At 39.2% G+C, this 144179-nt stretch overlaps 1 protein-coding gene and 1 long non-coding RNA gene across 5 annotated transcripts; both read right to left on the reverse strand.

The window, feature by feature from the left end:
• TMEM2 (transmembrane protein 2) lies at nucleotides 9805-91308 on the reverse strand. 4 transcript variants are annotated; one of them, XM_021064792.1, is made up of 24 exons: nucleotides 91158-91308; nucleotides 73048-73390; nucleotides 68609-68749; nucleotides 67451-68012; nucleotides 62854-63023; nucleotides 57266-57454; nucleotides 55046-55215; nucleotides 52935-53144; nucleotides 52421-52626; nucleotides 52212-52281; nucleotides 49347-49475; nucleotides 46727-46815; nucleotides 41392-41523; nucleotides 39759-39794; nucleotides 38432-38587; nucleotides 35986-36163; nucleotides 33401-33616; nucleotides 29115-29323; nucleotides 25483-25665; nucleotides 23019-23238; nucleotides 18861-18959; nucleotides 14621-14775; nucleotides 12183-12286; nucleotides 9805-11822 (listed from the first exon to the last, which is right to left on the reverse strand). In XM_021064792.1, the coding sequence occupies exons 2-24, from the start codon at nucleotides 73376-73378 to the stop codon at nucleotides 11626-11628; spliced, it is 4152 nt and encodes a 1383-aa protein (XP_020920451.1). In that variant the 5' UTR covers nucleotides 73379-73390; nucleotides 91158-91308; the 3' UTR covers nucleotides 9805-11625. The 4 variants fall into 4 exon arrangements, with proteins under 4 accessions (XP_020920451.1, XP_020920446.1, XP_020920458.1 ...); XM_021064787.1 differs by having other exon boundaries at nucleotides 89985-91229; XM_021064799.1 differs by lacking the exon at nucleotides 91158-91308 and adding an exon at nucleotides 89734-89757.
• Nucleotides 104562-111250, reverse strand: LOC110255687. The gene is made up of 3 exons (XR_002336342.1): nucleotides 110013-111250; nucleotides 108661-108703; nucleotides 104562-107183 (listed from the first exon to the last, which is right to left on the reverse strand). It is a non-coding gene; the product is annotated as an uncharacterized LOC110255687 (long non-coding RNA).

Below are 144179 nucleotides of genomic sequence, written 5' to 3' on the forward strand. Positions count from 1 at the left end.
ATTAAAAAGTAAAATAACATTTTAAAAGGTGTTGTCAGCATCGATATCTTATGGAAGCTCTATGAATCCCTTACCTCTTTTCTAATGCAGTCCTTAGCATTCTTTGACTTATACTTGCATAACTCTTGCCTCTGCCTCCATCTTCTCCTGCTTCCCCCTGTATCTTTGTATCAAATCTCCCTTCGCTTTCTCTTTGGATACCAGTCATTGGGTTTATACACTATCCTAAATCTGGGATTATCTCATCCCAAAATCCTTATTCTAATTACATGTGCAAAGATCCTATTTCCAAATAATGTCACTTTCATAGGTACCAAAGGTTAAGACTTGAACAGATCTTTGGGGAAATACTAAACAATCTTTATGAAAGCTTGAGAACAAGGATTTTCCTCCTACTTCTCCTTTATTCCAGGAACTGTGCCAGGCACCAAAAATCCATAAATGAGGAGTATCAGTGCAGTCCCTGTCCTCGTGCCTAGAGTCCATTCTTCACCTTCTACACTGCCAAGGCCCTATTTGAATGGTCTCCTACTTTTTCTCCCAGCCTCCAGTCTAACTGATCTGAAATACAACAAAACACAGCAAAACCCTATACTAACCAAAACAGGCAAGGTGATACGGCAATAACTATTGTACCTCAGTGTCTCATAACAACAAAGTTTTGTGTATTTTTCATAGAGCTAAAAGTCATCCTTACTCAAAGAGGCTCATGCTTCCATAATGCCTAAGGCAAGAAAAGGCTCAATGGCAAATCAGATAGTGTCTCTTAAAATTTCCTACACAGAAGGGGCACACATTAGCATTGGTCAAAGTAAGTTGTGTGGTCACGCCTATCTTCAAATTTAGGCAGAGAAGTACAATCCTAATATAGGCGTAGAAGAGGAAGAACTAAAAATATTTGGTGACTATATCGAATAACTACCCCAATCATTTTACTGCATAGGTGTTTTTCAATGGCTACATCTCACCTGCAGACTGACATTTACAATCCTTAACATGGCATTCCAGGCTCTATGGAATGATTCTGATCTCACCTTTCAGCTTCATTTCTCCCTCCTTCATTCTCTAGCTACACTAAATTTACTCAAAGGTCCCTGTCATGCTGTACGTTCTCTAGCCTCCAAGCCTTTGTTCATGCTTCCCTTTACCTGGAACAACTTTTGCGTTTATCCTTTCTCCAAGTTTTTTCCTGAAGTTTACTTTTTCTTTGAAGCTCTTTCCTTAGGTAGAATTAATCCCTACATCTGTAATTACATTTTATTTATTTATTTACTTTTTTTTAAGGCCACACCCACGGCATGTGGAGGTTCCCAGGCTAGGGGTTCAATTGGAGCTGTGGTCAAAGGCCTACACCAGAGCCAAAGCAATGCTGTATCTGATCAGCGTCTGCAACCTACACCCCAGCTCATGGCAACACCGGATACTTAATCCACTGAGTGAGGCCAGGGATCGAACCCACATCCTCACGGGTACTAGTTGGGTTTGTTAACTGCTGAGCCACAACGGGAACTCCCACATTTTATTTTTATTTATTTCATTCCTTCATTGATTTATTTACTCAAGAAGTAAACTTATGCCAGGTACTGTGCTACAATAAAAGCTCACACACTTGTGTAACAGGGGAGAAAAAAAGTAAAAGATAATTACAATACAGAATTACACATGCTACTACAGAAAAAGTATGAGGTGCTATGGGAGCCCCTGGCACAGTGACAGTTTCCCAGAGGATAAAATGGTTAAAATGAGATCGGGGTGGTTAGCCAAGCAAAAGAGTGGAGAAAGATCCGGGTATAGAGAAAAGCATGTATGAGGCTCAAGAAGGCAGAAGACGTGGTGAGTTTGGAGAACTGAAAATATGTACTTAAGAAATACAGGGGAAATATGTGGCATACACTGTAAAGCAAATTGAAAACTGAACCATAGTTCCTGAATTGGAGAACAAGAGAGTGCCTATTTCCTAATTTCATGATTCAGCAGGGGAACTAATTCTTTGACTTCCTTGATCTGTCAATTTTTCTAAGTGGGATATTTCTCTTTGTCCCTTGATTCTATCTCCTATCATTACTTGTTTCCTTCTTTTTTCCGTAGGCATTTTCTTGCTTAATATTTTATTAGTATTCTATTAATAGTTCAATATTAATATTGTTACATCAACTTTTTTTGGTTAATATATAATTTTCTCCCCTTTGTTTTTTTGTTTGTTTGTTTTTTGCTTTTTAGGCCCGCACCCACGGCATATGGAGGTTCCCAGGCTAGGGGTCGAATCAGAGCTGTAGCCGCCGGCCCACACCACAGCCACAGCAACGCAGGATCCGAGCCCAGTCTTCGACCTACACCACAGCCCACGGCAACACCAGATCCTTAACCCACTGAGCAAGGCAAGGGATCGAACCCGCAACCTCATGGTTCCTAGTCGGGTTCGTTAACCACTGCACCACGATGGGAACTCCTTTACACTTTCTTTAGATAGATCTTTTAAACTTTCTTTTCACTTTCCAAGTTATGCATTTTGTGCTTGTTTTTTAGCATTTTATGATGACAAGGGCAAATTAATCAGGACTGTTTTCTACTGAAAAAGACAAGGACCTTAGCACATAGTAACTTCCTCTGCCTCATAACTTCCAAGCTATTATGTAATATTTTATTTCTAGTCTGTTTTAAAACACAAACACAAATCCTGTTATGCTTGTTACCTTATGGAAAGTACTTTTTAGAATTATACTCTGTGTTTTACTGTTTCCTTTGTTCCTCATCCCTTCTTGTACTCCATAGCTTCACTCCACAATCGCTTTTCTTTTTCCTGAAGTATAGTCCCCACAACTAGAGTACCATCCTCAGACCTGGGTATTGATCCCTGATGTGTGACCTAGCACTTTAGAGAGTCCCAACAGTGCCCATCTTTAAGAGCTAAAGAATCCAGGAGCCCAAGAAGACAAATGCACCTCTTGTCTTCCTCTGGACCATGTTCCAAAGATTCAGATCCTACAATTTCCTGCTTGGATTTCACATATTAGGGGCAGAATTCCGGTATAGGTTTCTGGTTGCTACTTTAGTTCCTGCTCTTTGATACTAGCTCCTTTCTAGTTTCCAACATGTATAAATTTTCCTGTATTCATTTTGAGTTCATCTGTTTGTGTATGTAAATATGAAAATTATGGTATTTAACAAATCTATATGTTTCGAGTAGAAGGATTGCTGGGAACAAGGGGACATTGGATTTTGCACGGGCTAAATGCACTCCCTTAACTTTAATTTTATATGTAAATGAAATGTAAAATTAAGTGAAATAAAATTATTTGAATCATTAAAATAAAATTAAGTTACTCTATTTTATATAATCCTCTTCTTGTGACCCAAGTCATACCTTGGACTAGGTAAGATTAACTCTATGTATCTACGGCAAATGACTTTATCTTTCTGAGCTACAGTTTCTCTTTTTAAAAAGGAGATTGGTGTGGGCAGCACATAGTGACTTTCTTTCAAAGAGTACAGCAGGGGAAAAGGGAGAGGGGGAAAGAACAATTTTACAACTTTACAGTTGAGAAACCTGACAATCACTACTTCTACCTGGTGATGGAGGTTAACATCAAAGTTTAACATCAATAGGCACTTTTGATACAATGTGATAAGAATGGTACCTCTACAGTCTTCTCCAAAACCCAATCTAATCATGAGAAAAATAGCAGACTTCAATGAGTGACATTCTACAAAATACCTGACCAGTACAACTCCAAACTTTCAGAGTCATCCAGGGGAAAAAAAAAAAAAAAAGTCTGAGAAAAACTGCTACAACTTGAAAGAACCTAAGGAGACACACCTAATAAATCTAACGTAGTATCCTAGATGGGATTCTAGAACAGATAAAGGAACTAGTCAAAAACTAAAATAACCTGAATAAAAAATGTACTTTATTTAACATGTTAGTTCATTAATTATAACAGATATACCATACTAATAATAATGAGAAACTAGATGTGGGGTATATGGGAACTCCCTTCACAATTTTTCCATAAATCTAAAAGTAGTCTAAAATTAAAAGTTCATCTAAAAAGACTTTTTTTTTTTAATGGCCACACCCATGCCATATGGAAGGTCCTAGGCCAGGGATTGTATCCAAGCCTCAGCTGTGTCAAAGCCAGATCCTTTTAACCTACTCACTGTGCTAGGCCAGGGATCAAAACTGTGCCTCTACTACTACAAAACTTCACTTTAATAGCCCTCTTAAAGTCTGCCTTATCATCTTTAGCAAGCACCCTGAATATTTTTTTCTTTAACACCACACTCAGCGGTGCAATGCTCTCTTTGTAGTCCTCACCAAAATCATGATATTGGTACAATGAATAAGCTCTCAGGTACATGAGAGCAAAACACACATACACACAAGGAGAACAGGATTTGTTTAAAATAGCATTATCTCATTAAACAAACTCAGAAATTCAATGTCTAGATAGACTGTACTGGCTCTGACTTAAACCAATTTAAGTGTAGAAATAGTTAATGGGAAAAGTTAAGGAAAATCAGGGTAGAATCATTCTTTCTCTTCATCCTTTACTTCCAATGTTACCAATCTTTCAGTCTTTTAGTGGTTTCTTTTATGCTTCATATTAATCATTTACCTTCTGTAAACAAATCAAATAAAGGATCAAATAAAATTTAAACTCATGTTATTTCAGTCAAATAAGTAGCGACAACATAGGTATTAAGTTTATAATTTAGAAGTAGACTGCCCAAAATACCAATCATACTAGTCAACAGATTTTAAATATAATATTTTAGATATTACAATAAAAATTTACAGCTGAAATAAAAAAAATTAACATTTCAAGGAACTGGGAACAAGACAAAGTTTAGATCATTGATATAATAAAATCATACTCCCACCAACAAAAAAATTAATTATTAGAATTTGTAATTGACCTTTTTCCTCTGGATAAAATTGCACAGGAAGCCCCTAATCCTCATGAGTTCTGATCTTGTTTACATGTCATCTATCCACTTGGATTCTTACTTAACCTTGCTGGCATATGTTTTCAATATAAAGCTACAACAAAGGAAAGCTGTAATTACCAAATCTCTTCCTTTCAGCTATTGAAATAAGGTGATTTACAGAAATGCAAGATATCATAAACAAAGGGGATTTTCCAGTGCTCACAGAGCACAGCTTCCAGGAAGATGTTGGAATAAATACACTTTCTTGTGGCCAAGAGCCTGGGCCTGGAATCCAAATGGATTATATGTTTCAGAGCCAGGTAGGGTTACTCATCTGGGTTCCATGTTCTGAGAACATTGCTTAAGCAGGAGGGAAATCACTGTATTATCCATAACTTTCCTGAAGACAGTCAGAAGGGACTCCATTCAAATACAAGTATTCATATCCTGCAGATGGTCTTCACCCCACTACCCAATGACTAATTATCCAGTTTGTGAATTTTCCGGATTTGTAACTTCCGCTAGTCTTCCATGGCATCAGCCCAAATGTAGGTGAGGTAAGCAGGAGGGCAAAATTGCCTTAAAAACCAAGCAGATCAGATAAGCAAAACTTCCAGTAACATATTACTTTTAGCATTATAGGCACTAATGGGCAGGTATTAAAATGGTCTTGTGTCCTGAGAGGAAATTTGTTTTAGACATGAGGACCAACCTGACTTTGACTAAGTTTACCAAGAGCTGAGTGTTGGACTTGAAACATGTGAGCAATGATGGGGAGTGAAATGTGCAGAGACAGCTGGGACCATGGTCTTACCTAGGGTGACAAGGCCACAGCAATGGACCCTGGGTAGTGAGGAGGAGGTGGAGGTATGACTATAAAGAAACAGGGTGTGGGAACGTAGAAAGTTTTGTACCACGTCCTCTAACTCAGCTTCAGCTTGTCACGTAAACCTTTACTCTGACCTGTATCACTGCCTGTTAGCATTTTTCCCACTTGGTAAGAAGGAAGAGTGAAAACGTAAGTGGTTAAAGTACTGAGGCAATCAGAACTGAACTGTTTGCATTCCATGCTAGTTTACAATAAAAGGGATTAGAAGAGGCCAACCATTAACTGCAGTTTGCCCTCACAAGAATGGAGAGCAGGAAACTGCACACACACAAGCTGCAGAACAGGGTGCAGCCACATGTTTTCACTTCATAGTTGTCTTTCCTCATTTCATAGCTCTGGTCCATGCACAGATGGTTTGCTGAGTTACAGTGCTTGTGCAAGGGCTTAAATGCAAACCTCATTCAGATACTCAAATCAGTTCATTATACAAGCACTGTCTGGCCTGAAGGCCTGTTTTCTAGATACAAACAAATGAGTACAAGGAATTGTGTTAAAACTAGGGCAAGCGCTTTCATGGGGTGTTTTCAGTGGCTCTGAAGTTTGTTTAAAAAGTACAGATTTTCTAATCCTTAACCCTCAAAAAAACAACTAAATTAGAATACATGGTGTAAACAGATAAGGTAGGGGGTCCTTGGAGAGAGAGAACCAGGCATGGATTCTTTTTGGTTTTGGTTTTGCTTTTTAGGGCCACACCCACAGCACATTGAAGTTTCCAGGCAAGGGGTCGAATCAGAGCTGTAGCTGCCAGCCTACACCACAGCCACAGCAATGCCAGATCTGAGCCGCATCTTCAACCTACATCACAGTTTGCGTCAATGCAGGATCTATAACCCACTGAGCAAGGCCAGGGATAGAACCCATATCCTCATAGATACTATAATGGGTTCGTTACACGCTGAGCCACAACAGGAACACCCAGGCTTGGCTTTTGGACATAAAAGAAGCCATTTTTGGCCTAAGCCGTGTTACCTAAGCCTGTCAACGATGTTTGCCCTGGAACAAAGTCTCAGTAATAACGATCTTAAGGTAACAAAAGAATAAATTAATACCAGGCAAGAGAAGTAACAATAGCAAAGGGGCTTGGGACTCTGCATGTTCATTAAGTACATCAGGTGATTGTGAAGAAGGTTTTCCACTTAACTTTCTATTTTCAAAATTCTCAAGCCTTAGGAAGTTCCCAAGAACAGTACAATGAACACCCACATACTCTTCATCAAGATCAAAGATCAGCAAACTCTTTCAGTAAAGCAACACAGTCCAGGCATAGCTCAGAGATACTGTAGGCTTGGTGCCAGCCACAGTCACAAACCAAATAACCCAATAAGGCAAGTCACACAAATTTCTGGTTTCCCAGGGCATATAAAAGTTAGGTTTACACTACACTGTAGGCTACTAAGTATGCAACAGCACTATGTCTAAAAAACAATGTGTGTTCCTTAATTTAAAAACTTTATTGCTGAAAAAAAGCTAATCAATACCTGAGCTTTCAGTGAGTCCTCCTCTTGCAGTGGTAACATCAAAGATCTCACTGATCACAGAGGACAATGACAAATATAATAATGAAAAGGTGACGAATATTGCAAGAATTACTAAAATGTGGAACAGAGTGAGTAATGGCCGCCAGAAAGATGGCACTGGCAGACTTGCTCCACACAGCACTGCCAAAAACCTTCAATTTGGGCATTCAAAAACACCCTATCTGGGAAATGTAATAAAGCAAAGAACAAGAGAACAAAATATGTCTGCAAATAATTCCAGCTTTGCAGGCCACACAGTCTCTGTGGCAACCACTCCAATCTGTCACTGCCAGATGCAAGCCAGTCAATATGCAAGCAAATGAGCAGGCCTGTCCTCCATTAAACTTTATTGATGGACATTGAAATTTAAAGTTGATATGATTTTTACATCCTAAAATATTGCTCTTCTTTTGACTTTTTCCAAAGTGTTATATTTAAAGATGTGAAATTATTCTTTGCTCAAAATTAGCTCAAAACCAGACAGGGGAACAGGTTTGTCCTACAGGTCAGTTTGCCAACCCCTGACATCAATTTTAATTATGAAGTCTGAGCTTTTCTAAGGAGGAATGTTATTGCTTTCCAAATCCAGACTAATCACAATATCCATCTTAGAAATATTTTAAAAGAAAATCTACGAAGTTGTTGTCTGACCCACTATGTGTTGGATTTTCAGATATAATGTTTTCACATCTTGCTATGGCTGATATTTTTGGATGCTCTGTGGAGCAAAGTTCCTCACTTAGAAAACTTCATGGTTCAATCATCAACCTCTAATTTTATCACATAAAAATAAAGTGGTTTGTGCCCTTCCCTACAACACCTGCCCTAATGGGCATTCTTTTTTCAGCTTCTCTCTCATATTGAAGATAATTTTGGGTAAAAGACCCTCAACCTTCCAAATGATGCCAAGAGTCCAGCCAGATGTGAATAGCATTTTGTTAACTTGTGGCAAATGACTAGAGATGCATTTTCTTGATTTTTTTTTTCCTCCCTGACCTTTAGTTGAAAATGAGCTCCAATCTAGAATGTCGCTCACATTTCCAAAAGACTGGGTTATTAACAAGTTAAAACTAAACGCCATGATAGAAATCTGTTACCCAAATATTCCCATTCACGGTCTTTACTACTAGGAGAATTTCTCAAGTTATTAAACATGATTTCATAAGTATCTGTAAGCCAAACAAGAATTCTAGAGGGTAAACTCCAACACTCCATCATGAAGTCAACAATCATTGTCATGCTGCAATCTAAGTACTTACCTATTAGGATTAACTGGAAAAAAACAAACAAACAAAAAAAACTCTTAAATTAAGCAAATTCCTGCTTATGGAAATGCCTTTCAACTGGACTTATCCAAACATTACCTCATCCCTTACAGAATGAAAGCCTAGTTATCTGAAGCATTCAGACTTCAATCTATCACCTCATTGCCCACCCCTCCTCCAAACCAAATAATCCATCTAATGGCAGGAGGATATGTTCTCCTCTGATGGAGCTGGAGACAGAGGAGTCATAAATACCTCCCCACTCCCCTACTCCAGGTATAAACATTAGCTTAGTGGCTGCTTTGGAGTCATATTCTACAAAACCATGAGTCTGCCTTTCATCTTCTCACAAACACTCTCTTCCAGCCTCTGAAGATAACATATGGCAGGCTGACTCAGGTGGAGAGGCTGAAATCTCACAGGAAAAAGACTTAGAACCCAAGTCTGTCAACATAGGAGACGGAACTGTGTTTCTCATCAGCTGGCTGATTTGTAGAAGCCACGTTTCTGGAGCTCAACCAATTGCCTCACCTGATGGAAAATGCTTATGAACTTATAAATCACCTTTGAATATATTTTCTCAGTAGAAATAAAACAGATTGCCAGCTCCTAATTTCCTGAAATGTGTATATCAGCTTCAATAGCCAATTTAACAATTTGAGGTGATCAAAGACTAACTCACTGTATTTGAAAGATCTGTTAAAAGGAGACAATAGTGAAATGCTTTGTTTATGGCTGAAAGTTCTGTAATACAGGAATCCCAAATAAATATAGTAGATACTTGTAATTTTGTTTTCATCCCTAAAAAAAAAAATCATAGACTGAAGTTGAACAGTGGGACTATTATGTTACTGCAGTGGTTCCTAAATCTGGCTACATGTTATAAGCATTACCCAGAGAGCTTTGAAAAAAAATCCATGCCCAGGCTGCACCCCACACCAATTAAATCTGAATGTAGGGGCTGAAGGGTGAGGCCTAGGGCCTCATAGTTTTTAAAGCTCCCCAGGTGACTCCAAACTGCAGCCAAGGTTGAGAACCTCTGTATTGGAGAGGTTCTGGCCTTCTGAAGCTTACTTTAATCTTACAAAATCTACTTCATGGATGAGTTTCCCTTCCCACTCATAGCTTCTTACAGCTGGGATATGAAATGAAAAATGACTGACCAATTGACTGCTTGCCAGATAAACAGAGTCATACACATATATAAAAAATACATGCACACATATTTTTATTTATTTAACTTAGGCCCTGATCATTAACATATAAATCAGAAAAACTGAGTGCCTTAGAACTTACATATCCTCTCCAAATCTTTAAAGATCCAAATTCTAAAAAACACACATAAAAGATATTTGTCGTAAAAAACACACACACACAAACTTTAATAACCTTGAGGAACCATGATCCAATAATATATTTAATAGGTAAGATCTCATTCATCAATATACAAAAAAAAAAAAAAAAAAAACCAAAATCCAAAAAACCTAAACTTTGATTAAGACATGTGCCCTTAGCAAGAGCACTTACAGTTAGAAAGGTTTATCGGTAGCACTTTGAGGTAGCATATTTTGTAAAGTAAGTCACAGAGCTGCTCTGCAGTTTCTCTTAGACACTAAAGGACAGGCCATTAACCACTGCTCTTGTCGAGAAAAGTGAATTTGTCTGTTCTCATTGCCAAAGTCAGCCTGAACATGCTCTGTCCTATCTCACTGTGGTCATCCTTCTGCTACACTTCATGCACTGTGGGTTTAGGAAAAGGTAAAGGCATTTCAATGCTTCTTTCCTCTTGGTGTGGTGACATCTCAGGCTGTTGCAGCAATCTCCTTCTACCATATGCAATCCTCACTAGCAGGTGATGCATGCACCCAGTGGGGAGAAAAATAGGGAATTGCAGGGTCTTTTTGTATTGGCTCTAACAACTGAAGAGTTTCAGACTCTAAGGCTATATAAAGAGGTTTGTTTCTTTATATTCCCTCCATGATTTGGCCCTTAAAAGGCTCTCCTTTTTTTCTTCCCGAGTGCAGTACTTCGGGGTATCATTAAACTTTCTGCAGTTATCCTGCGAGGTGAGTGAGCAGAAAAACTTGGGGGGAAAAAAAATCCACACACAAAAGCAACAACAAAGAAGCTGGGTGTAGGAGCAACTCCAAGAAGAGACTTCCTTTGTGCAAGTTGAAACAACATAAGTTTAGGAAAAAGGCCTGATTCTCTCTTTAAAAAATGTAAATATTTAGTTCAGCTCTGCATTTTAAATACAAATGTACAGTCAAAACAGGCTAAGGATTAAAGCTGCAAAAATGGTCCCACCAACCTCAGACCCTGGTGCAGGTCAAATTTTTGCCCAATGGTCACAGATTAAAGGCATGTCTAACCCCTAAAAGCCCTTTTGTCCCAATATAATTCCTGTTTGAAAGATGAACCCTTAGAAGGAATCAAGATACAAATGAATAAAAATAGCACATGTCCAGGCAAAAAAGGGCATGAGCTGGGCCTGAGTTGCCACTTAAAACTCTATCATTCATTATCATATAAAACCCTCAAAGGCTGTCCAGAACCAGGGCCCAGGGCATTAGAGAATATGCCAGCCACCCAGGTCAATTGCTGACCCAAAGTCAACGATACAACTGAGCATTAGACTTCAAGTATCCAAGGTGCTACAAGAGCTGGTCCTCCCAAGGACTCAGGCTGACTTTCAAAACCCCCACCTCCCCACACAACATCCCAGTATTCAAAAGGTGAAGCACTGCTTATGGTCACTACAAAACACAGGGTGGGAGTTAAGGAATAACTGCTCTCTGAATTATACCAGCCTAACAAATACAAATAAATTCTTGAACATTGTGTACAACTAGAAGGTGCGTGAGCTGGTATTCAAGCAATCACATCACTTTTAAACTCTTTTCTCCCCTTTCTGAATCAAACAGGGAAATGGTTCCATTGGGTTAACAGTGTCATTCTAAAATGCCATAAATTAAATAAGTTAGTTCACATTTTTTCCCCCCAGCACTTAAGTTACAGTCACTCTCTAATGTGCTTTTGAAGTTTGCTTCAACAGCTCCAGGTCTCTTCGGCGGACAGTGCCAGCCCTGCGACAACCATATTCGTCCAGCTGCAAAGGTATAAATTGTTCGAGCAGCCCGAGGCCCTGTCCAGCAGGACTGGTAAATAGCTTAGTCCATGACGGTTTAAAGTTTCCACTGAATCCCAAAAATATGGTACTCCCTAAAAAAAAAAAAATAAAAAAAAAGTTCAATTTGTACCTCTACTAGTTCCAGTCAAGTAATTTGGGAGGTGAGACAAAGGTGAGAGAAATAAAAGATGGCTATTAAACAGAAAAACAAACAAATGTAACTATACTTCCTATGTTAGACAATGAACTCTTACCACCCACGTCTTACCCCAAATAACAAACCACATCCCAACACACTTCCTCTAACACTGTCTCCTGATTTAGAAATTATCTTCATGATACCCACCCCAGCCAAACAAGCCTATGAAAACAGTCTGGTAGCCACACTCCACCATAAGAAGGCTGATGGTGCTGGTCTCCTAAGAGCTTCAGAGAAGAATACAAATACAAACCATTGTTATAAAGATGGGCTGGTTTGGCTAATCCCAGAGGTACTAATGAATCTGAAATATTGAACTGTGCGATCTCTCCTCGTGTGCTCAACAGGACAACTGACCTGTAAAAGTTAGAAAATCAGAGCAAATATCAATAATTAAGCATGTATTTATTGAGTACCTTTCTGAACCAAATATAATAAAGTGCAGAACTCAAAAATCAAGGAAAAAACATCCCACATGCTTTTTCATTCCTGCTGTTGCAAGTGCCCACTTTCCTGCCCCACCTAGAACTTGAGTGGCTATTACAAGGGGTCTCTAAATGTAGAGGAAATCAAAAGCATTTAGATCAGTTCACTTTGGTCAGCTGACTGAGTGAATGGCTTAGGACACAGCTCTTTCATGAAACAAACTATTTTAACAGGAGAGCTTGGTTTTGTTACCTTCAGATGCTCTATTTATCTTATGTTCTGCTATCTATTTATTAAATAAATGGATAAATACCAATTCTAAAAAAACAAAATCTGTTCCCCATGATTTGGTTTAAACTGTCATTTTTATTATAACAACACATATATTCAGATCTGTTTGTGGATTCTCTACTGATCTCCCTCTCCTCTGCCAATACTATGGCAGCTTAGTTACTACGGCTTCATGGTTTATTTTAATATCAGATAAAATAAGCTCCTTGTATTATTGGAATTTGTTTAGAAATTTTTTATTATTCTCCCACATTTATTCTTCCAGATGAACTTCATTAGTAACTGTCAAATACAAGAGAAAAGTAACCTATCGGGACACTGACGGAAATGTGTTAAGTTTACACTTTAATTTAGATACAGTGACATGTTTATAGTATTAATTTTTCCATCTAGAGACAGGGAAAGTCTCTCCTTTTATTCAATTCTTACTGTATATCCTTTAGTAAAGTATTTATTTGTTTAATGTGGGTCTTGATATTTCTAGTTAGATTCTTAAGTGTTAGGTTGGCATGGGTTCTTTGTTGAAGTCTTTCCAAAGCAGTGGTGACAATTCAGAGTCAGATCAGAGGTCTGATTCATAGCAATCCTGCAGGTCTGACTTTCTTCAGTGGGTCAGAACTACTCCGCTAGTTCCATGAGATCACTTACAGTTTCCCCGTTACCCACTCCCATCCCAACATGTCCGGGTTCCCTGGAAGGCATTGCAAGTTGCCCCATAACTTCTTAACACTTTGTTGTCAGATGCAACATGCAGAATAGTATTCCTAACTGTACAGCACACTAATTTTTGCAAACTAAACACACTCGAGTACCCAGCATCCAGATCAAGAAACAGAGTGCTACCTGTATCTCAAAATACTATGTCTCCTTTCTATGTGACTTTTTCATATATTGGTTTTAATTCTTAAATCTATAAGGTGCCTTGCAAGGCAACTGTGTTGCCCTCAACATTTGGGGTGATACTCATATCTAGACTGGTTTAAGTGGAGTGAGTGTGTGTATTCTCAATAGCAGGAAAAATCTTTAAGAGCATAAGAGATCAACTGACGATGATTCAAAAGCTAGACCAGCCGTTGCTCCCTGAGAATCCTTGTCCCTCCTTTAGCGGCTTTATGAAATGAAGGCCTGTGTGTAAACCTATGTCTGCAGCTAAAACAAGAGGGCAGAAAGGAGACTAAATTCATCTTCTTGGCTCCAGGCAGTATCTGCCCAACACAAAAAAAGAAAAGTTTCTCTCCTGTACACCTTTGTTCAGAGACCAACAAAGAAAAATGAATCAGGCCTTTTAAAAGAGAAACTGTACACTCATCCACTTAAAAATCAATTTACTTCACTCCCCCCCCACTACACACACACACACACACACACACACACACACACACACACACACACACACACACACGCCACAAATAGAAAAAGATAAAAAGAACAAAACAAAGAGAGAAAGAAAGGAAAGGGAAAAAAATGAAAAATAATTTTTAATTTAAAAAAGAAAAAAAATCAATTTACTCATTTCTAGTCACTTCCCAGTAACCCAGGTAATGACCTCCTATACCAGTCATAGCACAATGCTGTCCAAGGGTTCATCAGTGGGACAGATGGCTGCAAAGGCAAAAATGACTATAAAATTGTTTTAAAATGGTGATGAGCCTTCTGAGCAAGTTGGGGACAATGGAGGTCAACTTAATACTAAAAAGTGGAATAAAATTGTTCCCAAATTTATTTTAAGGTTTTCTCCTTCCAAGAGCCTTCCCATCATCTGCAAACCTTTCTAACATCCGAATGCTCACTTATCAATGATAGATAAGCAGCTTAGACCACACAGGCATCAACCTGAGACTGGGAAGGAATGACTATCTTTCAAGAGTCCTAAATGTCTAGAATAAAAGGGCAGGCAGACAAACCAGAGCTCAGAGTTAACTGGGTGTCATCTTTAAGCTACCTTATCCCTCTGACAGAGCAAGCTTCACTTACCTTGGAGGGATACCTGTTTTGAAGTACTCTTCCATGCGACTGGCGTCCTTGAGAGAGAAAAGTTTTTTTCCCATCAAGCAGAAAGGAACACTGCAGGCATCCACAATCAGGAGGAAGATGCCCGCCCCTTGGAAGGTGAAGTTGGTGCCGTTGATCTGAGAATACAAGAGTGTCTTCTGCTGTCATCATCATTTCAGTATCTCCAGGATGACTTGTCTTTCCAGCCCCTTTTCCTCTGTCTTCTAAACCCGTGAATCAGATTATAACTCCAAAATTCAGACTGCATATTCCATGTACTCTTCTTCTGCCAACCTTTGAAACTGGGCCTATGTTGTAGGCTCTTGCCTTGACTGATCTTTATTGATTGAATAAGAAGCTCCAACCAAGGCATTTTAGATAGATATCACTCCTTAACCCACATAAACCCCCAGGAGAGTTTAGGTTTGGAACATCAGAGGAGCCAGCCTGCTTCATCTCCTTTGTTCCATATATAGTTCTCCTTTAAAATCAAAATGAAAAAATAGTAATTTTACCAGGATTTAAGCCACAGGGTACTACTATATCTTGTTCACAATTACTGTGAGCTGAAATTTCCAGTCATCCTCTTTAAACTAATGACTCGAGACCTTTTCAAGAAAAAGGAATTCGAGATACATCCATATATCATTAATTCCTTAACCAAAAAGGAAGGAAAAAAATTTATGAAGCTGAAAAATGATTTACAAGTAATTTAAACCATAGGTACTATTTCTGTTTAAAATGTGTAAAACTACAAACTATGTTAAAGGTTAACAAAGGAGAGACGCTCTCATCATTACACCTGTCCTTGCTTGGAGAAGTTATATTGAAATTCTAATTGCTAATGATCTCACAGGAATTCAAAATGACTTCCTGTCTGTATTTAAGTTGCTCTAGTCCAGAGAGTAATTCTAAAAGTGCCTGATGTAAAGTGCCATTTTATATTTAGAAAGACTGAGAGTGATTCTCTTATTTTAAAAAATCTGGAGAGTTCCCGTCATGGCGTAGTGGTTAACGAATCCGACTAGGAACCATGAGGTTGCGGGTCCCTGCCCTTGCTCAGTGGGTTGACGATCCGGCGTTGCCGTGAGCTGTGGTGTAGGTTGCAGACACAGCTCGGATCCTGTGTTGCTCTGGCTCTGGCATAGGCCTGTGGCTGCAGCTCCGACTGGACCCCAAGCCTGGGACCTTCATATGCCGCAGGAGCGGCCCAAGAAACAGCAAAAAGACAAAAAATAAAAAATAATAAAAAATAAAAAATAAAAAATCTGCACACTTAGAACTGAGATACATTTGAAAAAATGTATGTATAATAAATAATCAACACACTCAAACTGTCCTCTTGAAAAATACCCCCCAAAACCTGTTGCTTAAAAGGAAACACAAAACATTTGATATAAACTAAAGCAAGGCCATGTCCAGAAAAGACTCTTCAGAAAAAGTAGAGGAGGTAAATGTGACAAAACACAATCCTCTGTGACCTCCTCTAGGGTTCCAAGCACCCAATGTGCAGCAGTGGAATCAAACAATGTCTTCTTTAAGGAGTTCCCTTCATGGCTCAGCCATTAACGAATCCAACTAGGATCCATGAGGTTGCGGGGATCCCTGGCCTTGCTCAGTGGGTTAAAGATCCAGCATTGCCAGGAGCTGTGGTATAGGTCGCAGACATGGCTTGGATCCTGCATTGCTGTGGCTGTGGTGTAGGCCAGCAGCTGCAGCTCCGATTCAACCCCTAGCCTGGGAACCTCCATATGCTGCAGGTGCGGCCCTAGAAAGAAAGAAAAAACAAAAATAAAACCAAGATCTTTAATTATCTAGTGAGCTGATAATGCAGAGAGACTCAGCAGCTACTTGCTTCCCTTTGCAATGGACACCCACCAGCATGCTAGCAGGCTGGGATTGAGTTCTTCATGCAGCTGACTGCCTTAAGATGTTGAGCTAACAATCTTCCTACCAAACTACATCACAAACATACTACAAGATGGAGAAGTGCTAACACAGGGCAGCAGATATAAATATATACTTGAGAAAATCTTTTAGTTACATTTAATAGGGATCTTCCCTCCTCCCTTGCTCCCTTCCTTTTTGTATTTTTTTTTTTTTTTTTTTTTTAGAGCCACAGCTGTGGCATATGGAAGTTCCCAGGCTAGGGTTGAATTGGAGCTGCAGGTGCTGGCCTATACCACAGCCACAGTAACATGGGATCTGAGCAGAGTCTGTGACCTACACCACAGCTTACAGCAATGCCAGATCCTTAATCCACTGAGCAAGGCCAGGGATCAAACCTGCACTTTCATGGATACTCATCAGGTTTGTTACCACTGAGCTACAACTGGAACTCCATCCCTCCTTTTCTAATTGTGGTTAAGAACACTAATATGAGATCCACTCTCTTAAACATTTTAAAAGTGAATAATTCATTATTATTGACTCTAGGGACAATGCTGTACAGCATATTTTGAGAGTTTACACATTTTACTCAACTGAAACTTTATGCCTGTTCATTAATAACTCCCCATTTCACCCTCTTCCCTTAAATAGGGATGTTTTTAATTCAGAATTGTTAAAAAGTTCTTAATGCAGAGTTAAGTTCTGGCGATGGATGGTGATGGTTGCATAATAATTAGAATGTATTTCATACCACTGAACTACACACTTAACAAAAGGTTAGGCTGATCAATTTTATGTTATGTGTATCTTAATGCAATAAAAGAGACAGGGAAAGAAAAACAAAAGCGTAAGATTACAAAATTAATTACAAAATTAATATTTAATTTTGTCCACTTAAATGTAGATATGAGTGAATGTGTTGTCCACCACTTTAAAAACCAAGCTCCTGGGAGTTCCCGTTGTGGCGCAGTGGTTAACGAATTCGACTAGGAACCATGAGGTTGCAGGTTCGGTCCCTGCCCTTGCTCAGTGGGTTAACGATCTGGCGTTGCTGTGAGCTGTGGTGTAGGCTGCAGATGCAGCTCGGATCCTGCGTTGCTGTGGCTCTGGCGTAGGCCGGCAGCTACAGCTCCGATTGGACCCCTAGCCTGGGAACCTCCATATGCCGTGGGAACAGCCCAATAAATAGCAAAAAAAGACAAAAAAACAAAAAAAAAAACCAAAAAAAAAAACAAAAACAAACAAACAAAAAAAAAAAACAAGCTCCTAAGGAGACTCCATGAACTGAGCACAGGCCCTGGCTGGATATCAATTGGAAACAAGAGGCCTCCTACTCAAAGTGCCCTTTATATAGAGGTACTTAGGTCAGCTCAATTTTGGACAGGTCACATGCCTAGAGCTGGTTACCACTGACTAGTTTGGCTCTTAGCCCAAATTCCAGTATTGACACTGAGTCTAAGGCTTATTTATACTTCCATTAACGTATTTAAAAAGACAACTAACACTTCACATCTTCATTTTCCTCATCTGAAAAAGTGGCAGCCAGAAAACTTTAATATTAAAAAGCCAAGGAGGGGAATTCCTGTCATGGCTCAGTGGTTAACGAATCTGACTAGGAACCATGAGGTTGCAGGTTCGATTCCTGCCCTTGCTCAGTGGGTTAAGGATCCAGCATTGCTGTGGTGTAGGTTGCAGACTTGGCTCGGATCCTGTGTTGCTGTAGCTCTGGCACAGGCCAGCGGCTACAGCTCCGATTCGACTCCTAGCCTGGGAACCTCCGCGGGAGCGGCCCAAGAAATGGCAAAAATACAAAAAATAAAAAATAAATAAATAGCCAAGGAGATTTTCAAAAACCAAGGTAAGCACAAATTTTCCACATACTGATGATGGCAATGTTTTCTGGCCATGCCCATGGCATGTGGAAGTTCCCAGACCAGGGGTTGAACTGGTGCCACGGCAATGACTTGAGTCACTGCCGTGACACCAGTCCTTAACACACTGTACCATAAGGGAACTCCATAGGGCAATTTTTTTTTTTTTTTAAACCAAAAATGCCCTTCTCCTACAGAAATGAAATCTGGGTCACCTGAACAATTTTAACACTCACCTAAAAGTAATCAATAGTCAACTGAGAAAAGATTTTTAATAAATCTATTTAATGTATTTTAAAATGTGAATGTTTAGGAGGTATTTATATCTCCATTGTATTGCTTGCCACCAATAATAAAAATGTGATTATAAACAAATGAATATTGACAGAAAGAATTCACATTACCAGGATAAAATATAGACATGAGAAGCTATGAGAGCGTACACGCCAGATGGTACTTACAGAAATAACAGACAGGTCTCCATTCTGAGTCTGTGCTTGACTGGGTGACCAGAATTGCACAGGGAGGTAGCTTTTATGAGGATCACTGGTAAACACCACCTAGATGGGAAAGAAGTTCCATATCTATGTCAACAGCATCTTCTTCCAAAATACTCAATTATACCAAAGCCAGTAAGTGGTTTTCTTTCTTTTCTGAACTTTTGGTACATATTTCATGACATGAAATTCCATCTTTTGATTCAGGCTTCTCATATTAATGAGAAGTGTATACTGCTCATTTTCTGGAAGCAATCCCAGCTTTTTTTTGTTTTTTTGTTTTTAATTTTGTGTGTGTGTGTGTGTGTGTGTGTGTGTGTCTTTTTAGGGCCACACCCACGGCATATGGAGATTCCCGGGCTAGGGGTCCAATTGGAGCTGCAGCCGCCAGCCTATGCCAGAGCCACAGCAATGTGGGATCTGAGCCATGTCTATGACCTACACCACAGTTCACGGCAACGCCAGATCCTTATCCCACTGAGCAAGGCCAGGGATCAAACCTGCATTCTCATGGATGCTAGTCAGATTCATTATCCACTGAGCCACAACGGGAACTCTTTTCTTTTTAAAATCTATTCTTTTTCAGATTTTTTTCCATTATAGTTTATTACCCAATATGGAATATAATTTCCTGTGCTATACAGTAGGTCCTTATTGTTCATCTATTCTATATATAGTATGTATATTTTAATCCCCAAATCCTAATTTATCTCCCCCCATCCCCTGCTATCCTCTTTGGTAACTGTAAGTATGTTTTCTACGTCTATGAATCTATTTTTGTTTTGTAAGTTCCTTTGTATCTTTTTTTTAAGATTCCACATATAAGTGATATTGTATGATATTTGTCTTTCTCTATCTGACTTACTTCACTTGGTATGATAATCTCTAGGTCCACTCAATGACCTGCAAAATGTTCCACAAACAGAGCCATGTCTCAGACACAGGCCCCTATTTCTCTGTTCTATCAAATTCAATCTGCAGGGAACTTCCCTCACTTTCCCACAAATGTTTCACCTTCTCTTCCGCCATCTTGCTTTGCAGATGCTGTTTCCTCCCAAAAAAAACACTGTTCCCATTTTCCTTCTATTCTAAATCACTCCCAACTCCAAACCCTACCACCCATGTCCTCCCTAAAGGCTCTCTTATTCAAAACTACTCTTAACTCTTCATATAACTTAGTATTTAAAAGTTTATGTCCTTATAAATCCATGCCAACAAGAGCAAATAATCATGGCAAGAACAAATAATTGTGTTATTAAGCATCCAGATGCTCGAAATTTCTTTGAAGTCTTAGATCTGAAGCCAAAAATTAATGTGAGTTTTCCTACCTATTCCTAATATACATGTGTTTTTGACATTGAAAACAAAAATTCCCCTCAAATTTCCAATAAAAATGATGTCCTCAGATGCTTCAAATACTTTGCAACTGCCAACTCAATCATCAATACATTTTACATAAATAAATTCTGATCTTTTATGCCCAAAGAAAAAAAGAATGCTAAACATCAATGCATGGAACCATTTATCAAGATAGGCCCAGAATAGTTCTGAAGACAATTAAATTACTTCATAGTATTTCTTATAATAATTACAAATTACCTGAGGTCTTTCCAGTAACAAAGGACTTCCTTAACAAATTCAAGTTGAGAATTAGACTAGAAAATTTACTTTCCCACAAAGACTATTTGAAAATTTTCACTTTAATAGTCAAAATATTACATGGGATAGGCAAAGATTCATATAAACTTCTTCATGTATCTGGTTTATTATTTTTTTGGTTGGTTGGTTGGTTGGTTTAGCTGAACTGAAAAATAAACACAGCTCAAGGGTATGAGAGACCAAGACTGTGATAGTGAGTTGCCATCAAAAAACTACTTTTCAGGAGTTCCCATCGTGGCACAGTGGTTAATGAATCCTACTGAGAGATATGGGGTTGCAGGTTCGATCCCTGGCCTTGCTCAGTGGGTTAAGGATCCGGCGTTGCCATGAACTGTGGTGTGGGTTGCAGACGTGGCTCAGATCCCATGTTGCTGTGGCTGTGGTGTAGGCCAGCTACTACAGCTCTGACTGGACCCCTGGCTTGGGAACCTCCATATGCCTCAGGAAGCGGCCCTAGAAAAGGCAAAAAGACAAAACAAAACAAAACAAAAAAACCCACTTTTCATATATCATAATAGGAAACAAAATCTCTCTTCCTTTCCCATTTTTACTGCCACCAATGGACAGAAACAAGAAAAATTAGAAATAAAGAACTCGTACGATGGAAGAATTTTTGTTTTCTCAAATCACTTAGAATAAGAAATGAAAAGATTTAGAGGTCTTCTCCTTATTAAATAGATAGAAATGTGGCAATAAGGACTTTTTTTTTTTTTTTTTTTTTTTTTGGCTGCATGCATAGCATGTGGAAGTTCCCAGGCCAGGGCAGAGACCTGAGCCACTGCAGCAACAATGCCAGATCCTTAACCCACTGCACCACAAGTGAACTCCAATAGGGACTTAAAAAAAAAAAAAAATCCTCTAGGCCAGTGAAAGTCAAATGTGAACATGGGAGTTCCCTTGTGGCACAGTGGGTTAAGGACCTGGAAGTCACTGCAGCAGCTTGGGTGGCTGCTGCAATAATGGTTTGATCCCTGACCTGGGAACTTCCACATGCCACAAGTGCAGCCAAAAAAAAAAAATGTGAACATGTACCAAATCAACTGCAGGGCTTGTTAAAGCACAGACTGCTAAACTCCACCCCTGGAGTTTCCAACTCAGTAGAACTAGGGTGGGACCCAAGATTTAGAACTTTTTCACAAGTTCCCAGGTGATGCTGATGCTACTGGACTGGGGACTACAACTTGAGAACCATTTTCCTTGACTCATATTTGTTTGTATAAAGATTAAATATTAATTCAGGCAATATTAACTCTATACTTTTTCACCTAGAATTGGTCGACTTCTTTCAGAAACCCCATGCCTGATTTTAGCTCATTCTTTGGATATACTTTCATTGACATGTTTTTTCAGGACCTCAAAGGAGACCATCTCATTAAAATATGTCATAAGGAAAACTTCACTTCTAACCAAAGTCAGTTTGTACTTTTAATTATAGGTAAACACAAGAGTACATGCTTCAAATCAAGAGCGGCTTTTCATCTTAAAGGAAACAATTCTCATGAATGCATTTTCTGAAAAATTTCACACTGCCAAGAGAAAGTTCCATTTTGTTTGGGTTTTTATCCTTTTAGAGCTCCACCTGCAGCATATGGAAGTTCCCAGGCTAGGGTCGAATCAGAGCTGTAGCTGCCAGTCTATGCCATAGCCACAGCAACACAGGATCCAAGCCACATCTGCAACCTACACCACAGCTCATGGCAATGCCAGATCCTTAACCCAATGAGCGAGGCCAGGGATCAAACCTGTATCCTTGTGGATACTAGTCCAATTCATTACCACTGAGCCACAATGAGAACTCACAAAGTATTTTTTTTGCACCATCTACAAGGTTTTATGGGGGAAAATTAAACCAAGGATTTTACGTGCGTAGAGGAAAAAGAAGCAGTTTATCTGACATGAAAGAAGTCAAAAATATACCATACCTAACATACAGTGAAATGTTATACAGTTATTTTTTGTTGTTGTTATGTAGTTAATTTTTTTATTAATTTTTTTAATTGTTTCTTCCCCAATACAATTTTTTTTCTACTGTACAGCATGGTGACCCAGATACACATACATGTACACATTCTATTTTCTCACATTATCGTGCTCCATCATAAGTGACTAGGCATAGTTCCCAGTGCTACACAGCAGGATCTCACTGCTAATCCATACAAAGTATTTTTTTGACGTCACTGACATGTAAACCTGACAGCAGTACTGTAATGAATAACAACCACTAAATTCATAATCATTCAGGGTAAACTGATATATCACAGAGGGAAGGTATTTTTATTATAAATTTGGACTGGTTTGCTTCTTCTTAGCATCACATTCTAAAATGGGCCAAAATTCAGGAGAAAACCAAGCAATATTTATCATTTGGCAGCACAGATGTTTTAGAAAAAGAAATATTCCTGTTGCACAGAAACTTTTTGACTTTTTCTCCTGCACCACACCCTACTTTTACTCCTTATTTACCTGACGAGTCCCGCAGCCTTGACAGGGTCCCTTGAGCATGGATGGCATTGGCTTGAGTACTGATGGCTTTCTGTAATACCGGGGATATGCTTTGGCCATGCAGTTACTAATGTCTTTTGAGTCTGTTGTTGCCTGGATCTTGACTCTTTCACATCCCTGAGATGAACAGTAACTGTGACCATCCCTGTGGCTTTTGGCTTTGAGATACAAAAACAGTAACCTGCACAGAACAGAAACCGATCCACTGAGTGTTAGACTGACTTCCAAAAACTTACAAAAATTCCTCAAATTAACTCATGCCCCCAAAGGATATTCTTCCAATAAAGTTAACTTTTTTAAAAAAGAAAAATAAATTACACAACTAATAAGGTTGTTTCTTTTTCCTTTCTATCCTCCTATGGTTCTAAGTCAAATGCAATACCACTTTAGAAAATATTTTGATAACTTGACTCAGTCATTATAGACAGTATCAAAGTTGATTTCTGGTTTGAATTAGTTCAATAGGTAACCTGGGAGGATGGAATTTGGCTTGATTCAAAAATTCCTTGGAAAACTTTATACTTGCGTTGAGTTTAAGATTCAGTAAATTGCTGTGGTTTATTCTCCTCCTTTCTTTTGGTTTATAAACTATTTTGGTTTAAGGCACAGAATTGGGATAATAAAAACAGCAACTGTGAAATTGTTTGGTTAAGACCAAGATATAGTCTCAAATCAATTCCTATGATGTTTACTTAGAGCAGATGGGCCTGGGGTCCTTCTGTCTGTACTTTAGCCAAAATTAAATGAAATGAACAGTCCCACCCATTCTGAATTCTCCTCCTACTGCCAAGATGAATGGAAAAGTAAATTCCAGGCAGCAGTCCAATGTGTGTCAGCAAACCTAGACCTTCTAAACCAAAGGAAGTCAAGATTCTAAAAAGGACTTGATCAAATGTGATTGATTACTGGAGTTCAAGAGTTCACATTTTGACATGAGATCAATGAACAATGTAAAATTGAATCATGAGGTGAAAACCAGCCATTATTTCAGTATCCAGTAATTTTAACATATACATAAGGAATGACAGGGACTTGATTAGAAATGGATCTTTTGATATATAATTAAAATCATCAATATAAACAGTTTAAAAGAATTTGAACCTCAAAGGCTGAAAGGTTCTAGAAATACCCAAATGAAGAAATATTTCCCATCTTTTTACACAATTAATCATTCATTTGTGATCACTGGACTGTCCTTACAAATTTGGATGTTCCATTTATTTCTGCGGAAAATCAACTGGTAATGTGGAAGTTCTATCGTCTATAGAATAAAAGCCCAACTAGGATGACAAGTTTAATCAGAAGTTGAAAAAAATCAAAGATAATTATGGCAAGAAAAGACTAAAGCTGATCACACTGGCTACTGGACTGGCCCTGGAGGGCAAATGAGTTGCATCTTCTCCAAAGGCTAACAAACCACTTGACTGACCCCCAGCCTCTTTCCCTGACAGTCAACCTTACCACTCTTCTCCTTAGTCTGAAATTTTGTCTTTTCCCCAAACATGCCATGCCATGTTCTTCATGCCCCCATGCACGTATGCACAATGTTCTTAGAACACCTTACCCATCTCCTCCTACTTTTCCTCAAGAGTTAAGCCCCAGTGTCACCCTCTTGAGTTGTCACTGCCACCCAAGGCTGAACTTCTGGATTACCTCAAAGGCACTCTATAGGACTTACAGGATTTAAACCTTTTACCCTCTAATTATTTGTTTTACACGCCTGCATCCTTTAATGGACTGTGAATTTGCAGAAGAAATACATCGTATTTACATTAGTATCTTGACAATGGCACAGAATACAAATGTCAGCTTAAGGAATGGATATTGAAGGAGCATGCTACTTTCTGGAAGAGTACAGGAGATCGAGCCTACCATAACCCAAAGGCTGAGAGATTGTAACGGGATAAAAGCAAACAAAGCCAACAGGACCCCAGGTGAACAGGATTATAATTTAAAAATGGAAAGACAAAGCCTAGAGGAAGTTGAAACCAAATATGCCACGGTTACACAGTGATTTTTTTTTAAAACTCAAGGTCAGCTTGAGAGATAGCCTTAAAGGGAGAGAAAAATGAAATTTCACTACATCATATGGAAATAATCCTCTTAAGAGTTGTTATGGAAAGAATTATTTTAATTTTCATTTGGGCCTATGGGTTCTTTATTGACAAGGATAATTTCTCTCTCTAAATTGCCTTAATAGGTATACAGCAAACATCTTCACTTGATTCCTACTGCCAACTATAATTACAAGCCATCCTAGTTCTCCTCTAAACCTCTAATAGTGATGAGCAGAGAATTACTCGCATCAGCTGCTTTCTAAACAGCCATCACATCACAGCCTATTCTTAGCTACACTGAAGAACTAGTAATTTCACCATTAAGGACAAATAGCAATAATTCTCATTCACTGGTTGCCCCAAATTACCCTGTGCTGGAGTCAAAATAGAATTTCCTTTCAGACTGCTTCCTCTGCAATTCTTCCAGCGAATGCACAGGCTCATAGTCTTCCATTTTGGATAATGAGCCATTATGCCGCTGTAAAAAGCCAAAGGTAACCTGAAAACTTGTGTTGGACGGATAGCAGAGGCCAACTCGAATCCAGTCATTCCTATAAAGGAGAGACAATAAAAACACAAATTCATGTTTGAGTATCTTTTGAGTATTGGAACATATATAAATTCTAGCCATGATCTCCTCCTTAAATTTCTGCTATTTATCAAGCCGCTAACAATAAAAGTCCCGAACCCTAACATCCTAACAAATCACCCTCCATATGTGACCCCAATTTCTCTCACTAATATATTTATAGTTTTATGGCTTACAAAAAATCCTTGGCTTCAATAGGACTTCAGGGAATACAAATAGGAGTTGGATAAAATATATATGGCAAGCAGACAAAAAAATTAGGATGGCTGGATATGGGTGTACTAAGTTGGAAAAAAAACACTAATAGCTTGATAGTAAAAGTATATACCAGTAAAATCTTTCCAAAGACTTTTTCCTTCATAAATACATTTCTATATTTTATAATTACATTGGTATAAATTCCTAGTGGTAAAATTGCTAGATTTAACAATTTGTGCATTTTTAAAGTATTTGATCCATTATTACCAGACTGCCATAGTGTTTTTTCCTACCTAATGTCCTGAGATACAAAATTAATATTTTTGAAAGCCATTAAAAATATTTTCCCCTCTTTTATCATTTGCTTTGGGGGGGTATTCTTTGATTGTGGTAAAATATGTATGTGGTAACTTCATTTTAGCCATTTTAAACCTTACAGTTTAGGGGCATTAAGTACATTCACAAAGTTGTATGTACAACGATTACCACTGCCCACTTAGAGAATTCTTTAGTCATACAAAAGATTTTTTTTTTTTTGACCACCTCACAGCATATATGGAGTTCCCAGGCCAGGGGCTGGACCCAAGCTGCAGTTATGACCCATGCTGCAGCTGCAGCAATGCCAGATCCTTAACCCACTGTGCTGGGCCAGGGATCGAACCTGTGTCCCAGTGATCCTTTAGGCCACAGCAGGAATTCCTCTAAAGAATTTTAAAATAATATGCGATAAGGCCTTAAAATTGTTCACACAGGGTTTCATCTAGTAATCCCTCTGAGGAATTAGAAATACACATCAAAAATATATAAGATGTTTTATTCAGTATTATTTCTAACAGCAAAGGGTGGGGAAGGACAGGAGGAAAACAATCTAAATGTTCATGGAGAATGGAGTTAGTTAAATAAATGTTGGTATATTTATATGCTCAGAGACTACTTGAGGGTGGAGACAGAACCCTACAAATTTTAATAATGCCTCACTTTGATTAGAAAGATTTAGGTTACTGCAATTTTCTTCATATTTTTCTAAATTTTCCTTATTTTGTTTAATGAGTAAGTACAGCTTTTATAACTTTTAAACTATTATTTTCAAAAGTGCCACTATGACAAAATCCATGAACTCTCTATAATTATATTAAATTTGGAAAAAAAAATATATATCCTCCTTGTGCCCCTACCCATGATGTAATGTTTATAAACTTTTAGATAATTAAACAAGGAAAGTATGACTGAATTTCAAGCCCATGTGGACTGTTGAAACTTCTCAGCTCAGCCTGTGTTCACTGTCAAAGGTTTTCACTTGCTCCGTACCTATTCAAAAGTTATGCCTGGTTTAGAACCCTGCATACCATTTGACTGTAAGATCTTGCCTCAGATTCATAACCTGTCAGAAAGAAATTTGGGGGCTGCTGATCACTCTGCCATATCTCCTCCATCCTCTCTGACAATCTTTTGTTCTTTCACCGACTTCTCTGCAGCTTACCGATGGGCCTGATAACATCAGACAGGCTTTTAGAAACCACATCCTTGACACATTGTAGACTGAGGCTTAGAGGTGAGGAGGCTGCTACAGGGATCCAGGCAGGAGATGATAATGATAATTTGCAGGACTGGCAAATACCTGAACTCATTCACAAGTAGTGAGGATGGAAAGAAGTGGAGAGATTTGAACAACATTAAGGAGAAAGAAACAACAGGGGTTGGTCACTGATAGGATGGAGAGATGAGGGAAAAGAGTCAAGGATGACTCCTGGGATTGGGAACTTGGTTGACTCAGTAGGTGCAGGTGTGATTTACTGGCAAGGACACAGACAAGGAGCAGCAAGTATTATAGGAAAACAGTTGTATTCCTATATGCATAACATAACACTTGTATGTCTTAATTCCTATGTGTTGTATGTCCATTTCTACTAATATCAATTGAGGTGTTTTCTGGGTTGTTTTTTTTTTTTTTATCTTTTTGTCTTTTCTAGGGCCTCGCCCGTGGCAAATATGGAGGTTCCCAGGCCAGGGGTCTAATCTGAGCTGTAGCCACTGGCCTATGCCAGAGCCGCAGCAACTCGGGATCCGAGCCACATCTGAGACCTATACCACAGCTCACGGCAATGCTGGATCCTTAATCTATTGAGTGAGGCCAAGGATTGAGCCTGCAACCTGATGGTTCCTAGTCGATTCGTTAACCACTGAGCCACCACGGGAACTCCAATTGAGTATTTTAAGAGAGTTCTGACAAGTCAAGCTTTCCCACTGGGAAAACAAACCTTCCAGGTACATATCTGAGCAGTTTCACGGAGTCTCATGGGTTAAACATCGCACACTTCCAAATGTCCCTACTGTCGTTTCTGGTCATCTTTTGTCTCCTCCCCTGACTGATGCTCCCATCACACTCAATCCATCAGTCCCTGAGCAGAACTAGCCCTTTCCCAACTCTACTGCTTTGGTAACAAAAGTGGTCACCTAGTATCACTTCTTCAGGGCATCCTGGCCCAACTCCCTTAGGCAGAATAACTGCTCTTATCCTTTGTCCGCTGAAAATAGTACTGGATTATCAATTTACCTAAATTTTGTTCTACCCGAATACTGTGAGCTCCTGAAGGGCAAGTATTTCTCTTAGTCATATTTTTATCAACTGGCACACAGTAAACACTTGAATAAATTAATGTAAAAAGTAAGCCCTTAATTGCAAGTAATATCATTAGGGCAAACAAGTGAGAAATAAAAAAAGGACAGAAAGATGCTTTCACATGCAGGCAGGGGCGGCAAATAGCTGGCATTCATGAAAAAATTCTTCCATCTCTTGCCCACTGCTGACATTATTAATCAATCATACCACTCTCTTCTGTCAAAAAATTTTTGGCCTCAAAAATCTTTTTACTTTCTGGGTAACCAAGTGCTCAGTTGCAACACTAAATAAAATTCCTTCCCATTCCAGCTATGGGGAATTAAAGTGTTCAGCAGACTGTATTAGAATCTACTGTTAAATGGCTTTCTGCACACAATACCTTGACTGCAGAGAAAAAGACATACTTTTAAAAGACAGGATTCAATTTATATGACCTCTTAATTCTATCAACATAACATATACAGCATCTCCACGGGAAGAACAAGTACATGAAATTGGCATTCTTTACTTGCTACAGAGGAGACAGGTTATTATTTTTTTCCACTGAGTTACTACTTGCGTAACTATTTGAAATAACAGTAATAGAAGCATACTTGTTGAAGTTTATGAGGTACAGAAAAGCAGTCCTCGGGGCTGGTCCATTCCAGTGGATGGTATAGCCCTTCTCCAGCATGATCACAGGCTGGTACTGTGGAAAGGTTGCCTTCTGATTAATTCCCCGGAGCACCATAGGGTAGGCTGGATACTCATCTCGTGTGATGGTCATAGTCAGATTCTGAGTGCTCCATGTCTGCACATAGACCTTCAAAAAGTAGTTAAGAATAAAAGAGAAGAGAATGAAAATTTTGATAGCTAAACAAAACATTTCTAGCACAAAGCCAAGTGCCTCTACTTTCGAAAGAGACATTCTATGCTCTGTGCCAGACTAAATGAGTAGTAGCCAACTTAATCCTACACTCCACTTGCAGTGAAGCCTGCTTGAACTGAAATGGTAAAAACAGACCATGCCTTCTGCGAGCCAAAATCTTCATCATCTCTTCCACAACAGGCCAGCTTATTCATCAGAATATAAAACCTCTGTGGTTTACACAGCTTGTCAAAGAAACTGCTCAATCTGAAGTACACACATATAAAAAAATTAGTAAATGAATGTGAAAACTGATACCCTCTAGTCATATTTGAAAGACTTTCCTCTGAAACAAGAGATGGAAATTCGAAACATCTTTGAGTTTTTTGGCTTTCAATTTTCGATGACCTACATCAGCACAAGAAGACATTTTTTTCACCCATTTAAAAAAAAAAGTTATAAAGCATTCTGTAAAAACTGGAAAAAGCATATTAAGCTGAGGCAAATTTGAAAGTCCTGAATTTATTCCAGTGGCATTTGAGCCCCATGCTGTGCCAAAACAAAATCTTCCCCAAATGTATCCTCCAAAGAACAAATCTCAAAAGAATTTTCTAAAACAAATCAGTGTCCTGAAACAGAATTCTCCAGAAGTATTAGAACATTTGCAGAGTATTGCATTTAATCCACACTACTTCTTTACTATTTCAATATAATACTCCTCTCTATTACACCACTTAAAGATTAAAATAAAGATAGGAAGTATATATTTTGATACTACTGATCATCTTCATTTAAATACATATATTTAATATATTATATATTTATTTAAATGTTTATATTTGACATATTTCACTATATAAGAGGTTATATATATATTTAATATATTACATATTTATTATTTAAATGTTTATATTTGACTTATATTTCACTATATAAGAGGTTACATTGAGGTTATGTATATAATAGAACACATGGAGTTCCCGTCGTGGCGCAGTGGTTAATGAATCCGACTAGGAACCATGAGGTTGCGGGTTCAGTCCCTGCCCTTGCTCAGTGGGTTAACGATCCGGCGTTGCCGTGAGCTGTGGTGTAGGTTGCAGACGCGGCTCGGATCCCGCGTTGCTGTGGCTCTGGCGTAGGCTGGTGGCTACAGCTCCGATTTGACCCCTAGCCTGGGAACCTCCATATGCCGCAGGAGCGGCCCAAGAAATGGCAAAAAGACCAAAAAAAAAAAAAAAAAAAGAACACACATGCACATACACATTCACATCCTGCCTTCTTCCAAATCCAAGAAGGATTTGAAGATGTTACATTCTCCTTATGTTACACCTTTCTTCCTGAGCACCTTTATCCCTTGGGTCAGCAAAGAGTAGATATCCCATTAAAATATATTTACAAATGGTTAAATAATGATTATTCTATCTGGAGATTCAGCTGCTTTTATCTTTTGCTAAAAACATACAGTATTATACATTACCCAAGGAACAACAAATAGGTGTACATCTGGGCTCTTGGTCCAAATTCCAAATTCTCAGGAGAAAATTTCTGTCCTACCACTCCTAGAGCCTCCTAGGCAGTATTAGACAACTTATTTCTTTCTTTATCTTCAAATAAAAATAGAATTACCAATTTGCTTTGTAAGATAGAAGTATCAGGTTTATATTCGCAAATACATTAAAAATCCAAAAAATTTAGACATTTATAGTAAAATATAAAGTTTTCATTAGTAAGCACATATTACTTTAAGACAGACAGACACATGCACCTTTGAATGCACATGGCCAGCAATTTAACTAAAACTATAGCTATTGAAAAATTAAAAGTTTTTATTTATTTATTTATTTTTTGGCCATGTCTGTGGCATGCGGAAGTTCCTGGGCCAGGGATCAAACCCTCATCGAAGCGGCAGCAACCCCAACAGCTGCAGTGACAATGGTGGATACTTAACCCCCTCTGCCACAAAGGAATTCTAAAAGCTTTTTATTTTTGTACTATTTCAGTTCTAGAATTTCCACATCGTCCTAGGTATTAATGGATCAACTTAATTTTAGAGAGCAATTCTGGTTAGGAATAAAATGAATGGAAAAAGAAATCATTTTCAAACACATTCTTTTCTTCTTTATTTTGCTATAATTAATTCTCCATCATTTCCCCGTCCTTCCCAGAACTTAGGCAAATATGACTCCCACATCTCCCATGGGAATGAGAAACCCCACAACAAAGAAGTTAATACTGCATTAAAGTAAACCAGAAAAATCTCTCTCATCTTTATCCCTCTTAAGCCCTTTGTCTTGTCTATTGATAAGAATCTTTTTAAAGTTTTTTTTTTTAATTAAGAATCATAGCATCCTTTAACAGTCATGATTCAAAACCTGAAAGGTAGTAAAGAAGCCTGCTCCAAGAAGCTCCCACTATAGAAGACTTAGATGGCAGAAACAATATACAACTCAGGGGCTCAAGAAGTTGGAAATCAGGAGCAACAAACACACCCTTGATGGGCAAAGTAGCCAGAGCTCAGCAGAAGGGCTACATCACAGAACTGGTCCTTCGCCAAGAAGAACCCACCCTACAAATCAGAGCACTTAGCAACATCAACAAGGGAGCCTTCTTTCCTGCCTTTGAGACTATCAGAGCCCAATTTGCCTTGGAAAATATCTTGCACTTCCTCTAATTCTCCTCACCATGCTCTAAATATTCTTTTCCTTTATTCTTTTAACTCCACTGACATCTATTAATGGCCTATTAAAGAGGACAATTTAATTGTTTAAAATATGGGAATAAAACTCTGCTCTCTTCAAAATTCTGGGTAACTGATACCTATAGTCTGTAATCTTCCGTTCATCCAAATATCACTATTAAAATCATCTTTGTGACTTAGAGCCCCACTCCTCAAATAATACTAGTTGCAGCAAGTGCTTCACTATGTGCCAGGCTATGGGTGAAATGCTTTACCAATACTCACAAACATTCTATCTTCACAAAAGCCACACACTGAGAAGATCTAACACAATCCTTGTTGCACACAAGCAGAAAGTAGTTAACTTACTCATCTCATATTTAAGGAAGTAACAAAGACAGGATTCAAACCCAGGCAGTATGGCTCCAGCATCTGCGCTCTTAACATACTACCACCCGGGAGTTCCCATCGTGATTCAGTGGTTAATGAACCGGACTAGCATCCATGAGGACGCGGGTTCAATCCCTGTCCTTGCTCAGTGGGTTAGGGATCTGGCACTGCCATGAACTGTGATGTAGGTTGCAGACGCAGCTCAGATCCCACATTGCTGTGGCTCTGGCACAGGCCAGCAGCTACAGCTCTGATTCACCCCTAGGCTGGGAACCTCCATATGCCACGGGTATGGCCCTAAAAGACAAAAACAAAACAAAACATACTACCACTCAAATTGGTCCATTCTCTTATATTGGGCATCCAGTTAATAAATGCACACTAGCTTCATGTTTTTAAAGAAGTGTCTCCCAATCTACATTATCCCCTTCATGTTTTCATAACTATTATACCATAATCCAGAATTTCCTTGGAGTCCACTCATTTAGAATTCCTAGCTCTGTTTCTGAGAACATCTCACTTTCCATGTGACCTACTAGTGTTTTGCCTCACAAGTCAAATTCTGTAATTTGGAGACAAAATCGAGATAGTAACCCTAGAAGCAAAGAATATAAAACCCCTCTCAGGACGCATAGCTGTAGCACAGAAACAAATCTGGCCCAAGACCCAGGAAAAACGAATTCTCACCCCAGCTATATCCCAACCATATTTAACCAAGGGAAAATCATCTTACTTCTCTTGGACTCTCTTTTCCACTTTTGAAGTGGTTTGGAATGGGGAAATTTTAAATAAAATTCTACAAGTCTATGATTCCTAATGAATTTCTTTCTTTCTTTTTCTAAAAAAAAAGTCATGCTTTGGAAAGTATCAAGTGTCCCAAAGAGCTGAAGAGTACTTCTCACAGAAGCAATGCTGTCAGGAGCCGGGAAGGAATCAGGCATTGCAATGTGCTCTGTCTGGCCTACCTGGGCGTAGTTCCCACTGCACACCACTGCATTCCACTTGGTAACGTTAACACAGCTTGGATGGCGGATCAGGTAGTTGTCGATTCTTCCCACGTAAGCATCCTTGTATCCTGTCACAGAGCCATCAACATCATGGAATATGGAGTTCTTATCACCATCCAGCTCACAATCTTCAAACCAGGGGCCAGGCTTTCCAAAGAAGACATTGAGAGAGACCTGACAGCAGTGAAAATCAAGAACATCATACAATGAGGGATCCTGCCACGTTAGCCAGCATCCCCCGCAAGGAGCCAACTTCATATCCATTACAATTTCTTTAAGGTTAAAGCAGTCTGAGTGACAGTTGACAGTTGTTCAACTAAAGTTTTTGATTAACTATGACACTCATGGGGAAAAAAAAATTCCCAAAGCCTTATAGAGTTCAAGCAGCAAGTGTTCAACTTCATCTTTGGTGTTTTCCCTTTTATCAACTTAAAAACTATTACCTGTTTCCCAGACAAAACTAATCTATGGTAAGAGAAACCAGAACAGTTGTGAGAAGGAAAACTATGCAGTCATATGTATTTATTAAAATTTATAAACTTTTTTTCTTTTCGGCTGCCCCCATGGCACATGAAAGTTCCCAGGTCAGGGACTGAATCCAGACCAGACCTGCAACCTAAGCCACAGCTGCAGCAATGACAGATCCTTAAGCTAGGCTGAAGATCAAACCAGTGCCTCCACAGAGACAAGCCAGATAATCAACCCACTGTGCCACAGTGGGAACTTCAAAGCTTATAAACTTTATACTTAAGATCTCTGCATTTCCCTGTATGCAAACTATATCTCAATTAAACAAAAACTTGTTATAAATTCTATCTCCTGAGCTAATCATTTTATCTCACTCCAAATGCTTCAGTTAACTTGTTAATGACTCCTCCCACTAAAAAATAAGTCAGCTACAAATTGAAACATAGTCCAAGTGTTGTCTTGGTATGGTTAAGCAATCAATGAACTTACTAGAACCTGTTGTGTGTTACTTTCTCCTCAACACAGACCAAGTACAGCTCTTGCTAATTTTCATATCAGGTAACATTAATTCAATGCTTTTGTCAAACATATAGTATACAGCTGCAAAGCTGGCTACAGGTGACATGGTTTATAATCTTTAGCTGCTTCTTACAGTGAAAAATTACTAATGCTATTCAACCCACGCAGATACACCTCTAAAATGAGTGCTTTTATGCACTCATTGCCCTGGCAAGTTTTAAAATCAACCGAACATCTAAATGATAAATAACTCAATGGAAAATCTGTGATGTATAAACAAATGGCTCTAAATTCTCAGTTCTAGGCTCTTTTCTCTTTTTATACTTCCTATGGTGAAATCCAAGAGAAGTCTAGGTTATATTATTCATCTTTTTAGGTAGAAAAATTTGGATGTCCACTCCCTTTACAAATGGTTCCAAAGCACTTTCACCTAGAGAATTCTAGGTTGATGAAACACTAGACTTAAACAGCATGGATTATCTTAGGATGTTAGAACTTTAGAACTCTGCAACCAATGAAACATCTAGAAACTTTTTTTTTTTTTTTTTTTTCAGTATGACCACATGACTGATCATTAAACTCTATGCAGGGAGAAAGCCATGCGGGCTGTAAGCAAAGAGCCAACCTCTATACTGGATGGGCAATCCAAGATTTGCCCTAGCCTAGTATCTAGGTGGGAACCTAGCCACTAGTGTAGCTCTTCCTCTTGCCCTGGAGTCATGTGGCCTAAAGAGAACTAGCCAACCAAGCTGACAACCCCGATTTGCACCTACACCTCTGTTCCATGCCTTGGCTATTCAAGAAAATCAGATATAGACTTTGGTAAACTATGTAAGTTCTCAGAGTTTGCCACACGAATGAAAGAACTCAGTCACTTTCAAGTTGTGGCTGCCTGTGGGAGGAGAAAGTAAGACAGTCTTACTCGATGCCACTGTCATCTCAGAAGCTGCAAAATAGGGGGAAACTGGAAGTATATCATCAGATTGTCCAGTATGTTAACAGTAAAGAGGGTACTGATGAAACTATTATGAAAACTGATTCTGTGGGCCACTGTATTGTGAACAATTATTTCTAAGTCTTCTCCGCAATCTTCATTAAAAACTTCCAACAGTTTATAACAAAACCAATTCATTTCATACACCCCAGTATTCCTCTCCTTTCCCAATCTTTCATCCTCTAATTCCCCAGACAAGCAAAATACCAGGTAGAACCCAAACCTCTTCATGGTTATACTGAATTTCCCAAAATCCTGTTTTTCTGTTTCTATGAAATTTTACCATTCCCATCCCCATGTCATCACTTTTAAATAAGTCATTTTCCCTTTGAAGATATCACTTGAATATCAAAAATACCCCATGTCACAAGGGACTTCTGATCTCACCTTGAAATCTGCTGGACACAGTACATGCAATTAGGGGTTGCTCTTGCATAGAATTTCTCCTCCCACCCATAAAAACTCAGTATGAATCTTTTGTTTGTGATTCTGTCTTTGGAAATGTACCATCCCTACTCTTCCCACCATTGTCACTGTGTAGGAACCATAAGAATATACTTACATGTGGACCAAACTTCACGAGGGAGATATTATTCCTGGGGGTTATCTGCCAGGAATTCTTCATGAGGAAGCCAATAGCACTGGTATACCTATCTGGAGTTGGCACATATTTTTTGAAAGTGCATCTGGTGAGATGAATAGGTCCGTCATAAATCTGAAAGCCTCTAATTGGAAATGTCCTGTTGAAACACAGGATTTTGTTTAATGCACACGGGCCCATCCCTTTAACAGCACTTCACTTACTTATTTGTTTTATAATTACTGTTGAACATCCTACTTGCACTAAGTGCAATTCTAGGATACAATGGTAACCAAACAAGACCTTCAATCAAATGAAACACACTGCAGTGAGAAAGGAGACAGAAAAATAAAGGATAATTACAGATACTGAGTACTTAAAGAAATTAAAAACACAGTAATACAATCGACTGGATGGGAGAGAGATTCTATTACAGAGAGAATGGAGGCCTCTCTGAAGAGGTGTTTTGCTTCCTTGAATCAACTCAGTAGAGATCTTTTATCTGATAACTCATATATTTTAGGTTTGGTTCCAAAAGCTCTAGCATAAGGACAAAAGACAGATCTGTGCTTAACAGAGAGAACCTCCTTTCAAGCCATTAAATGATAGCAATAAGGAGACATGATAAAGTATAAATGTGTAAGTCCACAAGGCTTAATATGTCAAAGGGGATGGCTAGATTGAGAAATTCCTTTTATTCATTTTACTCCTTTCTGTTCAAGCACAAACTCTTTAACCTACTAATCATATGTCATTAACCATAATTAATGTAGAAAACCCATAATATTCTAGATCCCTTAGGTTCTTCCCCTATTAAGTTCTTTAATGGCATTGCAGAGGATTTCTATAGCAACTAATTAGTTTACAACTTGGCAGTGTTTTACAATAAAAACATATATGCTAACAAGAAAATAAAATAGCCTGGTTAAAAATCTATGCCTCTTGATGTATTTCTAAGGATATATATCTCAAAATGTCCTCTCCCACAGAAAAGTTGTGAAGATACAGTAAAATAAAAAGTGGATCCACTAACCAATTTGGAATCATTTTGAAAAATCCTCCTTAGCAAAGAAGCAATAGTATCGTGAAATAAAACTGGAGGCCAGTATAAAATAAAAACAATGGAAATGAACTGGCCACCATGATCCTACAGCCCATACCCCAACTAATAAAACTTTTTTCTTTAATCTACCTATTAGAAGAGGCAGCTAGAGCCTAACTGTAAAGAGCAGAGCACTGAAGCCAAACTAACTACGTTTGAGTTCCACCTTAGCTTCTTTCAGTAACTTGCTCATTTATAATGCGGGATGATGACAGCACCTACCTCACTGGGCTTTGCAAGGATTAACTGAATAACAAAGTATTTAGAAAAGAGCCTAATACATCAAAAGCATTTAATAAATGTTAGCTATTAAAAATCCATGAAATTCCTTTCCCAGTGGCTTCCATAGTCTGACTACAGAAGTTCTATACAAAGTGTAGCATATAGTAATGACATTTAATATTTCTCAATAAGCGTGGGGAAAGGAGCCAAGCATAGGCTGCCATTTGCCAGAAGCAAGTTAAGCCCTTCTGCCAACCCTCACCACAGGTCCCCCAAAGTCGGTTTGCCTCATCCCCATGGCCTGTCCTAGCCCAATGTCCAGACACAATATATCGCTTTAAGGGAATCAATGCTTGATGAATTCTAACATTAGCTCTGATGTAAGGTTTTTAAAACACCAGTTTTTCTCTACCCAGTTTTCTCACAAGTAAAATGAGGACAACTCCAAACTGTGTCTCAGAATGGCGGTACATATAATTGGTAATAGTTCCCTAAAAGCTCTAAAGAATCTTTCTAGTGCTAAGCACTATTTTAATAACTGATTATTTTGACAGAAAACAAGCCAGCTTCTGAGTACCACTATACCCCTTTCAACCTCTGAAACCTCACCAATTATATAGCCATGATTAGCTTTTGAGCCAGCTTTGGCATCTATCAATTCATTTTTTAGGATTCATCTTCAATAGGTAATTTCCTTTTTCCAGTGGCTATTTCTGAAAATTAACATCACATATTGAGGGAAAGCTGACCCAATGTCCATAAGTCTATGGTCTGGCAACTTTCTATAGCTTGAAAAAGAAAAAAAAAAAGATTACCAGCTTATAAAAGACCTTATTAAAGGAATGAGAAACAAGATAGGTTCCTTCATTATAAAATTGGTAATGAAGTCTATAAAGTGTTTAATAATTAATGCTCCAGAATTCCAGAGGATAATACACATAATATAAATAATAAGAACAATAACAATAGTTTTAATAATATAATAAGGTGGGAAAAGTGTCACAGTGGGAACCAATCCATACAGGATTATTACAGAAACTTTTTTAAGGGCTAGGCTTTCATTTATTCTTTGAATTTAACATTCCCTGATAAAGCAATGCTTACCTGTTCCTGGGTAACGTCCGGGGCTTCTGGTCTACTCCTCCAGTGCCTACATACTTGTTCTGACCACCCTGAAAGCCGTAATTCGTGCTCTCCCCAACAAAGAGAGATTCAGATACCTCTTGGCTGGAACCTTCATCACTTGGGAAGCTTCCATCACTGTTAAAACAAGAACGGTCATTAACCACACATCTCTAGGAAATTTAACCTGACGTTCAAATGAAGGCAAGCTGTAACCTTAAAAACCTAAAAATTTTCAAAGTAGCCAGTAGCTTTTTCGAATATATATCAGTGAGTCACCAAAAAGTGGCTTTAAATTGTGAATATACCTCTTATAAAATTAATATGTGGTTTGCAAATTATATTTAAACAAATTAAATAGAATTTAGGAGTTAGAACCAATTTTTTTTTAATGGATTCACTCACAGCACATGGAAGTTCCCAGGACAGGACTGAATCCAAGCCATAGCTGCAAACCACACCACAGCTGAGGCAATGCTGGACCCTTTAACACAATGCACTGGGCCAAGGATTGAACCCAAGCTACTGCAGTGGGATTCTTAACCCACTGTGCCACAGGGAGAACTCCAAGAACTAATTATTTTAATCTCAAGCAACAATGTTGCAAATGAGGAGAATGAACTTGTCCTGAACAAGTAGACGACATGCATATATAAGGCGGCAACAGAAATAAATGTTATCTGGAGAAAAATATATAACATAAAAAGTTCAGACCATTGTGAAATTAGACCAGCTTCTAAGAAAAAAAAATATTTAATCTGGTCCCAAGTTTTACTTCCTTCCTTTTTATTCGTTCACTTTTTTTTTTTTTTTTTTAATTTAATGGCTATACTGGGGACATATGGAGGTTCGTGGGCCAGGGATTTAATCCAAGCTGCAGCTACCCAGCAGCTATGGCAACTCTGGATCCTTTAACCCACTATGCCAGGCTGGGGACCGAACTCATGCCTCCCCAGCAACTCCAGCTGCTGCAGTCAGATTCTTAACCAGGTGTGCCATAGTGGGAATGCCTTCCCTTACTTTTTAAGATCTTTAATCTATAGCTCAAGTGTTTTCTTCTACACAAAAAATATGGCTGGCTTAGCATTCTGTGTAATTCCAGCTAGATTAACCTACTACTTTGGTATGAATTTAATTAATTAATAAAAATGTAACTTGGGCCCTCTAGTGGCATCAGGAAGTGAGTGCCAATTTTTTTCATGATAGTGAATGATACAACATTTCTATGTGTTATTAAAAAAAAGTCAAAAGTTATTGTACCTTACAGCTTTAAAATAATCAGATAAGTATTTTTAAAATAATTACAAACCTGGCAAAGGTCAGCCCTATTCCATTATCTGAAAATCTATAAGAAAAAAAGAATGAGGGAACATTTTAATTTATTACATCATGTAAATAGAGGCATTTCTTTCAAAATGAAATCCAGGAAGTTTCAATAATGTTTACTCTCTAAGACCACATAAAAGTTTCACTTTCCAATAACCAAAAGTATAAGCTCCAAATGAAGGCACTGGCTTCAAATCTCAGCTTTGCTAACTACTAGCTATGTGACCTTGGGCAAGATACTCAACCGGTCTGTCCCTCAGTTTTCTCACCTACAAGCTGAAATAATAAAATAAGCTTCACCTATATATTGAGATAATAGTATAATATAGGATACTTGAGAGCATTAAAATACTAATTAGTTTCAAATATTTAGAACAGTGTCTGGCAGAGAGTAAGCAATATATGTGTTAGCTATAATTATAATTTTTATCATTATAGTTGGCCCCTGTATTTGCAGGTTTCTCTCTCTTTTTTTTTTTTTTTTTTTGGCTGCACTCCACGGATCAAACCCATGCCACAGCAGCAACCTGAGGCAGAGCAGTGACAACGCTGGATCCTTAACTTGCTGTGCCACCAAGGGAAAATCCCCATGGGTTCTGCATCCATAGATTCAATCAACTGTGGGTCAAAAATATCTTAAAAAAAATTCCAGAAAATTCCAAAAAGCAAAACTTAAATTTGTCCATACTAGCAACTATTTACATAGCATTTACATTATATTTAAGACTATTTGGACAGCATTTACATTGTTCTAGTTATTACAAGTAATCTAGAGGTGATTTAAAGCATATGGAAGGATGTGTGTAAGTTACAGGCAAATACGACACCATTTTACATAAGGAACTTGAGCATCAGGATTTTGGTGACTGGGGTGGGGTCCTGGAATCAATTCCTACAGATACTAAAGAACAACTATATTTTAACAATTAGATCATGGTACTCCTTTCAAAACTTTTCAACATTAATACCCAAGCCATTTCTACAGATTGAAAACAATAACAAATTTCGCATGATAAAAGTCAGAGATAATGGTAGAATGTCAGGAAGTTAATGTCACTGCCAGCCAGGAAAAAAAAAAAAAAATTCCAGTCTCTTGAACACTAAAACCTAGCTCAACATACATCAGACTTCTCCTAAAATTATACAAATGGAAAAGACATGAGATGCTTACTGCCTCAAGTCATGTTAAGACATAAGTCAACAGACTTATTAAGGTGGAATTCAAAATTTTTGTTTTGAATGGCAGTAGAAGAACACCAGGAAACTCTTGAGTTTCCAAGAGAAGGAAAAAAATCCAGGTAATTTCAAAATCTTTATTTAGCTCTCTGACATAGACCGTATTTGTTATATAAAGTCCCAGTTCTGTTCAATCTCATCAAAAAGCTCTCATGTCACCAGACAAGTTCAGTTCCAATAAAAGCAGCAGAATGAGACTACTCCAAACATTTGCAGTCAGTTAACGCCAGCCTACTTCTTCAGAGCTTGTCCTGCCTGTTAGTAATGATACTGTGATTCTAGAAACCACCACTGTACTTTCAGTCTACTGGGTTTTAAAAATAGCTTTACAAATAAATACATCAGTGTCATCAGATAATAACTCCATAGAGAATACCCACGCTGAATTCTGAACGACAACATCTCCCCCTCTGACCCAAGCTCCGTTGTCATTATTTTTAAAAGCAATGAGCCTGTCAATTAAAGCAGCAACACGTGGCTTTTCAGGGTCTGCATCCTGATGAGGCCGAAACCTTGAGGTTAGAAGAAAAAAAGGACTTTTTAAAAAAATAATGAAAAGGCAATGGAAATCAGCTATTTACAATTATAAGCTTGTGTGAAAAAGCAGGATTAAAATTTGACCAGGACAAAACAAACAAAAAATCTTAAGATGCAACTTAATTATTTATATTTCAAATATTGAAAAAAAATTACAAGTTTCCAGAGAACTGCTTTCATATTTTACAGTTTTTTTAAAATCAACTTATAAAATAAACATTGCAGAACAGTCTAAGCAATAAAACCATTTCAAAAACAAATACCTCAGACCAGGAAATATAGCATGTTTTCATAAATTCTTCAGATATATGATATTAATATAAACTTAATAAATTAATCATATGTTTCAACATACATATATATGAACTACAATATGATTTGTGTGCTGGTGAAATGTTTTAGATATAGAGTTAAAACTGGGCTTGATCTCTTTAAAATGCCTAAATTTAAAATAGATTACATTTATGGAATATTACTTAGCCATTAAAAAAAAAGAACGAAATTCTGTCATTTGCAACATAGATGGACATAGAAGGCATTATGTTTAGTGAAATCCACTAAGTCCGACAGAGAAAGACAAATACTTTTTGTTATCACTTATATATGGAATCTAAAAAATAACACAAGTAAATGAATATAACAAAATAGAAAGAGAAACACAGATATAGAAACAAACTAGTGGTTACCAGTAGGGAGAGAGAGGGGCAATATGGAGGTATGGGATTAAGAGATATAAACTATGTATAAAATAAATAAGCAACAAGGATATACTGTACAACACAGGGAAATATAGCCATTATTTTATAACTTTAAATGGAGTATAATCTATAAAATATTGCATCACTGTTATATACCTAAAATTAATATAATATTATAAATTAAATTATACTTCGATTTAGAAAATAAAGTATCAGACTTAAAAAAAAATAGATTATAGATTTCCCTGGTGGCCTAGTGGTTAAGGATTCAGCATTGTCACTGCTGTGGCTCAGATTCAATCTCTGGCCCAGGAGATTCTGCATGCCGCAGGCGCAGCCAACCCCCTCTCCCAACTGTTAACTATAACAACTCAAATGGTTCCATAAGGTCCCCTAGCTTTATTTATTTATTTATTTTGGCCACGATCACTTCATGTGGAAGTTGCCAGACCAGAGAGTGAACCTTCGCCATAGGAGCAACCTGAGCCGCTACAGTGACAATGGTGGATTCTTAACCCACTGCACCAAGAGAAGAATTCCAAGGCCACCTAATTTTAAAAAATCATTTCCATCTTAGTCTTACAAAGCTGGGGTGGGGGAAGCTAGGTAGCTTTAAATAAAACCAAATCCTCAGGTTGAGATCTTAATCATATGATCAGGAAACATTTGCACAAATGCTACTATAAAAGTTGCTGGCACATGGTAGGTGCTCATCAAACGTGTATGATGGGAGACCAGCTACACACAGAAAATGGCAAGTGCAAAAATCCTTAGGCATCAATGAACTCGGCACGTTCAAGGAACAACAAGCAGACTGGCTGGTGAGTAAGAAGCAAGAGGGAAAGAATGGAAAGGAAGGCATGTGCCAGGCAAAGGTGTGGTTCTTTATTTTAAATGCATTGGGAAAAGTGGTTGCCAGGGGCTGGAGGGAGGAGGAAATGGGGAGGTGATAGAAACTTTAGTAACGTAAGATAAATCGATTATAGAGGTCTACTCTACACTATAGTATCTACGGCTAAAAATACTATATTGCATATTTAAAATCTGCTTAGAGTATATCTTATTGTAAGTGAACTTTGCCTTAAAAAATTAATTTTAGCAGTTCCCATTGTGGCTCGATGGTTAGCGAATCTGACTAGGAACCATGAGGTTGCAGGTTCGATTCCTGGCCTCAATCAGTGGGTTAAGGATTCGGCGCTGCTGTGAGCTATGGTGTAGGTCCCAGACATGGCTCATGGCTCTGATCCTGCATTGCTGTGGCTCTGGCGTAGGCCAGCGGCTACAGCTCTGATTAGACCCCTAGCTTGGAAACCTCCATATGCCACGAGTGTGGCCCTAAAAAGACAAAAAGATAAAAAAAAAAAAAATTTATTTCAAATTTTTAAAAATCTTAAAAAAATGACCATAAAGGAGGTAGAAGGTAACCTGGAAAGGTGATGGATAAGTCTATGACCCTGATGGTTTCTTGGGTGTGTACTTATCTTCAAACTCATCAAGTTCTACACATTATATATGCACAGTTTTTTACATGTCAGTCATACCTCAATAAAGTAGGTGGGTAAATAAATGTGATAGAAAGTCATCAGAATGATAGAATCAGGGCAATAACATAACCGGATTTTACTTTTAACTGGTCACTGGCTGCTGCTGCTTGGTGAAAGGATTATAGAGAACCAGACTGTAGAGAGACTAAACTAAAAAGTATTATATCCACCCTGAGAATGTATATATGACCCCTTACACGAAATGGCTCTGACCTAAAGGGTAAAAAGTCTGACTCTGAGCCATCACCCACCCTTTTGGCATTATAGTTGCTGCCAAAGAGCTTTGCAGTCATTATATAATATCAAGCAGATGGAAGAGTTCTGGAAAGGGAACTACATAATGTTCTAAAAGAAAGCCAAAAAAAAAAGAAAAAAAGGTACAATAAAACAACATCTGAATTTCTACTGAAGTCATCTCATTTTTGCTGAAATTCCTATCTGTATAAATCAATCACTGACCACTTGCTTGGATACCCTTTATTTTCATCCTCTTTCCCATTTGGTATGTAGAAAATGTAGCTGATTTTTCCTAATTTTCCATCACCTTCCTTTATGAGCTTTCAGCACATTTCCCAACTCTCCCTTAATTATTCTCTGCTTTACAGTATAGGCTTTAAATTTTCTAGTGGGTTCTCATGCTCTTTTACTATTTCATTTCATTTCATTTATTTTGCTTTTTAAAGCCACACATGCAGCATATGGAAGTTCCCAGGCTAGAGGTCAAATCAGAGCTACAGCTGCTGGCCTATGCCACAGCCCCAGCAATGCTGGATCCAAACCGCATCTATGACCAACACCATAGCTCAAGCAACACCGGATCCTTAACCCACTGAGCCAAGCCAGGGATCAAACCTACATCCTCATGGATATTACTCAGGTTCGTTACCACTGAGCTATGACAGGAACTCCTATTATACTATTTTACACGAAATTTCCCAATCTGAAACTGAGAGCTTTCTGGACTTAAAATATCCCATCTTTGGATTCCTGTGATTTCACAACTTGAAGACACAAGGAATGGCTCAACTGATTAACTACTGAGTCAACTTCTCTGATGGACAGACTAAATATCTTCTGGATCCCATGAGCCTGATGTCTAATTCACAGGCTGGCTTATTACTCATTTGTGTTTGAGTTTTATCACTTTTACTCATGTCTGGACTGAATGAATGCATGTGGGCATACTCTATACATCAGTTTATACAAAATTAAATGCATATACTAGCTGCCAAGTGCCTTGTTACTCGTCTTCTACAATCAGTTCAATAACAACTTCCAAATGGAGTTGAATTCCTCACCAACATGTATGCATTTATAAACTAGTAAGAAAAGTAATGGAGAGCAGAGGAAAGATTACCATTATCACAATATATACACACGTGGTAAAGAACTTCTTAGGCCATTGTTTTATTGTTAAGTATAATTAAACTACCAATAGATTCTGAAATATATTTTCTCATCCATCCATACATACACACAGTTATAATTTTTCTTTTTGTCTTTTTTTTTTTTTTTTGCCTTTTTTAAGGCCACTCCCTCAGCATATGGAGGTTCCCAGGCTAGGGGTCTAATCGGAGCTATAGATGCCAGCCTATGCCAGAGCCACAGCAACTCGGGAATCTAAGCCAGTCTGCGACCTACACCACACCTCACAGCAACACTGGATCCTCAACCCACTGAGCAAGGCCAGGGACCGAACACGCAACCTCATGGTTCCTAGTCGGATTTGTTAACCATTGCACCACGATGCGAACTCCCTCAGTTATAAATTTTTAAGGCAGTTAAGAGTCAATTGGGCTGTTTAAGGACTTCTTTTTTCTGTTAATACTAACTTAGCAAAGTATATATTATTAGTTCTATCAGTTACAGTAAATTCTTAAAAAGCAGCAGCAATCTTCTAACAAAGATTTATTTGCTTTGTCAATTAACATTCTCTTCTTAGTTCATAATTTCTCCACTTCTCAAAAGGTATCTGATCATTGCTTTACAATATTTCAGGCTCCACCTGATCTTTAATGAGTAATTTTACTAACTTATATTCCCAGTTTTCTCCTGACCTCATGTCTTTTTACTGTGTCACAAGGATCCCACTTCACTGACCTACAGTGCGGCTCCTATTTCATTCCCCTGTGAACATTATAATGCCTGGTATCCTTTTCTTAAATGACTGTCAACAGAGCCTATTAAATCTAGCACCCTTCCAAATCCTTAAGTTGGTCAATCAACTTGAAGTATAAAGAAATAACAGGTACGGAGTTTCTACTGAATGTGACCTTAAGTTTCCATCTTTTCCAGAGAACTGTGTTTCCATTGGAGACATTTAATTTATTTTGGCTCATATACAGCATATTAAAAAAAAAAAAAAAAAAAAAAAAAAAAAACCTTTGTTGAAATGCTGATCCATATCCCAAACGCATTTTGTGGTTACGAAGGAAAGTAACACAGAGCCCAACTATGATAGGAATCTGAGACTATGAACAACTGAACCAGAACTAGCTTGATCATCAAGTTTGAGACATTCCTCTTTGAAATAGATTTAATACAATGTTCCACTTTGACCACTAACAATAAATTACATATCCTTTGGTTTTCAGAGATTATATTAAAACATCTTAGCTTGTTTTTCAATGAATCATATTCTACTTTAGGCCAAATTTGGATCCTTTCTCAACATATCTCTATTCTTTTTCCTTAAGTCTCTTTCTAACATCGATTTAACTGTCAAAAAGGAGAAAAGCATCCATTTCTTTGGCATCTCAATAAGACATCCACAGGATCTAGAATAGCAAAATAAATGTTTTCCTATAACCCTCCTACAAACTTGGAAAACTTCTGTTTAAATGTGTTAGTGGGAAAAAAGTGTACAATGGCTTAACTCAGAAAGCTTCAGTTTGGCAAGATATGGCTTGAGTGTGATTTAAAAGGACTGGTTCTACCTTGCACTGTTATCCAAACAGAGGTATTCCCTTGGGTCAGCAGCACTAGCATTGGTTGTTTTGACACCTTTGTCAATAAATAAGCCAGCCTGAAAAATATAATAATGGACTGAAATGAGTATGAATCCCAAGTTATACTACATATATAATGATTCATGGAAATTAAGTGTTAGCATATCACATGCACCAAAAAAGGAGGGAGAAGGAATAAACAGCAAAGCAAAGGTATTACCAAAGCAGCTACTTTACTGTATGTTTTTATGTTTTACTCATTCTTTCATTTAGCAAACATTTATTTAATGCCCACCAAGCATTATACATCAAGCAGAAAACCATGGTCTTTGCTGTTATGACACATAAACCACAAGGAAGATACACAATTAAATAGACAAGTACAATCCAATATGATAAGCATATAAGAAAGAAAGACGATGTTTTGGCAGCACCTAAGCAAGGCACCAAGATGAAACCTTTTGTGAGAGTGGAAGAGAAAGAATTCAGGAAATAGCTCCTAAAAGAAGTCCTAAAGCTGAAACTAGAAGAATGGGAAGGAATTAATGACGCAAAGAAACAGGTCAGGGATGAAATGCAAAAGGGTGGGTGCAAAGCAGCTGAAGAACCCAGAAGAAAGTACTCAAGGGAAACATCTGTAAACAAGCCTGGAGATGACAGAAAGCATGGTATACCTGAGAGAAAAAAGCTTAGATGGACTAACATGAAATGTATGGGGGGAGAAAAGGTAAAGAAAGAACACTAAAGAGAAGTAAATGCAAGAAGATACAGAATTAAAACACTAAACAGACAAGATAATGGGACTTTTAATAAAGGCAATGTAATCAACTGCATGTTAAGAAAGAATACTGTAGCTACAAGATGAATAATGGATTGGAAAGGGACAAAAAGGGAAATAAGAGAAAAAATAAGAATTACTGCAGTAATTCAGTGAAGAAATAAAGATGATCCAGACTTGTGGCAATAATAACAGGAAAAAGACAGTGAGAAGTCTTTACAGGTAGGATCAATACCATTTACTTATTAATAAAATATCTAAGGGTGAGGAGAGGGAGCAATAAAGGTTCATAAATTTCTAGTTTGGGCAATGAAGTGGCTAGTGGTTTCAGCCACTGAAACAGAGATATAGAAATGAGTCTAGGGATAAAAATAAGGACTTTCATGTTGAACACATTTCATTTAGTCTCTCTGAGACATCCAAATGGTACTCAGCAGGAAGTCAGAGGTTTCGTTCTGAATAGTCAAACTTAAATTAAAACCTAATTATCTATCATTATTTAGGTCTAATTTTTTTAAATTAATAGAGCAGATTGCTACATGTCCTCATGGTGTATGACATTTAAAAATTAATTAGAATAAGGTGTTTGGGGTGATACCACTTAAAATTAGAAAATTTTAAGGATTTCCACTTGAAGTGCTGCTTTCAATCATTATTAGCCTTAATCAACTATTTGGCTCATAAAAACCATAATTCTGTGCAAAATTTTTTCCTCTTTAAAGTTTTCATCAGGAGTTCCCATCGTGGCTCAGTGGTTAATGAATCCGACTAGGAACCACGAGGTTTCGGGTTCAATCCCTGGCCTTGCTCAGTGGGTTAAGGATTTGGTGTTGCCATGAGCTGTGGCGAAGGCCAGCAACTTCAGCTCTGATTAGACCCCTAGCCTGGGAACATCTATATGCCACAGGGGCGGCCCTAGAAAAGATAAAAAAAAAATAATAATGGTAAAGTCTTCATAAAATGATTCTAAGCTCTTCAAATCATACCACACTTAGGTTAAGTGTGAATATCATAAACAGAAAGTATTCATTGAACTTTGACATAGAGCACATCAGAGTAAAGAATCTGGGCACTGTATCATATAATGAAAATATCAAGATGCCTTGATGGGAGCTCCTTCTGTGACACGACAGGATCAGCAGTTTCAGGAACACTGTGGGTTAAGGATTCAGCGTTGCCCAGCTGCAGCTTAGTTAGTGGCTATGGCTTGTGATCCCTGGCCCGGGAGTTCTATATGCCGAGAAGCGGCAAAAAAAAAAAAAAAAAAGGAACCAGATGTATTTTTGGTGGGGATGAGCACCAAATATCATGGAAATCAGTGTTCCTAAATTGCCTTTTGTTAACTTGACCTGTATCGTTTAAATTAGATCAAATATTCTTAAACAATACTTCACTATTTTCATAATCAGCATTAAATGTCCAGTAGAAGACCCTAACAGCACTGAGATGAGAGAGAAAATATCTTTTTTAAGCTCCAAAAGAATATTATCTAATTTGCACATCCTTAGAAACATGTGATGATATTAAAGATTGGAAAGAAGATCAAGGGGAAGAAACAAGAGGATGAAGACTCATAGGTCAAGTCCAATATTAAAATCATTCCAATTCCATGTACATGTGTGCTGTGGCATATATTCCTGTGTATGAATAAGTAGAAAGTTGTCCATATACCCTGAAAAGGGCAGGGTAGTGAGTCTGCTTTTTTAATCATAAATTACTTTCTCAGATGACATGTTCTACCTAAAACTAACATTTCTCAGTTGTAATCACAATAGTCCATCCTTCATCCTGTCAATTATAGTTACTGATTGTTAAAACTTAGGAACCTACCTTAAAATTTGAATGGACTCTGTTGTTATAAAATATTCCCAATGGAGTGAGTTCTGGTTTTGCTAAGAGCTGTAATCCACTGGATTCCCCTGTAGGTTCCTTGTGGAATAAATACCATATCCCAGCATCCTACAATTAAAAGGGCAAGATCATTAAAAGCCTCCTATTATAAAGCCACTCTATCAAACACTCTCACATAAACTATGCACTTCACAAATAAATTTAATCATTTTGACACAAATTATTTATTGTTTTGGATTCAGAACTAACTCTCAAAGGTTTTGCCTTTATCCAGCACCCTCTATACAGAACAAGCATGAAAAAAAAAAGCAAATTTAATTTTGCTTATAAAATTATTTAAAAGATAGAAATAATTGGCTGATACCCAAATTTATTTAAAAAAAAAAAAACTTTTCCATTATTATGTACTGTGAAAAGTTATGCAGAATTAGAACCAAACAAGCTTCCCTTCCTTCCATGTGACCAGGACAGCAGCGGCTTTTAGCAATACGGGTTTTTGGGTTTTTTTTCTGTTTACCTCCAAAGCTGATCAATAGATGAGTCATGCCTATTAAACAACTATCCACCAACACGCAGAGCTCACTGACTTCTTTCAAACCACTCCAATGCCCTTCCTGTCCCGAGGCAAATTTTTGCCAAACAGAAAAAAACCACCATACACATGAATCAGGATGCTGTCTCAGTCTGGGTCCTGTCTGTTCAATTTCAGCATTACTTACCCAAACCAGAGCAGCAGAAAAACTTGAAAATTCTGACACTCAAAAAATCGAAATGAAATGTTTTAATCCCTGGGACAATTTTTTATTTCACAATTTAATTAAAAACTAGCCCAATGTAAATTGAAAGACAACTTCACATTAAGGAACTTTGATTACACAGGTTGTTAAAACTCAAATATATAGTCCAAAAGTATAGTATTGATTCAAATTTAGTTAACATTTATTTGGTGCCTAGTACATGCCAGGTGTACAATACGAGTATTCTCAAAGAATTCATGGTCTGATGGAAAACACGAGAGGATGAAAATATGATCCAGGTAATAAGCACTACATTAGTTGTAACAAAGTCCTTTAGGGGCTTAGAGAGATGAACTGGGGAAGCCTATCACCAAAACGAAGGCAGTATTTGGCACTTTTCCATGATGAAATTTTATAGGTGGGTCTTAATAAAACAAATTACTCTGAGAAAATATGTTCGCCACCTCTAATCTTCGGAGCACGAAACAAACTTGGAGGGCTATGGAGAAGGTTCCATACCATAGCCCTATAAGCTAAGGGCAGGGTAAAACCTCCCAAGATGCAGGGGAGTTTGGGGTTGAGAGATGGCAGAAGGAGGATAAGGAGGCAGCAGCTGTTTCCTGTTAAAATACTGTGTGTCAAAACAGGTAAAGGGAACTTTGTAAAAGGCAGTGGAAAGGTACAAGAAGAAAGGGTTTGATTTACTTTGGAAAGAAAACCCTTGCCAAAACATGAGCTTTACCGGAACCATTTTTCTAGGGAGAAAAGAAAGAATTCACAAAATAAAAAGGAAGACAAGCGTACAAGAGATGGAAAACATAGAGACCTGCTTTCTTCTTTCCTCACATGAGTCCTGGTAGGATTTCTGGCCACCTCATCCTACATTTTTCATGAACTATATGCAATTTTCTTTGATCTTCAACCCATGACTTCTGTAAACAGCTGAAAGGAATCTCTGCCTTGGATGTTCATTTGTAATGTAACACAGATCAGAAGATGATCCTGGGGTAAGGCTTCACATCAAACTCTTGATCATCTTTACCCCAAACTTCATCTTCCAATTAGGAACTCACAACACAAATTCCATATGGACTCAACAAATATTTGATGAAAAATTAATGAGTAGAAGCTTCAAATGATTAAATGGCCAGGTCTCTGCCCTGTCAAATAAGAATTTTATGTTTTATGTTTTTAAGAAAAATCACAGCTATGAATTCTACCATCACCCAATGATACCTGTTTTCTGGTTATCTTAAAGAAATACTCCCTTCAACTATCTTTTACTTCATCCTGGGAAGCAATGCTAGGCATTTCATCGCTTTTTAAAATTTTAATAGCCATTATGTACAATTATGAATATTTAGGTTTTACTACAAAGCTCGTATTTCTGTACCATAGTTTTCAGTACAGATATAATCATAACAGTATTGTGTCTTAAAGATTCGTTTTTTACATTATAAATTAGCAGTTCTAAATAAACTCAATTATACATGTAAATTTCTCCAAGCTTAGCCAGGAAATATTTCTGTCATCCCCAAATAGTGCATTTAGTCTCTTAAGTTATTCCTGTGAATGTGCATGTGTATATGAAACAATTCAAGGTATATAATAATTTAAGGCACACAGTTGAGTCCTTGCTTTACCAAGGAGATGAAATCCTGAAGTGTATACAATCCCTGCATTTAACAAAAGGACATGACCTTTTGGCCAGGACAATATTATGACCATTTTCATAATATTCTACAGAATAACCCATTCTCATAAGGCTTTCTTTGCTCATTAACATATGAGTGAAACAAGAGAAGTCAGAAAGAATGTACATAATACACTAAAAATGCACTCTGGAAATGACACGATAACCCCAGATATTAACCCACCTTTTCCTCTCCATTTAGCGTCTGTCTTAACTACACTCATAAATACTAACTGGCACAAATGATTTAGAAGAAACATAAGAACCATCTCAACAACAGCCTGCTCTCAATGAAACAAGCAGTACCAGAAAGCAAGGTTGTGCTTGAGTTACATTACCACACACTATATTGCATATATAGAAGCCAGAATACTCACAAACATGAATATAAAAAACAGAAGCTCTTTAATTTACCTGTGAGCCTGCAGCTGCATTATTAATCAGATTATTGTTGGGATGAGCAATCCAGAAAGTTGAAACAGCCCTGAAAAGCATTTTTTAGGTGATTTACACACTTGTTAAGAAAAATCCCACCTACTAACAATCTCCCCTAAAACAACTTTCCCAAGAGCCAACAGGCCTTGACCATTACACATGAGTTTTTCACTCCTCCAATTACTCACATACAGTCAGTAGCAGGCACGGGAACATAATTTCCAAACACCTTTTCCCGCATGGTGGTGCACATGGAGTTATTCCTGTCAGTGGGAAGGAGGGTGCCTGGTTTGGTGAGGAGTCCCAGATTGTGGAACAAAGTGTTTCTCTGTTCAATACCATCTTCCAAAAAGAAACAATGACCGAGTGTGTCAAATCCGATAGTGTCTTTTATCTGCAGAAATATAAATACATAATGTCATTGGTAACGAGATTGGCTATGGTTTAAGCGACAAGTGCTATTCATGAGGCATGCTCAGTACAAAAGCAAAAAGAAGTATTCATCCTAGCTGATGGGGCAGAGTCAAATGTCGGTGTTTACGGATCTCAAAAGAATAGAGAAAAACAGCAGATTTCTCCATAAGAGCAGAGCAGAGGAAGACGTGGTATACTAGCTTGCTTATATAAAATTGAGAAGTTATGAGAATGAAGAAGGGTTAACTGTTTCAATAATATGCATCACCGTAACGTGAGGCTACTTACCAGCAAGCCATTTGTCCCGTGCACAGTGATACACCTTGAGAAGCTGTGGTGAATTGACAGGCCATCCACAAATGCTGCATGTCTGTACCCTCCTTTATAATCCACATCGCCACACAAGTGAAAATGAATAGGATACCGCCCCAGGTGCTGCTGACCCATGTGTTTCAATTCCACATAAGAAAGATGGACTGAAGTAAAATTTTTCTTTATCTATAAGACAAGATAACCGAAATCAAACTAATACATAGGCAAATTAGCTTAAGGAAAGTAGCTCAGAATAGCAAAGTAGCCCCCCTCCAAAATATTTTTAATAGAAAATATCTGAAAGAGACTAGACATTAAAGCCTTTCTTTCACATCCTGTTTTCTTGGCTCTCCAGCACATAATTTAGCAAATGCTTCTTTATATAAGTGAACACTTTGTGGCGTTCCCGTCATGGCTCAGTGGTTGACGAATCCAACTAGGAACCATGAGGTTGCGGGTTCGATCCTTGGCCTTGCTCAGTGGGTTGAGGATTCGGCGTTGCCGTGAGCTATGGTGTAGGTTGCAGACGTGGCTTGGATCCTGTGTTGCTGTGGCTGTGGTGCAGGCCTGCAGCAACAGCTCCGATTAGACCCCTAGCCTGGGAACCTCCATATGCCACGAGAGTAGCCCCAGAAAAAGGCAGAAAGACCAAAAAAAAAAAAATATATATATATATATGAATACTTTAAAGAGTAGTAAAAACAGCCTCTTATTAGAAATAAAGGAAATGTAACCAGGAAAGCTCCAGAAATGATTTCTATATATATGTTTGGGTTTGTTCAGACATTTTGGCCATTTCCAGTTTTATCTGGTTCTTTCGTTTATATAATAATCTCCACTATAGTTTGATAAATAATTACTTCTAAATCCTCCTTCAATATTTTAGTTAGCACAAAATGCTGTGTGCTAAAGAACTTTGGTCTTTTTAAAGATCCCTGTGGTCCACAACGTGAACACTCTCAATATTTATAAACATTAAGATTTTTGATTAGTTTCACTTCAGAAATCAGTATAACAGAAATACAGTTAACAAAACAGCCCACTCGATGCACAAAAACTGATTTCAAGATAACACGTAGATGAAATGCAGCTTAATAGTCCAATAGGTTAGTACATAGAGCAATGCTTAACACACAAGTGCTCAATACTTTAACAGAATAAAAATCTGCATGCAAAAAATATTTTTACAGAAACATATTTTGTACGTGCACATTACTACTGTCTACCCTTTCACAATATTGTGTTTTTTTTCAAACCAACTGATTCTTTCAAAACTTGTATCATGCACATGGAGATTATTATTATTTTTTCTGTATAATTTGAATTTCCCAATGTAAACTGATTCAACATTTCTTTTTCTTTTCTTTTAGGGCTTACCCTTGGCATATGGAGATTCCCAGGCTAGGTGTTGAATCAGAGCTACAGCTGCCAGCATACACCACAGCAACACCAGATCCGAGTGGTATCTGCGACCTACACCACAGCTCACAGCATCGCCGGATCCTTAACCCACTGAGCGAGGCCAGGGATCAAACCCACAACCTCATGGTTCCTAGTCGGATTCATTTTCACTGTGCCACAACGGGAACTCCCGATTGAATTTTTCATAAGGTAATTCTTAAAAGGTTTACCTATGGGTCAAGATCAACTAAATGAAAACGTAACTTTATCTTTAATCATTGTGGCAGTTCCCATCGTGGCTCAGTGGTTGATGAATCCAACTAGGAATCATGAGGTTGTGGGTTTGATCCCTGGCCTCATTCAGTGGGTTAAGGATCTGGAGTTGCTGTGAGCTGTGGTGTAGGTCACAGACGTGACTCAGATCCCGTGTTGCTGTGGCTCTGGCGTAGGCCGGCAGCTATAGCTCCGACCCTAGCCTGGGAACCTCCATATGCCGCAGGTGCAGCCCTAAAAAGACAAAAACAAAATAATAAATTAAAAAAAAAATAAAATCTCATCGCCACTGCATAGATTAATAAAATATGATTTGAATAGCCAAACATATCTCATTCCAAAACTTGAAAGTTTTTCCAAACAGGTATTTAGCAACCAGGGTTTCAAAGAGTTCATTAAATCCTTTTGCCTACCATGACATGTCCCCCAAAGGTATCATAATCAAAGAACTGGCACTGGTTCTCAGCATAGCATGCCTCTTCCATTTCTCCTCGAATTACAACATTCCGGGTGAGAATTCCAACTTCAGCTCTCATGTCTACACCATCTACAATTTCACCCATGTGCAGGAACTGAGGAGTTTCTGATCAATGAGGGCAAGGGAAGAAACACATTAAAAGAAAGAAAACATAAAACTTTTGTCAAAAAGACAGTCTTCTTTATCCTGTAACTCCAAGACATTATCAAATTTATTGTTTGGTTCAGTTCTTCAATACCTCACAACCAAAGAATCCCAGGAAGCAAAGATGTTAAGGATTATCTAGTCTAAAACAACCATTAAATACCTTAATGTTCACTACCAACTATCAAACCCATACACAGAGAGCTTGCACTTCCCTGAAGGAGCCGCACATGGAAGTTTTCAGGCCAGGGACTGAATCCAAGCTACAGCTATGGCAATTCTGACTATGCTGGGGCTGAGGATCCATCTGCAACACCACAGCTACCTGAGCCACTGCAGTCGGATTCTTAGCCTACTGGACCACAGCGGGAACTGCTCAGTCCTCTCCTGAATAGCACCAATAATCTGGAGTCTAATGAAAGATCCATTCTCTCTCTCTCTCCTGTCCATATCCTCTTGTTCTACTTCCTTGACGACGCATGGAATTTAAAAAAACTAATGGTTTTGTAGATGTTGATAACAGAGTGTCAAGTTGTTTTTGCTTCTACTTCAAAGCTAAAGTAACCTGCATTTTAACATTAACAGTACAGAAATTACTATCTTTTCCTTCCTACTTCTTAATATTATATTATGCACTTCTAAGTTCCCACCTTTATTGGAAGCTTAGAAACACTTTAATAATAAGCTTTTATCTGATGTTCTTATTATATAAACTCAGGAAGGAAAAATACAAATTAAATCAAGGAGTTGAAATCATGAAGATTTATTACCATGTAGATTTGTTAACAAGAGTGGGAATTTCCAAAAAAAATTAATGCCAGATAATATCATGGGGTTTTTTTAGTTTTTGGTTTTTTGTTTATACCCTGTGTTGTCAAGAAGGAAAACTACAACAATGAATGAAGCAGATAAAAAAGGCCAAGTGAGCCAATCCCATTTTTTTAAGCAAAAAGTTTTCCTTTAAACTTCAAAGCTCTAAATTATTCATTGAGTGAGTACTTATTAAATAGATTACTGTAAATTCTTTTGTTTTGTATCATAAACATATAATCTTTATTGCAGAAGCAAGGAAAGCAATATAATGAGTGAAATGCACAATGAATCCCATAATGGAAGCAATGACGGAACAAGCTTTGCCTATTAACAGGTTCAAAATAGTATCTGGTAAATGTCAGTCATTCTTTCTAAATTCATTCATTCATCCAGCTTATAGTAAGAATCTCATTGTACACTGGTTTCTCTCAAAAAATACATTATTCAAGGAGTTCCCATTGTGGCTCAGCAGTTAGCAAACACGACTAGCATCCATGAGGAAACGAGTTCAATCCCTGGCCTCGCTCAGTGGGTTAAGGATCCGGCGTTGCCATGAGCTGTGGTGTAAGTTGCAGATGTGGTGAGGATCTGGTGTTGCTGTGGCTCTGGCGTAGGATGGTGGCTACAGCTCCGATTCAACCCCTAGCCTGGGAACCTCCATATGCTGCAAGTAGGGCCCTAAAAAGACAAAACAAACAAAATATACATTATTCAAGATTATGATTGATAGGTGTAGTTTTATAAAAATACCTTTTTAGTTTCATTTTAAATATTAGTGAGATCTATATTTTGCCAAGAAAGTAGACACTCAAAAACCATGAGTTTCATTCTTTTAATTAAATAAAAGAAACACTTTCTCTTAAAATGAATCTAGTTTACTACTATTTAATAGTGGGAAATTAATAGGAAAGAAGTTGGAAAGGATTTTGGAAAAAAATCAATCTATCTAGTGTGCATACTTTTTTCTTTAACATACAAACAGGCAAAAAACACTGATTTGCCTGCTACGTATCATTAACAGCAACATTATTGCTGAGTTACTACTTTTATCTAATATCCTCTGGGATTCTAGTGTTCAAAGCACCCCACTGCTAAGACCTTCAATATTGATAATGATGACTTAACTGGGGGAAAAAGAATTCTAGGAATCAAATTTCAAGAAGAGTGTTCCCACAAAGCATCCTGAGCAGTCTGATACCTTTGACTTTGACTTGGAAGCGGCTGCACTCAGGACAGGGGAGAAGGGTGAACTCCTCTGCTTGGTACATGGAATAGTCTGTGCTTGCGACCACAATCTGGTCTCCGGGTTTCCAGCTACTAACATCATCCAGCAGATGAAGCTTCACTCCATCCACAACCTCTACTCGGAAACCTGAAAGAGAAACACCTAAACCAAAAAAGCAAGAAAGGATGATTTTTTTTTTTTTTCTAAAATCAACAAGTTAAGATAAGCACGAATCGGCAAATGTTTACTAATGTGAACCACATGTCAATCATTCTGCAGATACGCCAATAAAAAGATGAGAGGAGTTTCCATTGTGGCTCAGTGGTTAATGAATCCGACTAGGAACCATGAGGTTTCAGGTTCGATCTGTGGCCTTGCTCATTGGGTTAAGGATCCAGTGTTGCTGTGAGCTGTGGTACAGGTTGCAGACACGGCTCAGAACTGGTGTTGCTATGGTTCTGGCGTGGGCCAGCAGCTATAGCCCCGATTAGACCCCTAGCCTGGGAACCTCCATATGCCGCGGGAGTGGCCCTAGAAAAGGCAAAAAGACCAAAAAAAAAAAAAAAAAAAGAAAATATAGATCCCTCCAGGGAAGAGAGCCCCATATATCTCTAACAGTGATAGAACATAAGAGGTCACTTCAATAAGACTAATTACTTTAAAATTTTGAAGAAGGCTCTTCATCTCCAAATCTCTTGTGTCAGGGCTAAAACCATAATACTGCTTTCACACTATCCTAAAATGTAACAAGAATATGTCACACTCAGGTAGAAGCTGCCAAACACAGCACAGGTCTGTAATGAAGACCCAGTACTTCAATTTAACCCATGCATGGGACTAGAGACAAGACATTAGCACATATGTAATCCTTTTGTTTTGGGGAGGGCCCAGGGCATATGGAGGTTCCCAGGCTAGGGGTCTAATCGGGGCTATAGCTGCTCCAGCCACAGCAACGCCAGATCCAAGCCACGTCTGTGACCTTCACCACAACTCATGGCAATGCCAGATCCTTTAACCCACTGAACAAGGCCAGGGATTGAACCTGCAACCTCATGGTTCCTAGTCAGATCCGTTTACGCTGTGCCACAATGGGAACTCCAGCACATATATAATCTTAATATTAAGGATAAAAGCTTGCATTAGGCAATCTCTCATTTCTATGCTTTTGTTCATCCTTTAGTCTTTATCTACAGTGTCCTTCCATCTTAAAACACTTACCAAGATACTATTCACCTTAAAAAGTTCAGGCAAAGCTTTAGGGACTTCCCAATATCCCTGCTGGAAGTAACCTCTCTCTGCAGTATTTTTACTCTCTGTATGATTCATATCATTCCAAGCTCACATCCTTGGACGCTATACCAGTGAAGGTAGCAAAATCCATCCACCTGCACATTCACTGCTCTGTTTCATAGTGCAGACTCACAGATATCTTCTAAGGGATGAGTGTTCCTACTATTACCTGTAATGTGACCTGAAAGACACATGACAGTGCCCCAGTCCACCGTAGCTCCTTCCTGGGATAAGCTGAGTTTTGCAATTCAGGGACTACTAGTTATTGATCTTTCCTCATACCTTCTTTTGAAATTAGAGTTTGTTCCCAATTAGGCAGATAAAAACCAAAAAGTTGGTCCAACATCTCCATAACTTATACCCTTTAACATGCAAACAAGTATAGAAGCATTTCTTGTTTTAAAAATGTCTGTGATATAACCTGTCATAATCTAAAAGCTGATGTAGTGTAAATTAACGTGGAATAGACAGAAGCTACAAAAAATAGGGAAACCTGGAAAAACATGTTTCAAAGATACGTTTACCACCTATTTCACTATCATCCTTCTAATTAACTGGCCAACTACACAGGGGCTTCTTTGAGATAATGCCTCTGAAAGTAGATGTTAGGGGTTAAAAAACACATTTACTTAAGTTAGGGGAATCGAAAAGAAGGAAATTCAAACAAGGCACAAGAATAATACAAATATCTTTACAGTCTTGAGCAAACTATCCTGATGTAAAACATAACCTGAGCAAGTCTGGAGTTCTGCTTAATTAATTAATTAATTTATTTTTGTCTTTTTAGGGCCGTACCCACAGCATATGGAGGTTTCCAGGCTAGCGGTCAAATCTGAGCTGTAGCCACTGGCCTACACCACAGCCACAGCAATGCCAGATCCTTAACCCACCGAGAGAGGCCAGGAATCGAACCCACAACCTCATAGTTCCCAGTCAGATTTGTTTCCACTGTGCCACAACAGGAACTCCAAGGGGTTCTGCTTCTTTAGACTCTAATCTATCATGCTTTCTTGGTTCTACAAAACAGCAAAGAAGAAAAGAAAAAGAAAAAAGAAATCTAATATATGTAAAGTGTTTTCTTTTTTATAGTATCTGCATCCAGATACTAAAATCTATAATGGAATTTTGTCTAAATAATGATAGCTAACAGTTGTTGGGCTTTCACGTCCAAAATAAACTTTCATCAAAACAGTTCTGAGAGATAGGAAGTATTATGCGCATTAGAGTTAAAGAAAGCAAAGGTCAGGGAGTTTGAATAACAGCTGAAAAATCACAGAGCCCACAAATGAATTCTAATTCGATTCCAGAGTTCAGTTTCCTAATATCCATATTATTCTGCCTTCTCAAGAATCAAAGCAGGCAGATTAAGAGCAAAAATAAGCAAAAAACTCATGGTAGCAATGATAATCACTAGCCAAAATTTCAGATTCTATGAAAAAGAATCATCTAAAAAAGGGCCACCAAGAAACATTAATTTTTTCATATAAAACTTCAATAATGTTTTTTAAAAAGAATACCAGATAAGTTTTGATCTAAAGGATCATTAGAATTTGTTTCTGCTTTTTGAAAAAAGCTAAATTACATGGAGAAAATATGTGTTATTCAATAATTCCTCACTCTTTTTCTGACGTTAGAAGAAAATCCTGCCTGAGCTATCTCCTATTAGCACTATTAAATTGAAAGTATGAAAGGCAATAAGATCATCCTCCTTGCTTCCTGGAGAGAATTTCCATCACTTCCAAAAAATAAGAGCCACTGAGAACAAGAGACACAAACAATATCCTAAGATAGATAGCTAGAATGCACCCTCTTCCAGAAAAGAGTAGTCATTGCTAATGTGGAAATGAAAACAAAATTTCCCACAAAGGAAATGTTGACTCAAAGTTTGTCAGTAATTATCCTCTGCCTGGAGTTTTATTGGAAGCAGTTTCACTAAACTCTTCATTCAGATCCAAATTCTCGTTCAGAAATGCTTTCATCTACCTATGGTTTCATCTACCAGAGGCAACCATGATATGGTTGAAAGAGCAGTAATCTCAGAAGCAGAAAGCTGAAACTTCAATCCAGCTTCCTCATCCATAGTAGATAGCATTTCCTCACCTCAAACTCAGAAGGCTGCTTAGACGGAACATGTGAAAGTCCCTGCTACATACCAGGAACTCTATTCGTCTGTTTTGTTGGTTTTTTGTTTTTTGGGGGTTTTTTTGTCTTTTTGCCTTTTGAGGGCCACTCCCGTGGCATATGGAGGTTCCCAGGCTAGGGGTCTAATTGGAGCTGTAGCCACCAGCCCACGCCAGAGCCACAGCAACACCAGATCTGAGCTGAGTGTGCGACCTACACCATGGCTCATGACAATGCCGGATCCTTAACCCACTGAGCAAGGCCAGGGATCGAACCCGCAACCTCATGGTTCCTAGTCAGATTCGTTAACCACTGAGCCACGACAGGAACTCCTCATTTGCTTGTTTTAAAGCAAAAGACTTTCTGTCTTTAATTATGTGGTTACAAAATACACTGTTATAACCAAGTCATGTTAGCATTATCGTGAAAATAGCTAACCTTTACTGAGTGCTTACTACATGCACTGTGCTGTAAAACCTTCATATTCTTCACACTTGATACTCATAGTAGCCCCATGTGGTAGTTTCCATTATTACCCCCATTTTTCAGATGAGGAAACTGAGGGTTAGGAAGTTAGTCACATGCCCATCTTCATATAGTACGTAAAAGAGCTGGGATATGAACCCAGGCATCCTATCTCCAGAAATCTGTTTTAGCAAACATTTGCTATAATGCTGCTCAAAACAGAGGTATGCGCCCAGCCTAAAATAAATCTTTCTAGGTAATCACACATTAATAGAGCATCTCTTAATTACTCATTTCATATTAATTGTGGTACATTACTGAATTGGGAAAGAAAGGTGGTGAGCGAGCACAGACAGGAGGCTGCCAATCCACTTAGAGCCAAAAAAATCTACCAGCAAAGTTGGTAAGCACAGAAATTCTGCAGTGAACACCCTTAAAAGAAAAAAGTCTGAACATCAGTGTTAGACATAGTAGTTCTTATGAAAGACGGATTTTTTTTTTTTTGCTTTTTAGGTCCACACTCCAGGCATGTGGAAGTCCCCACGGCTAAGGGTCGAATCGCAGCTACAACTGTTGGCCTACACCACAGCCATAGCAACGAGGGATCTGAACCACTTCTGTGACCTACACCACAGCTCACAGCAAGACCAGATCCTTAACCCTCTGAGCAAGGTCAGGGATTGAACCCACCTCCTCATGGATACTAGTTGGGTTCGTTTCCACTGTGCCAAAATGGGAACTCCTGAAAGGTGGGTTATAATAAAAAAAAAAAATACATGTTGAAGAAAATACAAAGACCTAAAATAACTTTACATTATGCTGTTTAAGGGGAGAAAAGCAGGTTGAAATGAATAGTAGAGGAGGGAACATACAGAAGATTAAAAATACTAATTACCTCTGAATGATAAAGATTAATTTAAACTTTATACTCTTCTATGTTTTCCAATTTGTCCATAAGGTAAATGTAATAGCTGAATTATCTAGGAAAAATTGCTATGAAAATGAGCAGGAGTTCCTGAAATGGCTCAATGGTTAATGAATCCAACTAGGAACCATGAGATTTCGGGTTTGATCCCTGGCCTCGATCAGTGGGTTAACGATCTGGCGCTGCCGTGAGCTGTGGTGTAGGAGGCAGACGCTGCTCGGATCTGGTGTTGCTGTGGCTCTGGTGTACGGTGGTGGCTACAGATCTGATTAGACCCCTAGCCTGGTAACCTCCACATGCCATGGGTGTGGCCCTAGAAAAGAGAAAGACAAAAAATAAAATAAAGAAAATGAGTAGTTTGTTTATATGGCATTGTTCAAAGGTAACATTTGCTGACACGTCTACATAAAGACAAAATCCAAAGCACAAGATTATTTCCCTGTCACAGAACATAACCAGACAGCACACCCTACCACACCCAAATTGGTTCAGCTGGTACCAAATCCATTAAACATACTGTATGACTCAAGAATGAAGAATAAAGTTCAACTTGGAATGCCCAAAGCAGATTGTTTTCTAGTCCAGAAAGAATTCTTCAGTCTAAAAGGTTAAGTACAATAGGGAAAATATAGGTTTATCTTCTACCAGTTAAAAAAAAAAAAATCTAACCAGACTGTCATTTGAATACAATACCACTTAAAAACAAAAAAGTCAAAATACTTACCCATATCTTACAAAAGTATAAACTATACTTGCCTACCTTCAATCCACTCGCTATAAGCTGTCACAGAGAACTTCTGACCATCCACAGTATAAAATTCTCTTTGGGCAAGAGCCTTCCCTCCACTACTGTGATTTTCATAGTTTCTCACAGATTCATTGCAAGAAATACTTCCACCATCAATGACACCAACCAAAGCCCATGCTTGCCTGGAAGGAAAAAGAGCAGGTGCATTTGATTATTTGTCGTAGTACTGACCCCAAATCCCTAACACAGATGTTATGACAAGTGCTGATAATTTTATTTCCTCTTTGCCAATTTCTCCTCTTTTTTTCCTTGAGGTTGCAAGTCCAAACTTAACTGAAATAAGTGACATCATAGAAGGAAATGCACCTGGATTTTCATTCTTGTTTGTCTAGCTCTGTAACAGGTGAAACACCAATGACTATGACTTCAATGAATCATTAACTTCCTTCCTCAATATACACCCATGTCATTCACATTATCATTCTAGGCATAAGCCCATTTCTTTTGGGTTTTTTTTGGGGGGGGGTTATTTATTTATTTATTTTAATAATTATTTTAAATGATTATTACCCACTCTCTTTTCCACTCTCATCTCTGCAATGTTCTCAAATCTAGCTTGATGGAAGCTTTAGGAATATATCCATGCTTAGACCCAGCCCAGATCGATGCAACCATTGTCTTTACAGGTGGGGCCTGGCATTAGTATGTTTTTAAAGGTCCTGGGATGATATGCATGTGCAGCCACACTGGAGAACCACTGAGTTAGAGCAGTGATTCTTTCTTTCCTTTTTTTTTTTTTTTTGTCGTTTTAGGGCACGCTCACGGCATATGGAGGTTCCCAGGCTGGGGTCTAATCAGAGTTACAGCTGCCAGCCTACGCCACATCCACAACAATGCAGGGTCTGAGTCGCATCTGTGACCTACACCACAGCTCATGGCAATGCTGGATCCTCAACCCACTGAGTGAGGCCAGGGATCAAGCCCACAACCTCATGGTTCCTAATCAGATTCGTTTCCACTGCGCCACAATGGGAACTCCGAGCAGTGATTCTTAAACTTTGTAGGCATCAGAATCACCTGGAGGGTTTAAGTGAGATTGCTGGGCCCCACTCTCATTTGTAGGGATCAGATACAACATTGTTTTTTAGTTGCTGAGGCAGTTCTAGTAAAGCCTCATTTGTGTTAGGGCCATAGAATTTGCATTTCTGACAAGTTCCCAGGTAATGCTGATGCTGCTGGTCTGGGAGCCACACTGAGAACTGCTGAGTTAGAGGTCAGAGGTTAGAGCAGTAGGCATCAACCTTGACTGCACGTATTGCCTGGGTGGGGTCCTACCCGTCAGAGATCCTGATGTAAATGATCTAGGGTGGACTCTGGACATGGGTTTTTTTAAGATCTCAGGTGTGCAAGCCAGGCTGCAAATGACTGGGTTATTGGTTTCTTAATATTCTTAAATTAAAGCTAAAGAAGCACTATCCAACAGACCTTAAATTTTTTATGCTTTATATCTTTTTGTTGAACGCAGTACGTTTGAGAAATGCCATTTTATTTCTGTGATAAACATCCCAGGGATTTTGCTCAAAATTGTGCCCCCACCTCCAAAAAAAAAAAAAAAAAAAAAAAAAAAACAAAGACAAAAGTCAGAAAATTTGCCTGATTTAAAACATGAAAAGAAAAATGTCAACTTCCTACTATAGGAAAAGAAAATGCTAAAAGTAATCTATGCTAGACAGATGGCTGGATGTTGACGGATCAAAGTTAACCAACGCATGCCTACAATCCTTACAAATTCCACACCCGCCCCTGCATGGATTAGCTACTCTTTGGCTGACTATGCTTTACAGCTCTATTTATATTCCATGACACAGGACAAAGAATCAAATGAAGAATGTCTCAATTTATTATCTCCTATGTGAGAAGAAAGTGGGGAGGAATATCAGAGGCTTCCTTTATTTACCAGAACTGCCTCAGCAACTATAAAACAATGTTCTATTCTATTGACATTATCTCCAAAACACTCCTACTTCCCTCCTCCACTTGAGGAAAATTTCAATGCGCCAGAACATTATCTTCAAAGGGGCATATTTATGTACACTGGAGATAATGTCGATGCAACGGAACACTGGCAAAAGATCACAACTCTAATTCTTCCATCAAATCAGCAGCAATATTTTAAAGGGAATTTAGAAACAGTAGAGAGAGGAACCCGAAAATGTCAAACAAAATATTCCTACCTAATGACTGCACAAATCTAGAACAATAATGACAGAAAGAAACAACTAAGTCTATAGATTACAGAAATATGTGCACGTGAGCATGAAGTGATGGATAAAAGAATACTGAGAGAAGCACTTTTTATAAGAGAGGTCTGAACTGGACAACCACCCAGATATCCAGCAGTAAATACCCTGTCCTATAGTCATATAATAGAAAATAACCAGTGATGAAAATGAGCCACCTTGCATGCACCAGCATAAGTGATACTTGATTACAAGCATGAGCAAAGAAGCCAGACACAACATATGACATACTGTCTGCTCCTTTGTATATGAAGTTCAAAGACAAGCAAACCTGAACTTCAGTGTTCTCCACCAATCCAGGGGAGTGGTTATCTTTGGTGAGCAGAGGGAGTGGCCAGTGAACAGGAGGGGACAGGACAGGTAGGAGCTTCCAGGCCACTGGCAGCATTCTCTTTCTCGAACTGGGTGGTAGCTACCCTGGTATCACATGGTGATAAGTCATTAAACTCTACATTCTTGTTTTTAGCCCTTTTCTATACATGTATATTTAATTTTTAAAAAACCCCCAATACCTCTGAGGTTTGCACATGCTATTTCCTCTGTCTGGAAAGCCCTCCTTCTCTACGGCTTATGCAGTACACTCCAAACTCCCCTCGGGCCTCTCACCTTTGGGAAGCTCCACTGATTCCCCAAGGCTGACTGGGGGGCTCCTTCTATTTGTGCTCCTATCACAGCCCGCAGCTGCACCAAGAGTCTCAGTGCATGATCATCTATTTAGGTCTCTGTTTATCCATCAGATTAAATGAGGGTTCTGAGATGGTGTTCCTTCATCTAAGCATCTATGGGTACCCAGAACTCAGCATCTCCTAAATATTCCCTGGGTGAGTAAAAAGCATTTTTTTTTTAAGTCTTTTTAGGGCCGCACCCACAGCATATGGAGGTTACCAGGCTAGGGGTCTAATTGGAGCTGTAGCTGCCAGCCATAGCCATAGCCACAGCCACAGCAACACAGGATATGAGCCTCTTCTGTGACCTACACCACAATTCACAGCCATGCCAGATCCTTAACCCACTGAGCGAGGCCAGGGATTGAACCTGCATCCTCATAGATACTAGTAAGATTCTTTTCTGCTGAGCCACGACAGGAACTCCTAAAAAGCATTTTTAAAATATTACAGACCCTTTTTCTTCACTATTTTTAATCTTCTTAACTTTCTCTACGATTTACATAGATAATATTCCATTCCAACATTGACTAAAGGAAAAAATAGCTAGACTGACCAACCATCAAAGGAAAAAATAATAACTAGATCATTTCAACATGTGAGTTGTGGAATGTTCTCACTTTTCACTGCAGATATTTCTCAACTATACTGTGAATTGTAAGAAGATTTAAAACTTCTGTTTTGTTTTGTTTATGGCCACACCTGCGACATACGTAAGTTCCCAGACTAGGGAGCTACACATGCAGGTCTATGCCACAGCCACAGCAACACTAGATCTGAGCCACATCTGTGACCTACACTGCAACTTGCGGCAACACTGGTTCCTTAACCCACTGAGCAAGGTTAGGGATGGAACCCGCATTCTCACGGACATTATGTGAGACTTCTTAACCTGCTGAGCCACAATGGGAACTCCAAAACTTCTGTTTTTTGTTTGTTTTTTTTTAAAATTAAATGTTGAGCAAGCTACTTCCCTAGATCCCAGAATAGCATAGAGAAATAATAATTAACTAGAATATAGCATAAGAACAAATTGTAGAAATGAATCCTACTATCTGGATGAATCTCCCAGCCCGCCAACTTGTGCTTTCTCAAATGTGCCAGGGCCCCCTAGGCTTGTGTCAATTAAACAAGCAGATTCAAATCAGCATGCACAGGATTGCAAAAAAAAAAAAAAAGAAGAAGAAGAAGAAAGAAAAGAAGAAGAAAATTGTGCATGCTCCACCCCACCTCAAATTTTTAAGACAACTTTTATACCTTAACACAGAATTGGACCCTAACCTTTCAACACATGAGGTGCCACAAGTAGCCTGGGTTTCATATGATCTTCAGAAGATAATAAAAGCTTTCTTTAAACTGCCTGTTTTTCAATACCACATTTCTGTTCTTAACTTTTCACCAGCCTAATGCTAAGGTTCACACAGTGCTTCATAAACAAGAGTCAAGACAAGATCTATATAACCAGCATTCTGTCCTCCAGTCCCGTGTTTCAAAGCAAGAGGCAACCAGACTTCCATATGGCCATTCTGATACCCGAAGTCAGAAAGTAATGTGCTGTGTTTCCTTCCCCACCCTGGCTCTCCTCTCACACAGACACACACTCTAATACATAGCAGGAAGGAAAGTAAAAATATGTATGCCCACCTGTAGCCCAGTCCTTGGATCAGCTTACTTCCCAACCGGTTCTGGATCATTTGTATGGTTCCCTGTAAGAGGCTTTTGGCTGCTGAATCTCCGACAGCTATGGCAACAATCCGTCCTGGACTCTGGACTCTCAGGAATTCCTGAAGTCGCCTGCTTTCATTGTGATATTCATGGGTATCAAACCTCTCAATTTCCAAAATCTTGGCTGTATCTTGGTCAATAACCCTCACATTGAGGCCCCTGTGAAAATCCTTTTCAAAGGCATAAGAGCCAAAGGTCAAGCCTGAAGCATGCAGAGTTCTCACCAACAACGTCCACGATGTCTTCTGCGCCCCATGTAATTCCAGTGTCCCGCCGGCTTCCACACCAATAAATTTTTTGCCAAATGTTGGCATACTTTCACCTTCATCTGACTTGCCATACAAGGCAATTGTCACTTTGGATTTATAGCGGCATTTTTCTGCTCCAATATGAAGCGCCCCACCATCCTTGATCAGGATGTAACGAGTCCTCAAAGTAATATTTCTGGATCCATCTTTATTGTCCCCAAATACAAGCAGCCCTGCAGGGAATAACGCTAAGTAAATCAACTTCTGAAACATCTTTCTGAGGTACAGAGAAATAGATTTCATCTTAACAGGGGGAAAAAAAAACATTTCTGAAGTTAGGAGAAAAGAATTCACAGAAGTCTGCTTAGAAGACTGAACCTGTTTTCAAAACACAGTAAAGGAAGAAATGGAGAGTTCCTATCTCAACACCCTAAAAATGCCCATGTGTATGATTTTCAATCCACTCACTTTAAAGATAAATCATTTCTAGAAAAATAAATAGGACCCTCCAAATTCGGATCTCATTTTTACACATATTAACCCAAACTGACTCTCTCATCACTCTCTGTAGTTATAACAAAGATTTAGCTATAAAAGATCACCTTCTAGAAGTAGTTCCTTTTCTATAAATCAAGGATCTTTCATGATTTCTAAGGCCCTTCTAGCTCTTAAATTCTACTGTTGTACCTTAGGAACTGCTCCTGTCTCCATACTCAGAGTTACACCACATCCTAAAAACAAAGAACAGTGTTCTGCATAGAGAACATCAATTGTTCCCCTGTGGTAAACAGCATCCTTGCTGTTCCCATAGACAGAGACCATTACTCACCTCCATCTTGAATGACTATGGAATTCACTGTGGCATCTGAGGTCAGACGAAACATATCCCCCTCCTTGATAACAACTTGCTTTGTAGAATCTTGTCCTGGATCCCAGTTCCTGAGACGGGGGTTTTGATCTGGGCAATTCTCTACAAAACAGTGCAACATCGATATCCTATTAACCCAACCATACGCAAAAATATCTTTGGCCAATTCCAAATTGTACCATCATTTATTGCAACCTGCAAGTAAGGGGCTAACATACTTTAATTTCCTTCCATATGGATAGAAATCCCATCCCATCCTATCAAGCAGAGATACATCAAATCCTTTACTTCCTCAATATATAAAAATGGTTTCATGGAGTTCTCCTGTGGCACAGCAGGTTAAAGATCAAGTATTGTCACTGCAGCAGCCTGGGTCACTGCTGAGGTGAGAGTTCGACCCCTGGCCCCGGAATTTGTGCAGGCTGCAGGCACAGCTGGGAAAAAAAAAAGGTTTCACCACAACACCAAATTGCTATTATCTAGTTCAAGTCAAAGTCCACAAGGTAAAATGAGAACCAGCTACTCTGGAAATAAATCAACAGTAAGAGGCAACACTAAAAATTGTCCTTGGACCCACTATAGAAAGCTGTTTTAGGGAAGGATAAAATAAGGGGTTGGGATTGACATATACACAATACTATACATGGAATGGATGAGTAACAAGGGCTTACTGTATAGGACTTAAAGAGAAATCTATTTAATACTCTGTAGTGACCTATATGAAAAAAGAATCTGAAAAGGAATAGATATATGTATATGTATAAATGAATCACTTTGTTTTATACCTGAAACTAACACAAAATTGTAAGTCAACTAGAGTCCAATAAATTAAAACTTAAAAAAAAAATGTTTAAAAGAAAGCTATTTTTAAAAAGAAAGTATGTTCACAACACACTGAAAAATAAAAAATGGAAATTGCTAAGCAACATGTGTATTAGGTTTTCTCAAGTTCCTTCCTATGCACTTCTTTCATTCCAAAGGCAGCTACTGGTAAATACCACTATCTTCAATCATGTACACTTTACCAACAGCAAATGGTCAAAGATATGACCTCTCATTTTCAGAGATGAGCAAACTGGAGATTAGAGAAACTAAACCCAAGATTACTCAGCATATTGAATGATATGGAAGAAAGGAGGTTTACTTTCCTTATAGTGTTCCTTTACTAGAATCAGAACTTGCCTCTTGAACAGATGATGATGAAAATACGAAAGTATTCTGTATTGCCACAGCTATTTTATCCATGAGAGCTTTAGTTTCTGCTATAATTTGTAAGAAGAGAGGGAAAAAATACCACACCAATTTTACCAACTACTGACCAAGTAGTTACTGAAGATCAATTTATCCATTCTGGACTAGATAATGTAAAATGTACAAAGTTCATAATTTATAAAATTTAGAATGAGCTCACAGCCCTCAGAGCCTATAATCTAGCCTAAGAGAAAAAGCCACCATGTATGAAATAATACTCAAGAATGTGTTAGTTACTTTAGGTGCAAAAGAGCTCAGAGAAAGGAGGGAATGGGGCTAGAGTAACTGAGACAGCTACAATGGTGGAGATCACACTAGACCTAGATCCCCAAGAAGTGGATACTATTTAAATAAAAGGAGTATGAAGGAGAGATAAGGACACTAGTGATGCAAGTACCCTTTGCCATCCAAGTCCACTTGTTTGCTCAGTTAGAATAGCAAGGTGCAGCCTATATTTAAACTAAGCAAAAGTAGGAATGGACAAATAAGCTTGGGAATCACATGAAGGTGGAAGGTGTATGTTGGGGGATAATGTGAGAAAAATTAGAAATACTGGGTACATAACAAAGATACAGTTTTTTATGGAAAGGAAATTTTGATTCCTCGTTTTGAATTTACGTCACACTAATGCAAACATTTATTTCTTTTTGTCTTTTTGCCATTTCTTGGGCCACTCCCACGGCATATGGAGGTTCCCAGGCTAGGGGTCGAATCGGAGATGTAGCTGCCAGCCTACGCCAGAGCCACAGCGATGTGGGATCCGACCACATCTGCGACTCACGGCAACGCCGGATCATTAACCCACTGAGCAAGGGCAGGGATCGAACACGCAACCTCATGGTTCTTAGATTTGTTAACCACTGTGCCACGACGGGAACTCCCGCAAACATTTATTTCTAAGCATTCATGTTGGCTTACGCTTTCTCTTTGAGGTGATAATAACCACTACAATTAAAATTAGTGCCACTAGTCAAGTCCTTAGCAATTATTTCATGGAACTAATTTTTCTCCTAGCAGTTTCATAATCACTGATTTTTTTTTTTTTTTTTTTTTGCTTTTTTTAGGGCCACACCCATGGCATATGGAGGTTCCCAGGCTAGGGGTCGAATGGAAGCTATAGCTGCCAGTCTATATCACAGCCACAGCAACACCAGATCCAAGCCAAGTCTGCAACCTACCTGACAGCTCACAGCAAAAACCAGATCCTTAATCCACTGAGCAAGGCCAGGGATTGAAACTGCATCCTCATGGATACTAATCAGGTTCATTACTACTGAACCACAACGGGAACTCCTCTGATATTTAATTCTGATACGTTGGTAACCATCACTACCATATTAAGAATAATCCTTAAACTCTTCTTCCCACCGAAGAAACAAGAAAACTCTTGCATTTTTTTTTCTGACTTAATTTTGAGGATTTCTTGAACTTTTTCTTCTATCTTCCCTAATTTCCCATAAAACATTTAGCTGAAATGTCTATGATGTTGTATTACAAGCAAATGTAGGCCCACGTAACAAGGACTGTAACCAGCTAGAGAAGGAAATCTGTAGTCTGCAGGAAGCATCGAAAAATAGCTTAGCCAGCCCCACCTTCTCAGCTACCTTCTTGCTGAGTACAAGATGCATTATCAAAGTTACGTAACAGCAATAACCACAGTAAGGCTGATCTTGAAATACTGCAGCATACCAGGTCTTTCCACTGATATTCTGCCCTTATAATACCAAAATGTGAAACTAAAAAATGTTGACTCAAGGAACCACATCAGCAATTCTATGTCTTTGCTGAAATATGAAAACATCAATTAAAGCCACAGATTTCAATTATGATTTCCCACAGTCTGGCATCTTTTTATTGAAGATTACTTGGAAAGAATGAATCAACAGCCATGAACTTGGTTATTCTGGTGGAAAAAGAGAGAAAGTCAATGTGATGTCCAATGGAAAGCAATGTTGCAAGCACTTTATGTGGTCTACTGGTTTGGCCAACAAAGATGCTGACATGCGAAGTTCCTTTGTGGCACAGTGAGTTAAGGATCTGGCGTTGCCACAGCTGTGGTACAAGTTGGAAGTACAATGTAGGTTTGATCCCTGGGTTGGGAACTTCTACATGCCACAGGTACAGCCAAGCAAACAAACAAAAAGATGTTGATATGAACATCTCTCTTACTTCAGGTCTATTTTCTCAGAGGTATTGCTATTACCTCCCCACCAAAAACATAGTCTATAAGATCCCTAAACCACCCATGAAATCTAAACAAACTAATATTTCTAAGTTTTATAAATCATACAATGCTTCCCAAATATTATAGCCATTTAAGGAGGCACTAATTCAATATAAATCTGTTGCAGACTACTAAAAAAATTCAGACTACTACAGAGCCCAATCCAGGTGGCCTGAGTTTTTTCTCTGCTTCTTCCACAGCCCTGAGCCCTTTGATTTTCAGAGGGATGGATGGCATCTATTATGAGGCCATTCTTTGTTAGTACTACATTGAGGGTGACTGACAATTAACTTCCCAAAATCATTCAAAGCATTGCTATATTACCAACTTGAAGAGCAAAGGCCATTTAAGAAATTAAAATCTCCCCTAAATGATATTTAACTATCAAGAAATGAGTGATTTTTTAGACAAGTGTATCAAAACTTGCTGCCTCTCTTTTAGAATTCTCTTTCTAGTCAGTTTCAAATGGCAGAACACAAAACTTAATCATTTTCTTTTTGTTTGTTTGTTTTTCAATTAAATGTACTTTATCACTACATTTAGTAATTTTTATTACTAAAAACTTTTGGTGATCTGAAAATCTTACCTACCATGAAAGATGAACTGCACTACCATAAGATTTCAATAAAGCTTATTAAAATTACTATTTTGAAAACAAACGCTTCAAGAAGGACAAAGTAGCAGAATGGAAAGGGAGAGCAATTCTTTAATTTTATTATTTCCAGTGAATTCCTTTAATTGTTCTCACTCACAAGAAGCTACATTTCATATTATCTAGCTACATATTAGTTAACTAAAGCCAAGTTAAGATAATAAAAGATTTTTTAGAATTTTATTCTACTATTTCTTTCCCTTCTTTCTTTTCCTTGAATGTGTTCTGTATGCACACATGCATCTACACACACAAATATATATACACACTTACCATCTGGAGCATATTTTGAGGATATTCCCAAAATGACTGCAAGTGCAACAAAAAATGAAAAGCTAGTAATAGCAAAGCAAATGAAAGTATTTTTGTGCCTCTTCTGCTTTTGGCTTTCTCTCTGGGCTTGCTGTTCCTCAGAAGAGAAAGCAAAGGTGGCCCGGGCTTCCTGTCTGATGGAGGTAAATTTGGCTGAAGCTTGGCTCTTTGGAGGAGGAGGGGGTCGCAGTGGGACAACCTTCCCAGGAACATAGCCAGATGAGCGATGGCTGCTTCCATTCTGAGGTTGTAGGAAAGCAGGGGGGTGTCCCCTGGAATCAGTGGCACGCATGATACACTGTCACTGTGAAAAGAAGAAAGAAAAAAAAAAAAAAAAAAAAAAACCAAGGCTCAGAAATGTGAGAACTATGGCTTTTTTTTCAGTATTTTTCATTGTGGTAAAATATACATAACATAAAACTGACCATTTTAACTTTTTTTTTTTTTCCCTTTTAGGGCCACACCAGGAATATGGAGATTCCCAGGCTAGGGGTCGAATTGAAGCTACAGCTGCCAGCCTACACCACAACCACAGCAGCGCAGGATCCAAGCCTCATCTGCAATCTACACCACAGCTCACGGCAAAGCCAGATTCTTAACCCACTGAGGAAGACCAGGGAATGAACCCACAGCCTCATGGTACCCAGGCAGATTTGTTTCGGCTGTGCCACAACAGGAACTCCCATTTTAACCATTTTTAAGTATAATTCAGTGGCATTAAGCAAATTCATACTGTTGTATACCATCACAACCATTCATTTCTAGAATATTTACAGAAACTCTACAGCCATTACGCCATTTATTCTCACTTCTCCTTTTTCTCTAGTCCCTAGTAACCACAGTAATGACTTTTTGAAAGTATCAAGTCAGCTTACATCCTGATATAATAAACTGTGTCAACAATCACCTTCACTAATCATCTTCTAATACCATTTTTCCTCCACTCTGAACATTATTTATCACTAACCTTAATGCCACCACCACACTCTATAAACAATTAAGTCAGAAGCCAAGCATCTGTACCTTCTAAATGCTCAAGTTTTTCCAATGAGCATCCAGGTTGAGAGCCACTGTTCTATGGCAACTGTTCTCAATTCTGCAGAAGAATCACTAGGGAAGCTTTTTAAAAATGTAGATTCCTAGGCTCTCAACCCCAGTGATTCTGGCTCAGCAGAAAGAGGGCCACCAAAGATTTTACATTTTTAAAACATAGCATGGTGATACCGAAGCAGGTAGTTATACATTGAGTATCATTCCTATATGCTCCTCAAATTGAAGTTAAAACCCATGTGTCAAATGAGGACCACAAGGTGGCCCTAACAAGTTCTAATAGGCAAGCATGCATGTTTGCATGTCTAATTTCTCCACTAGATTTATCTTGTAGTAAAGCAACTTAACTGTTTTTAACATGTTATCATTTGACCATAGACTATGAATTCATTTAGTGAGAAAGCTTAAAGTCATCTCTTTAATCCTCAAATTTTGTTTAAAAAATAGTAGGCATTCAATTATTATGGTTAAGATGATTTTTAAAAATAGCTAACATTCATAGAAGACTTACTGGTAGGCCTGTTCTAAACATTATGTGTGTTAATTCATCCAATACATTTAATATGACAAATCTATGAGTAAGTGCCATTATCTCCATTTTACACAGGAGAAAACTGAAGACTACAAAAGTTAATTTAGCTAGTTTACAGAAAACCAGGACTTGAACCCAAGAATTTTGACTCTAGAGTTCAGGCTCTTAAAAGTTACACTAATGTGCCTTTCAAAACAATTAAGAGGCAAAAATTTCAAAGAATCAATTCTGCAAGTTACACAAGGGTGTAACTAGCTCTGTGTTGAGTCTAAAAAGACACCTTAATATTCTTACGACTACTTCATGCAGAAACTTACCAGACTATATACATGGTTCTTTCTTATCTTAGAGGCAGTGACACAAAAAAAGGACAGTCCTTTTTACCTTCTATAATTTTATAATATGCATTTATGGAGTTCCCGTCGTGGCTCAGGGGAAACAAATCTGACCAGCATCCATGAGGATGCAGGTTTCGACCCCTGGCCTCACTCAGTGGGTTAAGGATCTTGTTGTGATGTAAGTTGTAGACGCAGCTCAGATCTGGTGTTGCTGTGGCCGTGGTGTAGGCCGGCAGCTAGAGCCCTGATTCAAGCCCTAGCCTGGGAACCTCCATATGTCGTGGGTGTGGCCCTAAAATAAAAAGAGACAACAAAATATGCATTTACAAGTTTTTTGAATAAAAGAGTAAGTTTTGAATGAAACTTTACTCTGTAACTTTGCCAAGTGAAAGAAAGGGGGAGTCTAGGAGGTAAGGAAAGAGAAAAAGAAGGAGGAAGGAAGGAGGGAGAGGAGAGAAAGAAAGAAACAAACAAACAAACAAAGGAAGGATGGAGGGAAGGAGAAGCTGGGGAAGAAGTGCTATCTATGTACTTTAATGTTTTATTGCAACAACTGTGGGTAAATAAGAAACATGATGTTCATTACTTCCCTCCTTAACAACTGCAGCATCTCAGAGTCACCTGACTTCATTCAATAATCTTATAATTAATCCCCCTCATTTCCGCCAAAACAACTAAAAGGGTACCTCCAAACTGCTCTAAACTACAGCAAATACGTTAAACACAAAACATAACCAATAAAGAAGCCACAAAATAAGTGTTCCCAGTACCTAAATGACCTGGGAATTAATGAGGACAGAAAGGGCATCTACTCGGGAACTGATGCTGATTTTACATGGGGCAAAGAACATTCTCAGAGTCAGTGTGTCTGTCAAAAACACTCAGGGGTTTGATTTCTGAACAAAAGTAATTATTTAGATGAAGCTTAAGCTCCATGATAAAGAGAAACAACATGATTCAAGGTGCTATAGATGAAACTGCCGCATGTGCCAAGCAGCAGAATGAAATAATGGACACATCCTGCTGGAACAAATGAGAGAGTATAACAAAGACCCCTTTATGATCGTCTATTAACAAAGAAAGGACTAAACTAGATATTCTAGAGTGCCAGGCTCACCAGAGTGAGAGGGAAATCATACTATAATCCCCTCTGAAAGAGAGCGGGAATCTTTTGTTTGAGGCTGCAATCATCTGATACTTCATTGTTTCAGGGTGAGAAAGGTTGTTATTACTTAACAGGCTGGAGGCCGCTTTTGTGGGAGATAATGTCTCCAGATGTACCCACAACAAAATAAAAGGCACTGAGAGGTGAAATGAAGTCACCATCCCACTGGGAAAAATTCTTGTCTTCACAGTCACAAAATAGTAGCCTAACATGAAAATTCAGATGGCATCTGCCACAAACATGGTCAATAAATCAAAAATAACCATGGTTGTGTTTTCCCCATGAACCTTCTGCAAAACCATATTTTCTTTATATTCTGAGTTATTAGCTCTATTTCACTGAAAAAACATGAAAATGCATAAACAGCAAATACAAGTGTTATTTTCCCAAGTAATACATTGTTGCAACTATTCACTACAATAAATTCACAAGAAAATAATCATATTATATGCAGATATTCTTCTCAATTTTTTATGATTTTTGAATCTATATGATACAAATACACTGTCTTAGGACTTCACTTTACATTTATGAGTTTGCTTTAGGAGTAGTATTATGAATCAATTACTTTAAAATATATTGATTGCCAGGCATAGATTTAAATTATTCATGGGAAAAACTGACATTCACTCATTCAATAAGCAATTGTGGAATGGTGGTAGGGGCTATGGGGGATCAAGACAAAAGATTTAACACATTCCCAAGAAACGCAACTTCTAAATTCAGTTTTTAATCACTTGCTTGAAAGAAAAGTGAAACTGACCAAGGAAATAGATTTCCAGGTTGTTTAATCCCTAAGGTTAACACTTGTAGCATTAGTTTCAGTTTGGTGTTCTGAGAACAAAAGAGAGCCCTAAATAGAGGAAAGAGGATGAAGACTCTCCTCTGGTTTTCAAAACTTTAAGGCCAGCAGTAGGTACCATTTTAAAATTTTTCCTACAGACTGAAGTTTTTACTTAACACAGTGGTTTTCGTTTTCCTTTTTTTTTTTTTTTTTTTAGGGCCGCACTCAAGGCATATATGGAGGTTTCCAGGCTAGGGGTCCAACAGGAGCTACAGCTGCCAGCCTACACCACAGCCACAGCAACTGGGATCCGAGTTGCATCTTTGACCTACACGGCAACGCCAGAACTTTAACCCACTGAGTGAGGCCAGGGATCAAACCCACAACCTCATGGTTACTAGTTGGATTCGTTTCTGCTGTGCCACAACAGGAACTCCAATACACTGTTAATTTGTTTACATTATCTGTCCTTTTTAAAAGGTTTTGTTTCTAGAGGGAAGCACATAGTATACAGAAGGAACACACTAGTGTTTTGAGATATATATAAATGTGTGTGTGTGTGTATACACGCACACACACATGTGTGTTTTGTTTTGTTGTTGTTTTTTAATGGCTGCACCTACAGCATATGGAAGTTCCCAGGCCAGGGGTCAAATTGGAGCTGCAGCTGCAGGCCTCTGCCATAGCCATGGCCATACTGGACCCAAGCTGCATCTGTGACCCATGTCACAGCTTGTAACAACACTGGATCCTTAACTCACTGAGCAAGGCCAGGGATGGAACCTACATCCTCACAAAGACAACGGCAGGTCCTTAACCTGCTGCACCAAGAAAGGAACTCCTTTTTTTTTTTCCTTTGTCTGTGCCCATGGCATGTTGAAGTTCCCAGGCTAGGAATCAAACCCTCACCACAGCAGCGACCCAAGGGGCTGCAGTAGACGCCGGATCCTCAACTTACTATGCCACAAGAGAATCCCAAGTTATAGTTTAAGAGTTATTACAAACTGTGCTAAACCACTAAACACAGACAGATAATCCAAAATGAGGGATAAAGTGTCATTCATATTGAATTTGGAAATACATTCTACAGAAATTTTAAAGCATTATTTTTGCTTTTTAGATGTTCCTTGAAATAATTATCTTGTGAGTATATATGTCCTGGATGATTTAAAAAAAACTAGTAGCTCAGATGATTTAGTAATAATTAAAAAATAAAATTACACAATAAAAAATTAACAAGAAATTTAGGCAAAATTTAAAAAATGAAAGGAATTACTAAAAATATAAAAACATGATATAAACTTAAAGACATACATGCCAAAAAAAGGATATACATGCAAATGCTGAAAAAAGGGAAGTATTCAAAACCCAGTATTTTCGTCAAATTTTCAGTTGCCCTCAGAGAAAAAAAAACCTTAAAATTTTGCTTTTTTTTTCTTTTTTGCCACTCCACAGCACATGGAGTTCCCAGGCCAGGCCAGGGATCATATCTGAGCCACAGCTGTGACCTAGGCCGAAGCTGTGGCAACACCAGACCTTAGCCCACTGTGCTGGGGCGGGGATTGAACCTGCATCCCAGCACTCCAAAGATGTCCCTGATCCCATTACACCACAGTGGCTATTATTTTAGTCCTGCGGTTATTTTAAATAAAATTCTTCTCTTGGATAAAAAGAGTGTGTAACTTCGAATGGTAACTGTGAGAGGGATTTACAGTTGGTAGGAGCATTCAATTAATTTATTTGATTATAAATTTAATAAGTAATCACACAAAGTAACTTATTTTGAAATGTCAATAACATTAAAGGAGATCATAGTTGTTGGGTTTTTTTAAAAAAAAAAAAGAGACATGATTTTAAGAAAATTGAGCTATTCTCATATAAAATATTCAAATATTGTGCTATCTCATCCACAAAGCCTTCTCAGGACTCCACAATAAGTTTCCTGCCTGTTCTTCCCTATAGTATATTTAAAATTCTAATTGAAGAGTTCTCTTGTGGTACAGTAGGTTGTGGATCCAGTGTTGTCACTGCAGCAGCTCAGGTCACTGTTGAGGCATGGGTTTGAACCCATGGAATTTCCACATGCCATGGGACCAGCCAAAAAACGAAACAAAACAAAACAAAACCCTCTTATGAATCTCCTTGTTTTCTGCCTTATATTTCAGTTAATGTACATACATGTCCATCTCCTGCAACTGACCAGAAGCCTCTTGAGAGCAGGGACATCTTATCCATTCTGGCATCCTAATAGGAACTTACACATAGTAGGAGCTCTATAAGTGCTTACTGAACCTAGAACTTACTGTTTCTCCCCTCCCCCACCCCATCTCACACACACACACACACACACACACACACACACTCCAGATTCCCAAATTGGAATCTCCTATTTACTCCTTTTTCAACATCCTTGAGGCTCTGCGAAATGTGTCTAATCTCTATATTAGTGGCTCTAATTTGGGAAAAATTGAGAATATTTACTACAAGCAAAAAAAGTCAATGCATTAATTTTTACAACATACAATCCTAATATGCAATCTAGTAGGTGAATAAAAGGTATTATTAACAACTGCAAATAGGAATTCTAAAAATAAAGAACAGCAAACCATCTAGACAAGTTTAACCTCTCACTATATTTTGTCAGTTTTAATCACACACTATGAGATGTAGTAGGTACACAGGAAAAAGGAAACATTCAATTCTTTATACTGTTATGCTGGCAGCCAATATATGCTGTGATCAAAGGACAAGTCTTCTCAATACAGAGATAGCAGCAATTAATCCAAGACTCTCTAACAGCTCTATAAAAGAGATGCATTTTCATTTTCTTTCTACTGCTAAGATGCTATAACAGAAGACTAATTGCCTACCATAAGTGCTCATCATTTACACAGTGGTTGGGGACACTTACCCTGTAGTCCACAAGATTACCCAGCCCCTCCAACCTAGTGCATAGGGGTCCCATAGCCCAGCGATATGCCATAAATACTGACCCCCATCATACTGAACACCTAATGAAAATGCAATACTTCTGACTCACTTAAGTTCTTTCAAATCCTGCCTAACTTGATATGAAAACTTATTTTTGAATGGAAAATTCATGTTTATAGGAACAGTCAGTAAGCTGGCATGATCTTGTCAAGTTTATCCTTCTTTGATCAAGGACATAATTCTTGAAACACTAGCCAATCTAAAAGTCAGTTCTACAAGTTATAGTCTTTACTTTCCAAGAATTTCAGTACAACTGGCCAAAATCTGCCTGAGGAAACTTTTAATTTTATTAAGCTCTTGCTTGGCAGGTCTTTGTAACACACTGACTGGTATGCACATTGACAGGTCACAGCAAAAAGTAAAACATTTCAAGAAAGAGGGGTGTTCATGAATTATCATGAAAACAAATGATTAATGTTTATAATTACTGGTAACTGTGACCTATTAAAAATTTTAATCACCGTCTAAACAGCCTTGAATTTTCAATTAATGGTTCCAACCGCCAATCTCTCCAATCAACCTCCAACAAAAGACAATTTCTTTTGTCTAGAAAAAGACAAAGAGTAACATCAAATGAAAGAATAAGGAACTGAGGCACTTTAATTCTATTCTTCTACCTTCATTCTCCACTTGGTTAATTTAGGCATATATGACGAATGATATACTCAAAAGTTAAGCTGCTATTATATACAAATGCTAATATACACTTGACTTTTAGTTTGGCACCATTTATCATTCATACAATGTCCTCCCACAAAAGGAAATAACTCTCCCAATACACACTAACTCTGTTACACTACAATATAGAAAAATTATAAGGAATATTTCAAATGTATAGTCATAAAAAGACTAAATATACTAAAAAAAAACTTTTTTTTTTACCACTAAGGATTTGATTGGAATCATTATTTAAAGTTAGAAGATTTTTTTTTTCCTGCTTATAAATTCACTTTTCAGTTAGGCCATACTCTCTTTGCTGGAAAACTATAGTCGGAAACATTAAATCTCTGGAAAACAAAAATTAACTAAAAATACTAAGATTTTGCTTACATGGAAAACAACAAACAGTATGTGCTCATGGATTTGAATTTAAGGAATTCAGATTGGCAAATTAGCTACAATTCTCTAAAGTGGATATATCCTCAGCATAATATATTGGATTCCCCTGTTAAAATACGGATCCCTCAAAACAGAGTATTTATATAATATCTAATGTCCAAAATAAACCCAGTGAACTCTTTCCTACCTTAAAGTTAAGTGGCTTTTAAGAAATAATTCAATTCAATATTTTACTCCTCTCATTTATGCAAGGTATAGAAGGCAGATGTCTGATTTTTTTGCCACCCAATACACTCATTAATTCTGTCTTTTATACAAACTATTACCATGTCCATGAAAAGCAATGCTTGACCCTAAAGTAAAGATGGCTGATAGAGCGCAAAGGCTGAAGAACATTATCCCAGGCAACAAAAGAGAAGCAAAAGGGGAAAAAATACAGATCTATAGACCAAGAGGGATAGAAAGGGTGACAATGAAGACTATCTAACACTCCGACCCAATCAAAAATAAAATTAAAAAAGAGCAAAGTACCTAGGCCACCAGGTAGACATAAAGAACTAAAGGATAAACAAATGGATGTGGGAAAATTAAAATCATTAAAATCAGCTCACTGGGGGGAAAAAAAGGATAAACAAAACTGGAAGATGACTGTTCTTTAACTTGGACAATTGGAGAGAGAAGGAGAGGGTCATTTTACCTTCCAGTCTTCTGTCTTCACTTCTGTTTCCTTTCTTTCGATTATTATTCCTCAGACTCCTTTTCCTCCTTAATTCTTTCTACTAAAAAGCTGTTCCCCTTTCTCCTCTCCCTCTCAAGAGTCCTTAGACCATCCCCCTTCGCCCTTGTTTCCCACGGGCTGTGTCCTGCCAGAGAGACTCTGAACCTGCTGACAGTGACGGATGGCTGTACACAGGCACACAATGGCAGACGCAGACATGTCATCAGCCTTGCAGCTGGCCTTCAAAAGAAAGAACCAAAGCCTAAGTCTGACCTGAGGGAGGCTGATTTAATTAGGGTCATAGCAAAGGGCAGAGCTGCTTGTGGGCTGCATTCTTTGCGGATCGTCAGCGACAAAGCTTTAAGCTACTTCTCAAGCAGAAAAATTCCAGCAAGTTACGTTGGTAAAATGTGAAAGTTGGGAAAAGAAAAGACAACAGAAATGTGTTTGATATGTAAGTACAGACATACCGAAAGTTTATGATCCAGTGATATACAGACATCAAAATGCAATGACAATAGGAAACATATAACGAGTGTGTTTTGACATGCCTTTCAAACTAAGAAATACTCCAGATGAATAATGAAATACCCAGACTGAAGTAATCCAGGCTACTCAATCTAGCATCAAGCAAAGTTTCTATTAATAGCGGGCCAGGAACAGAATACACATGTATGATTTTCTTTACCTACAACACATAGCCTATTTTTAATACAATATATTTAAGAGAAAAGCCTTATCAAAGAGGGAACATGTTCAGGCTTGGGTACTGCTTATGAGCCAGATTTTGCAAGATGATGGGGACCTTGTGGTAAAAAAATATACATGATCTCTACCTTCAAGGAGCTCATAGCCTAGTGTTGGGGTTGGCTGGGTCAGGAGAGAACATGGGTAAACAAGTAATTACAATACAAGTTGGGGTAAAGGCACTGGGCTAGTGTGTCTAAAGAAGCGATAGCCTGAGTTTGGTAAATCCCAAACTTACTTATCCAAACATATACCATTAGACTACTACTCATAGCTTCCTTTGTGTGTGTGAACTAAAACGAACTTCTGCCCTTAAAATGACAACACACTGTCCAACAACAACCAATATGGGGAGAAAACAACAAACCCATGATGTTTTTCATATTCTCTGGCAGGTGTCATGCAGATGAGTTCCTAGCCAAAATAAAAAACAATCACAGTCCCTGTCCTCCTAAGGCTTGTGAAACCCAAGCCTACCCAGGCCTCCAGTCTCCTCCACATTCATTAAACTCAAGGGTATCAAGAGTCAAACAAGTAATTTTTCAGCCCCAGAGCAGTGGCTGGACTTTGCACGGCTGGAATAGGGACAGAATACCGTCTACTATAGCAGCAGGACAGGCAAATAGGGGCTGAGTGATGAGCTCAAGTGCTATAAGCACAAAGAAGAGCAAGAAGAAATACTTTAAGGCTAAAGCCAAGCTCAGATGACCTGGTAACCAGGCAGATGAGGAAAGTTATGCATGAGCTGACCATATCCTGTGAAGAGTGGCCATATGGTAAGGACGGTCAGGGTCTAAATCAGCACCAACACTTGGGAAAGCAGCAATTAACATTCATCAAAAGATGTCACTGAGCTCCCTTTTGGTGCAGTGGGTTAAGGATCCAGCATTGTCACTGCAGTGACTCAGATCACTGCCATGGTGCAGCCTGAGAACTTCCACATGCCATGGGCATGGCCGAAAAAAATTTCATGTAGATAAGACGATTCAGGAGTTCCCATCATGGCTCAGCCATTAGTGAACCTGACTATCATCCATGAGGACAGTGGGTTAAAGAGCCAGCATTGCCAAGAGCTGTGGTATAGGTCACAGACACAGCTCGGATCCCTTGTTGCTGTGGCTCTGGCATAGGCTAGCAGCTACAGCCCCAATTCGCCCCTAGCTCAGAACCTCCGTATGCTGTGGGTGCAGTCCTACAAAGACAAAAAGACCAAAAAATAAATAAATAAAATAAGACGATTCATCTCTCGTTTGGCCTTTTCAGCTATACCTTCATATATAGCCTACCTCCTACCAAACTGCTAGCTTCTCAACATTACCAGCACTTCATTCTGTCTGAGTTTGGCACTGGATGGCTAGAGAATGGCTATCACCAAGTATCTACTGAATAATTAAAGCCATATCTTTTGCATTAATGAAATATAATTATTTTTTAGCCATGCTCATGGCATGCAGAAGTTTCTGGGCCAAGGATCAAACTGGAGCCACAGAAGTGACAATGCCAAATTCTCAACTGAGAGGCCACCAGGGAACTCCAGTATAATATTTTTTAAATCCGCATACAAAGTTGATTTTGTACTGGTGACACTTTTGGTAATAAAAACAATGTTATGTGGTTTGTTTGTTTTTCTTAACCACAATTTTTTTCTTTCTTGCCCACCCAGGAATATGGAGTTCCCAGGCCAGGGATCAGATCTGAGTTGCAATAGCAACCTGTGACCAGCTACAGCAACGCTAGATCCTTTAACCCACTGTGCTGTGCCACGCCAGGGATCAAACCTGCATCCCAGCACTCCAGAGATGGCATCAATCCCATTGTGCCACAGCAGGAACTTCTTATCCGTAATTTGTAAAGAATGACCCATTTTTCTCATTCTTTCTGAAACAGGAATTAGACATTTGTCCTCGTGATAAACTTAAGCTTCCCACTCCCTAAACTATTGGTAATTAATTTTCCAACCTCACTGTATGTTTAAACACACACACACACAACTTATTCATTCTTTAAGGAAGTGAGTCACCATTAACAGAGACCATTATGATAAGAGAAGGCTAACAGTCTCCAAGTACAAGCCAATAGTAATTAGGCAAGAGCCTTCAAATCAATAATTTCACTCTTCAGAGAGACTGAGTAACCAGACATGACCAGGAAATCTAGTTTGCAGTGAATAGGCATATGTTCTGGGATACTTACATCAAACTCAGAGTCAATGAGGACAAATCTTTTCTTGGTTGTTCAGTGTGGATTGTCTTAAACCGCAACCCTTTCCAAGCAACAAGTTTCCAGTTGCACATCTATGCAATGTTAAAGTCATTTGTGGAGTTCCCATCGTGGCACAGTGGTTAATGAATCCGACTAGGAACCATGAGATTGCGTGTTCAATCCCTGGCCTTGCTTAGTGGGTTAAGGATCCAGCATTGCCATGAGCTGTGGTGTAGGTCGCAAACACGGCTCTGGATCCCGAGTTGCTGTGGCTCTGCCGTAGGCCGGAGGCTACAGCTCCGATTAGACCCCTAGCCTGGGAACCTCCATATGCCATGGGAAGCGGCCCTAGAAAAGGCAAAAAGACAAAAAAATAATAATAAATAAATAAAAATAAAGTCATTTGTAAAATACATTAAAGGGAACACTACCACAAGCTCTCCTAGGCTAACTTCTCATAAAATAAAATCTCATCAAATATTGCCAAATTTTTACTTATAGTCCAAACTAAGCTAGAGCTCTGATAAAATAAATGTAAAACGTTTATCACTTGTCACTCTGCAATGAAAATAAAAATTTCGTTCAAGTCTGGTTAGTCTAATAACAATCTCAGAGCAGATTTGCCTGCTAGATCAAAGGACCGATTTGTTGGGAGACAGCAGTTCTGTGTTTTAAGTCATACACAGCTTTGAGTCTGCTTCATTTTTTGTAAAGAGACATTTTAATAAAGACTCTTTGCCTCATACATCTTTGTATCATTCACAGCAAGTCGCTCAGTGCCTTGTACATCTTAGGAATGCAATAAAATATTTGTTGAACATAGTTTCCTAACAATCAGCGTTAAAGGCTTCCCAAAACAAGTACAGAGAAAACAAAAGAATATGAAAGTCAGTTTCTAATATGCTTTTATCATATGATTCACAACACAAATCTGAATAACGTTTTCAGGAATTTGTTTCTTTTAAAAAATGTGCACTTTGACAATATGTTAAATTGGTACACTATTTCTAGAAAATGCAAGCTAACATTATTTTTACACTTAGTTCCTTATTTGACAAATTTATTACAAGTAGCTCCACCCCACCCTGTGCACCCTATCAAGATGATTCTCGAAACATAAGGTATAGTGTCTGCCTTAAACTTGGGTGCAAGAGGTTTCTAAGTCCACATGCAAATTGTTTCATGCTAAAACATTAAAATAACTAACTTGCTAACAAAGCCAAATAGCAAATTAGAGTATACTGGAGAAAAAAAAAAATCCTGGCTGGAAATAGGGACAAAGGGGTTCTTGTCCCTACTCAGCCATTAATTTACTACATGACCTTACCTAATTAGTTAGCCTCTCTGGGTCTCAACTTCCTCGTTTTAATATTATTTTTGAAGCCCATTCAAACTAAGATTCAGCATGTATAATTATCCTAAAGTCTGATTTATAGTCATATCACCATTCCTCCCCCCAAAAAGTCACATTTAACATGGCAGTTTTAAATACCTGAGTATGGATTTCTATCAAAGGCAATTTATTAAAATGTCAAATGAGCTTAAGTCCATTTCAAGTGAAGAACTAAAGGCAAGATATTAAAGCAAGTATTGCTTACAGATTCAAGTTTCACCTAGACAGCAGCTGCTGCTATTGAGAGCACAGCTTTCTTTAACAATGTGGTTGAAAATTACACCTCTTTACAAATGGAGAAAACCATTAAGGGTGATTTTCATGGTCTCAAAAACGCAGATGCATAGCTTTTCTTGTCCTTTTTCCTTTTCTACATTCATCTTGTTAGGATGAAGGAAAGCAGAAGGGCTAGCCTGACTTTGGAAGCAGGAAGAAGAGTACAGAAGTTAGAGCACAGACACAGACAAGCCCCTCTCAACTGATGTACTGTACCAGAGAGCCCATCCTTCTAATTAGTGTTTGCAACCCAAATGCCATGAAAAGATTTCCTGTGGCTGAGACGAAGATGCCTGAACAAGACATGCCATGCTATTATGACAACGACTGAAGACTTGCACTCAAGATGGGATTCAGAACGCTCTGGAAAAGGCCAGTGAAATCTGTAGCTGAGACCAATTAGACTAAGTTACAAATTCTATCTATTTATAGTTTTTAAAAAGAACGTATTTTGGAGTTCCCTGGTGGCTCAGCTGGCTAAGGATTCAACATTGTCACCGAAAGCTTCACAGCTTCTGTCACTTCTGTGGCACCAGTTCGGTTCCTGGCCCAGGAACTTTCGTATGTCATGGGTGTGGCCAAAAATAAAATAAAATAAAAAGAATGTATTTTTAAAGTACCAAACAGTACTAGCTTGTATGGTACTTTGTTACGTACACAGCAAATTAAAGTTAATCCTCAAAGGATTCCACTAAGTCATTTTACAAATGAAGAAACCATGTGTGAAGAATCAGGGGATTTGCCAATAGCAAATGGTTAACAATTGTGAGAACCTTGTTTTAAATTCCATTCTGACTTCAAGTCCTCCAATCTTTATATTTCTTTTTTTTGTTTTGTTTTGTTTTTGTTTTTTGTCTTTTGTCCTTTTAGGGCTGCACCTGCAGCATATGGAGCTTCCCAGGCTAGGGGTCTAATCGGAGCTACAGCTGCTGGCCTACTCCAGAGCCACAACAACACCAGATCTGAGCCGAGTCTGCGACCTACACCACAGCTCACAGCAACACCGGATCCTTAACCCACCGAGCGAGGCCAGGGATCAAACCCGAAACCTCATGGTTCCTAGTCGGATTTGTTTCTGCTGAGCCACAATGGGAACTCTCAATCTTTATATTTCAAAATGGTACCTCTGACAACAGTTTTCAGTCCTTACTATTTTGTCTGATTTAGTAAATTTTGTTTTTCACTAAATGGCTTCCCCATCCCAGGCCCAATCTGACCTTTCCCTGGGTTCTTAAAGCATTCTGTGCATAGTTCTCCAACCAGGACTTCTAATTGTTCATTTCCTTTTGTCTCTGAATAGACTGATTTCTTCAACAGCAGAGATTGTTCTATCTTTCTTTATAGATCAAAGCCACCACACAGATAATCTTTGCTCCTTGTGACCTCCCAAGTTTCAACCACTCTATCCAATTCCCTCTCTCTACCAGAAAGAACATTCCACAAAGGGAGTGGCAATCAGATTGCTTCTAGACAGCCTGACATAGAACAGGTGACTAATAATTGTAAGCTAAAAGGATGGTGGATGGGTGGATAATGTGATACTCATAAATATTTTATAGCACTTTACAAGGTATATATGTAAATATATACCAGGAGAGTCTAAAATGGTTAATTTGATAATGATCATTTAAATTTTCTCTTTCTGACATGTGATTCTTCATTCCTAATTTCAGAAACTTGCCCAGAGGCACACAGTTCATAAACAGTAACTTTTCAACTTGAGAAATGGCCCAAAAGACTACTTTACTCTCTTGCTTTGTTTTCTCTTCGTTTCCAAGTTAGCTATTCGACAACAGGCTTGATTATGTCTATTAGAACACGAATGAGGCGTTGTCCCATTCTGGTTTCCTGTTGTAAAATGTGAGACTTTTGAAAATTTGTTGGTTACAGGCCACATCAAGAAAGGAGACTTTACTCATACAATTAGCTGAGACAAGGGAAATCTAAACAAGTACCATTTAAGAATTTACTGATTTAATTTTCCTGTCCACACACACAGTGTCCACTCCCCTACTTTCGCACTCATCCACAGACTATTAAGTGAAACAGGTGTTGACTCAATTCACTTCTAACCTTACTTTTCTGGGCCTGTAAACATATCCAGGTAAAACAGCATCAAGTGGACTGCACTGAAAACCCCAAGACAAGACTTCCACACACACTGATCCTATAGTGTAGGTATAACAGAAAGCTGGAGAAGTGATTTTAATGTAAAGGATAAATCACCAGAAGGTGCTGCCAATGTTGACTGAGCAGAGGAAGTGCACTATCTTCTGCTTTGCCCTGCAGTGCAAACTCAAAAGAGCCCTCTGAATAGCTAATCAAAGGCACAACCAAAGTATGATGCCCAAGTCAATTTTGAAAATAGCAAGTTTTCTTCAAGGGTCAAACATTAAGAGCTCCATTCTAGCCAACCAAAAAGCCATAAGGCTAAATATTTTAGATGCATTTGTTTTGTAAATGGAGTCATTTCCAATAGGTAAGCCTGGCTACTTCGAGGATTCAGGCCTCCTGAGCTCAGGTGAAACCTCCCTCCATCCCCCTTCCTCTAAGTGTTTCTCACTTTGTACAGAAAGGAGCTCAGGAAGATAGCATCTGCTTACCCTCGACACATCCAGTTATGCAACATTGCACCACGTTGTCAATACCGAAAGAAGGGGAGTGAATATAAGCCAGTGAGTAGCTCGTGTGCGGAATGAAAGTTCTTAAAATTATTAAGCGCTCTATCCTTAACCCCTACTGCTGATGAAAGGAGACATATATCAAAGTCTGTTTTCCTAACCTAATGAGGAGAATTTAAGTGAGCAGTTTCCGCTCCACAGGAAACCTGGTGACACAAATCAATCCTCTGCAGAGAGCATCCAGGGACATCAGAAGCTTGGTTTTATTACAAGGGGGTGTAACAACCAGCATTAACTGCAGCACTTAAGGGTCCTCACAGAGCGGGACCCCCTTTCTTTGCCAAGACCTCTCAACTCTGCAGAGGAAAGCTGGAAGTGGGGGATACAGTGCTAAGTCCTTCCCCAGCTTCAAAGAAAGGTGCATGGGATTTTAACGAGTCGCCTTACCTTAACTAACAGAAATTGGAGGGGGGAGGGACAGCAGGGGGAGCACCAACCCAGGGGAATAGAGACAAAGATCACCCCAAAGGCATAGGCGCGCGCGCACTGAGGCCAAAACTATGCAATGCACATTCCACCAACTTTTCACTGTAGTTGGCTTCCTGTGGGGTTTATTCCCCCAAGCTAACCCTCTCCAGAAAGTTTAAGGCTGTTCACACCGACTTTCAAAGGTCCATTGTTTCCATCCCCGTAAAAGTAATGAAAAGAGAGAGGGAGAGAAAGAAATCAAGACTTGGTTCCCAGAGACCCTTTCTTATGGAGAGGACTTACTCCGGAGGAGTTTTGTTACTCCTAATCCAAAGAGGGGAAGGCGACCCGCGGGGGGAGCGCAGGAGGGTGCTGTGTGGGGCAGGAGGAAGTTTGCCGTTTCTGTAGGAATGCCCAAATGCCTGACTGCCAGGAGCCGGAAAGCCGGGAAGGTGCGGAGGACCACGGTGCGCGTCCTCGCAGTGGCCCCCAGCGGCTGCCAGGGAAGCGGGGGGCGGGGAGTGGGGTTAGCCAGTGACCCCATTGCTTCTTACCTTCCCCTCCCCCGCTTAGCGTCGGCTAATTCAGGTGCCTACACAGCAGTCCAAAGCGACGGAGCTGAGCTCCTGGCGTCCCCAAGTCCGGATCTTCTCTCCATGGCCAGAGAGCCCTTCCAGCACCGTCGCCCGCCGCCGCCGCCGCGGATGCCGCTGCTGCTTTTACGCAACTGGCAGCCGCAGTCTCTGCCTGGAGGTGAAACCCTCTCCTCCCGGGAATGACGCGCACTTCCCTCTGCCTCCGCCTCCTCCTCCTTCAGCCCGGAGCCGCGGGGGTAAGGGCCTCGGCTCGGGCTCTTCCCCGAGCAGCTGCTGTTTCTCCTTTCCGTCCCCTCGGGAAGGAAGAGGAGGAGAATCGTGGCCCGAGCAGCAGGGCCAGAGCGTCCCCGCGACAATGGGGAAGGGGCGGCAGCACGGGTCAGAACTGGGTCCCCGGGAGTCGCGCTTGTCTCTGGTCGGCGGGCGCCGCGGCTCGCTAGGGTCGCGCTCAGCCTCCGCCAGCCAGACAAGCGGCCCGGCTCGGCAGGGCCGAAGGCTGGGGATTGGCCGGGCGGGCGGGGGAGACGAAGAAGGCGGAGGGAGAGGAGGAGACTGCGGCCGGAGGAGGCGGTGGCCGCGCAAGGCTCCTCCCGCTGCTAGAGCTCTGCGCCAGAAGCAGACACTAGGGCTCAGCGCCTCTCGCTGTGGCGCCCAGGAACAGCACCAGACCGCACAGCTGCCAAAGCAAGCCCCCCAACGAACGAGCCTCGCAGTGACTGCAGCTGCTAGAGGTATCCCGCAGCGCGTACCCGGCCTGACGGAACGTGAGCCTGCGCTTCCATTACCTCCGGAGTTCAGGCGGATCCTTCGCACCCATCACCTCCCAGCTGAGCCCTGAACCTCAGCTTCTCAGCTGAGCTTGACTGTACACCTCCATCACCTCCCGGCTGAGCGTGACACTGCACCCCAACACTCACAGCTGACCCTGACATTTCGCCGCCCATCATTCTAAGGCTGAGGTAGGCATTACAACCCCATCACCTCCCGGCTGAGCCCACATCTGAAGGCTGAACTGGACATGCCCCTTCATCGCTCCTGGCTGAGCCAAGCTCCCCACCAGCATCCCCAAAGGGACTTCCACAACTCGTGAAAAATTTCTGAGTTCGGCCACTGCATCACGGCTGCCCCCACCTGGCCAGTCACAGGCGCTAGTTTCTTGGCCTCTTCTGCACTTAGCTTGCTCTCGGACTCGGGACCGCAACGTAGAGCGGTCCCGGCATCCCACTCTCACACCAGAATAAATATGCCTACGTCTCCCCACGCCCCCTACCGCGCCACTCTGGAGTGGCTGCCACTTGAAGGAGTGGCGCTGAAAGCCACTCCCTGGCCCGCCCCAACACCGAGGGACCTAAGGATGCCTGAGCCGCCGGGGCTACAATCTTGGAATTAAACAGCCCGGGCCGCCGTCACAACTGGAGTTGCACTCACCCAGGCAAGTCTTGATTCCCGCTGAGGGCGCGGCCGGGACTTGATCAGTCAGACCCATGAGGTTCCAGGCTAGTGACAGCAGCAGGACTGCCAAATCCAGGCTGTCGTCATCTACCACTTAATTCGGAATTGAAAGTTTTCCCGCTAGGGAACTCTTTCAGTGAATACTGTGCAGATTCTCCATCCTTTTAATAAAAACTCAGTCATGTAACCATGGTACACCCAGCAGGCGGGAAGGGGAATTCCCTATTTCGAGGGTTTGGGTTCTGGATTTTATTCTAATATATGTTTCTAAATCTCTGCTGATAAAATTCCCCTGGAGCACTTCGAAAATTTTGGATTCACACACCTCCACCACGTACTGGATTAAGAGGTGCGGGGAATATGAAAGTTTGAGAAATAATGCTAGAGTGCATCTTGGAATTAAATAAAACCTTGAGGGGAAAATGCCTCTAAAATAGCAATTCGGTCTAGTGCTGAGACCTTAATGAAACCACCCAACTCTGGGAGTCACTGTCCCTTCTGGGAGAGGAAGGAAGTTTCTTAAAATAAACCCGATGGTTTTGAATTATAAACTGGGGAGAACAAAGGACTACTTAGTAGTCTTAAGGCGAAATGTCCAGGATCATGCCTTGTAAAGATAGGGCAGGAACTGTGCCATCCTATGTGGTAGGCTAAAAATTAGCCCCCCAAAGATGCCATAGCCTAAGCACTAGAACCTAGAAATGTCCCCTTATACAGAAAAAGGATCTTTGCAGATTAAAGATTTGAGTTGAGATTACCCCGGGTCCTCAGAGTGGCCCTAGCTGTAGTCTCGTGTATCCTAATAAGGAAGGCAGGGAGGAAAAGGCAATGTGACCATGAAGGCAGGGATTGGAGTGATGTAGTCCCAAATCAAGGAATGCCAGAAGCCACCAGAAGCTGGAAGAGGCAAAGAAGGATTTTTGCCCTAGAGCTTCCACAGGGAGAGAGTCCTGCTTACACCTTGATTTCAGACTTCTGGCTTCCAGGAGCCTGAGAGAGTAAATTTATGTTGTCTTAAGTCACCAAGTTTGGGGTAATGTGTTACAGCAGCCACAGGAAACAAATATATCCTGTGGTTTGTGCGGTGCCAACTTTATGTTAAAATGCCCATTTTCTGAATCTTTATTATGTGTCAGGCACTTTGCTTAGAGTTGAGACATTTCATATAACCCTTCCAAAAATTACTATTCCAATTTTAGAGATGAGGACACTGGGACTGAGGAAGTTTAAGGAGCCTGTCAAGTTCACACAGGAGCCTGTTGGAATTAAGTCTGCCAACAATTCAAACATCAAAAAGAACAATTAAAATTTCACATAAACTATTTTAATGAAAGTTTTGGTTTTAAAGAGGACTTCCTTCCATAACCCATATCTATTGCCAAAACCAAAGAAAATGGAAATTGATAGTAGGGAAGGCTTCACATGTAAGGGGAGGGCAGGGAATGTAGGGGAACTCTCTGTACCTTCTGCTTTTTGTTTGCGAAACTAATACTGCTCTAAACAAAGTCTATTAACAGAAAAGGGGTGGGGAGGGAGATTGAATCTTTGTGTTACCTGCCTTTGAGAATTGTATAAACTTTTGTTCTTAGATATTTATCTAGAACATGAAGAATCAAAGATCCTTTAAAAAAAAAAAAAGAGGCAGATGGTTTTTGGAAACTAACGTGAAAGGAAGTGACAAAGGAGAAAAAACAAAGTGAGAGGTCACCAAATGGAACTGAGGTTGTCACTGATTGGGTTCCCAGGGAAGCAGGCTCTGAGACAGAGTGCAGAGATGGTCATTAAGAAACGCCTGTGGAGGGAGGTACAGGAAGCAGGATGGAACATAGGGAGAAATTGAACTTCAGTGTAAACCCAACAACAGCCTCGGCTGACTTCCCCTAGAGGCTCTGCAGCTAGCATGACCCATGAGAGGTATTGGGCCTACACATCTGGGACTTTATATAGCCTTCTGAATCAGTCATTGGACATGGTACATCCTGGGAAGTGGCACGATCTTGGGAAGATGACTCAGCTGCTAAAGCAATCCCTGAGAGGGTCAGCTGTCAACAGCATTCAGAGCTGGGCAGCATATCTTCCCTTGAAGGCAGATCTGTCTGGTGAACTCCATATCACCCGCTTACACGGGATGTGACAACTTCACCATTGTGCTGTCCTATCCATAGAAAGAGGGAAAGCCCCAGGATAAACAGGATGCTCATATGATGTTTATTGATTCCTGGTGGTAGCAGTGCTCATGATCTTTTTTTTTTTTTTTTTTGTCTTTTTGCCATTTCTTGGGCCGCTCCCGTGGCATATGGAGGGTCCCAGGCTAGGGGTAAATCGGAGCTGTAGATGCCAGCCTACAGCCAGAGCCACAGTAATGCAGGATCTGAGCCACGTCTGCAACCTACACCGCAGCTCACGGCAACACTGATCCCTAACCCACAGAGCAAGGCCAGGGATCGAACCCACAACCTCATGGTTCCTAGTCGGATTCATTAACCACTAAGCCACAACGGGAACGCCAGTGCTCACAATCTTGAGGCAGGACAGCACACTGATTAAGACTTGAAGCCCTTTGGTCAGACTGCCTGGATTAGAAGCAAGGCGCATAGCTCACTTGCTATATAACTTTAAACAAGATGCCTCTATGCCTCAGTTTCTTCATTTAAAAATAGGAATAACAGGAGTTCTCTTGTGGTGCAGTGGGTTGAGGATCTGGCGTTGCCACTGCAGCAACTTGGCTCACTTCTGTGGTGTGGGTTTGATCCCTGGCCTGGGAACTTCCACATGCCATGGACACAGCAAATAAATAAATAATTAATTAATTAAAAATAAGATAATAAGAATACCTAGCCCAAAGAGAATTAAATATGGCAACGCTCTAAGGTGCTTGGCTGCACACCTCATGAGTACTCAGCAAATTGAATTAAGGGTGCCTCGGGTATCTCTTCTTTAGCCCTCCATGATTTGCTAAATTGGAATCTTATACAAGGTAACACTCGCAACCGGGGGATAGGAAACACTGTGCTCTTGGGATCCAGGTTGTAGGTGAAACCCATGAGATACATACTATGAGCATTAGCTAAAGGAAACTAGAACTAACTTCCTTCCTGCCCTTCTTCCTTTTTCTTTTATAGCCACACCTGCAGCATATGGAAGTTCCTGGGCTAGGGGTCAAATCAGAGCTGCAGCTGCTGGCCTAGAACACAGCCATAGGAATGCCAGATCCAAGCCACATGTGCAAACTACACTGCAGGTGGCAGCAACACTGGCTCCTTAACCCACTGAGCAATGCCAGGGATCAAACCTGCATCCTCAGGGACACTATGTCAGGTTCTTAACCTGCTGAGCCACAACAGGAACTCCTAGAACTTTCTTTTTAATGGTGGGAAAAAGCAGCTAGACTCCAAATACATGTTATTCTTGCAAACTTCTCTTGCTCTGTATATGTTTCCCTTTCCCCATCTGTCTTAAGTGCCCATTCTCCCATCCTATAACCTGGTAGTCTCAGCCCTTTATCACATTTGCCACTGTCCTTTCCATCTCCTAAGAACCATGTCAAATATCACCCTTTCTGTGAATATTCTAAGGTCACAAGTCAGGGCCTCCCCTCAGTTCCAATGGCTCTGCACAGACATCTGCTACAACCATTACCATATTGCACTGTGATTATCAAACAGGTCTTGCCCCCAGCCAGTCCCATCCTGCCTGTTTCCTCACAGCTGGTAAACTGGGGACCTGAAGATTCAGAGATTCAAGATGGAACTTTATTCATTTTTAAATCCTCAGGATTTAGCACAGTTGTTCAGTGATACAGCATGCTGAGTAGGTGACAAAGGAGTTCACAAAGTCCTTCAAGAGAGAGCAAAGAACCAAATATCATGATTTGGAAAGAGTTTGTGCATCTCCATGTTCAGCATTTTAGCGCCATTTTTCACTTTGCATTTTCCAGCTCCTAAGCCTTTTAAGACAGAAACTTGCTTATCATCCACTTTTTTTCCTTTCTGTTTTCCCCCAGGCTTACCCCACAGCTGCAGCAATACCGGATCCTTAACCGACTGTACCAGGCCAGGGATCGAACCTGTATCCCTGCTGCTGCAGAGACATCAACAATCCTGGTGGGCCACAGCAGGAACTCCTGAATAGATCATTTGTTGGTTGTTGCTTTTTTTCATTTTTTAAAGTTTTGTTGAAGTATAGTTGATTTGCAATGTTGTGGTAATTTCTACTGTACAACAAAGTGACTCAGTTATACATGTGCACACATTCAATCTCTTTCAGATTTTTTCCCACATAGTTCATTTTTAAATCATGTTTTTCTGTTCATATTTGCTCCCAGTTATATTTGGTGGTGGGTGTAGAAATGATCCTCCAGGTGATTAACGCTTCACTAGGAAGGTGTTGATATGCCGTTTGCCATCCTTACATTAAATAAAAGTCTTATAGGAACTTTCCCTCCAATGACCCAGCACAGTAACATTGCAGAATGTCAGTATGACCTTTCTCTGCTGTGGTACAGTTGAGTGTCTACAAAACCATCTCTTCTCTCTTTATGTCCAGCAAACCTCATTGTCACACTTCATCAGCTTGTTATAAGGACAACATATTTCCAGTTCAACTCTATGGATAGTTGCTTTATTATTGTTTTGTTTTGTTTTTTTGGCTGAACCCACAACACATGGAAGTTCTTGGGCCAAGGATACAACATTTGCCCCAGCAAGTTGCTGCACTGACACTCCTGGATCCTTAACCTACTGCACTACAAGAGAACTCCTAAGCAATTCCGATATACGTAAAACTCTGACACAATCATGTCAGAGAAAGGAAAAATTTATTTATTTTAAATTATTTTAAGTAGGAATTATCTTTTGTCTTATTAAATAGCATGACCTTTTACTCTGAAAAAAGTGATATCCCATCCTGATCCCTATCCAACATCTTCAAATTTTGCACAAAACCTTCTTGTTATATACCCTTAGTATTTTTCTATTTTAAAGGCCTTTACATGCACCTTTATATAGGCAATTTTGCTTTACTACTGACACTCAAATCCAAGAACTAGAAAGGACATCTCATTTCACAATCATTTATTTTCCCTAAGAAGGGGAATGAGTAGCCTGAGGCCACCAGCTAGAACAAAGTTGCTACTGTAAGAGATTCAGATTTTTTTTTTTTGTCTTTTCTAGGGCCGCTCCCGTAGCATATGGAGTTCCCAGGCTAGGGGTCTAATCAGAGCTGTAGCCACCAGCCTACTCCAGAGCCACAGCATCGCCAGATCCATGCTGCATCTGCGACCTACACCACAGCTCACAGCAACGCCAGATCCTTAACCCACTGAGCGAGGCCAGGGATTGAACCCACAACCTCATGGTTCATAGTCAGATTCGTTAACCACTGCACCACAACCGGAACTCCTGGATTAAGATTTTCTAAAACAATGCCTCAGGTATATACAGTATTGCCACCATTATCCTATGTTTGCCTTATGAGGACCATGTGATATATGTAAACTGGAAAAAAAAACATGAGAAATGTAGCATCTTTTTATTATATTCACATATAGACTTGTACTGATAGATTTAAATAGTAACTTTGTATAAGAATTGAGAAAACTGGTTATGTACATAGATTTCAATTTGAAATAATACCAATATCCTGAGATCATGCATTATCTCCTGGATTTTATCCCTTCTTTCCTGTTCTTCCCTTTGAGGCAACTGTAAAGAAGCATAAACCCACTCTACTTTGCAAGATTAAGAATCCAGTGAACTCTTCAAAGGAGCATAACTAGAAAGAAAAGGCAAGATTAGGAGCACCTTTCCTGCATAAATTTATACCTGTCAAATTCCCCAAAGTATACTGCATAAAGGCTCTCAGTGTTGGAGTTCCCATCATGGCTCAGCAGTTAACAAACCCAACTTAGCATCATGAGGATGTGGGTTTGATCCCTGGCCTCACTCAGTGGGTTAAGGATCCAGCATTGCCATGAAGTGTGATGTAGGTCGAAGACACGGGTGGGATCCAGCAGAGCTGTGGCTCTGGCGTAATCTGGTGAATACAGCTTACCAGGAGAGGCCACTGGCAAAATTTTTGCATAATTTCTGTTTGTACTGGCCTTATCTAGATACCAAATAAATCAAAAGAAGTCATAATGGTCAGAGTTCCTGTTATGGCTCCGCAGGTTAAGGACCAATTGTTGTCTCTGTGAAGATGTTGGTTCAATCCCTGGCCTCACTCAGTAAGTTAAGGATCTTGTGTTACTGCAAGTTGCTGTGGCTGTGGCATAGGCCACAGATGCAGCTCCAATTTGACCCATGGCCCAGGAACTTCCATAAGCCAACAGCTGTGGCCATAAAAAGAAAAAAAGCCAGTCATAATGGTCCAAGAGTTTTCTGGACAGAGTCTTCACTTTATATAGAAATGTAGGAAATTGCTTAGCTGAATATAGGCAACAATTTTGTTTTTTTGGGTTTTTTTTGGCCATGCCTGCAGCATGTGTAAGTTCCCAGGCCAGAGACTGAACTCATACCACAGTAGTGGCCCAAATGAAGTGTCAGTGCCTGATCCTAAACCTGCTGTGCCAGAAGAGAACTCCAATGCAGCAGTTTTAAGAAGGCCTAGCAGCTTTCACTTTTGTGTCCTTAGAATCCCTAAGCTGCCATGTAAGAGAAACCACATAGAAAGAATGTTATACCTTCACTTTCTCATTATACTGAGAGACCATATGTGGGGAAAGATGACCAGGCATGATCTTAGAGAGAGGAAAGACCCAGCCATCTCAATATCCTGAGGTCAGCTTCACCTGCCTCAACAAATAAATTCAGCTATATGACTGGCCACTGGCAAGAATAGCAGAGAAACTTCCCAGCTGAGCCCAATCCAGATTTCAGAATCATAAGCAAATCAAATTGTTGTTATTTTAAGCCACTGAGTTTGTTGTTATACAGTATTAAAACAAACACCCTCAACCAGTGATTCTTGACTAAGGAGGATTTTGTCATCCATAGGATATTTGGCAACATCTGGAAGCAATTTTGGTTGTCACATTGGAGGGAGGGGTACCATGGGCATGTAGTGGGTAGAGGCCAGGCCTGCTGCTAAACATGCTACAATGCACAGAATAAGAATTATTTGGCCCATATTGTCTATAATGCCCAGGTTGAGAAACTGACCTAAATAAGGGGTATATGCATTTATGATTTTGATAGGTAATTGTCAGACAGTATTTCATAGAAGTTTTGGCAACATATTTTCCCAAGAACAATGTATGAGAATATCAGTCTTTTTATACATGCAAGAGCCAGTCGTATTTCCTTTTCTGTGACTTGTCTTTTACTACTCTTTGCTCATTTTTCTTTTCCTTTTTCTTTTTTCTTTTGCTTTTTAGGGCCACACCCTCAGCATATGGAGGTTCCCAGGCTAGGGGTCAAATTGAAGCTGTAGGTGCTGTCAGAGCCACAGCAATGCAGGATCTGTGACCTTCAGCACAGCTCACGGCAAACGGATCCTTAACCCACTGAGCAAGACCAGGGATCAAATCCACATCCTCATGGATACTAGTTGGGTTTGTAAACCACTAAGCCATGACAGGAACTCCCCCTTTGCTGACTTTTCTACTGGACTGTTCTTCTTATTCTCATCAATTTATAAAAGCTCCATATGTATTAAGGAAATTATCCCTTTGCGATTTTAGTTGAAACTATGGTTTCCCTATTTAGCAGATTGATTAGAAATGGTAAATTGCTAAAAACCAAACTATACTAAAAAAAAAACCACACTTAAGGGAAAAAATATGTTTGTAAGCTGCAATTTGAACCAGTGTAAGGAACTAACAAATGATGTGTTGAGGAAAGAAAAGTACCATTTGCTGCCAAGAGCCACACAATGGAGTATAGAGAGAACCAGCCCATGTGAGTAGGGGGCTGAACAGACAGGGTGCTGCAGTCAGGAAAGAAAGGAGCCTCATTTGAGGCTAGACTGTAAACCCAAGAGACTGAATTTCAAACTGTAGGCAATTATTTAAAACAGTAGATGATATCGCAGGTCAAAGATCAGGATCCAAGTTCAATCTCAGCTCCCCTTCACCTTCTGGACCATTCAGCTCTTGTTCCTTACTCAGTCCCTCTTAAAATAAAAACAGCTACCAACCAGGGACCCTTAAACAAGGGTCTGGAGTCACACTGTTTCAGATTAGCAATACCACTTATTAGCTGTTTGACTTTGGACAAGTTAATTAAGCTCTCTGTGCCTGTTTCCTCATTGATAAAATGGGAATAATCACTTGACCACCCCCACAGAGCTGCTATGACAATAAATGAGATAATAAATGTGAAGCATTTAGAAGAGTATCTGGTACATACCTGCATACAATTGAAGTTATTTAATGCTATTAATACAAACTAAAACACACACATACTCCATTTCAGAAAAGTAACACAATATATCAAAGATTTCAGTCACCTGTTGCGTATAATTGTCTTCATTTTTCAAATAAGGAAACTGAAGCTCAGACAAAGTAAGCCCATGTACTTTCATCACCTTTAGGTCACTTGCCAATATTAAAGAAAGTAACATATTTACAAAGAAATCTTGGAGAAAAAAAAAATCTTAGCTACAAAGGCAAATGGAAAACCATCTTCAGGGGTATGAAGGGTTATTGTGAGGACCAGAAATTAACCTTGTTCTGTTGCTCCAGAGGACAGAGGACAGAGTGATGTCAATATGTAGAAAGTCAAGGGATGTGGAATCTGGCCCAGTTTTATGAAGAAATTGCTGTTTTTACTTTCCATTGTATTCCTAGTCCCTCGCTCAGTGCTTGGCAACAGCTCTCAATAAATATCTGTGGAATAAATAAATGAATAAATGAAGTAAATAATAAGAGTTATCCAAAATGAAAAGGGCTGTCTCAGGAGCATTCCATCATGGCTATGTGTAAGGAGAGGCTACAACTAAGCATCTGATGGAGAGTGAGAATAAATGCCTATTGACATCTATTATTTTATCGGTCTTCAGGAAGAAAAATGATCCTAGTGAAAATGCAGAAAGAGTATTTCTCACAACCACTAAGGGATTGAACTCTGACTTTAAAAGTTTCTGTACTACAAAAGAAACTATCTTCAAAAGGGAAGCAGAAGTTCCCGTAGTGGCATTGGAAACGAATCTGACTAGGAACCATGAGGTTGCAGATTCGATCCCTGCCCTCGCTCAGTGGGTTAAGGATCCAGCGTTTCGGTGAGCTGTGGTATAGGTTGAAAATGCGGCTCAGATCCTGAGTTGCTGTGGCTGTGGTATCGGCCGGCAGTTGTAGTGGATTTGACCCCTAGCCTGGGAACTTCCATATGCCATGGGTGTAGCCCTAAAAAAAAAAAAAGACAAAAGGGAAGCATTGTCAAATGCTTCTCTATCTGATGAGTTATTATCTTTGTGGGCAAAACTGATCAGGGCACGACTACACTACTGATTATTTATTACCAGGTAAAATCTGGTAAAGAAAAATGTAAGCAGCCTATCTCAAAAAGAATAAAAGAGGAAAGCAATGGTTTGAGCATATTATTAATAAAAATTAACAAGGATAATCCCTGTCATTTGAGAACCTACTATGTGAGAACATACTTCCAAGAACTCCTCTTAGTATGGTGTTAATGGGATTCTAGCTGTACAGAGAAGAGACAAGTTTAAAACCAGAAGCCATAGATGTCCACACGTGGTACAGCCAAAGGCACAGAGTCTATCCCCCAAGCTCCAAGAGCATGCCACTCTTGCTCAGGCGGAGAGAACACTTGACTTCTCAAGTAAAGTGAACCAAGGATGTTTCCTAAAGTCAGACCCTAGGTGTCACCAGTGTGAAAGAACAACCAGTCATCCCTCCATCCTTTTGCACTTTCATTCACACAGGAAATAACACTGTCAGCTTGCGCTGCGGGGAGCTGACGCACAGGGCGGAAAGGGAGTGGGTGAGAAAGCTAGCTGTTTGCGCAGACAAGTTTCAGCTGGTCCTGGAGCTCTGCCTGTTGCATGTCTCTTCCATGCCCTAGGCTATGTCTGGCAGCTGCTTATGCAAGGCTCAGGCTCTTTGGAAGGGCTCATGGGGAGCCCACATTATATATATGAACCTGTGGTTTGAAAATTATTCCCCTGGATTTAGGTTTAGGATTTGGATTCTGAAGGGATAAGGAAACAGGAGGTCGTATTGGTCATAACAGGACTTTTCTTTCTTTGTTCCCCTCTGCCTGTGACAGCAGTTAGATTTAATGTCTCATGTTAACTTCAAGTCAAAAAGTCATTCTGCTGGAGAGAATAATAATAATAATACTGACATGTGCATGCTAGTGAACAGAATGTTTTCACAGACTCTGTCTTGTTTGATCCTCGTTACACACCTATGGAACAATGACAAGGATTACCATTACCATTATATAGATGAGAAAAGTGAGGCTCAGGGACATGGTAAATACCACTCAAAACAGTATTCAATTTAACATCCTGTCCCCAAGATTATATTTGCTGGACACAAGAGGAAAAAGTTACAACCAGAGCAAGGAGGGAAACAGTTATAAATTAAAAGAGACTTGGAGTTTCCGTCGTGGCACAGTGGTTGGTGAATCCGACTAGGAGCCATGAGGTTGTGGGTTCGATCCCTGGCCTTGCTCAGTGGGTTAAGGATCCGGCATCACCGTCAGCTGTGGTGTAGGTTGCAGACTCAGCTTGGATCCCACGTTGCTGTGGCTCTGGCATAGGCTGATGGCTAAAGCTCCGATTAGACCCCTAGCCTGGGAATCTCCATATGCCATGGGAGCAGCCCTAGAAAAGGCAAAAAGATAAAAAATTTAAAAATTAAAAATAAATAAATAAAATAGACTTAAAATACACAATAAGCAAGTGTAATTTGTGGTCCTTGACTAGATTCTGATTTGAATGAATCAGTGAAATATACATTTGGGAGTAAATAGGAAATTTTAATATGGGCTAGAAATTAGGTGACATTAAGGAATTATTGCTAATCTTGTTAGCTATGTCATGATGTAGTTATAAGAAAATTTTTCTTATTTTTAGAGCTTCCCACTGAAAGATTAGGCAGGAAATATCTTATCTTCTAAAAAAGATAGCAGAAAATAATAATGAGGTATATGTGACAGTGTTGGCAATTGCTAACTCTAGGTTATAGATTTATAGGTGTTTATTTCACTAATTCTGTTTTTCTAAGGACTTAAATTTTTCACAGAAAGTTAAAGAAAACTGTTGAGGAAAACAGTGACACATTTTTCCTTTTACACATAAACATCTTTGTCTTTTTAAATTAAAAAAAATTTACCTTTTCCTTGACTCCTTTTCAGTGTATAAAAATTTTTGTGTGACACATAAATGGAAAGGCCTGGGTCATATGTTACTGACATTTTATAGCTATAACTTTCTTTAGTCACATCCTACTCTGTACCATTCAAGATTACAAATAGGAGCCCAATACATAGAATGTGAAAAAGATTTCTCAGAAAAAAAAAATTTTATTTTATTATTTTTTTTGAAAAAAAAATTAAATGATGCTCTAAAGGTTTTTTTCCCCCTTTTTGCTTTTCATTTTGAAATCATTTCAAAGTTACAGGAGCTGCAAGAATACTAGGAACTCCTGTGTATTCTTCATTTATATTCATCAACTGTTAACACTCTGCCACGTTACCTCATCTTTCTGTCTTCACAGTTACATGTATTTTTTCTGAACCATTTAAAAATAAACAGCAGATGTCATTCTCTTTTACCCCTAATTACTTCACTGTGTATCTCATGGAAACAGAGACTTTTTTTTTTTTTTTTTTACATAACAACAAGATAATTCTCAAATTCAGAAATTTTAGCATGCCAAGTCCATCTGGAAACTTTGCCTACTGGCTGAACAATGTCATTTACAGAAATTCCCCCCAGTCTGAATCCACAATGCAGTCTAGGATTCTCCATTGCATTTGCTTGCTGTGTTTCTTAGCCCCTCTCATTCTGGAATAGTCCCTTAGCCTTTCTTTCTCTTTCACAGGAACAATGAAGAGTATAAACCAGTTTCTTTGTATAATCTCTGTTAATTTAGGCAAAAAAAGTAATAATTCTCTTTAACCATAATTCCAAGTATTTTACCAATTCAGCCACTTTCTTCTCCAAGAAAAGCTAGAATTACATTTATGGAAGAGAAAGTTTTACCTGTTAAACCTTGAAGTATATATAAAGAACGTTATTATCTGAGAGAAGGTTCAGAGAAGTTCCATCGTAAACAAGATTACTTAAGTAAATTTACATGGCAATATCAGGTTTAAACTAGGCAAAAAGATTACTTGTGATTATAATAATTCAACACTAAAACGTATTACTAAGGGAATCTCTAGTAATCTCTAAAAGCTATGGTTTCTTTTATTTTAACTGAATTTTTTTTTCCTTTTCTCTTTTTTTTGCATTTTCTAGGGCCGCACCCATGGCACATGGAGGTTCCCAGGCCAGGGTCAAATGGGAGCTGTTGCTGCCAGCCTATGCCAGAGCCACAGCAACTCAGGAACTGAGCTGAGTCTGTGACCTACACCACAGCTCATAGCAACACTGGATCCTTAACCCACTGAGCAAGGCCAGGGATCGAACCCACAACCTCATGGTTCCTAGTCGGATTTGTTAACCACTGAGCCACAATGGGAACTCCTTAACTGAATTTATTTTAATTGTTTTACTTTTTGAAATAGCATAAATATTTCCTTATCTGGGATGTATAAGAAATGTGTATAGAAAAGCAAGAAATCAGGAGTTCCCATTGTGACTCAGCAGATTAAGAACTGGACATAAAATGATAGAAGATAATGTGAAAAAAAGAATGAATATGGATGTATGGCTGGGTCACTTTGTGTGCAGCAGAAACTGACAGAACATTGTTGATCAACTATAATAAAAAATTTTTTTAAAAGAGAAGCAGACATAGTGCCCACGAGGATGCAGATTTGATCCCTGGTCTCACTCATGGCTTAAGGATCTAGCATTGCTGTAAGCTACGGCATAGGTCAGCTCAAATCTGGTGTTGTTGTGGCTGTGGTGTAGGCTTGCAGCTGCAGCTCTGATTCAACACCTAGCCTGTGAACTTCCATATGTTGCAGATATAGCCGTAAAAAGAAAGAAAAAGAGAGAGAAAGGAAGAAAGGCAAGAAATCAAATTATAATTTATCTTTCAGAATTTGGATGCTTAGAAAGCACCTTAGAGATCATCCAGTTCAACTTCTTGTTTTACAGAAAAAAGAGACCAAGACCCAGTCTATTTCCTACAGAAAAAGACAAGCAAACATGGATGTCTTATAGAATAAGGAGAGGAGGGTAAGGAAATGATCTCAGTATCCATCAATAGGAGGCCGGTTTTTAAAACTGTTTTGTCAGTACATTAGATTCTCTGTAGCTAATAAATAATAATGCAAATATAAATATATTTAATGTATAAAATGGAAAAACAAACTCTAAAAGAGCATATATAGTATAATTCCATATTTGTAAAAGTAATTGTCTACATGTGTATGTGAGAATTGAAAAAAGTGTGGAAATAAATACACTGGCATATCGCTAGTGATGGCCTCTAGGCAAAATCAGAATTGATTTCAACTGACATTTTCATATTTAGTAAAGAATGAATTTTTGTATCATTACTTCATTAAATAGAAAAATAGTTATTTTCATTGCAGAAAGAAGAAAATATCTTTCTTCATTTTCACTTTCATGGGTAAACATTAACCACTGCCCAAAATGTGTTGAATACTGTAATGAAACTGTTACTGGAGGCATTATCCTTAATATCCAGATCAGAATTGTGCAAAAGATAGAAGAGAAGAAAGCCATGTCATCAGTTTATTTGAAAATGGAATTATGTTACCAAGGTTAGAATCTGAAGAGAAAACAAAGTGTCTCTCTCATTTGAGAACTACATGCTGTGGGGAATTTTTTGGATGGATGGGTAGAAGGAAGGAAGGAAGGAAGGATGAATGTGTGGATAGATGGATGGATGAATTTAAATATATACAACTGTACAGAGTGTTATCATTCCATAAAGAATTGGAGGTGGCTGGAAAGAAAGATGGACTGCTAAATTTGATCTTAGGCTTTTACCCTTTAGTATTTATAGCCAGTTTTCACAGTAACTACATTGTGTGTGTGTGTGTGTGTGTGTGTGTGTGTGTGTGTGTTTTATTACACTTTCTTAAGGAAGAAAAGGGAGAACTTTAGGTCTCTGCTACTCCTCAAACCTATGCCCAATCAATAGTACTATGCTGGTAATAAAGTGTGGATGAAGGCATGGTGAATGGTCATAAGTGCCATGATTTGAGGAGTTCTTAACCTCTGTAGGTGGTGTTGGGTTCTCCTTTAAAATCTAGAAAAATGCACATACAATTTTGACTCAATTTCAGAAGATTCTTTTTTTTGGGGGGGGGGGCACACCCATATGTTGGAAGTTCCCGGGCCAAGGACTGAACACACACCACAGTAGCAACCCAAGCTGCTGCAGTGACAATGCTGGATCCTTAACCCTCTATGCCAAAAAGTTACTCTTCAGGAGATTCTTGAGTCCCCAGAATGTTATCCATTAATTTCATTGAGGGTCACCAACTCCATGTTAAGAACCCCTGAACTAAATTGTAGCAACAGATGACTGGACCTGATAATGACAGGCAGAACTGACCATAAAGGATTTGGAGGTCAAGCCCATGTGTTTCTATTTGGCATAAAGAATTTTGGCTGCTTTCTTTCTTTCTTTCTTTAAAAGTTTTATTGAAGAATAGTTGATTTACAATGTTATGATATTTCTGCTTTGGCTGCTTTAAATGTAGCTGAAGCAACTGGCAACTTAAAATTAAAAAGGAAGAAAATGGAAGTTTATATATTTTTCTGATTAATACTTCGAGTTAAAACAATGCTTTTCAGAATAATGTACCATAGTCCCAAGTGGTGAATTAAGGACAAGCATTTATGATTCCTTACAAAGAGAAAGAAAGAAAACTAAGGATGTATTCATTTATTCAACAAGTCTATACTCAGTTCCCACTATATGCCAGGCCTTGGAGCTGGAAACATAACAAAATAGACCAAGTGCCTGCCATGTGTAACTAGTGTTCTTGTCGAGGTGGAGGAGGGAGACAATAAACAAGTAAACAAACAACTACATGGTATAATGTCACACTGTAATAAGTGCCAGAAAGAAAAATGCCCCCAGGAGAAAGAGAAAGAAAGCAATGGGGAGGCTGTTTGGCAGAGGACAGTCAGGGAAGGCTGAGAAAGAGACACTTGGACAGGTGCCAGAATGGAGTGAAGGAGCAAGCCACGCAAGCAACTGGGGAGTTTTCCAGGAACACAGAACAGGAAATGCAAAGGCCCTGAAGAGGGAATGTGCTCCATGTGTTTGAGAAACAGCTAGGAGGCCACTGTGGTTAGAGGGAGGTGACTAAGGGAGACAGTGATGGGAGGTCAGGAGGCATCCTGGAGTCAAAGCATGTAAAGGCTTGGAGGCCACAGGAGGGACTTTGAGTTGTCTTCTAAGAGTTGTGGGAAGCCATCAGAAGGTTTTCAGGGGGCAGTATCATGATCTGACTTATAGTTTGTGATGGGTCACTCCAGCCACTACGTGGAAAAAAAGACAGCAGAGGGATGACTCCGAAAGAAGAGAAGTGGAAAGAGAATGCTTATTTTCCATTTCCACATGGTACCCAGCAATTTCTGTTGGCCCTGGGAAGAGAACATAGATACAAGATTATCGAGATCAGACTGTATTCTTTAGACCAGTTCATTCTACCAAGTATGTCACCAACATCCAGCTGGAAATGAGACAGCAATCACCCACCTAATGTTAGCTGTGATATTGTGATTTATAATCAGAGCTTAGTCTTTGTCCTCATTTCTGGCATAGAGTTCCTAAAACCCTTAGAATTTCCTAAGTACTGAGAGTGAGTGTCCTTTGGTATGTTAATAAGGTGACTCTGGGGAGTTCATGACTCAGTGGTTAATGAACCTGAGTAGTAACCATGAGGTTGCAGGTTCAAACCCTAGCCTCAATCAGTGGGTTAAGGATCTGGTGTTGCCATGAGCTGTGGTTAGGTGGCAGACACGGCTCAGATCCCCTGTTGCAGTGGCTGTGGCATAGGCCGGCAGCCACAGCTCCAATCTGACCCCTAGCCTGTGAACCTCCATATGCCACAGGCGCAGCCCTAAAAAAAAAAAGACGAAAATGAAAAAATAATAAGGTGACTTTGGGACCAAACTTAAGGATGGGGGCAGCTTGCCAGGAGAACCAACCACACAATTAGAAGACTGGAACTTTAAATTCTACCTCCAAGACCTTGGGGAAGGGGAAAGGGGCTGGAGATTGAATCAATCATCAATGACCAATGCTTTAATTAACCATGTCTATGTAATGGAGCCTCCATAGAAACAGTAAAGGTTCAGAGAACTTCCAGATTGGTGAACTCATGGAGATTTGGGAAGAGTGGCAAGCTCCTCCCATTTCTTTACATGTTCCCTACGCGGTTCTTCTATCTGGCTGTCCTTGATTTATGTCTTTCTTTATAATAAGCTAGTAAATAGTAAGTAAAATATTCCTCTGAGTTCTCTGAACCCCTCTAGCAAATTAATCCTACCTAAGGAAGGAGTTGCGGGGAACTCCAATTTTATAGCTGGCTAGTCAGAAGCCCAGGTGACAAACTGGACTTGCACTGGCATCTGAAGTGGGGGGTGGGGGAAGTCTTGTAGGACTGAACCCTTAACGTGTAGAGTATGACACTATCTTTAGGTAGATAGTGTCAAAATTGAGTTGAACTGCAGGACATCAACATGTCTGAAAAGTGCTCCATGGTATGTGGGAAACCAACCCCCACGTTTGCTTTGAGAATTGGTACCAGAATACCATTAGCTCTTCTTTATGCAAATAATTCATCTTTTCCTCAGTCTTCACATTGCAAGGTAGATACAGGAGCTAAGACATAGCAGCCAAAGCCATGGACTGGGATCAGAACACCTGGGTCCCACACTCCATAGGACCTGTGTAGATTCAATGAGTCACATAACCTCTCTAGACCTCAGATTTTTTCAACTGTAAGATGAGAAATAATGCTAGTCTCTTCACAGAGTGGTTATGAGAAGTAAAATTCAAAAATGAATTTGAAAGGGCTTTGTGAATCCTATAAGGAATTATTTTAAAAAAACTTACTCTCCTCCAATTCAATCTTGACCCAGCTCAGACTTGGCAGCACCTAAAAGAAGAAAGTGACAAAACAAAGAAATGGTCCTCACACTACTCTTTTGGAGATGCAGAACAGCGTTGGGCAGGGGGAGTTGTCAGAGAGCAGGCTAGGATTTTACAGAGTAAAAGGACAAAGAGAGGAGAAATGAGAAAAAGTGAATGGAAGGTGCCAAGACCAGCTCAGCAGGATGGGGCTGAAGAACGGGTGCTGGGGAACTTAAGAAATATAAGTTAACGTATAACAAGATACAGAGACATTTATCTTAAGTAAAGGTGGGAACTGGGGGACTCAAGGTCTCAGGGACCAAGATCCCTGCCTCAAGAAACCACACTGCTTTTATTGTGCTCTTGAGGATTCCATCAAGTGAAAAGGGGGTTGTAGGTGCAGGATATAAGGGTTTTTTTTATTATTATATGTTATTTTATTATTTTAAAAGTCACTTAGCTGGTAGATGGTTAAACTTTTACTCTAAACTTTAGGCATTTAAGAACCATTAGCATTTGAGTTAGCTATCTATGCACAGCATTTCAGAGAATCCTCACTGTGCTTCCGCAAACTGCATGCAGTTTGCATGCCTATTTGCCGCAACCCTGTGTGCCTAGGTTTGCACCTCGGTTCTCTTTGCTAATGCATATTCTGCTAACGACCACTCATAAACCACTTGGCCATGAGGTTCCTCTTTCTCTTATTTTTTAGAGAACATATCATGCTTGTGCAAATGGTGTGCCAATCTGCACAGGTCCAGCATGCCTAGAGCAATGTATTATGTCCTCATTCAGCTGACCCCGCGAATAACCCATGCCTTTAGGTCTTTGTTCTTAAGCTTAAGTCATTTACCATCACCGTTTCTCAAGCAGGAAGACGGGACAAAGTAAGGAAGGACAAGATGGAGTTTTCAGCAAAGAGGCTAAGAAAATATTATAAAAACATGTTTCGCAACAGGAAGAGAAAGTGGGAGCCTGAATAATTAAGAGGGTTGGAGGCAGTGTATGAAGAAATATAAGTCTGTGTAGCAGACAGAGAGACATTTCCTAGATTCTCCTTCAAGGCTGACAATCAGCAGACAGCCTCCAAGTATCAGTCCCTTGGCTGCAAACAGCCACCTCATCCAAGGGGCACCAGAGACAGCTTGTATCTAGTAACTGACAAACAAATGTTATAAAGACCTACCCATTTTGGCCCAGTGATGGACAACTATGACAGGCAAATTCATTCCAATGTAGCCAGCTGAGTTGCTGGAAACTGTCAGGGCTATAGCACAGAAAGATTTCTCCCTCTGCTTCCCCTTCCTTACAAAAATGTTGACCCCAGCACATACCTTGCAACCCAAACTCTGTCCAGCATCTCTTCTGGAGAACCTGGTCTGTACCAGGAGAAGTCTGAAAGCACAAATGATAAGATGAGGTTTAGAGCCAGATCACTCACTGCCCAGACTGGAGATAAGGACACCATCGCTGAAGCACAGACAATCTCTATGTCATAAATTTTCACTGGTGGTGAACTGAGAAAGTGAATCTGTGAAAGGGAACACACTAGCAGGTTGATGAATCAGACATTTGAGACATATGGAAAAAATAATAGCTATAAGGATAACAATATCCTTACCTATTGCTAAGGACCACCGATGTGCTACAGAAAGATGGAGAATAGCTGAGGGTAAGAAACAAGGAATTGAATGCCAGGTGCAAAAGGAAGAGGGCTCTTTGGTTGCAGAGAAGTTCTCATCTCCTGCAGCTGGAAAGCAGAGAAAGTCAAGGTCCAAGTCCAAGTCTTAGTTGAATGGATTAACTTCAGAGATGATTAAAAGCCTAACTAAGGAAACTGTTATATTAAGGCCAGAGCACTGTTTGGGGGACTAGGGATTCTGACACATGGGCTGAGACATCTGAGCAAACTCTTCCAAAAATTTTTATTCCGTAAGTCCCTTTGAACATTCTGAGGCTGCTGGTGTTGCCCATACCTACTTCTTAAGAAACAAACAATATTGCATCCTAGGATCTAAAGGATTTAAGGATTGTGGACCTTACATTTCCATTAATTCACTGGTCTGGCATCTGCAGAATGGATCCAGTAGGATGACTGTAGACTACAGCAAACGCAACTAAACAGTAGTCTAATCACAGATGCCAGGCCAGATGTGTATGAATTAATTACAATTAATAATCTCAGCTATTAATTGAGATTAATACAGCCTCAGGAATATAGACTGAAGTTTACCTATCAATAGACATTGGTAGATCTTTTGTTGAATGCAGTATCAGTTGTAAGCACAGATGATGATCTAGCTTGACTTCTGTGACAAGTCTCAACCTGTGAGTTCTTAAAACAATAAAACCTCACTTCAGAATAATAACTGAACCAGTAGCTGAAATCTCTTTCATCTTCCAGTCTGAAAGAGTATCAGAATGGCTTTGCATGGATCAAGCTTGCATGCTTGATCATTTTTATTAAGTATGCTTGCCCATATTCTACTTCAGCCTTGGCTGTGGTTACCAAGTATCTATAGCCCTTGAATTTCTAGACAGTATTTCTCTTTCCCTGAAAAATCATTTTTTCCTTTCCTTTTCTTCTTTTTTTTTTTTTTTTGCTTTTTGCTTTTTAGGGCCACACTTATGGCACATGGAGGTTCCCAGGCTAGGGGTCAAATCAGAGGTACAGCTGCTGGCCTATGCCACAGTCACAGCAACAAGAGATCTGAGCCATGTCTGCGACCTATACCACAGCTCACAGCAATGCTGGATCCTTAACCCACTGAGCAAGGCCAGGGATTGAATCCACAGCCTCATGGTTACTAGTCAGATTTGTTCCAGCTGTGCCAAAACAGAAACTCCTGGAAAACCATATTTTAGCAATGAAACTTGTACTACAGTATATACTTCCTGTATCTACCTCCTATAATATATACTTTCTGTATAAATATCTGTAAATATCCCAAAGAACAACCACTATTTTTAAGCACTTAGAAAATTTGTCTATGTAAACTACTGTAAAATTTTTCAATAGTTAGGTCAATGGCAATTTAGAAACTGATTTTGATTTTGCAAATGTGTTCTTTTCTATCTCAATCTGGAAAGGAGAACAAGAAATAGTTTGAGTTCACATGTAATAAACCAAAAATATGTGTTTTCAGTTTTCCCCAGGGATATACGTCTTCCCCCGTCTCAATATACTTCAAAGAGACCTGGATCATTGGACACCCCATGGAACAGCACATTGATCCATTACATTGGTGGCAGTGTGTTGGTTGGACTGGACGAGCAAGAAATAGCTGGCACTTCAGAGGCCTTTATAATATATGTGTGTTTCAGAGAATGAGAGAGAAACCTGTGAAGATTCAAGCTTGCCCAATAGTAAGGGGTCTGCCAGGCTATCCCTCCAAAGTAAAAGATTAATTAGTGCATCTTATCTTCTACCATGAAGAAGGCAGCACAATGTCTGCTGGGCCTCTTTGGGTTCTAAAGGCAACACATTCCACACCTAGAGGTATGGCTTTGGGCCATGTACTGGGCGACCTAAAAGGCTGTCAGCCTTGAGTGAGGCCGAGAGCAGGAAAAAGCTCTGTATCAAATCCAAGTTGTGACACTAGCAGTCCTGCTACTGGGCTGTGTGGTGCATTAGACTCTATGGTGTCAAAGAGACAAGTCCCAGGAGAGAATCCCAGCACAGGCTATCCTCATAGGGTAGTGCCTCCAAGCTGGTCCTCAAGCTGTGCCTTAAGCAGGCTATTCCAACACTCCTTCATTGGGGCAGCTTCTGGGTGGCAAGGTATATGAAAAGATGATGGTTGTGGACACAGTATCTCCTTTGCAGTAAAATGAGTCTCTGGTCTGACACAAAGTTACATGGGATCCCAATCCAATAAGTTAAACACTTTGTAAGCCCTCAAAGAGTGGTTCTCTCTGAGGCCCAGAATGCAGGAAAAGGCAAACCCATCCCCAGAATATGTGTCTATTCCCAGGAAGAACTGCTGGCCCTTCCGGGATAAAGGCGACCAATATAGTGACTTTCTCCCTCAGACTCTGTTGCTGGCAGTTGGACACTCGGCAGTGGCAGTCTTGGTAAGTAGGAAGCAATAATGCTTGTTCCCTGCATTGTCTCCAACTCCACTATCACAGCCACTTGATTCATGTGTCCATCACATCAGTACTAGATTAGCCAGTACTAGGCTAGCCAGTCAACTGGCCAGGTCATTTTGTATATTTGATTGTTTAGTGTCTCTTGTGTAGATTCTCTCAGGTAAATCTTAACACTTGATACACTTCATGTCCATTCCCATGTCTATCCACAAACCTCTCCATACCTCCTTGTTACAAACTTCCACTCTTATTTTTCCTTCCAGACCACTGGACAAGCGGTCAGCGTATTTGCCACTATCCATAAGTTCATACATATTCTAACCTCAGGTTACTTCTCTTTCCATAAGAAATGGACACCCAAGTGCTCCACTCAAAGCTCTACCAACTGGAGGACTTTCTATTTCCATTGCCTTTCAAGGCGAACTCTGAGGGGACTGTGGAGAAGCTACCATCCATTTCCAGCTTGCATTCACATGCAAAATGGGCCCATCTGCAAAGCAACTCAGACTCTTTTCTTGTCTTTCAACTGGTCATGAAGAATCCCCCAAACAGCTATAGGTGTGAGCTGAGGAGGGACACTGGAGCAATAGTGGGAGGTACCATAGTGGGTGGTCTGGGCTACTGCTTATGCAGCTTACTTGTGCCTTCTGGTCGTACTTATGCTCCTGGATGTAGCACTTTTTTTAAACTATGATTGCTTATCTTATGACTTTGTTGATTGCCCACAGCTCATGATGGGAAGTTTCACTGCATGGTCACTTGGTGACCACTGACAGGCTTTTTGTCTCTACCAGAGCCTTAAAGCATGGCAGGAGTAGTTTTTCAAAGACACGTGATTCTCTACTGCAGATAGCATGCCCTTGCTCCCAATTCCCAAGGCCCTGATTTGTGACTCCCCTATGAGGAGGGCTTGCCACAAAATCCATACAGCATCTTTTCCTACCATTGATACCTCCAACCCCATGGGGTCTGCTGGATCCTAAGGCCCAAGTGACAGGGCTGCTCAGACCTCAGGCTGGACCTGCGCAGAGTGCTTTCCTGCACAAGGCCCCACATGCACCTGGCAATCTTTCATATCACTGAGCATATGAGCTGGAGAAGTAACCAAAACATAATAGAGATTCAAGCTTTCATCTGCTTTTGATAAACATGACAATGAAGGTAATTAAAAGGTGGGGTACCCAGCAGAAGTGCTTCAATTTGCAATGTAGGGACTCAGCCAGAGTAAGATAAAACTACAGAATACAAGCCCAAATCCACCTAGGACTTTTTCTTCCTGAGGCATGCAGAAATCAAACTTTCTATTTGATTAGCCAAGTATGAAAGTTCTACCTTGACAAGAAAAAAGTACATCCTGTTGTCTTCATTTCTTGATGTCAAGTGGGTTCTTGTCAGATACTAATACATTAAAATTTTAAAGCACAGGAAGTGGCTAGGACAAACTATTTTCTCAAAGGTTCAGAATGGGGGAGTTCCTGTTGTGGCACAGCGGAAATGAATCTGACTAGGAACCATGAGGTTGTGGGTTCGAACCCAGGCCTCGCTCCTTGGGTTAAGGATGGGCGTTGCCATGAGCTGTGGTGTAGGTTGCAGATGCAGCAAGAAGACTCAAATCTACCAAGTTATCACAAGACAAATAATACTTCTACCTATCATTTATTACTGTTTCTTATTATTTATTATCACAATATTATGCTAAGTGTAATTACATTTAGTACTTGGAAAAATCTAGTAAAAAGGAGGCTGTGAAAAATCTAGTAAATTTTGCTAGGAGAACTCACAAGGTTCACTATATAGTCATATTCATGCGTATGATTTATTACAGTAAATAAATCCAAAGAAAAATCAGCAAAAGGAAAAGGTGCATGGGGTAAAGTTGGAAGGAACCTACAAGCTTTCAAGATTTCTCTCTTAGGAGAGCCACACAGGAGTCCAGCAATGAGTTGTGACAACACATGTAAAATGGTATCTACCAGGGAAGCTCATTAGAGACTCAATGTCCAGAAATTTTATTGGGGGCTGCTCAAATAGGCATTCTTAGTCTAACATGCACTAAAATCACAGACTCTTGGAAGGAGAACAGGCACCCAGCATAAACCGCATTGTTTGCACCAACAGTCTAAGCAAGTGAGCCATTTTTATAAGAGAATGGTGGGAACCACCATTCCAAATGTAACTTTCCTGGTGCCAACCAAGGGCCAGCCTCGAAAGCAGGCCTTGAAGTAGGTCTTTCACAGGATAGAGATCTTGGGACTGCTATGTCTTTCTACATTAGGTCTTTTAACTCTTTTCTGCATATAGGCATTATTATCCTTTTTAAAACATATTTTATATTTTCAAATTTTATATGCTCTTTTACTTATATATTTATATCTTTAAAAGAATGCAAAACAAACTCAAATAGGTTAAATATTTTCCTCAAGATCATGTAGGTCATATACGGTAAAGCCAATATTCAATCTGAAGCATGTCTACCTCCAAAAGCCATACAGTTTTATGTCTTATAATATCTCAGATCATAGCACTTCACGTGTAACTTTTTGGCCACACCTATGGCACATGGAATTTCTCAGGCCGGGAATCAAATCCCAGCTGTAGTTGCAACCTACGCCATAGCTGCAGCAATGCCTGATACTTAACCCACTCCCCTCTGGCCAGGGATTGAACTAACACCTCCTCAGAGACAAGCCAGATCATTAACCTATTGTACCATGGCAGGAATTCCCCACATCTAACATGTAAATTGTGTTTCTTTTTATATAGTTAAAATTTACTTACATATATACAGATTCTTCTATAAATAAATTCTTTCACTGAAAATTATGGCTGCTACAAATCTACATATAGAAAAAAGAAAGGACACAGGTATTTTAATCTCAGTATTTCTCATTTCTAAAAGATGTTTGCGGACTTCTGATTTCATATCCTGCATGTAAGAAACTTGGAAGTTGTCACTCCATCTTAACAACAAGTAAAAAGCTCAATAAACTGAAAAATCAACATTTCTCAGATTCACTAGAGATCTGAACTCACAGGACAAACTAGTGCCTCCCAAACTAGAGAGACTCATAGATGGATACAAAGAATTATAACTTACCAGAGCAGAAACCTCAATGAAGACCAGTGCCAGGACAGGGAAACCTGAACTGTGTTTGACAAATTACTGAAAGCACAATGTAGACAAGTCTGAGAGGTAAAAACTCAAGAGGACCTAGTCATCAGGAGGACCTCACACTTTTTAAAATTTTACTTCCTAGAACTCCACTGGGGTCTCCTCTGGCAGGGGGAGGAGAAAAGAAACCGTTTTAAAATACACCAAATCATTCTGCTCTTCTTCATAAAGTCTGCCCTCAGGATTTTATCCCTAGTCTCCTGGGACTTATCAGAATAGAGAGCCTAGAAATAAACCTATATAAATATAGTTCTTTGACCAGGCCCTAGTCTCCTGGGATTTTATCAGAATAGAGAGCCTAGAAACAAACCTATATAAATATAGTTCATTGAACTATATGGGATTAGCAGATACAAACTGCTATATATAAAATAGATAAATGACAAGATCCTACTGTATAGCACAGGGAACTATATTCATTATTCTATAATAAACCATAATGGAAAAGAATATATGTATTTGCAAGTCAAAACTACTATAAGGTGCCACTTTAAATTGGCCAGAATGGCTGTCATCAAAAAGTCTACAAACAATAAATGCTGGAGAGGGTGTGAAAAGGGAACCCTATTACACTGTTGGTGGGAGTGAAAATTAGTGCAATCAGTATGGAAAATAGTATGCAGATTCCTCAAAAAAACTAAAAATAAAATTACCATTTGATCTAGCAATCCCACTTCTGGGCGTCTATCCAGAGAAAACCATGACTCAAAAAGATACATGCACCCCAATGTTCACTGCAGCACTATTTGCAATAGCCAAGACATGGAAACAACCTAAATGTCCATTGACAGAGGAGTGGATGAAGAAGATGTGGTACATATACACAATGGAATATTACTCAGCCATTAAAAGGAAAGGAATAATGGCATTTGCAGAACATGGATGGACCTAGAAATCATCATGCTAAGTGAAGTTAGAAAGTGAGATACCAACGTCATATGCTATGACTTACATGTGGAATCTAAATAAAAGACACAATGAACTACTTTGCAGAACATATACTGACTCACTGACTTTGGAAAACTTATGGTTTCCAAAGGAGACAGATTGGGGGGGTGGGGGATGGGCTTGGGGTTCAGGATGGAAATGCTATGAAATTGGATTGTGATGATCAATGTACAACTATAAATGTAATAAAATTCACTGAGTTAAAAAAATATATGTATATGTGTACATATGTATATATATTCATGTATAACATGTATATTTCCATTATGTATACATATATATATATCTGAATCACTTTGCTATACACTAGAAACCAACATGATGTACATCAACTATACTTCAGTTGAAATTTTATATATATATATATATATATATATATATATATACACACACATATATATAGTTCACTGATGATTTTTTACAAAGAGCAAAAGCAATATAATGGAGCAAAGATAGTCTTTTTAACAAACAATGCTAAAAGAACTAGACATCCACATGTAAAAAAGTGAATTTAGATACAGACTGTACCTGTCACAAAAATACTCAAAACGGATCACAGACCTAAATGTAAAGCACAAAAGTATAAAACTCCCAGAAAATAACATCGGAGGAAATATAGATGATCATGGATTTGGCAATGACTTTTTAGATACAACATCAAAGGCATGATTCATGAAAGAAATTATCGATAAATGAATTTTATTAAAATTAAAACTTCTGCTCTGGGAGTTTCCATCGTGGCTCAGTGGTTAACAAATCCAACTAGGAACCATGAGGTTGTGGGTTCGATCCCTGGCCTTGCTCAGTGGGTTAAGGATCTGGCGTTGCCATGAGCTGTGGTGTAGGTTGCAGATGCAGTTTGGATCCTGCGTTGCTGTGGCTGTGGTGTAGGCTGGCAGCAACAGCTCCAATTAGAACCCTAGCCTGGGAACCTCCATATTCGGCCCTGAAAAGACAAGAGACAAAAAAAAAAAAAAAAAAATAGCCTATGGAAATGGAGAAAATATTTGCAAATGATGTGATCAACAAGGGATTAATTTCCCCAAAAAATACACAAACAGCTCATACAGCACAATATCAAAAAAAAAAAATGAAATTAAAAAAATAAAATAGATAATGAACAAGGACCCCACTATATAGCACAGGGAACTCTACTCACTATTCTCTATTAACCTATATAGGAAAGGAAACTGAAAAGGAATGGATATATGTATATGCATAACTGAATCACTTATCTGTGTACCTGAACCTAACACAACGCTGTAAATCAACTATATTCCAATATAAAATAAGAATAAACTTAAAAATTCAAGTTCATAGCGACTTATTAGACTATATTCTTTGTTTTGCTTTTTTTGAGAGGTTTCTGCATTAAGGCACTCTCTCAGGCACTTAAGATACAGCAGGGAGTTCCCGTCTTGGCGCAGTGGTTAATGAATCCGACTGGGAACCATGAGGTTGCGGGTTCCGTCCCTGCCCTTGCTCAGGGGGTTAACGATCCGGCGTTGCCGTGAGCTGTGGTGTAGGTTGCAGACGCGGCTCGGATCCCGCGTTGCTGTGGCTCTGGCGTAGGCCTGTGGCTATAGCTCCGATTAGACCCTAGCCTGGGAACCTCCATATGCCGTGGGAGTGGCCCAAGAAATAGCAAAAAGACAAAAAAAAAAAAAAAAAAAAAGATACAGCAGAGAAGAAATAATGTCTCTTTTGGCATATTAAGTTTCCCAGGCTACAGGTCAAATGGGAATTATAGCCAACAGCCTACTCCACAGCCAAAGCAACTCAGGATCTTAGTCGAGTCTGTGACCTACACCACAGCTCATGGCAACGCCAGATCCTTAACCCATTGAGCGAGGCAAGGGATCAAACCCACATCCTCATGGATAGTAGTCAGATTTGTTTCCACTGAGCCATAAGAACTCCCAATAATTGTCTCTTATGAAGTTTACATTCTACTATGAGAAGATAGCCAACAAACAGATAAGATAGCCAAATCAAAAAAATAAGCCCCAAACATAAAGAATTCTTAACTCTACAATAAGAAAATACATATATATTTGGGGGGGGTTGTTTTTTAGGGCTGCACTCACAACATATGGAGATTCCCAGGCTAGGGGTCCAATAGGAGCTATAGTTGCTGGCCTACACCACAGCCACAGCAATGCAGGATCAGAGCCCCACCTTTTGACCTACACCACGGCTCTTGGTAATGCGGGATCCTTAACCCACTGAACAAGGCCAGGGATCAAAGCCACATCCTCATGGATGCCAGTCAGATTTGCTAACCACTGAGCCACAATGGGAACTCCTACAATAAGAAAATAAATGACCCAATTAAAAAATGAGCCAAGACCTTAACAGGCACCTCATCAAAGAAAATATACAGAAGGCAAATAAGAAAAAAAGATGTTCACATCTTATACCACCAGGGAAATGCAAATTAAAACAGTGAGCTACTACTACACACCTATCAGAAAGGCCAAAGTCCCGAACACTGACAATACCAAATCCTGGGCAGGATATGGAGCAACAAGAACTCTCATTCATTACTGGTGGGAATGAAAAGCGGTATAGCCACTTTGGAAGACAGTTTGGTGGTTTCTTACAAAACTAAACATACTCTTGCCATATGGTCTAGTAATTCCTTAGTATTTATTCAAAGGAGTTGAAAATTTATGTCCACACAAAACTCTTTACTTAAGTGTTTATAGCAGCTTATTTAGAATTGCCAAAACTTGGAAGCAACCAAGATATCTTTCAGCAGGTCAGCAGGTGGTTGGATAAATAAACCTGTGGTACATCCATATAGTGGAATATTATTCAGTGATAAAAAGAAATGAGCTATCAAGCCATAAAAATGCAGAAATCATAAATGAACATTACTAAGCAAAAGAAGCCAATCTTAAAAGGATAAATACTATATGATTCCAACTATGTGGCATCCTGGAAAAAGCAAAATCAAATCATGGAGACAAAAAGATCAGTGGCTGCCAGAGGTTGAGGGGTAGTGAGGGATGAGTAGACAAAGCACAGAGGATTTTTATGGCAGTGAAACTAATTTGTATGATACTATAAAGGTGGATAGGTGTCCTTACACATTTGTCCAAACCCGCAGAATGCATAACAAGAATGAACCATAGCATGAACCATAATGATGTATCAGTGTAGGTTGCTCATCACTATTGTACCACTCTGGTCACAATGTTGATAATGTTGGAAGCCATTAATGTGTGGGGTCAAAAAGCCATTAATGTGTGGGGTCAAAAGCCAGAAATACCTGTACATTCCATTCAATTTGGCTGTGAACCTAGAAGTGCTGTTAAAAATATGGTCCATTACACACTTTATATATTAAAAAACAAACAAACAAACAAACAAACAAACCTATGGGAGTGCCCTTGTGGTCATCATCATTGCTGTGGCTCTGGTTATAGCTGTGGTGCAGGTTCGGGTCCTGGCCTGGGTTGAACCTCTGCATGCCACGAGTGTGGCCACAATTTTTTTAATAAAAATAAATCTATGAATGAATGTACACTTAATATGTTATACTAATAAACTAATTTTAATTTAAAAATTATATGTAATGGCAAAGGAAGAAAATTCAACTATGCTAGTTTCTTTGTTTAATTATTTGTCTTTACTTTTTCTATGAAAAAAGTCCCAGGTATAGGCACCCAAAAGAAAGTTTCCAGGTTAAATATCCTTTATTACTCTTCAGAAAACTGTTCTTGCTACTTCTTAGCAGAGAAAAAAAAGAGAAGGGTAATCCATCAAAGCTTGTGTGTGAGAGGTAAGCCTTTCTCTTTCAGTTTCTTCACAGGGTTAGAGCATTCTCCCTCTGAATTAAAATCCAAGTGTCTATCGACAAATGGTTATTTCTAAGTCAGTAGCTTCCCACAGGAAAAATCCCTGACATGGCTGTCAGGTTGAAATGAATGAAGAAATAACATATGTGTATTTATGAGCCCTTTAGACACAGATATAAGGCCACCCATGAAAACTGTTTCATGAGTATTAAAGTTCAAATATGAAAAGATAAATATATTACCTAAAAAAAAAACCCTCATTCTACTCTTACCTTAGCTTTTACAACACAAAGAAACTATTTTGTAGCACAATCTAAACTGTATATTTGTGCTGCAAGCTTCTTGCGTTTGATGTGCATGGCAGAAAAAGATCTCACAGACAGAATATTAACTCATGTAGTCAGTGTAGGAGCATGGGCTTCAATGATGCATTCTTTGATATGGCCATTGATTAACATTTGTGGCTTAAGGGCTCCAGGGAGTAACATCCCCACAGGCCTTGTTTACTATAGGGAGTGTACCTATGCCCAGATGGATATTAATCCCTAATCCCCTGTGACTTAGTTTACGGGAGGAAAAGGTCAAAGAAATTATGAGATTTACAGAACATTTCCACCCCTAGGACCCTACTGTACAAGGACTGATGTAGGTAACTGAATAGGGCCAATGGGAGAAAACCACATCTTTCTGAACCCCACTTTGGTGCTTCTCCCCACCTTTAAGAGATGAAAACCTCTATAAGACAATAGAGAAAGGGGTTCTTCTCCCCCACCCCAGTAACACTGAGAGCTATCTGCTTTCCTTCAATAAAAACTTTGCTGGAGTTCCCATTGTGGCGCAGTGGTTAACGAATACGACTAGGAACCATGAGGTTGCGGGTTCAATCCCTGGCCTTGCTCAGGGGTTAAGGATCCAGCGTTGCCTTGAGCTGTGGTGTAGGTTGCAGACATGGCTTGGATCCCACGTTGCTGTGGCTCCGGCGTAGGCCAGCGGCTACAGTTCCAATTTACCCCTAGCCTGGGAACCTCCATATGCCGCAGAAGCAGCCCTAGTAAAGGCAGAAAGACAAAAAAAAAAAAAAAAAAAAAAAAAAAGCCACTTTGCTTGCTTGCTGCCTGTGTGTTTGCGGAGTTCATTCTTCGACCGCCATGAACAAGAACCCAGATTCTGGTACCATCTTTCCAGCATCAATAGGGTGTGATTTACATAACAGCACAACAAATACTTGATCAATTACATAATCTTAATATAATTAGGGCCCACTCATGATTCATCTCAGTCTCCTGCTTGTTTCCAATCAAATCATAGAAGCTTTATATAATTGAAATCAGGTTTAGGCTTAAGGAAGGAAGTCAGTGGTTATTTCAACCACCCCTTGGCCCATATGTCCTTTCTTTTGTCTCCCCAGACAATGCTTTTATGACAAACATCCTTCTCTGAGCTAAGGTGAAAATTTCAGCTCCTTAATTTGCAAATGAAGTGAGCTTGGGCAAGTTACTTTAGATTTCTGGAACTTAGTTTCCTCATCTCTAAAATGGGGATAAGAGCAGTACTTACCTCATGACATGGCTCTAAGAATTAAACAATATAATGCATGTTAAGCTCTTGGCATACTCCATGGCATTAAAAAATGCCCAATAAATTTTGTTTTTCACTGTTATCATAAGGGCCATTCAGTGATAAATGGCAATCCTTTTTGAACCATGTGCTATTTGGATAGTAATCTTTTAGGATGGAATAGAATCTATTAGGATAGAAATCTTTTCCTTATCCTTTTTTTATTTTTTACCAGTGTTATTTATGCAGTGTTAGCATCTTTCTTATCTATGGGAGCTGAGTATTGGGAAAGTCACAAAAAAAAAAATCCATGTGAGACCTCTGGTGCCAAATGTTGGAAGTATTGGGATCCATCTGGGACTTTTCCAGTGCTCATGGGTGAGAGCTGAATGTCTCAAGATGCCAGGAAGCAGGGAAACTGAGCACCAGCTGAGATCCTGGAAATAACTTTGGAACTAGCAATGGAGGCTGCATTTACTGGCACTTTCTTGTAAGCTTTCCTGGATAAACTTTTGCTTATTTGGCATGGGGGTTGCTATGGTGATCGAATGATGGGAAGTGATTATACAACAAACAAACCTAATCTATTTAAACTTTACTAAAATTTATTGCTTTGAGGTAAAACTGTAACAGCATATACCTAGCTGCCAAGATTCCAGTGAGCATCATGAGTTTAGGCTTCTTTCTGTCTTTCCTCCTTTTCCCTGTGGCCCAGGAAGGCCATCATTTAAGTCCAGAGGTAGTATTTTGTGAGGAGTGAAGAGTGCTGGTGGCAGTAAGAGTTTGCTTATGAAAGGCTCTAGCTTTTTATTGTGTGGATCACTTCACAATGCATACAAATATCAAATCATTATGTCATACAACTGAAACTAATACAATGTTGTATTTCAATTACATCTCAATTTAACAATGGAATCTAGAACATTTCTAAGGTTGTGAAAAGAACTTGAGATTTGGAGTCAAAAAATTTGGAGTTCAAAGCTTGCCTCTAACCTCATAATAGCTCTGTGTTCTTGCATACGTTGGTTTACCTCTGGAACCTTATAAAACAGGACAATAGTGTCTATTTTCACTACGTTAGAATTGCTAAGAGAAATCAAATGAATTAACAAATGTGGAAACCTATTATAAACTGTCACATATTATAGCACTATCTAAATGATAGCTTTGGAGAGAAGTTTCCTGCCTCCTGGAATGAGTTGAATGAGCTGAGTTAGAAGGTGACACTCCCCAGTAATCCACAAATTTAATGAGCACCCCAAATGAGAACTTCATAAAAGTATTTCATTCAATATCATTTTTTAAAAAACCTGTTATTTACCTTCTCTAAGTTTCTCAGTAGGAAACATTACCTTCAAAATTAAAACTGTAGAAATTAAAAGTTCACCTAATATTTAAAATTACTTATAGCATTGTCATTTGTTTATTAAAAAAATTAGAGACTGAAATGAGTACAGGTCCCTTCACATCTTAGCTAAACAGAAAGAACGAAGCTATACAATTTAGTGACAGTTTGAAATAGGATCCATAGGAATAACAGTATGATCTGTAAGCCTCTTGGGCTTCCCTCTATGAAAGATATCATTAACAAGTATGGGTAAGGTTACTAAATATTTTTCAAGCTGATTTTATTTTTAAAGGTTAGATAGTCTATGCCTCAGTCTCCTTGCAGTAGGTATTCCTAGTTGTTACCAGGAAAAGCTCAAGATTTTTGTACTTGGGCTTTTGGGTTTTTGTTTTTTGTTTTTTTCTTCTTTTTAGGGCCTCACCTGTGGCATAAGGAAGTTCCCGAGCTAGGGGTCCAATAGGAGCTGCAGCTGCTGTCCAATGCCACATCCGGAGCAACACCAGATCTGAGCCTCATTCAAGATATACACTACAGGAGTTCCTGTTGTGGTGCAGTGGTTAACGAATCCGACTAGGAACCATGAGGTTGCAGGTTCGGTCCCTGCCCTTGCTCAGTGGGTTAACGATCCGGCATTGCCGTGAGCTGTGGTGTAGGTTGCAGACGCAACTCAGATCCCGCGTTGCTGTGGCTCTGGCGTAGGCTGGTGGCTACAGCTCCGATTCAACCCCTAGCCTGGGAACCTCCATATGCCGCGGGAGCGGCCCAAGAAATAGCAAAAAGACAAAAAAAAAAAAAAAAAAAAAAAAAAGATATACACTGCAGCTTGCAGTAATGGTAGATCCTCAACCCACTAAGTGAAGTTTGAGATCAAACCCAAACATCCTCAGAGACACTGTGTTGGGTTCTTAACCCACTGAGCCTCAATGGGAATTTCCAGGATTTTGATTTTTCATAACATGCCTCTAGCTTTTTTTATTTTATTTTTTGCCACTCCAGTAGCATATATAAGTTCTCAAGCCAGGAATCAGATCTGAGCTGCAGCTGTGACCTATTCCACAGCTGCAGCAAACACCAGATCCTTAACCCGCTGCACCACAGCAGGAATCCACATGCCTATAGTTTGAGAAGATTTCTTCAAACAAGGAAATCAAGACAAAGAGCCTTTTATTTTTATTGATATTATTGTCTTTGAAAATTAATTCAAATATGCTAGATATGTAAGTATTGTGAGGGCTTAAATTTGAGCAAGAACAGAGCAAGCCAAATTTCAGCATATGTGATGCTTGTAGTTGCCTCATATCATTTTTTCAAACATATGCTTCTATTTTCTATCTGATCTATCTTTGAAGATGTCACATTCTTTGTAAAGAACGTGAATAAAATATAGTGTGGAATACTTCCATTACAACAGAATATTTTTTACTTCATTGAACCTAATACATAGACTTCTAAAATTATTAGAGTGTCTATATTAAGCTTTATTTTATTTTTTGCTTTTTAGGGCCGCACCCATGGCACATGGAGGTTCCTAGGCTAGGGGTCCAATTGGAGCTGTAGCCGCCACCTACACCACAGCCACAGCAACGCAAGATCTGAGCCCCATCTGCGACCTACACCACAGCTCATGACAACACTGGATCCTTAACCCACTGAGCAGGGCCAGGGATAGAACCTGTGTCCTCATGGATGCTAGTCAGATTCATTTCAGCTGAGCCATAATGGAAACTCCCTCAACTTTAGTCTTCTTAAAAAACTTTTTTCATTGAAAAGAAAATTAATTTTTTCATAATATGTTGTATTTTACAAGGTTTGCAATATTTTTATTTATTAAAAATGTTTTGGGGGGAATCAAACTGTTTTACTGCGGTGCTTTAAGGGAGGATTGAAGGACTGGGAGGGCAATGAGATTGGAAAATCAGAACGATGTGATCCAAAAGCTGCAACAGCATTTTAAAAATAATTTTCTTCTCAGCATGAATAGTCTTTTTTCCCCTTAATTACACAATAAATAGAACTATGCAAAAGAAGCCATTAGTTTAAAAATACATGGCAATATAAAACACTTCTGTTTTCCCTTGCTTTAAGGAAATTCAATATAGTATTTTAACAAGGTTGGCAGGGATGCCAACAAAGAGAAAAAGAGGCCCTCTTGCCCCAATTACAAGTGTTTGAAACTGAACTGGTTTTCTAGGACATCTACATAGTAATGTGTGGCAGATAGGCCGTGGGATATTTTATACAGAGAAAGATCTTCTTTAAGGAAGTGTTTCATGATATGTACGGGAAATAAAAATAAGACGGAAGCAATTCATACCACATAAGACGTCAGGCTGCTTGTGGCAAACTCTTCACGTTTCAAAATGCAGTAATCCTCAGCAGTGGGCTATAGGATCATGTCAGACCTCGAATGGCAATGACAGCATGAAAGGAAAATACAAAGTGAGTACTGTGATTTTGCTGCACTCTAATAATAAACAGCATGAAGACTGCTTCTCTAAATCTGGTTCATTTTCAAATCGTTCATCATCTTTGGCTATCATGCTCATACATGTCTATACCAGCACAAAAGAGCTAGATCATCATCATGATTAAGAAGAAAAGAATAGTCTAACTTAAAAAAATAGTAAGTGACATATATTTCTTTGTATAGAATGGAATTTGGGTTGTTGCATCTAAAATTGTAGCCTCACAGTTCCAGTCATGGCTCAGTGGTTAATGAACCCGACAAGTAACCATGAGGTTTCGGGTTCGATCCCTGGCCAAGCTCAATGGGTTAAGGATCCGGTGTTGCCATGAGCTGTGGTGTAGGTCGCAGACACAGCTTGGATCTGACGTTGCTGTGGCTGTGGCACAGGCCGGCAGCTACAGCTCAGATTCTCCCCTAGCCTGTGAACCTCAGTATGCTGCTGGTGTGGCCCTAAAAAGACAAAAAGTCAATAAATAAATAAATTAAATAAATAAATTAATTAAATTGTAGCCTCACTCAAGTTACTCTGTAAATAACTGCAAGATCACAAGCTAGTGTTGAAACAAGCTAGTGTTGTGTAAGTGGTCAGCTCTCTTTCCAAGGAAAGGGAATGAAAATATTGTAGCTGAGTATATTTAATAACTCAGGTGATAAAACAGATAATACAGGTGACTTTTCTGTCTGAAAAAGCGGGCGCCGGTTGTTCCAGCATCAGAAGAGTCTATCGGTCCACTAGATGTACTAATAAACACCATTAGTATTGTTGGGGAGGAAGAACACTTCCCTCTGTCCTTCTAGGTTCTTCTGGCTGGTCTAAGAATTAAATTGACATGAGGGAGTTCCCTCTGTGGCACAACAGAATCAACAGTGCCTTTGCAGCAGCAGGGATGTGGGTTCAATTCCTGGCCTGGTGCAGTGGGTTAAGGATCTGGCATTGCCACAGTGTTGCTTAGGTTGCAACTCCAGCTCAGAATTCAATACCTGGCCCAGAAAATACATATGTTTGCAGAGCAGCCAAAAAAGAAAAAAAAGAAAAAAAAAATTTGACATCAGGCTGATTAACAGGAGAAAGTCAAATTTAATTTTGTATGTATGGGAATCCCACATACATGAGAGGATCAGAGATAGCACATACACGAGAGGTTTCAGGACAGAAAGATAAAATTAAATATATATACTACCCTGAGATATGGTGCTTCTAAGGACAGGAGGATCATCCACAGGGTAAGAAGAAGAACAGGAGTTCCCGTCGTGGCGCAGTGGTTAACGAATCCAACTGGGAACCATGAGGTTGCGGGTTCGGTCCCTGCCCTTGCTCAGTGGGTTAACGATCCGGCGTTGCCGTGAGCTGTGGTGTAGGTTGCAGACGCGGCTCGGATCCCGCGTTGCTATGGCTCTGGTGTAGGCCAGTGGCTACAGCTCCGATTCAACTCCTAGCCTGGGAACCTCCATATGCCGTGGGAGTGGCCCAAGAAATAGCAACAACAACAACAAAAAGACCAAAAAAAAAAAAAAAAATTTTTTTTTTCTCTGGTAATAGCTCATTTTCTGAGAAAAGTCCCTAATTAAATTAATCTAGGTGGTTATGGGATGGACAGTAGTTTCTCTTGAGATTACAGAGCCTTCGTTGCCTTTAGCTCAAAATAATCCACATGCCAAGGTGACACATACTGGGGGCCTGTTCTGAATGGCTACAGTATTTTATTTTATTTTATTTATTTTTTTATTTTGTCTTTTTCAGGGCTGCACCTGTGGCATATGGAGTTTCACAGGCTAGAGGTCAAAACTGGAGCTGTAGCTGCTGCCCTACACCACAGCTACAGCAACGCTGGATCCAAGCCTCATCTGCAACCTACGCCACAGCTCCTGGCAACGCCAGATCCTTAACCCACTGAGCAAGGCCTGACTGTGATACCAGTCAGGTTTGTTTACCACTGAGCCATGATGGGAACTTGGTCTGAATGCCTACAGTATTTTATAAAAAAAAAAAACTAATAGATGATCACAAGAATGTAGACCTTTCTTTTAAATATGTAACTTTATCTAACATGCATGAATATGTAGGATTTCCCACCCATCATTCTGAAAGCTACCATTCTGACATGTGGAATAACTTTTTAAAACACACTGACATAGGGAATTCCTGTTGTGGCACAGCAGAAATGAATCCGACTAGGAACCATGAGGTTGTGGGTTCGATCCTTGGCCTCCCTCAGTGGGTTAAGGATCTGGCGTTGCCAGGAGCTGTGGTGTAGGTCGAAGACGAGGACTGGATCTGGCATTGCTGTGGTTGTAGAGTAGGCCAGCAGCTGCAGCTCTGATTAGACCCCTAGCCTGGGAACTTCCATGTGCTGTGGGTGCGGCCCTAAAAAGCAAAAACAAACAAACAAAATAAAATAAAACACATTGACATAGACCCTAAGAATGTTCACATTTTTGAGGGAATGCTAGAGATTAACAAACAGAATGCAACGTATTTGAAAAGAAAATAAAACCAGCTGGAGGGATAGATCTATATTTTGGAGGTAATGATCCTCCTAACAGACACACACAGAGGATTCATCCCGCACAAGGCAATGGAGGAATGAGAAGGCTCAGGAGGATGGTTTCATCTTTCCAGCAGTATCCCTGAACTATTTTTGTATATCATAATGATGCTATTTTAGAACTAAGAGTTAAAACTGTGAAATGCTTAAAGGTTTAATGCATATACACAATAAACTTATAGATCTACTATGCAGTATGATAGAAAGAATTTGAATGGGATTGGAGCAAAATTCTGCTTGAATAAGCAGAAATTTTTAATAAAAAGTAGATGAATTTTAGCTATGCAATATGATAAAACATAGGGGATTTTCGTCTTTTTTTTTTTTTTTTTTTTTTTTTGTCTTTTCGCCATTTCTTGGGCCCCTCCCATGGCATATGGAAGTTCCAAGGCTATGGGTCCAATCAGAGCTGTAGCCACCAGCCTAGGCCAGAACCACAGCAATTCGGGATCTGAGCTGTGTCTGCAACCTACACCACAGCTCACAGCAACGCCAGATCCTTAACCCACTGAGCAAGGCCAGGGATCGAACCCGCAACTCCATGGTTCCTGGTTGGATTCATTAACCACTGAGCCACGACAGGAACTCCACGTAGGGGATTTTTAAGATGGATATTTTTTAAAGTCCAATATCTATATGTTAAACACTCAGTATTTAGAATGTAACTGTTTTACACTTAGGGCTTAGGAGTTAGCTCTCATAACTGATCATATGTTTAGTATAATAAATATCATTTATAAATAAACATAATTATATGAATCAGCCTATAAAGTAGTACAGAAATAAAAAAATAAAATAAAATAAAATAAAATAGTACAGAAGTGAAATATCTGCCTGGGTAGTAAATTTTAAAAGTCACTTTAGAGGTGGAAATTCTGTACATCAAGTACCATTCAAGATATAACTCCAGTGGCATAAGATATGTAGATGTATATTTTTAAATTATATAAAGTCACTCCAAATATTTCAGGTCACTGCACACCTTAATTTTGGAATGATATCTTTATATTTTCTCTGCATTATACACAAAATTTTCTGTACACAAGTCATCTTCCTACAGCAGCATCTAGTCATCAAAAGTCCTGCTGTATGTTGTGGGTAAAGGAAATCTGAAGAGAAGACTGCGCTAAAAGTACAGCTTATGTCCTTTTTTTTTTTTTTTGCTTTTGCTTTTTAGGGCTGCACCTGAGGTATATGGAGGTTCCCAGGCTAGGGGTCCCATCAGAGCTACAGCTGCCGTCCTGTGCCACAACTACAGGAACATCGGATCTGAGCCACATCTGCGACTTACATAAACCATAGCTCACAGCAACACCAGATCCTTAACCCACTGAGTGAAGCCAGGAATCGAACACACAACTTCATGGTTCCTAGTTGGATTCATTTCCACTGCTCCAAGAGGGGAACTCCACAGCTTATGTCCTTTTGAAAAGAACATAGAGTGTGTATTTTTGGTGCACCTTCTTCTTTAGCATCTTTTTTAAGAAATGTGCTTTTATTTTAATTTAATGCCTTAGAATCATTCCCTTAATATAAATAGTTCAGCTGTAATGAGCTTTATACCAACAGCACACTAAGGAAGTTCTTTTGAAGAAAATTTTCTAATTATCTTTAAACTTCATAAATTATTAACTTTATTCTTTTATATATTTTATAATGTCTAAAAGGATAATATGATAACGTATATATAAAAGAAATTAGTGTAAACTATTTTATATTGTCATAGAATTTGTTTTTAAGAAATATTTATTTATTTACTTATTTTTGGCTGCTCCTACAACATGCACAAGTTCCTGAGCCATGGCTCGAACTGCACCAAAGCAGTGGCAAAGCTGGATCCTTAATACCTTGAGCCACCAGGGCACTCCTGCAATTTGCATCTTAAATTGAAAATATAAGTATATTGTTTTCTACCTTTAACTCAAAGCTCAGAATGTCAAATTCTCCTTAGGATGTCAGATTCTCCTTTCTGGAAACACCCTGCTCTGCCAGGAGAGGGCACCATTGCCTACTAGGCAAAGAGAACTAAAGGTTTACTAAGCACATATCGCTCTCTTTTTTTTTTTTTTTGGTCGTCTTTTAGGGCTGCACCTGCGGCATATAGAAGCTCCCAGGCTAGGGGTCCAATCGGAGCTACAGCTGCTGGCCTATGCCACAGCCACAGCAACACAGGATCTGAGCCGTGTCTTCGACCTACACCACAGCTCATGGCAACGCTCTATCCTTAACCCACTCAGCAGGGTCAGGGACTGAATCTTCCTCCCTGTGGTCCTAGCTGGGTTCATTACTGCTGGGTCATGACAGGAACTCCAGTACCTCTTTTCTTGTTCTCGGTTTCTTTCTCTTTGAAGTAATAACCCAGCCAGTGTGAGTATAACTAGAGATGGGAGCTGGGACAATGGTTGCTACAGCATATATATGGACCTTCAAGATTTTTTATTTTTTATTTTTTTGGTCTTTTTGCCTTTTCTAGGGCCGCTTCCGCAGCATATGGAGTTTCCCAGGCTAGGGGTCTAATCGGGCCGGTAGCCACCGGCCTACGCCAGAGCCACAGCAATGAGAGATCCGAGGAGCGTTTGCAACCTACACCACAGCTCACTGCAACGCCGGATCCTTAACCCGCCAGATCCTTAACCCCCTTAACCCACTAGCAACACCAGGGATCGAACCTGCAACCTCATGGTTCCTAGTTGGATTCGTTAACCACTGCACCACAACGGGAACTCCAGAACTTCAAGATCTTTTATAATGGCCCTGATTATTTCAAAACCCAGAGGAGCTTGAGCTCAGCCTTATCTTTGCCGGAACAGAGTATAATTATAATTGAATGATTTGTTTTTAGAGGCTGCTGTCAAAATGGACAATGAGTGAGACTTGAGGATGTGCTTTTTTGTGTGTTTGAGTCAGTTCATGCAATAAAAATCAGATAAGGCCTGGGGGTCAAGAGACTTGGTTCTATTTTCAGCTATATCAATTCCTGAGTAACTTCCTATAAGCAAAGAGAGGAAACCAAATTCTGTATACATTTAGAAGCTTTGCCCTGACTGTTATAATGCATGCTCAGTATAAGGGCTCACATTTCTTTCACTTTGCTATTATAATCATTAAAATTCATATTTTTATCATTTAAATATTTAAATTCATTAACAATACATTCATACTTTTATGCATGGTATGTTTAAAGATATAACTCCAATTAACATTAACAATGGAATATTAATATAATTCAGATTTACATAGTTTTTAATCTAACAAAGAACAGACAGCAATGGCAGAGGTTACTGTAGAAACTTGCAAACTTGGACATATTTGAGTCAATATTTCTATGAGACTCTCTTAAAAATATGCATGCAATGCCTCTCTTAAAAATGCTCAGCTTGAGAGTTCCTACTGTGGCTCAGTGGGTTAAGAGTGCAACATTGTCTCAGTGAGGATGTGGGTTCAATCCCTGGCCTCCCTTAGTGGGTTAAAGATCTGGCACTGCCATAAGCTGCTGCACCGGTAAATCTGGTGTTGCTAGAGCTGTGGTAAAGGCTTGTAGCTGCAGCTCCAACTGGACCCCTAGCCCAGAAATTTCATATGCTACAGGTTTGTCCCCCCCAAAAAAAGGAAAAAGAAAATTAAAAGAATGCCCAGCTTTCCAGAGGCAGAATTTTATATGGAGGGACAAAATCCACATTGCTGAATTATTCAAAATATTAGACAAAATATATGTGAAAGGGCTGGCACATAGTGATCTGTTGTTCTGTTTATTCATAACATTATTTTATGAGTGATGGCTACAGTTGAAGTAGCTCTCTGTAGCTCACAAGTCTAATCTGAAAATAAGAGGACCACATCATATCCAAGTTCATCACACTGTTATGTCTAAAAGAAAGACAAATCCTGCTCCAAAGAGCAACAAAGAGTTATATAGATCTTAACTCTAGGTCTCATTGCACAATACAGACAAAACCTTTATAAACATCTTCCTCAGCAAACTCCCACCTTTCCTTTCCTTTTCCATAATGTCAGCTGCTCTAACTTCCTCAGCCATTCTCCTTAAAACACCCACCACTCCAGCCCTCCTTCTCAATTCTCTTGCTCTTATGCTTTTCTTTCCCTAGGTAGTTTCTTGCCCTTGCTTCTGCAGAATAATTCAGGTTTCCTCAATGTTGCATCTTTTTCATTTCCTCTCTCAGCAAAAGATATTCCTTGGAAAGTGAAGGAAGGGGAAAGACTTGTATTTCTATTGTTGTATTTCTATCTATACAACGTAAGAAGTGACAGGACTATCACACGGCCAAAAAGAAAAGGGAAAGAAACTACTAATGTAAAGAGATACTTCACAAAATGATGTTTACTTTTGCTAGATTTGACATCAGCCAAATTTGACATTACCTGGCTAAACTGCCTTATCAAAATCACAAATAGGAGAGTTCCCATATTGTCTCAGTGGAAACAAATCTGACTAGTATCCGTGAGCACACAGGTTTGATCCCTGGCCTCATTCAGTGGGTTAAGGATCTGGCTTTGCTGTGATCTTAGGTGTAAGTCACAGATGCAGCTTGGATTTCACGTTGCTGTAGCTGTGACATACATTGGCCAGCAGCTACAGCTTCGATTCAACCCCTAGCCTGGGAACCTCCATATGCCTCGGGTCCTAAAAAGACCAAAGGAAAAAAAAAAATCACAAATAGAATCAGAAACTCCTTGACCTTAAGGAAATCAGCAACTTCAAATCCAATATTTTATAGATCAGAACCTGAGACTCAGAATATACTAGATTATCCAAATTCCTTCATTGGTCACAGAGCTGAGATCAGAACTCAGACTCCTTACTCCCAACCTCCTTGTCCATCACACCACACTTCCTTGGGCTAAGAGTTTAGCTACATCATTTGCATTATAATGAGATCATCCATAACACATAAGAAAAAAATCTTAACACTTAAATAAAATCATCTTTCTTAGAACTAAATAATACCCATGAAATAAACAATTGTTGGAAATATTCCTTATCATAACTGCAAAAGGCAGGATGAATGTTTTTCTTCAACGAAGAACAAATAAACAAACACAATATAAAGGCTTATCTGCTCCAGGATGAGAATTATCTGCATGCAAGCTGAAAAAACTGAGTCTGGGATGGCATTATGGCTTTTGTACAATTAACAAGAAAAAATTATATATGCAAAATTGGCTCGTTATGATTGTCTTTATCTGGGGACAAACATGACTATGTACGAATTTTTGTAACCTTAGCTTGGTTAAAATTTAGGCAACATGTGGTGGTCACAAGGAATACTTACATTTTTCATGTATCACATTGGCAAAGATTATACAAGCTAACTCCCTCATGTTAGTTGGGACACTGAGAAATTTACTAACACACTATAGGTGAGAATGTAAATTGGCATAACCTTGATGGAAAGCAATTTGGTAGTAGATATCAAAGCTATGAAACTAGAAACCACTCATGCTATGATTCAATGACTATACTTTTAAGACTTTGCTTTTGAAGCCAATGAGAATTAAGCAAAAAGATTTATCACTGCATTACTTTAAAAAAACAGACAGCTAAAGAGCACTTAAATACTCAGCAATAGGGTTATAAGCATAGGATGGAATACTATGCAGCTGCTAAAAAGAGTGTTAAATAAGATTTAATAGCCTCCAATTTGCAGATGACATGATATGATACCTAGAGAATCCTAAAGACTCTACCAGAAAACTGTTAGAGCTCATCAAGGAATTTGGCGTAGTCACAGGATACAAAATTAATACACAGAAATCGACAGCATTTCTATACACTAACAATGAAAGATCAGAAAGAGAAATTAGGGAAGCAATCCTGTTTACCATCGCATCCAAAAGCATAAAATACCTAGGAGTAAACCTACCTAAAGAGACAAAAGACCTGTACTCTTAAAACTATAAGACACTGATGAAAGAAATCAAAGATGACACAAAAAGATGGAGAGACATACCATGCTCTTGGATTGGAAGAGTCAATATTATCAAAATGACTTTACTACCCAAGGTAATCTACAGATTCAATCAATCCCTATCAAAGTACCAAGGACATTTTGCACAGAACTCAAACAAAATATTTTTAAATTTGTTTGGAAGCACAAAAGAGCCAGAATAGCCAAAGACATCCTGGAAAAGAAAAATGGAGCTGGAGGAATCAGGCTCCCGGACTTCACACTATACTACAAAGCAAGAGTCATCAAAACCGTATGATTTTCTAGAATCTTACAGCCTGCCAAAACTGAATCAAGTAGAAACAGACCAACTGAACAGACCGATCACTAGAAATGAAATTGGAGAGGTCATAAAATCACTCCCTACAAATAAAAGTCCAGGACCAGATGGCTTCACAGGTGAATTCTACAAACATATAAAGAGGAATTGGTGCCCATCCTCCTTAAACTCTTTCAAAAGGTTGAAGAAGAAGGAATACTCCCAAAGACATTCTATGATGCCACCATCACCCTCATTCCAAAACCAGACAGAGATACCACCAAAAAAGAAAACTATCGCCCAATATCATTGATGAATATAGATGCAAAAATTCTCAACAAAATCTTAGCCAACCAATCCAACAACATATCAAAAAAATTATACACCATGACCAGGTTGGGTTCATCCCAGGTTCACAAGGATGGTTCAACATACGCAAATCAATCAGCATCATACACCACATTAACAAAAAAAGGGTCAAAAATCATATGATCATCTCAATAGACACAGAAAAAGCTTTTGACAAAGTCCAACATCCATTCATGATCAAGACCCTCGCCAAAGTGGGTATACAGGGAACATTCCTGAACATCATCAAAGCCATTTAGGATAAACCCACAGCCAATATAATACTCAATGGGGAAAAACTGAAAGCCTTCTCACTCTAATCTGGAACAAGACAGGGATGCCCACTCTCACCACTGCTCTTCAACATAGTTTTGGAAGTCCTAGCCACAGCAATTAGACAAACGAAAGAAATAAAAGGCATCCATATAGGAAGAGAAGAATCAAACTGTCACTGTATGCAGATGACATGATACTATACCTAGAAAACCCTAAGGACTCAACCCCAAAACTCCTTGAACTGATTAATAAATTCAGCAAAGTAGCAGGATATAAGATTAACATTCAGAAGTCAGTTGCATTTCTGTATACCAGCAATGAAACATTAGAAAAGGAATACAAAAATACGATACCTTTTAAAATGGCACCTCACAAAATCAAATACCTCGGAATACACCTGACCAAGGAGGTAAAGGACCTATATGCTGAGAACTATAAAACCTTAATCAAAGAAATCAAAGAAGATGGAAAGAAATGGAAAGATATTCCATGTTCCTGGATTGGGAAAATCAATATTGTAAAAATGGCCATCCTACCCAAAGCAATCTACAGATTCAATGCAATCCCTATCAAATTACCCATGATATCTTTCACAGAACTAGAACAAACAATCCAAACATTTATATGGAACAACAAAAGACCCAGAATCGCCAAAGCAATCCTGAGAAACAAAAACCAAGCAGGGGGCATAACTCTCCCTGACTTCAAGAAATACTACAAAGCCACAGTCATCAAAACAGTGTGGTACTGGTATCAAAACAGACAGACAGACCAATGGAACAGAAGAGAGAATCCGGAAATAAACCCTGACACCTATGGTCAATTAATCTTTGACAAGGGAGGCAAGAACATAAAATGGGAAAAAGAAAGTCTATTCAGCAAGCATTGCTGGGAAACTTGGACAGCTGCATGCAAAGCAATGAAACTAGAACACACCCTCACACCATGCACGAAAATAAACTCCAAATGGCTGAAATACTTAAACATAAGACAAGACACCATCAAACTCCTAGAAGAAAACATAGGCAAAACACTCTCTGACATCAACATCATGAATATTTTCTCAGGTCAGTCTCCCAAAGCAATAGAAATTAGAGCAAAAATAAACCCATGGGACCTCATCAAACTGAAAAGCTTTTGCACAGCAAAGGAAACCCAAAAGAAAACAAAAAGACAACTTACAGAATGGGAGAAAATAGTTTCAAATAATGCAATGGACAAGGGCTTAATCTCTAGAATATATAAACAACTTATACAACCCAACAGCAAAAAAAACCAATCAATCAATGGAAAAATGGGCAAAAGACCTGAATAGACATTTCTCCAAAGAAGATATACAGATGGCCAACAAACACATGAAAAAATGCTCAACATCGCTGATTATAAGAGAAATGCAAATCAAAACTACCATGAGATATCACCTCACACCAGTCAGAATGGATCATTAATAAATCCACAAATAACAAGTGCTACAGGGGCTGTGGAGAAAAGGGAACCCTCCTGCACTGCTGGTGGGAATGTAAACTGGTACAGCCACTATGGAGAACAGTTTAGAGATACCTTAGAAATCTATACATAGAACTTCCATATGACACCACAATCCCACTCTTGGGCATCTATCCAGACAAAACTCTACTTAAAAGATACACGTGCACCTGCATGTTCATTGTAGCACTATTCACAATAGCCAGGACATGGAAACAATCCAAATGTCCATCGACAGATGAGTGGATTCAGAAGATGTGGTATATATACACAATGGAATACTACTCAGCCATAAAAAAAGGATGACATCATGCCATTTGCAGCAACATGGATGGAACTAGAGAATCTCATCCTGAGTGAAATGAGCCAGAAAGACAAAGACAAATACCATATGATATCACTTATAACTGGAATCTAATATCCAGCACAAATGAACATCTCCTCAGAAAAGAAAATCATGGACTTGGAGAAGAGACTGTGGCTGCCTGATGGGAGGGGGAGGGAGTGGGAGGGATCGGGAGCTTGGGCTTATCAGACACAACTTAGAATAGATTTACAAGGAGATCCTGCTGAATAGCATTGAGAACTATGTCTAGATACTCATGTTGCAACAGAAGAAAGGGTGGGGGAAAAAATGTAATTGTAATGTACACATGTAAGGATAACCTGACCCCCTTGCTGTACAGTGGGAAAATAAAAAAATTATAAAAAAAAAAAGAAGAAGAATGCTCATTCTGCTTACTGCAGAATGAATAATAATAAAACCCTTTGCTTCTGAAAAAAAAAAAAAAAACTGTATGGTACTGGCACAAAGACAGACACATAGATCAGTGGAACAGGATAGAAAGCCCAGAATTAAACACACACACCTACAGACAACTAATCTATGACAAGGGAGGCAAAAATATACAATGGAGAAAGGACAGCTTGTTCAATAAGTGGTGCTGGGAAAACTGGACAGCCACATGGAAAAGAATGAAATTAGAACACTCCCTAACACCATACACAAAAATAAACTCCAAATGGATTAAAGACCTAGATATAAGACCAGACACTATAAAACTCTTAAAGAAAACATACGCCAAACACTCTCTGACATAAATGACAGCAACTTCTTCTCAGATCCACCTCTTAGAGTATTGACAATAAAAACAAAAATATACAAATGGGACCTAATCAAACTTCAAAGTTTCTGCACAGCAAAGGAAACCCTAAACAAAACGAGAAGACAACCCACAGAATGGGAGAAAATCTTTGCAAATGAATCGACTGACAAGGGACTAATCTCCAAAATTTAAAAACATCTCCTACTGCTCAATACCAAAAAAACAAACAACCTCATCAAAAAATGGGCAGAAGATCTAAACAGACACTTCTCCAAAGAAGACATACAGATGGCCAAAAAACACATGAAAAGATGTTCAACATCACTCATTATTAGAGAGATGCAAATCAAAACCACCATGAGGTACCACCTTACATCAGCCAGAATGGCCATCATCCAAAAGTCTACAAACAGTAAGTGCTGGAGAGGGTGTGGTGAAAAAGGAACCCTAGTATACTGTTGGTGGGATTGTAAATTAATGCAACCACTATGGAAAACAGTATGGAGATACCTCAGAAAACTAAACATAGAACTACCATTCGATCCAGCAATCCCACTCCTAGGCATCTATCCAGAGAAAACCATGACTTGAAAAGACATATGTACTCCAGTGTTCATTGCAGCACTATTTTCAATAGCCAAGACATGGAAGCAACCTAAATGTCCATCAAGAGAGGAGTGAATCAAGAAGATGTGGTACATACAATGGAATATTACTCAGCCATTAACAGGAAAGAAATAATGGCATTTGCAGCACCATGGATGGATCATTTCTATCATGCTAAGTGCGGTCAGTCACACAATGATGAGACAGCAACATCAAATGCTTTCACTGACATGTGGAGTCTGAAAAAAGGACACAATGAACTTCTTTGCAGAACAGATACTGACTCACAGATATTGAAAAACTTATGGTTTCCCAAGGAGACAGTTTGGGGGGTGGGGGGATGCGCTGGGGGTATGGGATGGAAATCCTATAAAATTGGATTGTGATGATCATTGTACAACTATAAATGTAATAAATTCATTGAGGAAAAAAAAAGATTTAATAGCCTCCAAAAATGTTTATGATGTATTTTAAGAAAAAAGAATACATATATACATGGTGAATCATATATAGATATATGATTGAAACATATATATATGTTTTAAAAATCTGTAAAGGATGTATATTAACAAAAACTTCCTGATGATTCTCCCAGAATGGTAATCTAATACTTGCTATTTATTCTTTGTATTTGTCTGTAGTTTCTTAATTTTCTATAATACGCATGTAGTACTTTCATTATTAAGAAAAAAAAATTTTTTCTTTTCTTTAAAAGCCAGGGCTTTTCTCAGTTGACTGTCCCAACGTTGTAACAACATGTATTTAGGTGAAAGTTTGCAACAGTGTGCAATTGTGTTCAGATCACACTTGCTATTGCACATTTATGCAAGCCATTTGTTACCCTTGGCTCTGGAGCTCACCACAGAGCTTGACACCAAGGAGGAGCGCCTCAGTGGACTGGCCCTGAGCCACCTGGTCTTCCAAAACCTTGTTAGAGGAGCAGAAAGGCCAATTCCTCCACTAACAGGCAGATGGTGAAACATCTTGGCTCTTGTAAGTCCAACCATATTGGTTCGGACACAACTGAAAAAAGGCAAGCAAGTTCCCCAAAACCAAGCAAAATCAGTCCTCTCTCAAGGGAGTATTGTTCCATACCAGCTGGCATTTCCTGCAATGTCCTCAGCTTTTTTCAAGGATAAACAGTTAAAAAAAAAAAAAAAAAAAAAATATTGGAGTTCCCATCGTGGCGCAGTGGTTAACAAATCCGACTAGGAACCATGAGGTTGTGGGTTCGATCCCTGGCCTTGCTCAGTGGGTTAACGATCCGGCGTTGCCGTGACCTGTGGTGTAGGTCACAGACTCAGCTCGGATCCCGCGTTGCTGTGGCTCTGGCATAGGCCAGCGGGTACAGCTCTGAGTCGACCCCTAGCCTGGGAACCTCCATATGCCGAGGGAGCGGCCCTAGAAAAACCAAAAAAGACAAAAAAAAAAAAAAAAAAAGTACAGGCCATAAACTGGAGACCTGTGCATCTCAACTGGTAAGGAGATGGTGATGAACCCTGAGAATACACTGTTAGGAAGCAAAGGATTCAGTATGACAGCAAAGTGAAAAGAGTTCTGGATTCTGAACTAGAAGTCCTGAGTACCAATTATGTCTTCCTTATTTCCCTCTTTGAATTTCAATTCCTTCTTTAGAAAACAGTGGGCTGGGGGGCAGACAAACTAAATGAACTATAAAGTTGGTTCTAGCCTCCAAAACCTTTATAATGATCTATACTGAGGTTACACAATATACATTTCATTTCAATAAAAATTTACTCAATGCCTATTATATCTGATGAGGAACCGAGATAAAAAACATTTTACCTACCCTTAAGACAGACAGTCCAAAGCACTGACAATTTTCCCAGTTCCCATATGTATAATCTTTCACTATACCATTTATTTAAGAGAATGTTTTTCATCAGGATTGAATTTTTTGTTGCCAATATAGCTTCTTATCCCATTATCAATGAGTAATGTGTTTACTACTGGGAGTCAATATAGGTGTGGGTTAAAAAAGCATGATATAGAATCAGATTTCACATTAAATCTGAGCTTCAGGAATTCCCATCATGGCTCAGCGGAAATGAATCCGACTAAGAACCATGAGGTTTCGGGTTCGATCCCTTGCCTCGCTCAGTGGGTTAAGGATCCAGCGCTGCGGTGAGCTGTGGTGTAGGTCGAAGACATGGTTCGGATCTGGCGTTGCTTGGATGTGGTGTAGGCTGGCAGATGTAGCTCTTATTAGACCCCTAGCCTGGGAATCTCCATATGCCACGGGTGCGGCCCTCAAAAGACAAAAAGAAAAAAAAAATCTGAGCTTCACCCTTTGCTGATTGGATAATCTTGGAAAAATTACTTAAATTCTCTCAGCTTCAGTTGCCTCATCTATAGTAATAATAATAGTACCTGCATCCTAGGGCAATTATACGGAGAAAATGACTTCAAGTATGCCAAGTAGGTAAATCGTATTTGCGTTCATACATAAAGCATAAAATAATTTTAATGTCATTTTCAACAAAGCACAAAATCTTAAGGTTTTAGATTAAAATGGGCCTGAGAAATTACCAGTTTCATTTCCATTCTCTCATTTTACAGTGACTCAAAGAGGTTGAGTATGGCCCTGGGACGCTTAAGAGCTATTTTATTCTCTTTATATGTCCCAGGAATTAATGAGGACATTTTTTCCTAAATCAGTGAAAATTATTTCTATGATTTCTATTATTTTGAATCTTCTATTTGCCACTTATTGAGATTTGACCACCATTTCTGAAAGTCTTTCAGAAAAGAATCTGGCATTTGGGCTAAAAAGCTCAACTGGGCCTTGTCAAAGTAGACTGAGAATTACCCTCTCTGTGTATATATGCCATGCAGTCTGTTTTCTCTCTTGGTTTTTTCTAGCCACTTTTAGCTAGTTAGAAAAAATAACCTTAAGTTTAGACAAGCCAAGTTTGTTTCTCCAATCAGAAAAAAACACCTTCTCTGGAAATCAAGGCTCTGGATATTTAACACTGTCTGCAGGGCAGTAAGATAAAAGGAAATAGAACTAATAGAGAATAGAGAGAAAGCTTACTAGTATTTAAAAAAAAATTTTATTATAGTTGATTTACACCATTCCGTCAATTTCTGCTGTACTTCAAAGTGATCATACATCTATACACATTCTCTTTCTCATATTATCTTTCATCATGTTATATCACAAGGGATTGGACATAGTTTGCTATGCTATACAGCAGGACCTCATTGTCTATCCATTCAAAAAGTAACAGTTTGCATCTATTAACCTCAAACTCCCAGTCCACATCACTCCCTCCCTCTTTCCCTCCCCATTGGCAACCACAAGCATGCTATCCATGTTTGTGATTGTTTCTATTCTATAGCTTCATTTGTGCCATATTTTAGATTCCACATATAAGTGATATTTTATTGTATCTGTCTTTTTCTGACTTACTTAAATTAGAATGACAATCTCTAGTTCCATCCGTGTTACTGCAAATGGCATTAGCTTGTTCTTTTTATGGCTGAGTAGTACTCCATTGCATATATGTACCATATCTTCTTAATCCATTCCTCTGTCAATGAACATTTAGATCATTTCCATGTCTTTGCTATTGTGAATGGTGCTGCAACGAATATAGGGGTGCAACTATCCTTTTGAATGAAAGTTTTATCTGGATATATGCCCAGGTGTGGGAATGCTGGGTCATATGGTAGTTTTATATTTACTTTTCTGAGGTTATCTCCACATCATTTTCCATAGTGGTTGTATCAAGTTACATTCCCACCAACAGTATAGGATGGTTCCCTTTCTCCATACTCTCTCCAGCATTTCTCCATCATTAATAAGCATGTAGTCTTATTAATGATGGCCAGTGTGACCGGTATGAGTTGGTACTTCATCGTAGCTTTGATTTGCATTTCTCTAATAATTAGTAACGTTGAGCATTTTTTCATGTGCCTATTTGTCATCTGTATGTCTTCCTAGAGAAATGTCTATTTAGGTCTTCCGCCCATTTTTTTTTTTTTTTTTTTTTTTTTGCTATTTCTTTGGGCCACTCCCGCGGCATATGGAAATTCCCAGGCTAGGGGTCGAATCGGAGCTGTAGCCACCGGCCTACGCCAGAGCCACAGCAACGCGGGATCCGAGCCGCGTCTGCAACCTACACCACAGCTCACAGCAACGCTGGATCGTTAACCCACTGAGCAAGGGCAGGGACCGAACCCGCAACCTCATGGTTCCTAGTCGGATTCGTTAACCACTGTGCCACAACGGGAACTCCTTTCCACCCATTTTTCAATTGGATTGTTTGTTTTTTTTTTTACTGTTGAGTTGTATGTATATTTTGGAGATTAAACCCTTGTTGGTTGCACCATTTACAACTATATTCTCCCATTCCGTAGGTTTTCTTTCCAGTTTTTTTTCTTTTTTTTTTTGCTATTTCTTTGGGCCGCTCCTGCGGCATATGGAGGTTCCCAGGCTAGGGGTCTAATCAGAGCTGTAGCCACTGGCCTATGCCAGAGCCACAGCAATGCGGGAACCGAGCCGCGTCTGCAACCTACACCACAGCTCACGGCAACGCTGGATCTGGATCGTTAACCCACTGAGCAAGGGCAGGGACCAAACCCGCAACCTCATGGTTCCTAGTCGGATTCGTTAACTACTGCGCCATGACGGGAACTCCCTATTTTTATTTTTATTTCTATTGCCTTGGGAGACTGACTTAAGAAAACATTTGTACAGCTGATGTCAGAGAATGATTTGCCTGTGTTTTCTTGTAGGAGTTTTATGGTGTCTTATGTTTAAGTCTTTAAGCATTTTGAGTTTATTTTTGTGCATGGTGTGAGGGTGTGTTCTAATTTCATTGATTTACAGGCAGCTGTCCAGTTTTCCCAGCCCTGGTGGCTGAAGACTGTCTTTTTTTCCATTTTATATTTATACTTGCCTCCTTTGTCTAAGATTAATTGACCATAGTGTCTGGGTTTATCTCTGGGCTCTCTATTCTGTTTCATTTGTCTGGATGTCTGTTTTTGTACCAGTACCACACTGTCTTGATTACGATAGCTTTGTAATATCATCTGAAGTCTGAGAGAGTTATGCTTCTTGCTTGGTTTTTGTTCTCAGGATTGCTTTGGCAATTCTGGGTCTTTTATGGTTCCATATAAATTTTTGGATTGTGTGTTGTAGTTCTATGAAAAATATCATGGGTAATCTGATAGGGATTGCATTAAATCTGTAGATTGCTTTAGGTAGTATGGCCATTTTAATGATACTAATTCTTCCAATCCAGGAGCATAGAATACCTCTCCATTTCTTTGAATCTTCTTAAATGTCCTTGATTAATGTTTAATAGTTCTCAGCATATAAATCTTTCACTTCCTTGGTCACATTTAGTTCTAAATTTTAATTTTGGGGGTACGATTTTAAAAGGTTTTTTTTTTTATATTTATTTTCTAATATTTCACTGTTGGCATACAGAAGTGCAACCGATTTCTGAATGTTAATCTTGTATCCTGCTATTTGCTGAATTCATTGAACAGTT

The sequence above is a fragment of the Sus scrofa genome, chromosome 1 (assembly GCF_000003025.6).
Source record: "Sus scrofa isolate TJ Tabasco breed Duroc chromosome 1, Sscrofa11.1, whole genome shotgun sequence".
Taxonomy (NCBI): domain Eukaryota; kingdom Metazoa; phylum Chordata; class Mammalia; order Artiodactyla; family Suidae; genus Sus; species Sus scrofa.

Coding starts and splice junctions, on each gene's coding strand:
- TMEM2 (XM_021064792.1), bottom strand. CDS start 73,378: ATGCGTGCCACTGATTCCAGGGGACACCCCCCTGCTTTCCTACAACCT. Junction 39,795..41,391: donor GTTGTCGTTCAGAATTCAGC/GTGGGTATTCTC, acceptor TTTTTCTTATAG/ATTTTCAGATAATGGAATAG. Junction 12,287..14,620: donor AAAACAGGTATCCCTCCAAG/GTAAGTGAAGCT, acceptor TAACTTTTACAG/GTCAGTTGTCCTGTTGAGCA.